The sequence below is a fragment of the Phyllobates terribilis genome, unplaced genomic scaffold, assembly GCF_046119375.1.
Source record: "Phyllobates terribilis strain yellow unplaced genomic scaffold, ASM4611937v1 Scaffold_4__5_contigs__length_816908805, whole genome shotgun sequence".
In the NCBI taxonomy this organism is placed as follows: Eukaryota; Metazoa; Chordata; class Amphibia; order Anura; family Dendrobatidae; genus Phyllobates; species Phyllobates terribilis.
In genome coordinates this window covers 474,083,370-474,214,870 of record NW_027362764.1, presented here as the reverse complement: position 1 = coordinate 474,214,870, position 131,501 = coordinate 474,083,370, and the positions used below count along the sequence as shown (strand labels likewise).

General features: G+C 42.9%; 2 protein-coding genes across 2 annotated transcripts; one reads left to right on the top strand and one right to left on the bottom strand.

The window, feature by feature from the left end:
- Positions 1 to 5,964: 5,964 nt before the first annotated feature.
- Positions 5,965 to 22,571, top strand: LOC141265525 (tubulin beta-2B chain). The gene is made up of 4 exons (XM_073678699.1): positions 5,965 to 6,278; positions 7,440 to 7,548; positions 7,656 to 7,766; positions 21,245 to 22,571. The coding sequence occupies exons 1-4, from the start codon at positions 6,222 to 6,224 to the stop codon at positions 22,303 to 22,305; spliced, it is 1,338 nt and encodes a 445-aa protein (XP_073534800.1). The 5' UTR covers positions 5,965 to 6,221; the 3' UTR covers positions 22,306 to 22,571.
- Positions 22,572 to 57,454: 34,883 nt separating this feature from the next.
- Positions 57,455 to 120,134, bottom strand: BPHL (biphenyl hydrolase like). Its single transcript, XM_073678698.1, has 7 exons — positions 119,967 to 120,134; positions 103,440 to 103,543; positions 101,078 to 101,244; positions 78,021 to 78,174; positions 68,412 to 68,543; positions 62,914 to 63,037; positions 57,455 to 57,656 (listed from the first exon to the last, which is right to left on the bottom strand). The coding sequence occupies exons 1-7, from the start codon at positions 120,065 to 120,067 to the stop codon at positions 57,563 to 57,565; spliced, it is 876 nt and encodes a 291-aa protein (XP_073534799.1). The 5' UTR covers positions 120,068 to 120,134; the 3' UTR covers positions 57,455 to 57,562.
- Positions 120,135 to 131,501: the final 11,367 nt, after the last annotated feature.

Sequence of the window (131,501 nt, the reverse complement as noted above, 5' to 3'; positions counted from 1 at the left end):
GTACATATGTTTTATTGATGACACTACACACTGTAGAAGGAAACACTAATTTTGAATTTCTCTCTACACTTGAATGAGAGAAGAAAGAGCGTGAAAGGGAAAGAGTAAACAAGAGAAAAAGAGAGAGTATGAGGAAAAGAGAGAGAAAAACAATGAGAAAGAGTATTGTCTACACCAGGGGTCCTCAAACTACGGCCCGCGGGCCACATGCGGCCTGCGGAGGACTTTTATCCGGCCCAAAGGGCTATGGGCGGAGGAGAGGAGAGCGGTGCCATTGCCCGCCCTTCCCCCCGCTTGCTCAGGGCCCCGGCAGGCGGATACTTACCTCTCCCCGTGCCTCTGCAGATCCGCTGTCTTCCTGCTCTGCGCTTCCTGTGATGTCTCGGGTCAGAGGGCGCGGTGACATCTTTACACCGCGCCCTCCCGAGTGCCGTCACAGGCAGCGCAGAGCGGAACAACGTCGCCGCGACGCTGGAGTCCAGACCAGACTAGAGCAGCGGCAGCAAGTGAGAAGTGAGGTGAGTATTGGATTTTTTTTTTTTATGTATGGATGCATAGGTCATTATATGGGGGGGTGACATCCTGCATGGGGCATGATATGGGGGGGTGACATGCTGCATGGGGCATTATATGGGGGGGTGACATGCTGCATGGGGCATTATATGGGGGGTGACATGCTGCATGAGGCATATGGGGGGGTGACATGCTGCATGGGGCATTATATGGGGGGGTGACATGCTGCATGGGGCATTATATGGGGGGGTGACATGCTGCATGGGGCATTATATGGGGGGTGACATGCTGCATGAGGCATATGGGGGGGTGACATGCTGCATGGGGCATTATATGGGGGGGTGACATGCTGCATGGGGCATTATATGGGGGGGTGACATGCTGCATGGGGCAGCATATGGGGGGGGAAGGGACATCCTGCATGGGGCATTATAAAGACAGGGGAGTGATATCTTGCATGGGGCATTATATGGTGTGAGAAAGGGAAATCCTGCATGGGGCATTATATGGGGGGTGGCATCCAGCATGGGGCATTATAAGGGGGGGGGGACAGCCTGCATATGGCATTATAAGGGGGAAACAGCCTGCCTATTGGGAACATTTACCTGCCCATTGAGGACCTATGCTGCCTATTGGGGACCTATGCTGCCTATTGGGGATATTTACCTGCCTATTGGGTACATTTACCTGCCTATTGGGGACCTATGTTGCCTATTGGGTACAGTTACCTACCTATTGAAATACTGGTTGATTTAACTTTACTTGTTCTTCATTTTAAATATTGTATTTGTTCCTGTATTGTTTTTTTTTTACTTCAAAATAAGATATGTGCAGTGTGCATAGGAATTTGTTCATAGTTTTTTTAAAAAACTATATTCCGGCTCTCCAATGGTCTGAGGGACCGTGAACTGGCCCCCTGTTTAAAAAGTTTGAGGACCCCTGGTCTACACAGTAGTGTACGCGGAGCAGTGACCATAACCTAACCAAATAAAAGTGCTCATACAGATGAGAAACCAACTTATCGCCAATTAATTAGAAGGTCTTTGAATGCAGCTCTCTCTTTGGATACGTCTACATATGGGGAAAAAAAAATAATTTGGGGATTTTGTCGGCGATCGGCAAAATCCGTGTGTATGGACTACCAGAGAAAGAGAGATAAAGAAGGAGGAAAAAAAAGAGATAGATACGTACAAAAATGAAGGCAGCATTATTTACATGATAATTTTATTTGTGTAGTAGGTGAGTCTTTTTATAAATATAATCACTGACACATGAGGATTTGTTGATCAATTAAGCTGCTTGCTCATGTACTATGATCTGTAAATGATGAATTTTGTCCTAAATGAATTTATGTATATATGAATATAAACATGCATTATATGCACTACTCTGTATTTAATTAATCTATTGTATTCTTTATGAATTATGGATATTGTATGTAATTGATGTATTGATTTGATGCACCATAGGGCCTCTTTCACACGTCAGTGTCTCCAGTACATGTTGTGACAGTTTTCACAGGTACCAAAGACACTGACACACGTAGACCCATTCAAATGAATGGGTCTGCGCACCTGTCTGTGTGTTTCCACGGACCATGTGTCTGTGAGCAAAACACGCTGACATGTCTGTTTTTTTCACGCTGCACAGGCTGCAAAACATCTTACACTGATGACACATGGATGACACGTACTGCCACCTGGGAATCAGCGGTACAGTTCGTACTGTTCCCAAGTGCCAGGTACTGAAGGAATCATTGTCCCCAGCTTATGCTGAGATCAGCGGCAGCAGGGGACAATGCTGAGAATAGTATTCTGCCCCCGCTGTGTCCAGCAAGTGTAAAAATAAGAATATAATAAACACTTATACTCACCTGTCCAATATGCTGTCCCACGCTGTAATCCATCTGCTGTCCCACACTGTAATTGCTGCAGCGAGCGGACCCCTGACCTGCACTGAGCGGTGTCCTGTCCGTCAGTGAGCTCAGTGCAGGTCAGGGGTCCGCTCACTGCAGTGAGTCATTCTCCTCTGCTCCTCAACGTGTACGGTCACTTAAAGCCACCACAGACGCTGATGCAGAATTGTCGGTCAGATGGATTACAGCGTGGGACAGTATATCGGACTGGTGAGTATAAGTGTTTATTTTATTCTTATTTTTACACTTGCTGGACACAGCGGGGGCAGAATACTACTCTCAACATTGTCCCCTGCTGGTGCTCATTGCAGCGCAAGCAGGGGACAATGATTAGAGACACCTTCAGCACCTGGTGCTTGGGAACAGCACGAACTGTACCGCTGATTCCCAGGCGCCGGTACGTGTGATCCTGATGCACCACACGGTTGCCACACGTGTGCCACACAGGTAGACACGGACATCTCCTGTACTGGTTTTTACAGTACCGGAAATATCAGGAACGTGTGAAAGAGGCCTAACACTGCTTGAGGAAGGTCCTCAATTGGACCGAAATGTTGCCGTCACTATGGGCTATTCAATTTTTCAAATTTTCTATTTTGGGAGTCCTGCCTTTATTTTTGTATGTACATTGGAGGATTGGTTTACGCCTGGGAGTCTCTGCACCCTTGCCCTCCTTTTTTTTTGCTGGTGCTGCATTGATTTTTTCTAGATAGATAGTAACAGTCTCTCTTTCCCTGCATCTATCACCAACTAAGAAAGGTCTCCAAGATAAACTGCAAATCCTGGAGAAATTCAGCTCCTACCCATCAATCCCAAAACCAACATTCTAGTGTTCCAGAGAAGAAATGATCAGCCCAGCATCCGTCATTTGTGCTACACGACTACCCATTTACTGGTACTGCTAGCTATAGCTACCTGGGCCTGGAAATTTATTAGTCAGGTATGAAACCCTGAAAAACAAGGCCGAATCTTCTATGCCATCCAAAGGAAACCTCTTCCATCTGAAGCCACCAGTGAGGATCTAGCTAAAAATATTTGATTCCATCATCGCCCCAATCCTTCTGTATGACAATGAAGTCTTGATACTTAGGGGGAAAAAGTTAGAGGAAAAGAGAGAGAATGAGAATGAATCTATGTCCTCTGGTAACTCGTAGGTCATTTTCTTTTTGGCTCTACCTGATGTAGAATTTTCCAAGAAATAAATCCTCTCTATTCCAGACAAAAACCATTGCAAATTGCATAGTTTTCGAAACAATAAAATGTCCAATATATACAATATTTCTCATGGGTACTGTCAGCCATGCAGCAGCCCAGTGCCACGCTGGAGACCTGACACCCAAATGTAACAGATACTGGGCGAGATTCCGGGAGTCTGTGTGATTAGGTCACCATGATTCATCCTTTAACTTGATCACTGAAGAACCATATGCTCTCATCATAGAAGTGTAATACTGCCAGGGGATAATAGCAATAGTTATTATGCTGTAGCGCATGGAGCATGACTTTAAGGGCTATTAATATTTACTTTTTGGAAATGCAGAACGAACAACACACCCGAGTGTGCTTCTATAAAATGGGACCCAGTCATCGGATTTCAGCAAATTGCAATTAGTAAACTGATTGATAGAAACAAAGCCGTGACCCAGTCGTCCCGTGATAGAACACTATCTCTGTTCCTGAAGAGTGACATCATTTTTGTAAGGTTTCCAGGAGCAGCGTCTTTCTCATTCCTGCAGTGTGTGAACTAATTCTCGGTACCTCATTATCGTGTGCTTTGTGTGAGGCTGCTCCTCCTTGCTGCAGTACCAGAAAAGAAAAAAAACTGTGTGCATGTCAGAGAAAAGCTGCAAGCTCGAAACCTAGGAGTCTCCCTCAAAGGACCACGTGCAGCTTTGTAGAAAGCTCCTAGCGCTCCATAAAAAACATATGAATCAATATTAGCATCATTTTGGTGTATTTCCAGTATTATGTGTGATCACTACTGATGAACGAGCACTAGAATGCTCAAGTCTCGAATCAAGCAGGTCGGACGCTTGAAGGCTCGGATGATATCCTTTAATAGCGCTCTAATGCTTCTGGCCACCTTTCTGAAAGCTACTGGGAGAAAGTGAGCTTTATTCCTCCCGGGAGCCGCCATCATTCATTCATAGAGGCGCGGCCGCAGCAGCTTCAGTCACAGATGCGCTGCAGAGCTGTCAATCAAAATACCGGGGCGTGCTTACAGCACAGTGTACTAAGCGGTGACTGTAGCCACTTTGGGTACTCCTCCTTGACTGAAAGCCAGAGTCTCCCAGGAGGACTAGACTTCATTTCCTCCAGGCAGCCATGCTACTAACCTGAAGATTAACCCTATATCTGCAGGCTAATAGTGTTTGGGGACATGACAGATTCCCTTTAAAAAGGATGCCTGTTAAAAAAAAAAAAAAATAAGGCAAAGAAAAATCTCAAGATAGAGACAGAGCATGGACTTTCACAAAGTTCCAAATTGAAGGGCCTACATCGCATTGTAGTGCCCTGAAACCTATTTATTTCAGACATTTTGTTACTTAAAAATTCTGACACAACATTCTTAGAAACTGATCATTTGGATTAATTTGTGTAGATGGGTTTGGATATTTGTTACTTTTGGAAGACTGGCATACGTTTAACCTTCCAGGTCCCATTCCGGGGTCTACTAACATATTTGTAGCCACGTCAATACATACATTCTTTGTAAATATCCTTCTTAAAATTATAAAACAAGCTTCTATATGAAAAAGGAAATCAGTAATTCAGATTGGAGATCATTTCCAATCCACTACTACTACTGCTATGGGAATCTATCAGCAAACAGAAAGAATAGTTGAGGTCTCACTTCGACTGGTTATAATAGCTACACCAGGTGTACCCATGTCCCTGGCATCCCCAGTAGTGGGCAGTATAGTGTTGGAGCTGTCACAGAGAAAGACCAGTGAGGTAACAGGCAGCTTTTACCAACCTAGCTCTAGTGGCATAAATATCTAAGGTGGCTTGTACATGATCTGGAAGCCACTGTGACATGCAGCATCATGGTATTAGATTCCACCATCACCTGGGGGCACACAGCTCTATGGAGCTGCAATCATCTCTGGCACACATCCAGAAAGAGACCACCCCAGAGAGCTGCTGGCACATTGCTCTGTGTCAGTGATAGCTACAGCCTCCCCCCTCAGTTCATTATGAGAGAAGGGTGGGAATAGTGGGGGATGGGCTGAGGGATTACAGACTAGCTTATATATTGATATAACTCATGTCTGAACCTGTGAGACCAGCCATGCAGGACAATGTGATACTACCCGTCAGTCCCAGCACAGAAGCCCTCCAGACACCCCCTTTTTCTTTTTTTGATGGGGAGACAATGCAGAACCCCTTACCAGCCCAACCACGTCCTGTTATTGGCTCCATCTTTCCTTGTAAGCCCTCCTTCTGCCCATCCCCATTACATCATCCAGCCCAGAGACAGTGCAAGTGAATGGGAGAGCCGGGTGTCCTCAGGAGAGTGGAGGAGGGGAGGGTCCAGCCTCCTCCCTGCCCCGTATATATATCTACCAGTGCGGAGGAGCAGCCTCGCCAGCCCAGACACCAGCCGGCAGGACGGGAGGAGAGAGCACGGGCTGACCCCATCACAGAGCACGGGCTGACCCCATCACAGAGCACGGGCTGACCCCATCACAGAGCACGGGCTGACCCCATCACAGAGCACGGGCTGACCCCATCACAGAGCACGGGCTGACCCCATCACAGAGCACAGGCTTTCCCACACACAGCAGCAACCATGCGTGAGATCGTGCACCTTCAGGCTGGCCAGTGCGGCAACCAGATCGGCGCTAAGGTGAGGTGGATGGCAGTGGCAGGTGTGTGCAGATACTATGGAAGGGGTTAATAGACGATGACTGGGTGGGCTTTTCTATGTGGACCTTAGCGTGTCTGTCAGTGGCAGTGATGTGTACGGTGGTCCTCAATGAGCAGGCACTGGGTGGGGTCCTCAGGCACCTCCATCACTAGTTGTGGGGGGAGGTGTGCTAGGGCTTTGTGCTAGGCACTGAACTGAGCGTGCTCAGAGGTTGTCCTGGCAACACAACGTGCCAGCTTCATTGTATCCTTATGTGTAGCGATAGTGGCACCCGCAGCAGCATGACATACAGATGTATATCAAATTATATACCAATAAAAACCGTGAGATGACCTGTCTGATCGTAGCCATAGTCACTGGGAAGATGACCTGTCTGATTGTAGCCATAGTCACTGGGAAGATGACCTGTCTGATTGTAGCCATAGTCACTGGGAAGATGACCTGTCTGATCGTAGCCATAGTCACTGGGAAGATGACCTGTCTGATCGTAGCCATAGTCACTGGGAAGATGACCTGTCTGATCGTGAGATGAGATGTCTGATCGTAGCCATCGTCGCTGAGAATTTGAGGTTTACCATGTGGGGGAATGATCTGCTGCACAAGCCTCCCTGATAGACCTGGTAATCCCTAATGTGCAGTACTACAGAGGAGACCCCATTACAGGGGATATCATCGTCTGGCCACATCCAGAACCATTGTTCTTCATATAGACATGTTTGTGTGTACATTGCCCTCTGGCATAAGGACCTGCTTGGCATCACAATCAGAATTTGTGATCCGTTCCTTCCCTGTGCTGTGCGCTCCAGCTCTGCAGACAGTATCCGCATTCTGCAGACTATTGCACTGGGTGTGGTGTGGAGTCGCTCTGCTGCTGGTTCATCATGCGGCTCTGATTATACAGGAAAGTATCCAGATCACAATCCTCTCCTAAGTGGCATCCAATATTTAAGCAATAAAGAATAAGAAGAAATGAATTAATCTGTAACTGCTCCTTTTCTTCTTTATTCGGGTGGTTGGATTTAGACGGCTGCTTTCCACATTCTTTATTTCCCTTCACGCCATCGATCACACAATCTTATCTACTGGTGTCTTGATATAAAAGCAAATATTAAAAATGCTGATTTCCCTTTTTTCCTCCAGTTTTGGGAGGTCATTAGTGATGAGCACGGCATTGATCCCACCGGCAGTTACCATGGAGACAGTGACCTGCAGCTGGAGAGAATCAATGTCTACTATAATGAAGCTTCTGGTAAGCAATCGGTACTGACAGCGGAGGTCTCAATAGAGGGATTAGATGCTCATCACTGTATGGCTTTTTATCAATCAAGTTAAAAATAATTTCTATTCTATCAACAGGAAATAAGTATGTACCCCGCGCCATCTTGGTGGATTTGGAACCCGGCACAATGGACTCCGTGCGATCAGGACCATTTGGGCAGATTTTTAGACCCGACAACTTTGTATTTGGTTAGTATTTCTGTTCCCATAGTTGATGCCTTACTAGGAATAGTGGGAGATACCCTTGTATAAGAACCAAGGTACAAATGTGTTAGGGTTAAAAATTCTGATTATTTTGCACAAATTACAGTAATTCAGATGAGATTAATGAAGAAAAAAATAAATTAAAATCCTAAATTTACTTAGGGAACGGACTCCTTTTCTACTTTAGGATTGACTAGTGACAATCCAAGATTTTTGCAGTGATCTATGACGACATTACTGTTCTGTTCATTGATGAATATATCATTATAGCTCCATAATCTTATTGTACTTCTTTACACTTCATTATTTTACGTCAGACCCAGTGTTCTGGGCATTTATATTCATCAATGATATTTTGGTTATTTCTTATAAAGGTGGTTGAGGAATATTTAAAGTTACAGAAATGAACATCAGCAGAACTGTAGTCTGAATTGGTAAAATCATCCGCTGTTTCCATTAGAGGGTGACACCATGAGTGACAGCGCTGCTGTACAGGCCCAGTCCACCTCATAACAATATACTGATCACAGGTAGACTAATAACTATCTAGTCACCTGCACAATCATCTCACCAGATCCACAGTAAACCCAATGGAATTTATACTGTGACATGTTTTACCTTTGCAAATTGAGATTCTGGCTTTCATCCTAAGTCATGTGACAAGGCTTGTTAGAGAGTCGATATTGACTTTTGGGATTGCTACTACCTATAGGTGGCACTAGAGTTCTGAAGAGACAATTTGCATGTTTTACCTTTGCTCAGCGATTTGCTAGTGGAAATTTTGGGCACTTCAGTTAAGTAATTTCATACAAAGCGTTTCTGCCACCCATGGCTCCAGTGCAGAGACAACCCATATGAACACCCGGATTTTCAGAGAATGAAGGAATTTATCAGTCTCACTGCAATAAAAAAAATGCAAAAACAGTCTTTCTACTCTTTGTACACCAAGGGGGTGTAACTTAAACAAAATGGGCATGGCTTAACAAGTGACCTGTGAGCCAAAGAATGTCAGCAGTGGAAATATCTGACCCAAAGTCAGTTAACTAATAGGAGGTGTAAACCTCGAAAAGACAGTCCAGAGATGCACAAGATTTCTCGACTGTCTAGTCTAAGAATTAGGATTTCTAAATGTGCCACATTATCTTTTATTACACATTATCCACTTCATACAAATGCCAAAACTTGATTGTACCTCTACCTGCTTTCTTTCAAGCCTTAACCTTGTCTGAAATGGAATCGGCGAGTACTGCTATCTCAACCTGTAGATTATTGGCCCTCACAGCACTCAAATGCTCAGGAAGCAGCTTTTAGAATGTGATCTCACTGCACGATCAAGCATAACAAGGGGCGTAACTATAGTAGGTGCAGGGGTTGCAATCTCACCCGGAACCTGGAACCCAGGGGGCCTGAAGGGTCCCTTCAGACATTTTAAGAGACTATTAATGTTAAACACCTGTGATAGTTGGGGGCCCTATTGGAGATTGTGCATTGTGGCCCACCGCCTTCAAGTTACGCCACTGAGCATAGCCCAGACAGTTACTATAATATTTGTGTTGAGGCATTAAGACTATGTTCCCATAATGAGTTTTTGATGTTGCAGAATTTCTGCACCTATTACAGGTGCATCTCACAAAATTAAAATATCATCAAAAAGTTAATTTATTTCAGTTCTTCAATACAAAAAGTGAAACTCCTATATTATAAAGAGTTATTACAAACAGAGTGATCTATTTCAAGCGTTTATTTCTGTTAATGTTGATGATTATGGCTTACAGCCAATGAAAACACAAAAGTCATTATCTCAGTAAATTAAAATAATTAGCAAAAAAACACCTACAAAGGCTTCCCATGTGTTTAAAAAGGTCCCTTAGTCTGTTTCAGTAGGCTCCACAATCATGGGGAAGACTGCTGACTTGACCGATGTCCAGAAGGCAGTCATTGACACACTCCACAAGGTCCCAGAGTTCCAATTTTCATTTGGAAATCAAGGTCCCAGAGTCTGGAGGAAGATTGGAGAGGCACACAATCCAAGCTGCTTGAGGTCTAGTGTGAAGTTTCCACAGTCCGTGATGGTTTGGGGAGCCATGTCATCTGCTGGTGTAGGTCCACTCTGTTTTATCAAGACCAAAGTCAGCGCAGCCATCTACCAGGAAATTTTAGAGCACTTCATGCTTCCCTCTGCCGACAAGCGTTTTGGAGATGGAAATGTCATTCTCCAGCAGGACTTGGCACCTGTCCACACTGCCAAAAGTACCAATACTTGGTTTAGAAACAACAGTATCACTGTGCCTGATCTGCCAGCAAACTCAGCTGACCTTAACCCCATAGAGAATCTATGGGATATTGTCAAGAGGAAGATGAGAAACACCAGACCCAACAATGCAGACGAGCTGAAGGCTGCTATCAAAGCAACCTGGGCTTCCATAACCCCTCAGCAGTGCCACAAGCTGATCGCCTCCATGCCACGCCGCATTGATGCAGTAATTGATGCAAAAGGAGCCGACCAAGTATTGAGTGCATTTCCTGAACATACATTTCAGATTTTAAAAACATTTTTCAAGCTGTTGTTATCAAGTATTCTAATTTACTGAGATAATGACTTGTGTTTTCATTGGCTGTAAGCCATAATCATCAACATTAACAGAAATAAACACTTGACATAGATCACTCTGTCTGTAATGAATCTATATAATGAGTTTCACTTTTTGCATTGAAGAAATGAAATAAATTACATTTTTGATGATATTCTAATTTAGTGAGATGCACCTGTATTTAAATTAGGTTATGGGTGCATTTCCTCCATAACTAAGGGTACAATGCACTTGAAACCAGTAGATGTGGTTGCTCTGCACAATGTTTTAGCCATGCTATTTCTGATCTTTTAACCAGTATCTTGGACTTTGTATTTATCACACATAAAAGAGCTTTGTTTGTTCGAGTATCCATTTTCTGCATTGACATTTCCAGATACCTTTTTTGTATACTAATCTTGGGTCTCTTTAACACTGTGGCACGGATCCACCTTCCATGAACAAAGTGGATGTTTTGTTCAGTAGCACAAATTACCAATATTGGAAGACTACACAATATTCCTATGTGGGCTGCTGAGCAAAACATCCCCTCTGTTAATGGAAGTTGGAGCTCCTTGCCAATCTGCTAAAGAGACCCAAGATTGTCGAGCAGAAAAGGGCAACTGGAAGCTTCCATGGACCACTCAGTCACGAGACATTAAATCTTATAGAACATATGTGTTATGTTTGATCATCCAGAGAAACTACGTTCAAAAATCTGCTTCCCATGATCAGTCTTTTACGTTTTATGTGCTGAGAAGGCCATCATTCCACAGATCAAGATAGCAGGACTCATTTATTCCATTCCAGACCAGGTTAAGGCCTTGAAGAAAGCAAATAATGGTACAATTCATGAATCGCCTCCACAGAGTCTACATCCTCTCTCAATAAAGTATACATAATAGTTTATTTACAGCCCTCAATGCCATGTTATTAAGCCTTTAGCCCTTTTCAATCCCTTATCACTCCATGACGTAATATAAATATATTATACAGCTGGCAATGACTTTTATCAGCAGCGATCGGCGGTACCGATGATCCCTGCTGTTAGCCTCTTAAATGCCGCAGTCAATTACTGGCGGCGGCATTTAAGTGCGGCAATCTGGCCTGGATGTATGTCCAGGAGCCCGTCGGCCCCCGTGCTTGTCATGTTAATTTTCCTCTGACTTCCAGGAACAAGCTGGGTGTCCTAGTAGACACTTACTGTATTTTTACTGTATACAGAAATACTATAGTTATTGCTGTTAGTATTAGCTGATCAAATTTAAGTCACCTAAAGTGAAAAAGTGAAAGGTTAAAAAAAAAAAAAAGTCTTTGAATTATTTTTAAATTGCTCCCCCATTTTTCCCCAGTTAAAAATGAATAAATGGGGGGGAAACAAAGAAAACATTTTCTATCACTGTCTGTAAAATCTGATCAAAACGATGTAAAGGAAAAGAAATCAAAAAAACAAGCCCTCATATACAGTGGCATGTAAAAGTTTGGACACCCCTGGTCAAAATTACTGTTACTGTGAACAGTTAAGCAAGCTGAAGATGAAATGATCTCTAAAGGCCTAAAGTTAAAGATGGCACCTTTCCTTTGTATTTTAGGCAAAAAATGTTTACATTTTAAAAATTACAAAAAGGAAAATGGGCAAGTGCAAAAGTTTGGGCACCCTTGGATATTTGTGTGCTCAGATAACTTTGACCAAGCTTTCAGAACTTAATTAGCCTGTTAGGGTTATGGCTTGTTCATGATCATTGTTAGGAAAGATCAGGTGATGCAAATTTCTCAGCTTTATAAAAACCCAGACTCCTCTAACCTTGTGCCAAAAAACAGCAGCCATGGGTTCTTCCAAACTTGTACATGGCACTGTATCTGTCAGCAGGAAATGAAAAAAAGTTATGGCTATGCATCCTTATAGAGTACCTGTCTTTAACAAAAAAAAAAAAAACTATTAACTTGCAGATGTGGGGTCAATCTGCAGGTTGATAGCATTTTAAAGCCGCGCAGCTGCTGCACTTGAAGCCCGGATGCCGGTAGGAAATGAACTTCACCCAGCAGCCTTGGGCTTTCAGTCGCTGCTCAGTACATAGTGAATGGTGGTTGTAACCACAGCCTGGCACTGACTGACATCCAGCTCATCATTACAGAGCTGGCTGTCAGTCCGTCAGTCAGTGGTTACAGCCGCCACTCACTATGTACTGAGCGGTGACTAAAACTACTTCACAAATAGGGGCACAAAGTTAGTCAGGTCATAGATGATATACACTTAGGGTCAGATTCATCAAAGCTTTTATACCTGTATTCTGTGTAAAAAGTTTTGAAAAGTTGCAGAACTTTTGCTCTAACATTTTCCGACTTTTGGCACAACATTTTTGTCCAGCTCTGACAAAGGGGGTGTGTGGCAAGCATCAGTGTTCTCTACACCACAAATCTTGATCCAGCAGGGACTGGAGTAGGACTTCGGGCAAAGCGTACACAGAGGTGTACCCCTGGAAGCATCTCTGACTCCCAGATCACTGCTGTCAGCAACGTGGTCAGAGTATTACACCACTTTTACGGACTCACAATAAAACATACAAAAACGAAACCAAAATGGATTTTCCTGGGACATATGTTAAGGAACATCCTTTCCAGGGTAATGACTTGTATATAAGGCAAAATAAATAACCAAAAACAAAAATACTCCTCCACAAGTTGGGCTATGTTCACACGTAGCATTTTTGATGCGTTTTTGCACTTTTGAATTGCTTTCAACCAAGACAAATGCATTCACCAGGAAATGTCATTTTAACATTTTACAACCTTATCTGGCCATGTGGTGTGTGACACATCATCAGACACATGCATACAGTGCTGAAAAGACATGGGAACAGCATGGGGAAGACCTCTGGAAGCATCTCTGACTCCCAGGTCACTGCCTAAAAGTGTGCCCATCATAAGTGATCCTTGGCGCATGCGAAGATGCCTCCCGCCATGCACCTGTCGTTGCAGACTTGCAACAATCACCGTCCACGTCCTTGTCCCAGTGCAGCGTTCAGTTGTCCCTACCCCATTCCTTGGAATGCGAGCGCAAGTATGCAGGCAGCCACCCACCCACAGGCAGCAATACTATACTGCCAAATTTTTGACAGCTGCTTGCACTTGAAATGTGGCCTTTTAGGGTCGTGGAGGCGGAAGCTTTTCACAACCTCATGCCGGCGGTGGCCGAGTGTCCATACTCGGTCCCTAGCCGCCACTATATTTACCGGTATCGCCTCCGCCTTCCACAAGCACGGGTCCCACAACATTACCCGTGCCCTCCCCAGTGCACTTACTGGGAAGGACCGCCTAACCACAAACACGTGGCCAGGGACGGTACGTAGCCAGTCCACAACTTTTTTGGCTGAGAGTTGTATTTAGCTCCGTGAAAGGACTGGCATAGAGGGAAACCGTATCTACCCTGCGTGTCATTTCTCTCAGGAAGTCCTCTAAAGCTGCTTGCACTTGAAATGTGGCCTGAACATTACTGCTGGTAGTTTTCTGTTGGAATTTGCTTGCCTCCTACCAGCCTGGAATATTTCCAGCAAACTATGGTACGACGCCATGGTATTAGCACTGCCCGCAGTACCAGTAGCGAAGCCATCCCCAATTTCCTTCTCAGGCATTTTATTTGGTAGACTGAGTGTCTGCCCAAATACATTTTCTCACAAAGGAGCTGAAGATAGAGTGGCAGTAGGTGCAAATTTCTCCAGCCTGTTAGATATTAGAGGGTGAACGGCAGCACATTGGATCAGTGGTTAGCACTGAAGCCTTGCAGCGCTGGGATCCTGGGTTCAAATCCCAGCAAGGACAACATCTGCAAAGACTTTGTATGTTCTCCCCGTGTTTGCGTGTGTTTCCTCCTCGGTAAAAAAGCAGCCATAGAGTGTCCGGGAACCTTCCCATACACTTTTTTTAGTCAGGACTGCTTCTCAGCAGGGTTGGACAGTCCCACCAGAGAATCCTCTGGTGTGCCTTGGCTTCTACCTCAGGAGAGTTCATGATAGCGCTAACTTTGCAGCTGCTATGGGGCTCTTGAGCGGGTGAGAAAGGTTAGCCCTCAGAATGAAGTCCTCTGGTGGGCACAATGTTTTTCAATCTGAAACAGCTTCTCAGTGGGAGTTGAATTTCACCACAGCCATATTCTTTAGCTCGGTGAAAGGACTGGCATAGAGGCAAACCGTATCTACCCCGGCTGTCATTTCTCCATCACCAGGTTCCGCCCATTGTCACACACGACTGGCTGTATGTTCAGCGGTGAGAGCCACAGATCAGGCTGCTGTGTTACAGCTTTCAACAACTCTGCAGCGCTGGGCGGTTTGTCAATTAAGCATTAAGCATGTTATCTTCAGCACAGCCTGTTGCCGCTTGGCCAAGGCAGTTCTGCAGTGCTGTCAGCTTGTGACTGTTCAGCTCATGCATCTCCTCTTCCATCTCCGAAATGATCACATCAATGTGATTACATTGAGGTTAAATTGGTGACTCTTTTTTTATACTAAAGAAAGATGCTATTGATTTTTTTTTTTTTTTTTTTTACGTTATTTTTTAAGACAAATGCATTCACCGGGAAATGTCATTTTAACATTTTAGAACCTTATCTGGCAATGTCGTGTGTGACACATCCTTTTTTATTTATGATGGAGGGACTCTGAAAGTCATAAAGCCTATTTTTACAGGGACATCAGACGGCCCTTACTATTCTTAAAAGGCCAGCAGTCGGCCCTAGCTATTGTTAGAGAGCCATCAGCCAGCTATGCTTTGTTGTTCCCATTATTAACAAGTGGGTCTCCTGTGCTGTTATTGCGTATCCAGTGACTGCAAGGGCCGCCAAAAATTTGGACGCAACCCAATACCCCTTTGAAAAGACATAGAGGAGCCTCTCAGTAAAAAAAATGTTCCCATTATAAAGGATCAGGTCTCCTATAAGTGGTAATGCCCATGCTGTGACTGCAAGGGCTGCCAAAATTTGGGAAAAACCCCTCTAAGAATTTAAAGACACATAGAACAGGGCCACAGTAAGGACAAATTCCCATTAGAAAGGAGAGAGTCTCCCATAGTGTTGGCCTATGCAGTGAATGCAAGGGCTGACAAAAGTTTTGAGGCACTTCAATGCCCCTTGGAAGAGACGTGGAGGAGGGCCTCATAAAAAAATGTTCCCATTAGAAAGGAGCGGGCCTCCTATACTTGTAATGCCCATGTACTAAGTGTATGGGCTGACAAACATTTACCCCTGGGGGGTATACATGAACATACTGTATAAAAAAAAAAAATTTCACGGGCATCATAAACACCCTTTAAAAAAAATATGTGGGTGTTGCATCACGGACCACTGTCACCCTGGTGATATGGTGGTGGAGGAGGACAAGAGCAAATAGACAAAATCAGGAAGTGTATACCCATGTGTGGGTGTGAAAAGGTGCATGGGAATACACCTCCCAAGAAAAGACACTGGATTTGAGTTTGTTATGCTGCTATCATTCGGTGTTGAGAAGTCTGGCCCAATCTAGCCCTTGTTCATTTTTATAAGAGTCAGCCTGTCAGCATTTTCAGTTGACAGGCGGATGCGCTTATCAGTTATAATTCCACCAGCAGCACTAAAAACCCGCTCTGATAAAACGCTGGCGGCAGGGCAGGCCAGGACCTCCAAGGCATAGAGAGCCAGTTCATTCCACGTATCCAACTTGGATACCCAATAATTATAAGGCACAGAGGAATCACGGAGGACGTTGGTACGGTCGGCAAGGTACTCCCTCAGCATCTTCCCAAACTTTGCACTCCTTGTGAGAGTACCCCGCGCCTCAGGGCCTGTGTGATGGGAGGGTCTGAGAAAACTCTCCCAGAACTTTGACAGTGTTCCCCTGCCTCTGCTGGATTGAAGTTGTGTCTCTCTCGCCTGTACTCCTTGGTTGTCCAACCAAGTGTGCCCTCTGCCGCCAGTGTTTTCAGATGTGAATTTTTTTAATAGTTCCGCAACAAGGGCCTTCTGGTACTGCCCCATTTTTGTAGACCTATCCGCCTCAGGAATAAGAGATATAAAGTTCTTGTATCGTGGGTCTAGAAGTGTCTCCAACCAGTAATAACTGTCACCCAAAATTTTGAGAACGAGCGGGTCATGGGAAAGGCAGCGTAACATAAACTCAGCCATGCGTGCCAGACTACTAACAGGCAAGACTTCCGTGTCCTCACCAAGAGGATGGTCTTCCTCCTCCTCCCTTCTCCTCCTCCCTCTCCTTCTCCTTCTTCCTCTTCGCTCCATCTGCAATGCATCCTCTTTGATTGTGAGCAGAGAGCGTTTCAGAAGACAGAGAAGCGGGATGGTGACGCTAATTATGGCGTCATCGCTGCTCACCATCTTGGTGGAGTCCTGAAAGTTTTGGAGGATGGTACATATGTCTGACATCCATGTCCACTCCTGAGGTCTTATGTGTGGAGTCTGAACTGAATACCGACGGCCTTGTTGATGCTGGTACTCAACAACTGCCCTCTTCTGCTCACAAATCCTTCCCAACACCAGTCTGTGAGCCGGAAGCTGCAAACGCTGCTGAAACACTGCAAGGGCGGCGGAAGCTGTAGCTGACTTTCTAAAATGGGCACACAGGCGGCGTACTTTAACAAGCAGCTCCGAGTAGGATTTGAGAAACCGCTGAACCACAAGGTTAAGCACATGGTCCAGGCATGGTACGTGTGTGAGCTCGCCTCGCCTCAGAGCCGCCACCAGGTTCCGGCCATTGTTACACACGACCATGCCTGGCTGTAGGTTCAGTGGTGTGAGCCACAGATCTGCCTGCTCTTTCAGAGCTGTCCACAACTCTTCAGCATTGTGCGGTTTGTCACCTAAGCATATTAGCTTCAGCACAGCCTGTTGTCGCTTGGCCGAGGCAGTGCTGCAGTGCTTCCAGCTTGTGACTGATGTGGTCATTTCGGAGATGGAGGCTGAAGAGGTGCAGGAGCTGTAGACCGTGGGGGCAACCCTGATTGAACTAGGGCCCGCAATCCTTGCCGTCGGGAGGACGTGTTCCGTCCCAAGGTCCGACTGGGTCCCGGCTTCCACTATGTTAACCCAGTGTGCTGTCAGCGAGATGTACCGTCCCTGCCCACAAGCACTTGTCCACGTATCCGTGGTTAGGTGTACTTTACCGGTAACTGCCACCCGCAGACACTGTTCCTGGACCATGGGGTTTGGCCCACAAAGTCGGGTGCTTTGCTGCCATGTGCATGTACATGCTGGTGGTGGTCAGGCTGGTCGTTTTGCCACCCCTGCTGATGCTGGCCTGGCAGGTGGTGCAAATGGCCTTTTTGGGGTTATCGGCAGAGTCTTTAAAAAACAACCAGACTCGGGAAGACCTAACAGTTGTACTGGCAACTTCCTTCGTGTTGGTGTTACGGGGAACGGTTGCCTGCCTTCTGTCTGCAGCCACCACACTGCTTCTTCCTGCCTGTTGGGGTGCTCTGCCTCCCTCCCCCTGTGTGCTGCTGTCCTCGCTCTGCATGTCCTCGCTCTGCATGTCCTCCTGCCAGGTTGGGTCAGTTACTATATCATCCACCACTTCGTCTTCCACTTCCGCACCCTGGTCCTCCTCCTGACTTTCTGGCAATTGTGTCTCATCATCGTCCACTTCTTGTGATACTTTTCCACCGTCGCCTTCGTGTGACCGTGGCTGCTCAAATATTTGGGCATCGCTACATGCGATCTCCTCTTGCCCCGCTTCAAGTGGACCGAACGAGAGGCCCGAATCTATAAATGGAAAAGTGAACAGCTCTTCAGAGTCCAAGTGTGGGATCAGTTGTCTCTGGGTACTCTGCATGGTGGGAGGAAGGAGGATCAGGGTGAGGAATATGCGGTCCAGACTCAAGGCTACTGAGACTTGACCGTGTGGAAGACGGGGTGGTGGTGGTGGCTAAGTGACTGGAAGCATTATCCGCTATCCAACCAACAACCTTTTGACACTGCTCTGGGTTCCATAGTGGTGTGCTGCGGTCCCCTAGAAATTGGGACAGGAAGGTCAGGCGAGAAGATGTGGGTGTTTGTTGTGGCAAAATTTCGGCTTGCCCACGGCCTTGTCCTCGGCCTCTGCATGCACCATTACCATCACGTCCAGTTCACCGTCCCTTGCCACGTGCCTTGCCCATTTTAAATGGAGGACAGTATCTTCCACGCTCACTACAAATGACTGAGTTTGGAGCAAACTTATATGTGATCCATGGGATAGAGAAAACTGTAGATAAGTAGTTTGAACGGCAAACTGCGGTGAATTGCTTCAATGACACACTAAAGGAAATTTTTAATGGAGGCCAGAAATGGCAGTACTTTCTGACAACGTATATGTGATCCGTTTGACGGAGAAAACACAGTTTTAAATACCTGGCCTGTAGTAACTAGTTTGAACAGCAAACTGGTGTGAATTGCTTCAATGACACACTAAGGCTATGTGCCCACGATGCAGAAATGCTCCGGATTTTTCCTGAGCGTTTCTGCATCTCCCTGGCAGAAAAAACGCATTCGGATTGTACATGCGTTTTTCCAGCCAGGGACATGCGGATGTGAAGCTTTCTTTACAAGCCTTTCCGCATGCGGGTTGACAAGCGCTTTCCAAGCGATTTTAGCATCACTTGGAAAGTGCTTGTCAACTTGGTCACACTATATAAATCCATGCAAACGGCATGGATTTATATAGTGTGACCCCCAAAGAATGGTTAAAAAAAAAAAAATCTATACTTACCTTCCGATGGCCCCCAGAGTCTTGCTTTGCTCCGTCCTGGCTGCCGGCAGATCGCGGTACACTGAAGGACCTGCCGTCACATGACTATGACATCAGCGCAGGTCCTTCAGTCCACCGCGATCTGCCGGAATGGGAGGACGAGTGCAATGGGGGCCGTCAGAAGGTAAATATAACATTTATTTATTTTATTCTTTTTTCACAGGTTCTATGGTACGCGGGTCCGGAGTAGTCTCCTGTCCTCCACACCCGGATACCATCCGCACATTGAAACGCATGGAATGCGCATCTACATATGCAGTGATGCGTAATCCATGCGTTCCAATGCAAGTCAATGGCGGCGAAAACGCAGCGCTTCCGCAAAATAATTGGTAGTGCTGCGTTTTTTTCCGCAATGATAATCCGCAGCGGAAATTTCCGCAGCATGTGCACAGCACATGTGGATTATCATTGGGGAACATGGCAGGCCTTCTACCATGCGTTTTTTAAGCGTTTCTGCAGCGTTTTTGCCGCTGCAGAAATGCTTAAAAAACGCATCGTGGGCACACAGCCTTAAGGAATTTTTTTAATGGAGGCCAGAAATGGCAGTATTTTCTGACAACGTATATGTGATCCGTTTGATGGAGAAAACACAGTTTTAAATAGCTGGATTTCTAGCGCTCTAATATGGAAAGGACCTTGCTGTATTCTGCAGTGCCAACAAGCAAATGGCGCAGAAAAAATGGTGTTCTCTAGATTGCTTTTTAAGCAAATAATGAGGATTAAGATCCAAAGAAAAGTATTCCTGGCCCCTGAGACCTGGGCCTTTGTATAGAAATATCTTAACAGCAGCAGAAGGCAGAATTGGAATGGAGCCTCTTGTGCTATATGCGCTACAGTCTGCTATATACACCGCCTGCCTATACACCCTGCCTGCCTGATATCTCTGCAGATAGATTAGTCCTCAGAAGGACTGTTTGTTAAGATGGATATGTGTAATGTACGGTTTTTCTCCCTACACTACCTAATACACAAGCAAATCTGTCCCTGACGCTGCAGCACCTCTCCCAAAACAAGCAAATGGCGCAGAAAAACGGTGTTCTCTGGATTGATTTTTAAGCAAATAATGAGGATTAAGATCCAAAGAAAAGTATTCCTGGCCCCTGAGACCTGGGCCTTTGTATAGAAATATCTAACAGCAGCAGAAGGCAGAATTGGAATGGAGCCTCTTGTGCTATATACACTGCCTGCCTATACACCCTGCCTGCCTGATATCTGTGCAGATGGATTAGTCCTCAGAAGGACTGTTTAAGATAGATATGTGTAATGTACGGTTTTTCTCCCTACACTACCTAATACACGATCAAATCTCTCCCTGACACAGCAGCAGCTCTCCCTACACTGTCTGATCCGGAGTGACTGTGACGAGCATGGCGGCGCCAGGTCTGATATAGACCTGATGATGCTGTGCGGCCAGCCAATCACTGTAATGCCCACAACCAACATGGCTTCGGCATTACAGTGCATGGCAGACAATCCCTGCATGTTCATTGGCTCTCTAAAGAGCGCCAAACTTGCAGGGAGCGGACCCGAGTTCCCGCCCGAGCAACCCGGAAATACTCGGCGAGCGCCGAGCATCTCGAGCAGTGAGATGCTCGGGCGAGCACTGAGAGGTAGCGAGCATGCTCGCTCATCACTAGTGTACACCACTAAGCTGACACTGCTGATTCATGAAGGGGTGTACACCTCTTCATGAATCAGGAGCATCTGCCTGAAGCCCATCTCCTCATCAAGACCAGCGTGAAAAACGGGCCCTTGGACTAGACGGTCAAATGATTTAGCAGATGTACAAGCAGCATGAGCCATTTTGCTAAATCTTCTGCATTTTAAGACTGTCTAGGCTAAGTTTGCATTCTTAGCTTTAGTAAATCAGCCTCAAAGATTTTAAGCCAATGGTGGGATCAAATTCTATCAAAGTAAGGCAGGATAGCCTTTTACAAAAGGGATTTTCTGTGACCTGATTCACTCCTGCTTTTGGGTCCAAAAGAAAACTCTGATCTGGATTGTTCTTACAATGGTGTGTAGGAAGTCTTACAACATTGAATAGCATATCTTGTTAGGACTCAATTTGTTAAAAAACAACTCTGTTTAAATTGAATAATGTGGTTAATATAATCGATTTCCATTTCAGGTCAAAGTGGTGCTGGAAACAACTGGGCCAAAGGTCATTATACGGAAGGAGCAGAGCTGGTAGATTCAGTTCTAGATGTGGTGAGAAAAGAATCTGAAAGCTGTGACTGCCTGCAGGGTTTTCAGTTGACCCATTCCTTAGGTGGTGGCACTGGTTCTGGTATGGGTACACTGCTCATCAGCAAGATTAGGGAAGAGTACCCTGACCGAATCATGAATACATTTAGTGTGATGCCATCACCCAAGGTCTCAGACACTGTGGTTGAACCATACAATGCCACTCTTTCTGTACATCAGTTGGTGGAAAACACAGATGAAACCTACTGCATAGACAATGAAGCTCTATATGACATCTGTTTCCGCACTTTAAAGCTAACAACACCAACTTACGGAGACCTCAATCATTTGGTATCTGCAACCATGAGTGGGGTAACAACCTGCCTTCGTTTCCCAGGCCAGCTCAATGCAGATTTACGAAAACTAGCTGTCAACATGGTGCCTTTTCCACGACTGCACTTTTTTATGCCTGGGTTTGCTCCACTTACTAGCCGTGGCAGTCAGCAATACCGTGCCCTGACTGTGCCAGAACTGACGCAACAAATGTTTGATTCCAAGAACATGATGGCGGCTTGTGATCCCCGTCATGGACGCTACCTCACTGTGGCTGCTATCTTCCGAGGAAGAATGTCCATGAAGGAAGTCGATGAGCAGATGCTCAATGTCCAAAACAAAAACAGCAGCTACTTTGTAGAATGGATCCCCAATAATGTGAAGACCGCTGTGTGCGACATTCCACCACGAGGCCTCAAAATGTCTGCCACATTTATTGGCAACAGCACTGCCATTCAAGAGCTATTCAGGAGAATCTCAGAGCAGTTTACAGCTATGTTCCGCCGAAAAGCCTTCTTGCATTGGTACACAGGTGAAGGAATGGATGAGATGGAATTTACTGAAGCTGAAAGCAACATGAATGACCTGGTATCAGAGTACCAACAATACCAAGATGCCACTGCTGACGAGCAAGGAGAGTTTGAAGATGAAGAAGGAGATGATGAAGCTTGATGATGAGAAAGGCTTTTGTTTCTTAGAAATACAAGGCACAGTTTCTCAATAGCTAGTATGAAGGCTACAGCAGAATTGTGTTCGAGCATGTGTTTTCTTTTCCATTGTCCGTGAAGTCAAGATCATTGTGTTTTGTTACCTTAATGTTGAAAATTGTTTAGGCTCTTCTAATTCATGAGAAGATCTGTACTAGAAGGATGTAGAAGTGATTGACTGCTTTTAGATGTTGTTTTGCACTGGAAATCATAAAAGAATATTTGTCTGCACTGTGTTGTCTGGTTTATTCTTTTTTCTTCCTTATAGTTTGATAAAACTTGTAATACCAGATAAAAACATAAATGAAAACTGCACATAAAACATCTTGTTTCCTATTATGAACCAGCAATGAAGTTCTTCATATGTGCAAGGAACCTGGTTGAGACTCATTAGGCTCATGTCATGCCTAACCTGCATATGTTCTAGAAGATTCATAATAATATACCAGCAAAAGGTGAGCTATGATTAAAATATAACATTTAATATATTAAATTAACAACCATTAACCCCTTTACCCCCGAAGGCTGTTTTTTACGTTAATGACTAGGCCAATTTTTACAATTCTGACCACTGTCACTTTGGGGAAATAACTCTGGAACACTTTAGCTCATCCCACTGATTCTGAGACTGTTTTTTCATGACATATTGTACTTCATGATAGTGGTAACATTTCTTATATATGTCTTGCGTTTATTTGTGAAAAAAATCGGAAGTTTGGCGAAAATTTCGCAATTTTCAAAAATTTAATTTTGATGCCCTTAATTAAATCAGAGAGTTATGTCACACAGAATAGTTAACATTTCTGACATGTCTACTTTACATGAGCACAATTTTGGAACCCAAATTTTTTTTTATGTTAGGAAGTTATAAGGGTTAAAAGTTGACCAGCAATTTTCTCATTTTTTTCAACAAAATTCACAAAACCATTTTTTTAGGAACCACACCACATTTGAATTCACTTTGAGGAGCCTATATGACAGAAAATACCCGAAAGTGACACCATTTTAAAACCTGCACCCCTCAAGGTGCTCAAAACCACATTCAAGAAGTTTATTAACCCTTCATGTGCTTCATAGCAATTAATCGAACGTGAAAGGAAAAAATGAACTTAACTTTTTTTCACTAAAATTTTACTTTAGACCCCAATTTTTTTATTTTCAGAAAGGTAACAAGTGAAATTGGACCCTAAAAGTTGTTGTGCAGTTTCTCCTGAGTACGCTGATACCCTATATGTGGGGGAAAGCCATTGTTTGGGCACACGGCTCGGAGGGGAAGGAGCACCGTTTGACGTTTGGAATTGACAGCGGACGCCATGTCGCTTTTTGAGAGCCCCTGATGGATCTAAAACAGTGGAAACCCCCCACAAGTGACCCCATTTTGGAAACTAGACACCTTAAGGAACTTATTTAGATGTGTGGTGAGCACTTTTTACCCCCAAGTGTTTTGCAGAAGTTTAAAACGTAGAGCCGTGAAAAAAAAAAATCACTTTTTTTTTCCCACAAAAAACGATCTTTTAGCCACAATTGTTTTATTTTCACAAGGGTAGCAGGAGAAATTGGACTCTAAAAGTTGTTGTAGAATTTCTCCTGAGTACTTTGATACCCCATATGTGGGATAAAACGACTGTTTGGGTGCACGTCAGGGCTCGGAAGGGAAGGAGTGACGTTTTGGAATGCAGAATTTGATGGAATGGTCTGTGGGCGTCATGTCACATTTTCAGAGCCCCTGATGTGCCTAAACAGTGGAAGTGCCCCCTTTTTGGAGCTCATCTACTGATTCCTGATATGTGAATTTTATAATGTAGTGTCATACGTCAGTTGTGTAGCGTTCGGCAGGTTGTCACACTTCAGTTGTGTAAGTCAGAAATAAATTTAGTAGTCCATGGCTGTGTCGTACCGTCTGAAGCATTTTTTCATGCACAGGCCAAGTTTATAGGGGCAGGTGTCACATTGATAAATGGTGTCCTTGCATATCCCCCTTTGGTAACACACTCGGCACCTATTTTGTGACTTACCTTTTTTTCCCTGTTTGAGGGACCTCCCCCGGGAAATGCTGGCCTGGTACGACTCGAGGTCCTTCAGTTCCGGAAGTACTGGGGCCTGCTCTGTCACCACTGCCAAATATCAGACCCTTGATCACTACCCCCTGGAACTGATGGTACGACGTAGAAGTCTGGCCTGCACATTGTGATAGCAGGAAAGCATTGTGCATTGCCATCTGTGCGATGTGCACGGCCATATTCTTGTACCACACCTTGGCCTTTCTCAAAGCACTGTAAGGCTGGAGGACTTGGTCAGAGAGATCAACTTCCCCCATGAACTTGCTGTACCCCACTACACTGGTTTGACGACCTGTGTAGAGGAACCTCGTACAGTGTATGGTGGTCAAGAGAAGGACATCCCTTTTGTACTTGACCAGCAGCAGGTGGTCACTACACTAGTGGCCAAAATTGAGGCAACAAGATTTATGAATTTTTAGCATTTTGCCAATATAAATACAAATTTCATGAATGTTTTTGATTTCACAGTAAAGTTTTTAAGTAGAAATAACAATCTCATATAGAAACACAATAATAGCAGGAAATTTGTTCATTTGTCAACAAATTGGACACTATTGTCACTCAGATGACTCTGGGAGAAAAGCCATTTTGTCCTCTTTTCATATCTAACTCTAAAATGTTAATACTTAGTTGGATAGCCCTTGGCCTTGATACCTGACTGGCATCTACTTGGCATGCTATCTACCAGTTTGTTTAAATGAGATGGTGTGATATGAAACCATGATTTGATGATGGCTGCAATGAGTTCCTGCTTATTTGAAGCCTGCTGTTTTGACACCGCTCTTTTCAGCTGAGCCCAGAGATTCTCAATAGAATTGAGATCTGGGCTGTTTTCTGGCCAATTCAATAGCTGGACATTTTTGTCCTTGAACCAAGAGAGATATTTTTTAGCTGTATGGCATGGGGCTCCATCTTGCTGAAAAATAAACGGTGTCCCTTCACCAAATACATTACGTGCCGAAGGAATGAGTTTAGGCTGAAGGACTTCCTTGATGTACTTTTCAGCATTAACTGTTCCTTCAATTACCTGCAGCCTACCAACTGCATCTCTGGACACTCAGCCCCATACCATAACACTCAGAGGATGCTTCATGGTGGGTACTCTGGCAAGCAATCCTCTCCAGGTAGTCGTCGAATGTAGCAGACACCGTCGCTGCCAAAGATGGATATGCGTGTCTCATCGCTCCATAAAACATTTCTCCATCGTTCAGTTGGTCCATTTAGAATGTTCTTTGGCCCACTGCAGACGTTTATGACGTTGTGAGGCATTCAAAAATGGCTTTTTACGTGGTATTCTGGCTCTTAACCCCGCGTTTACCAATCGTCGAACCATCCGATCGGACACTGTCACTCCAGTGTTGACAAGCTCCTTGTTGATGTCAACTGCTGTTGATTTCCTGTTATTTAGGGTGATTCTAAAAATTCTTCTATCAGTCTGACGAGTTGTAGCCTTCTTCCTTCCTCTATCTGGTTTATTCTTTATCGAACCAGTCTCTTGAAACTGCTTACACACTTTGAGAACGAAAACATGTAATTGCTCACCTTTTGATGACAAACTGGCTCTAAAATATAAAAACCACCTTTTAATCGCGCAATATCGGTCTTAAATCACACCCAGGTCACTATAAACAAACATAGAATACATATCACAGAAGAGGGTGTGTGTTCAAGTAAGTATGTCAGTGAAAACGTTCATTAAATATTGGTGATGGTGAAAAACTGCAGGCGTTGCCTCAATTTTGGCCACTAGTGTACATTGGGCTCTGCTCTCACCCCTTCTGAGCATCTGCCCAATTAGCATCTTTGGGAGGCCTCTCTGATCGCGCAGAGAGTGACGTGAGCAGTGGAATGCTGGTATAAAAGTTATCCCCGTAGAGGTGTTATCCTTGATCCAGCAGTGGGTGCACCAAATCCCACACAATTTTCCCGTTCACTCCCAGGACAGGGGTCATTCAGGGGGTTCAATCCGGGGGTCCTTCCCTTCATAAACCCTAAACTTGTGAGTGTACCCTGAGGTACTCTCTCAAAGTTTGTACAGCTTAAGTCTGTACCTGGCCCTCTTACTGGGCAGATACTGCCGGAATCCAAGCCACCCCTTAAAATGACTTAGGGACTCATCCACGCAGATGTCCCTTTGGGGCACGTACACGTCAGGAAACTTGTTGAAGTGCTCGATGACAGGCCGAACTTTGAAAAGATGATCAAAGTTGGGGGTCATCTCATGCAGGACACCGTGCATTATCTTTGTAATGCAAGAACTTGTGGATGACCTCAAAACGTGTCCGAGTCATGACCATTCGGGACACTGGAGATATATATAGATATATATATATATCTATATATATATATAAAACGTCAATACTTTACTCCAGTATTGCCAAGCTTCTGGCTTCTTCCGGATCCCCATGTGAAGGACCAAGCCCCAAAAGTTCATAATTTTTACTGCGTCTACAGGAGACCAGTTAGAAAATGAGTGGTTTTGTGCCAAAAATTGGTGAGCATACAAATTAGTTTGGCCCACTATGAGGTTTACAAAATCCTCAGAGAAAAAGACTTTGAAAAAGTCTATTTCTGCAAGGCCAGTGGTGTCCAACTTGATTCCTGATTCCGCTACAAAATCAAGAATCAGTGGCTCATAATTTTCGCTGGGCGAGATCCGTACGGGGTCAGTAATGGGGGGGCGCTGGTTCATCTTCTGTCCTGGGGTGTCTGCGTGGCAGTTCAGCAGAATCTGAGGAAGAGGACGACGAGTCAGAAAAATAAAGGTGGGATCCTCTCCCTCACTGTCAGTGTCCGTGTCGGAGGCAAGGAAAGCGTATGCGTGCGTGCGTGCGTGCGTGTGTGTGTGTTTAGTACTTTATTTAGTTTTGTGTGTGTCAGTGTGCTTGGTGTAAACTTTTTTTTTTTCTGAAAGAAAGATAAAAAAAAAAAAAAGGAACAACTGGAGGTGGTGCAAACAGCGAGCACGGGGTCGGAACAGTGAACTGCGTCACTGATCAACGCTCAGCAGCTGCCGGATGTGCGCACGGAGGTGGTGCAAAGGATGGAGGAGGGAAAAAAAAGTGTAAAACAGCGAGCATGAGTGCGGATCAGTGATCTGCGGTCACTGATCAGTGCTCGGCTACTGCAGGAAGCACGACAAAAACTGCCAAAAGTCGAGCAATCAAGTACTGATCAGCGCTCGGTGGCAGAAAGGTGGAGTAGGGAGGGGGGGGGGGGATGGGGTGGATGAGGAGGGATCAAAAAATCTTATCTTCTGTCTGATGTCTTCTGTCGCAGCAGGAGCAGCGATTTGTGGTGTCACAGGCTTCTGTGGAACCACAAGGCCCAGCACGGTGCACTATCGGACAGCGCGACCACCCTCTACAAAAGAAAAAGTCAGTGAAAAAAAGTGGAAAACAGCAAGCACAAGTGCTGATCGGTAATTTGCGTCACCGATCAATGCTCGGTGGCTGCTGGATGCATCCACGAAGGTGGTAAAAAGTATGTGGGGGGGGGGGGAAATTGGACAGGGAAAAAAAAAGTCCTGGAAAACAGCGAGCAGGGACTTTGATCAGTGATGTAGCCACTGATCAGTACTTGGCCGCTGCAGGACGCACAAAAAAAAAAAACTGCTAAAAATCGAGCAATCGAGTACTGATCAGCGCTCGGTGGCAGGAGGGGGGGTGGGGAGGTGGATTGGGGTGGATGAAGAGAGAGATCATGTAAGGATCTTACAGATGCTTGCTTTCTTCTGTAACAGCAGGAGCAGCGATTGTGGTGTCACAGGCTTCTGTGGTACCACAAGGCCCAGCACAGTGCACGATCAGACAGTGTGACCGCCCTGTACAAAAGAAAAAGTCAGTGGAAAAAAAGTGTAAAACAGCGAGTACAAGTGCTGATTGGTGATTTGCGTCAACGATCGGCGGCTGCTGGATGCATGCACAGAGGTGGTGCAAAGTGGGAGGGGGGGAGAAAAATTGGACAGGGACGAAAAAAAGTCCTGGAAAACAGCGAGCATGGACGTTGATCAGTGATTTGCGTCACTGATCAGCGCTCGGCCGCTGCAGGATGCACGAAAAAAAAAAACATGCCAAAAATCAAGCGGTCAAGTACTGATCAACGCTCGGTGGCAGAAAGGTGGGGTGGAGAGGGGGGTAAAAAGAGGGGGGTAGAGGTAGATGAGGAGAGATCAGGTAGGGATCTACTTACTGATGTCTCCTCTCTTCTTAGCAGCAGGAGCAGGGATTGTGGTGTCACAGAAGCTTCTATGGCACCACAATGCCCAGCACAGCGGAGATCTTCAGTGTGACCACCCTGTACAAATGCTCAGCAATTGTGAGGACGTGCAGGGCGGTCACAGGTAGGTCATAGGGCGGTCACGCGCTCTGATTGGTGCAATCGATGTCATCGTCGATCGCACCAATCAGAGCGGGCTGGGGCCAGGCCTGGCGTTGTCAGAATTGAACAGCCAATCACAGCGATCGTGGTAACGGAGGGGCAGCAACACCCCCTAGGACAATGACACCATCTACCCTAATGTAAGATGGTGCCGGAAATGTAATGTGATCACCGCAACTTCGATCGAGGGACCGCATTAAAGGTTTGTCATAATAGTACGTATCTGGTCCATAAGTACCAGAGCGTAGGGACGTACTATTACTGATAATGTCAGAAAGGGGTTAAATATTCACACACAAAAAAATTACCTGCTACAGGCAAAAACACAGAAAAAAATGCCAAATCCACAGTGATAGATGCAGGCTAGACAGAGAAAAAAAATCGAAAAAATCACTTAAACAAAATTTGCTCAGACAGACACCTAATAACTGGTCAGTTTAACCACACATGGACCCCAAATACACTGCTCAAAAAAATAAAGGGAACACTGAAATAACACATCCTAGATCTGAATGAATGAAATATTCTCATTGAATACTTTGTTCTATACAAAGTTGAATGTGCTGACAACAAAATCACACAAAAATAATCAATGGAAATCAAATTTATTTACCAATGGATGCTTTGATTTGGAGTCACCCCCAAAATGAAAGTGGAAAAACACAATACAGGCTGATCAAACTTTGATGTAATGTCCTTAAAACAAGTCAAAATGAGGCTCAGTATTGTGTGTGGCCTCCACATGCCTGTATGACCTCCCTACAATGCCTGGGCATGCTCCTGATGAGGTTGCGGATGGTCTCCTGTGGGATCTCCTCCCAGACCTGGACTAAAGCATCCGCCAACTCCTGGACAGTCTGTGGTGCAACGTGACATTGGTGGATGGAGCGAGACATGATGTCCCAGATGTGCTCAATCGGATTCAGGTCTGGGGAACGGGCAGGCCAGTCCATAGCTTCAATGCCTTCATCTTGCAGGAACTGCTGACACACTTCAGCCACATGAGGTCTGGCATTGTCCAGCATTAGGAGGAACCCAGGGCCAACCGCACCAGCATATGGTCTCACAAGGGGTCTGAGGATCTCATCTCATTACCTAATGGCAGTCAGGCTACCTCTGGCTACCTTCTGTGCAAAGAAATGCCACCCCACACCATTACTGACCCACTGCCAAACCGGTCATGCTGAAGGATGTTGAAGGCAGCAGATCGCTCTCCACAGCGTCTCCAGACTCTGTCACGTCTGTCACATGTGCTCAGTGTGACCCTGCTTTCATCTGTAAAGAGCACAGGGCGCCAGTGGCGACTTTGCCAATCCTGGTGTTTTGTGGCAAAGGCCAAGCGTCCTGCACGGTGTTGGGCTGTGAGCACAACCCCCATCTGTGGACGTCGGGCCCTCATATCACCCTCATGGGAGTCGGTTTCTAACCGTTTGTGCAGACACATGCACATTTGTGGCCAGCTGGAGGTCATTTTGCAGGGCTCTGGCAGTGCTCTTACTGTTCCTCCTTGCACAAAGGCGGAGGTAGCATTTCTGCTGCTGGGTTGTTGCCCTCCTACGACCCCCTCCACGTCTCCTGGTGTACTGGCCTGTCTCCTGGTAGCGCCTCCAGCCTCTGAACACTACGCTAACAGATACAGCAAACCTTCTTGCCACAGCTCGCATTGATGTGCCATCCTGGATGAGCTGCACTACCTGAGCAACTTCTGTGGGTTGTAGAGTCCGTCTCATGCTACCACGAGTGTGAAAGCACAACCAACATTCAAAAGTGACCAAAATATCAGCCAGAAAGCATTGGTACTGAGATGTGGTCTGTGGTCCCCATCCTGCAGAACCACTCCGTTATTGAGCGTGTCTTGATATTTGCCAATAATTTCCATCTATTGTCTATTCCATTTGCACAACAGCATGTGAAATTGATTGTCAATCAGTGTTGCTTCCTAAGTGGACAGTTTGATTTCACAGAACTTTGATTTACTTGGAGTTATATTCTGTTGTTTAAGTGTTCCCTTTATTTTTTTGAGCAGTGTACAAAGAACCCACCTGTACAGTTAATATTGGCTATAACCATATGTGAATAAAAGGAGTGAGTTACACAAACAAAAAAAGGAACCATCTCACCCGTCTGTCAAGTCCAAAGAGGGTCCTTGCACATCAGTCCATGTTGCAAATACTTGTCTGACCAAAAGAGCGGAGTTCAGAGATAACCCTATCATGTCCTTAAAAATCTGTGTGGGCTCTGGTTACCCCCAAAAAACTCGCGCTCTGACAAAGGCAGTCCACAGTTGTCAGATTCAGGCTTAGTGCCCACAATGCAGAAATGAAGCAGAAATTTTCCTGAGCATTTTTGCATCTCCTTAGCAGAAAAACGCATGCGGTTTTTACATGCGTTTTTGACGTGTTTTTGCATGCGTATTTGCCATTCGTTTTTCCAATGCATTGTATAGGCAACTATGCATGCAGAAATGCTCAAGAATTGGTCATGTCTGTATTTTTTCTGCGAGTAAAATCTGCGCAGAAAAAATCCTGACGACGTGCACAGAACTTGCAGAATGTCATAGGAAGTCATGGGATAAGGTATGCAATGCGTTTCTGGAGCATTTACACGCTGCAAATCCGCACCAAAAACGCATCGTGAGCACACAGCCTTAGGGCTATAGTACCAACATCCCAGTAATTGATTTAGCACAGGGATGTCAAACTCAAATACACAGAGGGCCAAAAATAAAAACTTTGTCAACCTTGATATTTATTAAAACAATATCTACAATCTGTTCAAGAAAGTACCATTCCTCACTCCTCTAAATATCCCTTTCCCACTCTGTTTACCTTCCATTGCTATTCAACACGTCCTCCAGTTGGATAACTAGAGGAGGAAGACATGTGAAGACTCAAACTTCAAGGTTAGATTTCAGAAAGGCAGATTTTAAGCGACTCAAAGAGAATAGGAGGGAGGCATATCTAAAGAAGATTATAATGCAGTCTGCAGAACCTGCAGGGCATGTATCAGGTTAGCTAAAGCGGACTATGAATTAAGGCTTGCAAGAGATGTCAAAAGCAATAAAAAAGGATTTTGGGGGTATGTCAAAAGTAAAAGAATAGTCAAAGATGCTATAGGATTTTTACAGGATGAAAATGGTGAAATCGTAAGAAAGGATGTTGAGAAGGCCGAACTTTTTAATTCCTATTTTGCATCAGTTTTCTCTCAGAAAGAAAATGTAACATCAACTGATCTTCACTGTCCTATTAAAGGAATAGAAGAATCCAGGTTATCTGTAAACAGAAAGATTGCGAGGGAATATTTAGCTAACATAAATGAGTTCAAGTCTCCAGGTCCAGATGAATTACACCCCAGAGTAATGAAGGAGATCGTAGAAGAAATTTTAGAACCACTCTCCATAATCTTTGAAAATTCTTGGAGAACAGGAGATGTCCCAGAAGACTGGAGAAGAGCAAATGTTGTTCCTATCTTCAAAAAGGGGAAGAAGGTGGACCCAGGGAACTATAGGTCGGTGAGTCTGACTTCTATACCAGGAAACATCTTTGAACAAATTATTAAACAACATGTATGTAAGTACCTGGATAAGAATGAAGTGATTAATCAGAGTCAGCATTTGTTTGTAACTAACAAGTCATGTCAGACTAACTTAATTTCCTTCTATGACAGAATCACTGACTGGGTGGATCAGGGAAATGCTGTAGATACAGTATATCTTGACTTCAGCAAAGCATTTGACAAAGTATCTCACACCATCCTTATTGAAAAACTGACCAAGTATGGAATGGACAAGGCAACTGTTAGGTGGATTCATAACTGGCTTAGTGATCGGACTCAAAGAGTGGTAGTAAATGGCTTCACATCCAGTTGGATGCATGTCTCAAGTGGGGTACCACAGGGCTCTGTCCTGGGACCGGTATTGTTCAACATCTTTATCAATGATTTAGATGAAGGAATTGAGGGTAGACTGATTAAATTTGCTGATGACACAAAGCTAGGAGGGATAGCTAATACTAGAGAAGAGAGAGAGAGGATTCAAAAAGACCTAAATAAACTGGAGCAGTGGGCAGCAACTAACAGAATGGTTTTTAACAGGGAAAAATGCAAAGTACTACATCTGGGCAATAAAAATGAAAAGCGCATATACAGAATGGGAGGAACAGAGCTAAGCAACAGTACATGTGAAAAAGACTTAGGTATACTAATAGATCATAGGCTGAACAGGAGTCAACAGTGTGATGCAGCAGCAAAAAAGGCAAATACAATTCTGGGATGTATTAATAGAAGCATACAGTCTAGATCACGTGAAGTCATTATCGCACTTTACTCCTCTTTGGTCAGACCTCATCTGGAATACTGTGTCCAGTTTTGGGCACCACATTTTAAAAAAGACATTGACAAACTGGAGCAAGTTCAGAGAAGACTGCAAACCATGTCCTATGAGGAACGGTTACAGGAATGTTTAGCTTGCAAAAAAGAAGACTGAGAGGAGACTTAATAGCTGTCTACAAATATCTCAAGGGCTGTCACATTGTAGAAGGATCATCTTTATTCTCATTTGCACAAGGAAAGACTAGAAGCAATGGGATGAAACTGAATGGGAGGAGATACAGATTAGATATTAGAAAAAACTTTTTGACAGTTAGGGTGATCAATGAGTGGAACAGGCTGCCACGAGAAGTGGTGAGTTCCCCTTCAATGGACGTTTTCAAACAGAGGCTGGACAGACATCTGTCTGATATGATTTAGTGAATCCTGCTTTGAGCAGTGGGTTGGACCAGATGACCCAGGAGGTCCCTTCCAACTCTACCATTCTATGATTCTATGAAATTCTTCGCTTGCGGCCAGGCACGGGCAGTCTTTTCTTCCTATTCTCATTCTCACTTGCTCTGTTTCTCTGAGTAAAAACTAAGCATGTGCAGTTTCCCTTTTCTGCTCAGGGCGAGCATGTGCCGAGAAAAGCTGTGTGCCTCTGTGTCCTCGCTTTCCCATGCAGTCAATAATTGTCGACTGGTTATATCTATCTAAGATGCCAAAGATTAATTTGAACCACCAATGAAATAACAGAGAAATGTGGACAGCGCACAGAAGACGGAAATGCTAGGCGAACACACTGGTTGCTTCTATGAAATGTACTTTGTGCAATAAGGAAAGCAAATGATTGATGAGTATTAAATAACAGCCAAGAGTAAAGTAAGATTATTATAGCATGGTGATGTCTATTTCCACAAAACTATAAGGGCATTGTTTTTTTGGGGAAAGAAGTATAGTGGGATAGACCTTTTACAGAATACATAAAAAGAAGGGAAAGATCCTAGTTACTTACCGGTAACGGAATTTTACAGAGCCCATGACAGCACCACTTGAGAGAGGGTATCCGCCCACCAAGGACAGGAACCTACTGAATAAAAAGGCGGTACCTCTCTTCCGCATCAGTTTTTGTTTCAGAGCATGAGAGGGACTCCGAAAAATAGGTTAGTACACAACTACCACCTAAACATTTCTTTATAAAAACACCCTAAGAAGTGCACACCATAAGTGATAAAGGGGAGGGAATTAATAGGGTGCTGTCATGGGCTCTATAAAATCCCGTTACCGGTAAGTAACTAGGATCTTTTCCCCTTCTCCCATAACAGCACCACCTGAGAGATTTGGAGAGATCACACACCAGAGGGAGGGATCCCCGCTTGCAACACCTTCCTCCCAAAGGACAGATTAGTAGAAGAGGAAAGGTCAAGACGGTAATGCTTGTACAATGTAGAGGGGGATGACCAAGTTGCCGCCTTACATATGATGTCGATGGTCACATCCGCCTTCTCAGCCCATGAAGCAGCTACAGCCCTGGTGGAGTGGGCCTTCAGGTTCTCTGGAACTGGCAGATTTCTAGAAGAGCACGCTAAGCCAATGGTGTCCCTGACCCACCTAGCTATGGTCCCCCTTGTAACCTTAAGCCCTTTCCTAGCCCCCTGAAATGAGATGAATAAGGCGTCACTTTTTCTCCAGGCCTTCGTCACCTCCAAATACTGGACTAATACCCTCTTTACATCTAAAGTGTGAAGCCTTTGTTCCTCAGATTCTCTAGGATCAGGATAGAAGGAAGGGAGAGTAATTACTTGTGTCCTATGGAATTTGGAGGCTACTTTTGGAAGATAGGCCGGGTCTGGTCTTAAGATTACTCTATCCATACACACTTGAGTGAATGGATAGTTTACTGACAGCGCGTGCAGATCACTAACCCTACGAGCTGACGTTAGAGCTACCAGCATGGCTGTTTTTAAGGTGAGAATTTTCTCCGAAACCTTCTCTAAAGGGCTCAAAGGGAGGTTTGGTTAGCGCCTCTAGAACCAGGTTAAGGTCCCAAGGAGGCATCCTTGGAGTAGGAATGGGTCTAGATCTACTGCAAGATTTAATGAATCTGATGATCCACCTATTTGCTGCCAAGTCGCAATTATATAGTGCCCCCAGAGTAGATACTTGTACCTTAAGGGTACTGGTGGCTAACCCCATGCTTAAGCCTTTCTGAAGGAATTCCAGGATGGCCCCAATAGGAACCCTCCCTTTGGCGGACTGACCTGAGGTAGACAGAAATTTAGCCCAGGTTCTGCCATAGATCCTACTAGTCACCAGCTTCCTACTCGCCAGTAGAGTAGTAACTAGACCTGGAGAAAACCCCTCCTGTGTTAGTAGTGACCTTTCAAAATCCAGGCCGTCAAATGCAGGCCCGATCTTTGGGGATGGAAGACTGGGCCCTGCCTGAGGAGATCTGGGGAGTCCGGAAGGACCCATGGTTCTGCTTGGGAGATTCTCTTCATCCAAGTGAACCATGGTCTCTTGGGCCAAAACGGGGCGATCAATATAAACCTCGCCTGTTCTTCTCGGATCTTCCTCAGGATAGTAGGAATCAGCATTAGGAGGGGAAAGGCATAGGCCAGGGTAAAGTCCCAGGGAATTTGCAGCGCGTCCACCGCAAAAGGCTTCTCCTTTGGATGCAGGGAGCAAAAGATTTTGGTTTTCCGATTGCGTTTGTTTGCAAACAGATCTATCTGAGGTTGTCCCCATTGGCACACAATCTGCTGGAAAACCGCTGGATTCAATTCCCATTCTCCTTGTTTCAAGATGTGCCGACTTAGGAAATCGGCTCTTACGTTCTCCTCTCCTCTTATATGCAGCGCCGAGAGCGTGAATAGATGACTCTCTGCAAAATGAAGGATCTGATCTGCCACTCACATCAGAGGAAGGGATCTTGTTCCCCCCTGATGATTGATATAGGCGACTGTCATTTGGTTGTCCGACATTATCCGGATGTGTTGACCCCGAAGAAGAGAACTGAACTCTACTACTGCGTTTCTGACTGCCAACAACTCCCTCATGTTGGAGGAGAGACCCGTCTCGCTGTCTGACCAGAGGCCCTGTATTGAATGATCTCTCAGGTGAGCTCCCCAGCCTTCTGAGCTTGTGTCTATTGTAATCGTATCTGACACCTGGAAAGACCAAGGAACCCCCAGAGATAGATTTACCGGATTCATCCACCAATCCAGCGAGTTGATTACTAAACTTGAAAGGGATATTCTTCCATCCAGGTGACCTCTGAGCCGTCTTTCTGCTGTCAGGATCTCCTGCTGTAGACGTCTGGAATGGAACTGGGCCCACTGAACTGCTGGGATACAAGATGTCATCGTACCCAATAGAGACATTGCATTTCTCAAGGTCATGAATGGATTGCTGATTACGCGTGAGATGAGGGAACTGATCTTCAATTTCTTGTCCTCTGGCAGAAGACAAGTCTGGTTTTCTGAGTCCAAAATGAGACCCAGGAATGATTGAACCTTTTTTGGTTCTAGTCTCGATTTTCCTAAATTTAAAATCCAACCCAGGCCATTTAGACTGGCCATGACTTCCGCCAGAGCCAGTGCACAGAGTTGTTTTGATCTGCCCACCACTAAAAAATCATCCAGGTAAGGGATGACTAGGATATCCTTCTCCCTTAGATGCGCTGTGACTTCCAGGATAATCTTTGTGAAAACCCTTGGAGACATGGAGATGCCAAAGGGAAGAGCTGCAAACTGAAAATGCTTTATGTGCTTGCCGAACTGTACAGCTACCCTCAAACTGTTGGTGTGCATGAAAGATTGGGAAGTGGTAGTAAGCGTCCTTTAGGTTGATTGATGGCTTACAGCCTGTGTGACATAAGGTGACAGGCAAGGAAATCAGATGGTGAACTATGAATCCAGTTGGAGTAGTGCAGGGCAGAGAAACAACCTCAGGAGCCAGTGGCTTTTAAGTCCTCTAGGCATGATAGAGCACTCAATACCTAATTTGCATATGAATTAAAACACTAATTACTTGTGAATACAACAACAGATAGGAGATATATAGGTGTTGATGGATTTACTATTACATGACCTGCATGTCAATGTATGGAGTTTGGGGGGCTTGATCTTACAGATTCCATTTAAAATGTTTCCAAAAATAGTGCAGGTCTTGAATAAATTTACCACATTTTGCAACTTTTAGCTAAGGCCCTTTTAGTCAGGCCTTTTGTATACTGTTGAGGTAGGTTAAAAAGCATCTTAAAACACAATTTCAGGATAATTTGTATGCAGATTGTGAGATCTACTTTTGATTTTGCGTTCTTAGGGTATCATTTTTTGCATAAATCTCTGCAACGGAGAGTCAGTTTCATTCATCTGAATAGGGTTGATTTAACAATATGCTTATGGATTTCTGCAGGTTTCATTCAGAAGAATAGGACAGTTTGAGAAATTTATGCAACAAATCAGCTGCGTTTGAATATATTTTATGTCTTAATCAATTGATAAAGACATCGCTTACACATTTCAAGCACAACTGCTATGACTAACAGCCACTTGTTACTGAAACTTGTGAGCGATATCTATAACTTGTGGAATCTCACTGGACATATGTTTTTAATTTGAAGAAATAAATTCAAGATTTTATCAGATTCTGGACACTGGCAGTAGTTTCCCTTTCCGTATATCTACTGCCTAGCAAGTAGCCGTTCTGCTAACTAGGTACAGGTGAGCTGAATACCTTCTATTTGTCTAAGTCTTACCAAGTCAACATGTTTCTGGTGCCCTCCTAGTAGCGACAGAGGCCCAGATTCCACCGCTGGGTCAATAACCTTCTTCCTTCATGCCATTGATTGACTACTTTCTCTGAAGGCACAGAAGCTTTCAATCAGCTATGAGTTGATAGAGAAGCTGGCAGCTCAGGAAGATCATGGACTACACTGAATGCTCATTATTAGGAGAAAGGAAAAAAAAGAGGTTTGCTACCGTGTTAGCCAGTTGAAAAAAGATTGCTCTTAGTGGGAAAAACAAGATAATCTTGTAGTTATGATACCTTTTAATGGCTAACAAAAATAAAATAAATGATGTTACATGGCTAGCTTTCGGGACAACTTAGGTCCCTTCCTCAGGCATGGGGATGAGGGCCACGTATAACAGAAAGGAGGGGGCCATATATACCAGGATGGGGAATATTAACAGATTTGGGGGACATTACCCCTATAACAGTGTCAGCAGCAGACCACCCTCCCCCTTAACAGGGCATCATGACCACATTTTTTGCTTATTTTTTTTTTCTATTTTCCTCCTCTCAAACCTAGGTGCGTCTTATGGTCTGGTGCGTCTTATGGTCCGGTGCATCTTATAGTCCGAAAAATACGGTATTTTGGAAAAATATCACAAATTAAATTTAAAAAATGAAAAATATATACAAGTATACAAATATTTATGAATAAAAACAAAAATAAACCAAAAAGTACACATTTGGTATCGCCACATCTGGAACGACCTGATCTATAAAATTGTCACACTAGTTAACCCCTTCAGTGAACACACCGTAAAAAAAATAAATGTGGCAAAAAACTGCTTTTTCATTATACCGCCCAAAAAAGTGGAATAAAACACAACCAAAAAGTCAAATATAAATAAAAGTGGTATCGCTGAAAACAATCTTGTCCCGCAAAAAAAAAAGCTACCATACAGCTCCATCAGTGGAAATATGAAAAAGCTATAGCTCTCAGAATAAAGCAATGCAAAAATAATTCTTTTTTTATTAAATATTTTTATTGCATAAAAGCTGCAAAGCATAAAAAATGATATAGATGTGATATCGCTGTAATCGTACTGACCCGAGTGGTCTTTATCACTTTTACCACATAAAAAACAACAAAAAACACTTCCTGAATTGCTGGTTTTTGTTCATTGTGCCTCCCAAAAATCGAAACATGACTCTTGTCAGCAGAAATATGGAAAAATTTTAGCTCTCAAGATATGGCAATATTTTGCAAAAAAAACCTTTTTGGAGGCCTCATTCACACATATGTATTTTTTATCAGTATTTGTATTCGAAAACTAGGAGTGTCTCCAAAACACAAATCAGGTGTCATTCCTTCAATTATAGTTTTCCTCTGACTGTTCCACTTTTAGTTTTTGGCGTACAAACACTGATGCAAAATACTGACCAAATACTGACGTGAATGAGGCCTTAGGCTATGTTCACACATTGCATTTTTGCTGCATGTTTTACAGTATCAGCAAAAGCTATGAGATTTCAGAAATCTCATGCACACACATTGTTTTTTTTTCCTGACTGAATTGGAAAACTGCTGCACTTTTGAAAACTGCAGCATGTCACTTTCAATGTTTTTGCAGCGTTTTTTTTTCAACCATAGAAAGCAATGAGTAAGTGCAAAAAAACAGCAAAAATGCAGGTATCAGGTTTTGCTGCGTTTTTGGTGCAGAAAACTCAAGAACAACAGGCACTAAACTGTATCAGCATGAAAAAAGCAGCAAAAAAATCCACTGCATGAATGCAAGTTATTACATTTCATTAGGGTCCCATGAGTGGCTTACAATCTTTTCAATAGGAGCTGAGCTACATTCAAGAACAACCACTACACAGTGTATGACGTTCAATATTTAAGGCCTGGACAACCCCATTTAATATTATTTTTGACTCTTTGTTGAATTTTGTGGCCCCTCCTTTTTTGTATACAGTGGGTACGGAAAGTATTCAGACTCCTTTACATTTTTCACTCTTTGTTTCATTGCAGCCATTTGGTAAATTCTAAAAAGTTCTTTTTTTCTCGTTAAAGTACACTCTGCGCCCCGTCTTGACTGAAAAAAAAAACCAGAAATGTAGAAATTTTTGCAAATTTATTAAAAAAGAAAAACTGAAATATCACATGGTCATAAGTATTCAGACCCGTTGCTCAGACACTTATATTTAAGTCACATGCTGTCCATTTTCTTGTGATCCTCCTTGAGATGGTTCTACTCCTTCATTGGAAATGAAGAATGAGAATCATGAGCTCAAAAGGAACAGCCCAAGGAGCTCACAGACAGAATTGTGGCAAGGCACAGATCTGGCCAAGGTTACAAAAGAATTTCTGCATTACTCAAGGTTCCTAAGAGCACAATGGTCTCCATAATCCTTAAATGGAAGAAGTTTGGGACCACCAGAAGTCTTCCTAGACCTGGCCGTCCAGCCAAACTGAGCAATCATGGGAGAAGAGCCTTAGTGAGAGGTAAAGAAGAACCGCAAGATCACTGTGGCTGAGCTGCAGAGATGCAATAGGGAGATGGGAGAAAGTTCCACAAAGTCAACTATCACTGCAGCCCTCCACCAGTCGGGCCTTTATGGCAGAGTGGCCCAACGGAAGCCTCTCCTCAGTGCAAGACATATGAAAGCCTGCATAGAGTTTGCTCAAAAACACATGAAGGACTCCCAGACTATGAGAAATAAGATTCTCTGGTCTAATGAGACAAAGATAGAACCTTTTGGTGATAATTCTAAGCGGTATGTGTGGAGAAAACCAAGCACTGCTCATCACCTGCCCAATACAATCCCAACAGTGAAACATGGTGGTGGCAGCATCATGCTATGGGGGTGCTTTTCAGCTGCTGGGACAGGACGACTGGTTGTAATTGAAGGAAACATGAATGCAGCCAAGTATAGAGATATCCTAGATGAAAACCTCTTCCAGGGGGCCCTGGACCTCAAACTTGGCTGAAGGTTCACCTTCCAACAAGACAATGACCCTAAGCACACAGCTGAAATAACAAAGGAGTGGCTTCAGAACAACTCCGTGACCATTCTTGACTGGCCCAGCCAGAGCCCTGACCTAAACCCAATTGAGCATCTCTGGAGAGACCTGAAAATGGCTGTCCACCAACGTTCACCATCCAACCTGACGGAACTGGAGAGGATCTGCAAGGAAGAATGGCAGAGGATCCCCAAATCCAGGTGTGAAAAACTTGTTGCATCATTCCCAAGAAGACTCATGGCTGTACTAGCTCAAAAGGGTGCTTCTACTCAATACTGATCAAAGGGTCTGAATACTTATGACCATGTGATATTTCAGTTTTTCTTTTTTAATAAATTTTCAAAAATGACTACATTTCTGTTTTTTTTTTCAGTCAAGATAGGGTGAAGAGTGTACTTTAATGAGAAAAAAAAATGAACTTTTTAGAATTTACCAAATGGCTGCAATGAAACAAAGAGTGAAACATTTAAAGGGGTCTGAATACTTTCCGCACCCACTGTATATGATCAAAGCAATAAGTATTAATCATATTAGTAAACAATTATTCAAATCAGACAATTAAGTAAAAACCTGCTTTTTTAAGCAGCTTCTTTACTGCCAAGAGAGCAGGTTTTGCCTGCAGAAAAAAAGCAGCAAAAACGCAATGGGTGAACATAGCTTAAGTGTGTGAATAGCCGAACAAAAAATGATAAAAATCTGTAATCGCACCAACCCGAAGAATAAAGTCGTCTAGTCACTTATACTGCATGAGGAACGGTGTAAAAAATAAATAAAACCAATTGTTGACCTGCGGTTGATTTGTTCATTCTGCCTCCCAAAGATCGCCGTAAGGCACGGCTCACATCTATCTTGCGCTCTTCTCTGACCTGTGTAAATATCTGAAATACGTGATTCAGATGGAAGCCCCGGAGGAAGATTCCCTATAATGAGGCAGATGGAGGCACGGTGGACGCCGTCTGGCCTGTGATCTGGCGGTGTCCGTCTTTTTAAGCGCGCATAAAAGCACTGTGGCCACAGTTTTGTGCACCTCTAAAAGTAAGGACACCACTAAACAGAGGCCAGACGCAGTCCAGAGTAACTCTGCTGCCTCATAATAGTTAATGGATCCATCGGCAGTTTCATCTGAATCACGTCATCCGGAGATTTAGATGGAAACACCGATGTAAGTGCTCAGCGTAGAGCACAGGATAAATGTGATCCAAAATGTTATGTAAAATGTTCCCAATAAAAGATTCAATTTAAACCACAAAAAAAGCAAATCCTCACTCAGGTCTGTCATCTGTCAATGGAAATATAGGGGGCTTCCACGTTGTGCTATCAGTAAAGACTCTGGAAAAGCTTTATGGTGCCTCACTGCCAAAAATAAATCCAGCGAATTCTGTGCTCCCAAATCCAAATGCTGCCCCCTCCCTTCTGAGCCACAGTGTGCCTAAACCACATTTAACATCCATGTCTGGCATTTCTGCAGCGATGAGAGCCCGCTTAATTTATGTGGCCCATGTTTCCAGAAGTACAAGCTGGGCATAATGTACTGGGCACTACAACGTACTGGGTAATACAATGGCAGATTTACAATTTTCACTCAGCAACATCCACTGCTGCTTGTTTCTGGAAAACACCCAAAGAGCCAAAATCATCACTACATCTGTAGATAAATTCCCAGAGGGGTGTAATTTGCAAAATGGGGTCACTTGTGGGGGTTTCTGCTGTTTTGGCATGTCAGGGGCTCTTCAAATGTGATACGGCATCCACAATCTATTCCAGCAAAACTTGTGCTCCAAAAGCCAAATAGTGCTGCTTCCCTTACAATCCCTGCTGTGCGCCCAGACAGTATTTTTCCATCACAAATGGGGTATCTGTGTACTTGGGAAAATTGCACAACAAATTGTACAGTCCATTTTCTCCTGTTACCCTTGACAAAATGAAAAATTTTTGGCTGAAGCAACATTTTTGCGGGAAAATTGTATTTTTCTCATTTCACGGCTGAACGTTATCAAATTCTGTCAAGCACCTGTAGGTTCAAGGTGCTCAACACACCTCTAATTAAGTTACTGGAGGGGTGTAGTTTCTAAAATGGGTTCACTTGTGGGGGGTTTCCACTGTTTAGGTACATCAGGTGCTCTGCAAACATGACATGTCATCCGCCATCTATACCAGCCAATTTTGCCCTCCAAAAGTCAAATGCTGCTCCGTCCCTTCAGAGTCCTGCCATTCGCCCAAATAGTACTTTTCCACCACATATGGAATATCGGTGTACTTTGGAAAAACTACACTACAAATTGTATGGTCCATTTTCTCCTGTTACTCGTGTGAAAATTAAACATTTGGGGCTGAAGCAACTTTTTTGCGGGAAAAATGTATTTTATAATTTTCATGGCTCAAATTCTGTGAAGCACCTGTGGGTTCAAGGTGTTCAACACACCTCTAGGTAAGTTACAGGAGGGGTTTAGTTTCCAAAATGGCATCACTTGTGGGGGTTTCCACTGTGTAGTATACCAAAGCTAGAATAAACCCCTTTAAAGATAATCTATTTGTAGAATAAACCCCTATAAAAATAATCTGTATTTGTATATTGTTAAAATACTGGAAAAATAGACAATGGAAAAACATATATAAAAATGAGTAAGGTCATAGGCTTGGGTAATTGGCTCTCTATTCTTGTTCTCAAACAAAACACCCAGTGAAAGTTAGTACAATATAAAAAAAAATGTAGTGAGTAAAAATTAACCCCTTAATGGAGGTTATTACTCAGGACAAATATATTAGACAAGTACAGGTTGTCAATCAATATATCTGTGTATTCATGTTATCAAGTCAAAATGTACCACAAAAGTCCCGCATCTATAGTTCTCATGCCCATAGTATTAACAATGTCAAAATGTCCATGATGCTCAAATTACAGGCCAGCAGGGGGGATAATATAATTGAATCCCTCTATAGCATTAGTATTAACACCTTCACGACCGATGTTGTCATGACAACATCCGGGTAATCAGGCTCTAGCAAATTTGTTAGATCATGCGCAGTCAATTGTCTAACTAACTTGTGTCAGTGCAGCACTGACAGTAATAAGGCATAGCAGTACTCCTACATTGCTATGCTTTATAACTGCGATCAGAGTGCTGAAAGTGAAAGTCCCATAGTGGGACTAAGTTAAAAAGTAAAAAAAAAATTGAAAAATATTTAAAAAATAAATCACAAAATAACAATACAAAAAAATAAAAAGAATATTGCACTCATAAATATATATTTTTATGAAAAAAAAATAAAAAAAAGCATACATATTCGGTATTGCTGTGTCCGAAATGACCCGCCGTATAAAAATGTCACACTAGTTAACTCCTTCAGTGAACACCATAAAAAAAAATGGATAAAAAACGAGGCAAAAACAATGCTTCATCATACCGCCGAACATAAAGTAGAATAAAACGCAATCAAAAAGACAAATGTAAATAGAAATGGTATAGATAAAAACGTCATCTTGTCCCGCAAAAAAAAAGCCACGATACAGCTCCATCAGGGGAAAAATAAAGTTATAGCTCTCAGAATACAGTGATGCAAAAATAATTCTTTTTTCTATATGTTTTTATTGTGTAAACGTGCCAAAATATAAAAAAATTATAAAAATGTGGTATCGCTGTAATCATACTGACCCGAAGAATAAAGATGCCTTATCAATTTTACCACACATGAAAGGGCATAAAAACCTCCCCAAAAACAATTCCTGAATTGCTGTTTTTTGTTCATTCCGCCTCCCAAAAATTGGAATAGAAAGCAACCCAAAAACATTATGTGCCCGAAAATGGTACCAATAAAAACGTCAACTCGACACGCAAAACACAAGCCCTCACATGACTGTCAGTTGAAATATGGAAAAATGATAGCTCTCAAATATGACGATGCAAAAACGAAACATCTTTTAGTGTGTGACAGCAGCCAAACAAAAAAACCCGATATAAATCTGTAATTGCACCGACCTGAAGAATAAAGTCGTCTAATCACTTATACCACACAACAGAGTAAAAAATAAATAAAAACAATTCTTCATCTGCTGATGATTTGTTCATTCTGCCTCCCAAAGATCGCAGTATGGCTCGGCTCACATTTATCCTGTGCTCTGAGATGAGTGCTTACACTGGGGTTTCTGTGTAAATCTCAAATACGTGATTCAGATGGAACCCCCGAGGAAGATTCCCTGTAATGAGGTAGATACTGTGGAAGAGGACCGGCCTGTGATCCGTCGGTGTCCGCCTTTTTAGGCGTGCCTAAAAGTGCCGTCGACACTTTTGTGCACCTCTGAAAAAAAGGACAACGCTGAAAAGAGGCCAGGCGGTGTCAAGAGTAACTCTGTTGCTTCATTATAGTAAATGGATCCCTCCGGGGTTTCATCTGAATCACGTCACTTGGAGATTTAGATGGAAACCCCGATGTAAGTGCTTAGCGTAGAGCGCCGGAAAAATGTGATCCAATATTTTATGTAAAATGTTCCTAACAAAAGCTTCAAATCAATCCACAAAAAAAAAACCACTCAGGTCCGTCATCTGTCAATTGAAATATAGGGGCATCCACCTTACTAGTAGTACAAAGGCTCTGGAAAAGCGAAATGGCTCCTCACTTCCCAAAAGAAATTCAGCAAATTCTGTGCTCCCAAAACTAAATGCCCCCCCTCCAGTATGAGCTCCACAGTGTGTCTAAACCACATTTTGTCACGGGTGTGTCAGAAGTGACAGACAGTCGCCCTGCAGTTGGTTGGCTTTCAACCAAAACAAATGCATTCACCGGGAAAGACGGATTTTGGTAAGAACTTACCTGTAAAATCCTTTTCAGCGAAGGAAGGAAGGGAGACACAGATTCTCTACTTCGTGGGTAGGCGGAGCCCCATAGGATAGTCACCTCAGATTGGAAAATGACGACCGGCCCCTCCAGTATATAGGCTCCTCCTACTCCCATGTTCATCAGTCCGTACACAAGCTAAGGAAGAGCAGACCAACCAGCAGAACAACATATCCCCTTCTGAAATTTCAGAAATGAGAGAAAACAGGTTATGTAATAGAAACACACAGTCTTAGGCATACCCCATTGGACCTGACAACTGTGTAGAGCTGGCGAAACTGGAAGGAGAGCCGTAGAGCGCTAAACCCAGTCCAGAAGATCGACATCAGGAAGGAGACGCGCTGCATCTAGAAACACAACAACACACTTCTGCCCTGGGAGGGTGCTGTGTCTCCCTTCCTTCCTTCGCTGAAAAGGATTTTACAGGTAAGTTCTTACCAAAATCCGTCTTTCAGCAGCAGAAGGGAAGGAAGGGAGACACAGATTCTCCACTTCGTGGGACGTCCTAAAGCAGTACCTACTTAAGGGTGGGAAATAGAGGCAGAAGCTTCCATACCCCAAAACTTAGGCAAGAGCGCAAACCGCGCTAAATAATGGAAAACTAAATAAAGGGATAACTTAAATTACCGCCGCCTGCAGGACCCTGCGTCCCAGGGCCACATCGGCTGAAGCACTTACGTCCACCTTATAAAACTTAGTAAAGGTGTGAACGGAGCGCCAGGTGGCTGCCCGGTAGAGCTGCGCTGCCGAGGCCCCCTGACGAAAAGCCCACGATGAGCCAATGGCTCTCGTGGAATGAGGTTTAACTTTAACCGGACAAGGCTCACCCTTGAGCCGGTACGCTTCCAGGATAGCTGAACGGATCCACCGAGCTATCGTGTCTTTGGAAGCACGTTGACCACGCCGACGACCTGCCGGAATTACAAAAAGAGAGTCCGACTTCCGAAAACCTTGAGTGATCGTAAGATAGAACTTCAATGCCCGCACTAAGTCCAACGAGTGCAAGGCCCGCTCCCTTGGATTCTTAGGTCCTGGACAAAGCGAAGGCAACACAATGTCCTGATTAATGTGGAATTGTGACACTACCTTAGGCGAAAAATCTTCACGAGTACGAAGCACCACGTGATCCGGAAAAAATTCCAGAAAAGGAGGTAAGCAAGAAAGTGCTGCCAATTCCGATACCCTTCTCAAAGAGGTGACTGCCACCAAGAAGGCCACCTTCCAAGAAAGTAGTAAAAGTTTAGCAGAATCCATAGGCTCAAAAGGCCTATGCTGAAGGGCTTCCAGGACTAGATTAAGCCGCCATGGAGCCACAACTGCCCTCCGTGGCGGAAACTGACGTGCGACTCCGCGAAAAAAAGAACGAACATCCCTGCGAGAGGCAATAGCCTTCCTAAAAAGTGCGGAAAGAGCAGAAGCCTGTCCCCGCACCGTACTTACTGCCAAACCCCTGGCCAGACTAGATTGCAGAAAGGCCAAGAAGTTGGGGATGGAAAAAACCCTCGGGTTTCTTGAGGATCCAGAACACCATGAATAGAAAGACTCCCAAGTTCTGTGATAAATCCTGGACGTAGCTGGACTCCGGGCCGCCCGCAAGGTAGCAATGACCTCGGGCGAAAAACCGCGACGGGTCAAGATCTCGGTCTCAAGAGCCACGCCGTCAAACGAAGGGACTTCAGGTCCGGATGACGAATGGGCCCCTGAGTGAGCAAGTCCGGGCGAAGGGGCAGCGGAAACGGAGGTGCCGCCTGAAGAGACACCAGCGTCGAATACCATGTCCTCCGCGGCCAGTCTGGTGCTATCAGAATTATTGATACCACTTCGAGTTTGATCCGTCGGATCACCAGAGGCAGTAAGGATATCGGCGGAAACGCATAGATCAGCTTGAACTGACCCCACGGGGCCACTAAAGCATCCACCGCCACCGCCTCCGGGTCCCTGTACCTGGACATGAACGTCAGAACCCTGGCGTTCAGCCTGGATGCCATCAAGTCCACCTGAGGAGTCCCCCAACGGGAACACAGCAGAGAAAACACTTCTGGATGGAGACTCCATTCCCCAGGGTCCACTTGCTCGCGACTGAGGAAGTCCGCCGAGATATTCAACACCCCTGGAATGTGAATTGCAGAAATTGCAGGAACTTTGGACTCGGCCCAGACCAGGATCCGAGAGACCTCCGACATGAGACTGGAACTCCTCGTCCCGCCTTGGTGGTTGATGTACGCGACAGCCGTAGCGTTGTCCGACTGGATCCGGACCAGTAGACCGCTTAATAAGACCGTCCAATGTTGGAGGCAGAGAAATATTGCTCTCAACTCCAAAATGTTGATCGGGAGAGACGACTCCTTTGGCGACCAGACCCCCTGAATCCAGAGGTCGTTCCAAACTCCCCCCCAGCCTGTCCGGCTGGCATCGGTTGTCACCACCGACCATCTTGGGGGAAGGAAGGATTTCCCCACGGATAGAGTCTCCGGACGTAACCACCATCCAAGAGACTCTCGCACCCTGCGGGAGATAATGACCGAGCGATCCAGAGAAGTTAGCGATCGATCCCAATGGGTCAGAATAAGGTTTTGGAGATCCCGGGAATTAAATTGTGCAAACGGTACTGCTTCCATAGTTGCCACCATTTGACCCAGAAGGCGCATGCATTCCCGAAGGGACATTGACAGCGCCGACCTCATAGCCTGGACCAGAAGACGAAGGTTCGTCTGTTTGACAGGAGGCAGGGACACAACTGCCCGAACTGTATCGAACTGCATCCCCAGGAAAAGAATGGACTGTGCTGGCTCCAATGACGATTTCTTCCAATTGATCAGCCACCCGAAGTCCATCAGGTACTGAAGGGAGAGATCGCAAGCCGTTATTGCCTCCTCTGCTGTGGGTGACACTATGAACAGGTCGTCCAGGTAGGGGATGATCGTAACCCCCTGTCTTCGAAGAAGCGCCATGAGAGGAGTCAGAATTTTTGTAAAAACCCTGGGAGCTGAGGCCAACCCGAAGGGTAGGGCCACAAACTGGTAATGGGCTTGACCTATAGCGAAACGCAAGAAACGCTGGTGAGCCCTGCCGATAGGGATATGCAAATAGGCGTCGCGGATGTCTATCGACACCAAGAAATCGTACTGCGACAGGGTCGCTATCACCGATCGGAGAGACTCCATGCGGAACTTCCGTGTCTGGACGTAAATATTCAAATCCCTGAGATCCAGCACCGGACGAAACTTGTCCTCCTTTTTGGGGACCAAAAAAAGGTTGGAATAAAAACCCTTTCCCTGGTCTTCCGGAGGAACCTGAACCACCACACCCTGCTGTAGGAGAGAGTCGACCTCCTGAAACAGTGCGGCAGCCAGTCTTGGCACGGACGGAATGCCCGTCAGACGAAACCTGTCTGGAGGTAGAGAATGAAACTCTATGAAATAGCCTGCCGACATAACCCGTGTCACCCAGGCATCTGCTATGTGGGATGCCCAGATCGACCCGAATTGTAGCAGACGACCTCCCACCCGAGAGCCCTCGGGGGGATCCCTGGCGTCAGTCAGCCTTAGCGGAATTTTTTATCAACCTCCCGTCTGTCCTGACGGGACCGTTGCTTCCAGGGAGTACGAGATTTCTGGGCGGATCTGCCGGAGGATGAGGGACGACCCAATCTCCAAGAAGGCTGACTGAATCGTCCCCTGGCCCGAAAGGACCAAAGACCTCTGCCGGGCCCTGTCCTGCTGGCTGTGGATGCCACTGCCTTTTTCCCAGGCAGAGTAACATCCTTAGCTTTAGCTTTGGCAATTAGTTCCGAAAGATCTGAACCAAAGAGCTGACCGCCCTTATATGCCAGACTAAGCAATCCCTGTTTAGATACCGCATCTCCGGTCCACTGTTTAAGCCACAGAGCTCTTCTAATCGTGACTGCCGAAGCCTGAGCCCTGGATAGAATTGAACCAGTGTCCAGTACTGCATCTCTGCCATAACACATAGCTTCTTCCATTCGCTGAAAAAGCTTTTCCATTTCTGAACGCGAAGTCCCATCCTGCCACGCCGCACGCAGCTGATCCAACCACCGCAGAGGGGCCTCACCGGCCCACATGGCCCCCAAGGCCGCTTGGAAACCATGACCTGCGGCTTCATAGATGGATTTCGCCGCTGACTCCGATCTTCTGTCCAAAGGATCCTGAAGATTGGCTCTCCCTTTAACAGGAAGCAGGGAAGACTTGGTCAGCTGAGACAGAGATATATCCACCTCAGGAGAGGGAACCCAATTAATAACCATCTCCTTGGCACAGGGATATAGGGCATCAAAAAAACGCGTTCCTCGGAAGCGTTTATCCGGACACTGACGCTCCTTCTCCACCGCTTCGTTAAGTTCCTCATGCGCAGGTAATGTAGAACGAACACGGCGCGTCTTCTGATACAGACGGGCCGACCTAGACGGTCTTGTCGGCTCTTCAGAGAGCTCTAATACTTCCCGCATGTCCTTAATAAGCCCATCTACACGACCCGAAAGAGAAACAGAGCGATCCTGTTGATCCTCCTCTTCGGACTCAGAAATTTCATCAACCGAATCTGTTGGTGAATCCGAAGCCTCTGATGCGCTCTGCGAGGGAGACAACGCCACCATAGTCTTGTGGCGCTTTTTACCTCGTGGCATTGGGTGTGATCTAGCTGACACCCACTGTCCCAGGAGACTAGAGAGACTATCAATGGAGCGAGTGAGCGCCTCCACTTTAACATCACTGAGCGTTGAACTTGATGTAGTAGAAGGCCTGAGTGTATCAGAGGCGTGCGACTGAACCTGAAACGGATCAGGAGACCGATTCGCACTCCCAGGCCCCTGATCCGACATGCCACCCACACCAGATGCCAGGATGTACAACAAGGATGGCAAAAAAAGTGTAAAAGCTGCACAGCCTGTTTTCAAAACTCACTTTTTTTTTTTTTTTTTTATATATGCATCAGGCTCTGAGGGGTTAAAGCTCACCCTTAGAAAAGAGCTACCCCAGAAAGCCGAGCAAAAATCAATAGGGGGAAACTCCTTTAAACACCATGTGTTTCCCCTAAAGTTCCACTTTTTCAGAAGGGGTTAACATCACAGCAACTATAATACTACGCTGCCTAAAAGGTCAGTGAAGTAAATAGCTTTAGGAGAGAAAGCGGCAGTGCTCACGAGGACTCCTAATAGGTAGCCGAAGTGACAGCACTGACAAAGAACCCCTGCCAGAGGCAGAGGGGGTACTGCGGCGACCGCTCCTCCTGAGTGTGTCGCTTCACTTTTTTTTTTTTTTTTTTTTTTATATATATGCGTCAGGCTCTGAAGGGTTAAAGCTCACTCTTAGAAAAGAGCTACCCCAGAAATGCCGAGCAAAAAATCAAAGGGAGAAATTCCCTTAAACACCATGTGTTTCCCCTAAAGCTCCACTTGTTCAGAAGGGGTTAACATCACAGCAACTATAATACTACGCTGCCTAAAAAGGTCAGTGGAGTAAATAGCTTTAGGAGGGAAAGCGGCAGTGCTCACGAGGACTCCTAATAGGTAGCCGAAGTGACAACACTGACAACGAACCTCTGCCAGAGGCAGAGGGGACTCACCGGTACTGCGGCGACCGCTCCTCCTGAGTGTGTGGACGGACGGACGGGGAGCAGAGAGCAGGAGATGCCGCTGGACGCCGGAGGGAGAAGCAGGGACTGCCAGCACGTGCTCAACCAAGCACTTCCTGTCTAAGTAATGACGGCAGGAAGCCAGGAGACACTAAGCCACGCCCCCACTAGGCCACGCCCGCTAGGCCACGCCCCAGCCAAAGCCAGCGCTTATTCAAAAAACGAGGGCAGAAAACTTCCTACCTCTATGAAGGCAGGAAGCAAGTCAATAAAAGCAAGGAAACGCGCGCAAATACAGGGAGCTTCCTGCCTAAATGAAGGCAGGAAGCAAAAACGAAAAAGCATGCGCAAATAAAAAATAAAAATTACTGGCCTCCGTCTCTGCTCCCCAGTCAAGGCAGCATCTGAAATAGACAAGAAACACACAGGCAGTACACTTGCCATAGCCGTCAAAGATACTCTTTAGACCAAAGAGCACTTACCCGGCTGAACGCCACAGGGATCCTCAGGGATGTGTGGCGCCATGGCCCTTTGCTCCCCCCTATGGCAGAGCACGCAGGGACCCTCTCAGATGTGTGGTGTGCGCCTCCGCCAGGGAGCGCCCTGTATCCCCCGGGGCCGGCAGGCATAAGTGGGAACCTCCTCAAGGGGTACACAGAGCTGCCAGGGGAGGGTCAGGGGTCTCAGCAGCGCCGAGACCCCTAGAGACCTCTAGACCACGGGGGGTCCAGGACTCGCTGGATATAAAATAACAAACTCTTCTGAGGAGCGGCCGAAGCAGCGACTATCCTCTGAGACCTCAGATAAAAAGACTGATGAACATGGGAGTAGGAGGAGCCTATATACTAGAGGGGCCGGTCGTCATTTTCCAATCTGAGGTGACTATCCTATGGGGCTCCGCCTACCCACGAAGTAGAGAATCTGTGTCTCCCTTCCTTCCCTTCTGCTGCTGAAATGTCATTTTAACATTTTACAACCTTATCTGGCCATGTGGTGTGTGACACATCAGACACATCCTGTTTCATTTATGATGGAGGGACAAAGTCACAAAGCCTATTTTTATTGGGCCATCAGCCCAATTAACGAGTGGGTCTCCTACAGTGGGTACGGAAAGTATTCAGACCCCTTTAAATTTTTCACTCTGTTTCATAGCAGCCGTTTGGTAAATTCTAAAAAGTTAATTTTCTTTCTCATTAAAGTACTCTGCACCCCATCTTGACTGAAAAAAACAGAAATGTAGAAATTTTTGCAATTTTTTTAAAAAAGAAAAACTGAAATATCACATGGTCATAAGTATTCAGACCCTTTGCTCAGACACTCATATTTAAGTCACATGCTGTCAATTTCCTTGTGATCCTCCTTGAGATGGTTCTACTCCTTCATTGGAGTCCAGCTGTGTTTAATTAAACTGATAAGACTTGATTTAGAAAGGCACACACCTGTCTATATAAGACCTCACAGTGCATGTCAGACCAAATGAGAATCATGAGCTCAAAGGAACTGCCCAATGAGCTCAGAGACAGAATTGTGGCAAGGCACAGATCTGGCCAAGGTTACAAAAGAATTTCTGCATTACTCAAGGTTCCTAATAGCACAGTGGCCTCCATAATCGTTAAATGGAAGAAGTTTGGGACCACCAGAAGTCTTCCTAGACCTGGCCATCCAGCCAAACTGAGCAATCGTGGGAGAAGAGCCTTAGTGAGAGGTAAAGAAGAACCCCAAGATCACTGTGGCTGAGCTGCAGAGATGCAGTAGGGAGATGGGAGAAAGTTCCACAAAGTCAACTATTACTGCAGCCCTCCACCAGTCAGGCCTTCATGGCAAAGTGGCTATACGGAAGCCTCTCCTCAGTGCAAGACATATGAAAGCCTGCATAGAGTTTGCTCAAAAATACATGAAGGACTCCCAGGCTATGAGAAATAAGATTCTCTGGTCTGATGAGATGAAGATAGAACTTTTTGGTGATAATTCTAAGTGGTATGTGTGGAGAAAACCAGGCACTGCTCATCACCTGCCCAATACAATCCCAACAGTGAAACATGGTGGTGGCAGCATCATGTTATGGGGGTGCTTTTCAGATGCAGGGACAGGACGACTGGTTGCAATTGAAGGAAACATGAATGCAGCCAAGTACAGAGATATCCTGGATGAAAACCCCTTCCAGAGTGCTCTGGACCTCAGACTTGGCTGAAGGTTCACCTTCCAACAAGACAATGACCCTAAGCACACAGCTGAAATAACAAAGGAGTGGCTTCAGAACAACTCTGTGACCATTCTTGACTGACCCAGCCAGAGCCCTGACCTGAACCCAATTGAGCATCTCTGGAGAGACCTGAAAATGGCTGTCCACCAACGTTCACCATCTAACCTGACGGAACTGGAGAAGATCTGCAATGAAGAATGGCAAAGGATCCCCAAATCCAGGTGTGAAAAACTTGTTGCATCATTCCCAAGAAGACTCATGGCTGTAATAGCTCAAAAGGGTGCTTCTACTCAATATTGAGCAAAGGGTCTGAATATTTATGACCATGTGATGTATCATGCACTGCAGTCTGCCACATACACTGCCTGCCTGCCTCCTGCTATCACCACTGAATATATGCAGCTGGATTAGTCCTCAGAAGGACTGTTAGTTCAGTTGGATATATATATATATATATATATATATATATATATATATATATATATATATATATATATATATATATATATATATAGACGCACACATACACATACACACACAGGGTGGTCCAAAAGTAGGTGGACAGAAAATAATAACATTTATTTTGATTTATATATAAAATTATATTTACTAACACAAGCATAACATTGACTATTAAATTTTATTCTGAACAATAGTACAAAAGCCCTTAAATTTTATCAACGCAGGTGCTCAAACTGTTTTCCATTACAATTTGCACAGCTTTGAAATCTGCCTCTTATTCTTCGACAAACTTTTTTGCACAAGTCTCTTTGGGTATTAATTTCTTGAAATGCATCAAGATACTCGCGGACTACTCTTGAATAATGTGGAGGGGCCCCGTCTTGTTGGAAATAAAGGTCATTTGAATTAAGCTGTTGCTGTAACTGGGGAACAACTTGATTCATTAAAATTTCGAGATACTTATCTCCTGTGACTGTTCCATCAAAAAATATTGGTCCTAAAAACACCAAAACTTGAAATACCACCCCAAACATTGACACCAGGCTCATTTAGTTGTTGCTCTAATGTTAAATGCATGTTCTCATTATACCAGTAAATACAATTATGTCTGTTAATATGGCCGGATAATTTGAAAGAAGCTTCGTCACTCCACATAATGTTATCTAAAATTACTGGATTTTGTTTGATAAATCTCCCCGTTCATAACCTTATTACACTTTCTGTCCACCTACTTTTGGACCACCCTGTATATTTATATATATATATATATATATACATACATACATATACACACACATATACACACTGTGTTCCAAATTATTATGCAAATAATATTTTCTCAGATTTTCCCAAATTACCTATATGAATTGCAGTCATTGTAATTTTCCAGTCAAATAACTATTAGAGTACAATTGAAAGGTTTTTGTACAAACTGCCTATGATAACAGTATATTTTTTAAAAAATAAAACACTCAAACTGCACTCAAAATGCATGTTCCAAATTATTATGCACAGCAGAGTTTTCAACCTTTTCATTTTAATAATGAACAAAAAAATGGTCATTTTTGAAATTATAAGCATTAGCAGGTTATTACAAACTGAAATCAAACAGTTTTCAACTCAAAACTTTATTCTAGGTGATGTTACATTTGCACATAGGACCCCTTGTTTGAAAGGAGCTTCTGAACTCTCTCGTCCATTGAATTTGTCAGGTTTTGGATGGTTTCTGCTTCAATTGTTTTGCATGAGGACAGAATACCCTCCCAGAGCTGTTGCTTAGATGTGAACTGCCTCCCGCCATCATAGACACTCCTTTTGATGATGCTCCAGAGGTTCTCAATGGGGTTGAGGTCAGGGGAGCATGGGGGCCACACCATAAGTTTGTCCCCTTTTATGCCCATAGCAGCCAGAGATGCAGATGTGTTATGTGCAGCATGAGACGGAGCATTATCATGCATGAAAATGATCTTGCTGCGGAATACACGGTTCTTCTTCTTGAACCATGACAGGAAGTGCTGTTTGAGAAACTCAACATACATTATGGAGTTCATCTTTACCCCTTCAGGGATCCTAAAGGGGCCGATAATCTCTCTCCCTATGATTCCAGCCCAAAACATTACTCCACCTCCTCCTTGTTGGCGCCGTAGCCGTGTTTGCATGGGGTGTCCATCAACTAGCCATCCTCCACTCCATCCATCTGGACCATCGAGCGTTGCACGGCACTCATCGGTGAACAAAACAGTTTTGAAGTCAGTCTTCATGTATTGTTTGGCCCACTGGAGCCGTTTCTGCTTGTGTGCAGTGGATAGAGGAGGTCGACAGATGGCTTACGCACAGCTGCAAACCTCTGAAGGACCCTGCATCTTGTTGTTCGGGGGACGTTGGAGGCACCAGCAGCTTCAAAAACTTGTCTGCTGCTATGACAAGGCTTTTTTGCCGCTGCTCTTTTAACCTTAAATGTTACAAAACATTTTTGTGGGAAAAATTTGATTTTTTTTTATTTTCACGGCTCTACATTATAGACTTCTGTGAAGCACCCGGGGGTAAAAGGTTCTCACAACACATCTAGATACATTTCTTGAGGGGTTTAGTTTCCAAAATTACGTCACTTGTGGCGGGTTTCTACTGTTTAGGCACATCAAAGGCTCTCCAAACGTGACATGGTGTCTGCTAATGACCCTAGACAATTTGGCATTCAAAAAGTCTAACGGTGCACCCAAACAATAGTTTTCTCAAGAGAAATTGCAGAACAGTTTTTGGGGTCCATTTTCTCCTGTTATCCTTGTGAAAATAAAAAAATTGGGTCTACAATAAAATTGTGAAAAAAAGTTAAATGTTCATTTTTTCCTTCCACATTCCATTAATTCGTGTGAAGCACCTGAAGGGTTAATACACTTCTTGAATGTGGTTTTGAACACCTTGAGGGGTGCAGTTTTATAATGTTGTCAATTTGGGGTATTTTCTGTCATATAAGCCCCTCAAAGTCACTTCAAATGTGATGTGGTCCCTAAAAAAATGGTTTTGTACATTTTGTTGGAAAAATGAGAAATCGCTGGTCAACTTTTAACCCACATTACAAGCAAAAAAAAAATATATGATTCCAAAATTATGCTGATGTAAAGTAGACAAGTGGAAATGTTATTTATTAACTATTTTGCGTGGTATAACTCTCTAGTTTAAGGGCATAAAAATTCAAAGTTTGAAAATTGCTAAAATTTTGAATTTTGTCAAATTTTCAATATTTTCATTAATAAACGCAAATTACATAGACCAAAATTTACCACTAACATGAAGAACAATATGTCACGAAAAAAACATTTACAAAAACAATGTGATATGTTTAAGCGTTACAGGGTTATTACCTTTATTACCATAAAGTGACACTGGTCAGAATTGAAAACATTTGTCTCAGCAGGAAGTTGAAAACAGGCTGGGGGATGAAGGGGTTAAATGTGTTCACAAGACAAACATTCTGAACACCTCTGTTCAGCTCCACAACTCCACTCTGCTGAGTTAACCCAGCTGCCTGTTATTAGGCCTATAAACCCTGGGCTGTATTATAGGAGCGACCTTTCCCACCCAGAGTCATTTGGTTGCTCCTAAATCCTGGACAAAAAAAATCCAGTCGAATTAAAATTCTCTCAGTAACCTAGTGTTACTGATACAGACTTTACATTACCGAGGCCAACCACCTCGGTGACAGATATCTGCCATAAAGGACCATACCTCCTGCTTTCTTACACATGGTAAAGTCAAGGTGCCAGATTTAAATCTGAGTTTTCACTTTTCAGCCAATGTTCATCTGATATGTATGGACACATAGCAAAGAAGAGCATGTAGCCAACTAACTTTACAGCTTCAATAGAATGCAGTTTATAATTTACTGTAAGTCATAAAATGAGCTTTTTTCTGGGTGCTCATAGATAGCAGTGTGCAATACTTACAAAAGAAGGGCAAGCAGTTGTGCACAGGACAGTTTTTTTTTCCATTAGCAAGTGATTACATAACTCATAGCCACTAGTTTTCATTAGTTTTAATAGTAAAATATTAATGAAGTCTGATATGCAATGTTTTCTTTCATTACTAATCAGACTACAAGACACTATGAGGTAGTTTTACAGAAAAGTTATGCTGAGCATAGGAAGTCTTCAACTAATCTGTTAAACTCTTCAGAAAATCTTAGATGAAGATTGTGTTTGCCCTCCGCCATCAGATGCAGCCTATAAAATAAATGAGTTCAACAATTTAGTATATTATTATGCATGAAAGAATCACTCAATAACCATCACTTAGATTAGAAATCTTGGTATGTCAAATAGAAAGAGGTGATACTTGTATATTCAAAGTAATGTCCAATCCCAAAACTCCTTAAAAAGGGGTTTTCCAGGTTAAGTAAAGTGGACACCAAATGTACCTAAAAGAACAAAGAGCAGGTACTCAAACTCCCTGGATTCATAGCCGGCTCCCAGCCGCTGCTTAAGTCTCAGTGTTTTGGCTGCTGTGGTAACGTCACTTCAACAATGTGCATCACCATCGCAAACAATCACTGAGCTCAGCAGCTGAGCTGAGGTAGACGGCATGATGCGCTGAGCTCCACAATTGACTCTGGTGTTGATGTGAGCTATTGATGCCAAGTGTTTTTGGCAAAAAAGATACTTAACTCGTTAAAGAGAACCTTTCACCAAATGTAGAGTGGAATTTAAAAACACACCATTAACAGCAATTAGAACTTACAAGTTGTGTGTGGCATGGAAGCCACTGACATAAATAAAGAAGCCTTCCAATATTTGGGGTCAGCCTGCTGCTTCCAAACCGGTAGGCCATGGCCTTGGATGCAGTGAATCAAAATCCAGCTAAAAAAATAAAATAGGAGCACCAGACGATCCCCCCCTCTACTTAGGTGAATGAACCACACGCTCCGGAGGCAACCCGGACACAAGCTCCTTCACACCCAATCACCTCCTCTCATCAGCTAAATGGGACATAACAATTATGAAATTTTCATGTAATGTGGAATAAACCTTACATTGTTCTGTTCCGCTGATGAGAGATGGCGATCAGCTTCCCTCCAGAGTGTGTGGTGCATTCAGCTGAGGAGAAGCGGGAATCGTGGAGAGTTTGAACTTAGATGAAAGATTTACCTGCAGAAGAGAGGAAGGGGGGGGGGGGGGCAGCCCACTACTCTTGTGGGGACTCCCAACCAAACCCCGACGCATGCTTAGTCCCCCTTATGCCCCCCTTTCCCTTGCCAATAATACAACAGGTGCAACTGGATGGGTGAAGGATTGGTCACAGCTTTATTAAATTCTCCATTCATTTTGTTAGAAAGGCATTTAACTTTTCAAACCAGCTCGTTGCCGCATGCCCTTTGTCTCCACACCGGCAAGTTGGCCAACAAGCGGAGCTCTCCAACAAGTTCTTTCTTTATTTTCAGGCCGCTGTGACTTGTAAAGTCTCAAATTGTCAATTTTTTTCGTGTTCTCACAGGGGAGGGAGGGTGGGACAATCGCTTCCAGGACCACCGGGGAAAAGGAAAGAGGATGGGACATCTCTGTGTTTATATATCCATAGGGATGGCTTGTGACGGCCGTCCCCTTCACTTTATTGGTCCCTTCTGGGACTTCCTATTTCTGTGGCCAGTAAGGGGCAGCGGAGGGGACCACCAATCGCCACGGCCCGGGGAGGGGCCACCACAGTCAAAGGCTCTTTCCTTATTTAATGCAGCGCCTGCCAAGTGTATGGATTAATAACAAGTCTGATGGGCATTATTTTGGTGGTGTCCGCTGCCATTCCTTTTTTTATTTTTTTAGCTGGACTTACCAAATTTTTCATGGAGACACGACATAACAGGTGCTGCAGAGCAGAATAAAACATTTTATCACACTGAGGTCTCTAGCGGTCCATCACGTTATCACTCTGCAGTGGAGAGAGCAGACTGTTTGTCAGATGTGGGGGGCTTGTTGTTCTTTCCCCAGTTTGTTGCTGCCTGCTTATGGTTGGACAATGTTAGAAATAAGAAGAAGTACACACCTCCCCAACGAAATCTCTCTGGTAATGCCCACTTGGACTTAAATAAAATAAACTGTTTAGGTGCCAAATACTTTGATCACTAATATCTCTGCAACAGGGAGGCAAAGTTATACACACTGCTCAAAAAAATAAAGGGAACACTCAAATAACACATCCTAGATCTGAATGAATGAAATATTCTCATTGAATACTTTGTTCTGTACAAAGTTGAATGTGCTGACAACAAAATCACACAAAAATCATCAATGGAAATCAAATTTATTAACCAATGGAGGCCTGGATTTGGAGTCACCCCCAAAATTAAAGTGGAAAAACACACTGCAGGCTGATCCAACTTTGATGCAATGTCCTTAAAACAAGTCAAAATGAGGCTCAGTATTGTGTGTGGCCTCCACGTGCCAGTATGACCTCCCTACAACGCCTGGGCATGCTTCTGATGAGGTTTCGGATGGTCTCCTGTGGGATCTCCTCCCAGACCTGGACTAAAGCATCCGCCAACTCCTGGACAGTCTATGGTGCAGCGTGACATTGGTGGATGGAGCAAGACATGATGTCCCATATGTGCCCATCGGATTCAGGTCTGGGGAACGGGCGGGCCAGTCCATAGCTTCAATGCCTTCATCTTGCAGAAATTGCTGACACACTCCAGCCACATGAGGTCTGGCATTGTCCTGCATTTGGAGGAACCCAGTGCCAATCCCACCAGCATATGGTCTCAAAAGGGGTCTGAGGATCTCATCTCGGTACCTAATGGCAGTCAGGCTACCTCTGGCGAGCAGATGGAGGGCTGTGCGGCCCTCCAAAGAAATGCCACCCCACACCATTACTGACCCACTGCCAAACCGGTCATGTTGAAGGATGTTGCAGGCAGCAGATCACTCTCCACGGCGTCTCCAGACTCTGTCACGTCTGTCACACATGCTCAGTGTGAAACTGCTTTCATCTGTGAAGAGCACAGGGCGCCAGTGGCGACTTTGTCAATCCTGGTGTTCTGTGGCAAATGCCAAACGTCCTGCACGGTGTTGGGCTGTGAGCACAACCCCCATCTGTGGACGTCGGGTCCTCATACCACCCTCATGGAGTCGGTTTCTAACCGTTTGTGCAGACACATGCACATTTGTGGCCTGCTGGAGGTCATTTTGCAGGGCTCTGGCAGTGCTCCTCCTGTTCCTTCTTGCACAAAGGCAGAGGTAGCAGTCCTGCTGCTGGGTTGTTGCCCTCCTATGGCCCCCTCCACGTCTCCTGGTGTACTGGCCTATCTCCTGGTAGCGCCTCCAGCCTCTGGACACTATGCTGACATACACAGCAAACCTTCTTGCCACAGCTCGCATTGATGTGCCATCCTGGATGAGCTGCACTACCTGAGCAACTTCTGTGGGTTGTAGAGTCCGTCTCATGCTACTACGAGTGTGAAGGCACAACCAACATTCAAAAGTGACCAAAACATCAGCCAAAAGCATTGGTACTGAGATGTGGTCTGTGGTCCCCACCTGCAGAACCACTCCTTTATTGAGGGTGTCTTGATAATTGCCAATAATTTCCATCCATTGTCTATTCCATTTGCACAACAGCATGTGAAATTGATTGTCAATCAGTGTTGCTTCCTAAGTGGACAGTTTGATTTCACAGAAGTTTGATTTACTTCGAGTTATATTCTGTTGTTTAAGTGTTCCCTTTATTTTTTTGAGCAGTGTATAAAAAAAAATTATACTGCTCTGCAACCACCATTACATTATGTATCCAGTTCTAGATCAAAAATTAGGCGAAAGGTCCTCTTTAAGGTATTTAATTTTTTAAGACAATTATCAGAGAAATTCACAGCTCTTTGCTATTACACCAGTACCTGCTCTATCTTTAATTTGCAATCCACTGGCGAGATAGGGGGAGAAGGCTAGCTGCAGTGAGCTCTCATGCAGAGCACAGAACACAGAGGAATTCCTGCTCCTCAAACATTCATTTTTTAGCACACAAAGACAAGTAGCAACATAGAGAAACATTCAATAACACTGAGCAGTCTGGATGTGAATCCACTGATTTGAGGTAAAAGCCATTTTCCCGAAGCCCACAGCAGGGAAATCAATGGGAAGGGGACTCCGCTCACCACTGACATTTTATGAAAACCCAGAACCTGCAGCTTTGCATTCCGGGACTCCCCCTCCTCCCAGCCCGGGGCCCAGAGCATCGCCCACTCCTGCCACCGCCAGCCTCCTGCAGCAGCAACCTTGCCTCCTGTGACCCAGCTCCACAGCAGCCAGTAATCTACATTCAGATTATAAAATGCACCCCCATTTTCCTGTATCAAATGAATAGACTTTCATTGACAAATACCCATTTTACCTAACCTGATTTAAGAAAACAGCTGTCAGTGCAAATGAGAGAGGTATGGCGTCAGAGGGAATCAGTCCAGTGGTCAGGAACCTTCCACACTCCAGCAGTGGTAAAACAACAACTTCCAGCATTACATGACACAGATTACCAGGTAGCTGTCAATGCATGTTGGGAGTTGTAGTTTCATAAAAGCTGTCGTTCCACAAAATGCTGATCACCATGCTATAAATTTTTAGGGATTTTAAAATTATATTCACCTCTCCAAGTTCCTATGTTCATCTCCATTCTTAGCTGAGATTACAGATAATGACTCACTGGTATAGGGACTTAGTCAGCAGCAGCGCCCAGAAGTAAAAGAGGGAAAAGAACGAAGAAAGGCGAGTACCTATGAGCTGACCTAGTCTGAGGTCTTTAAAGGGGTTGTCCACTACTTATTATTCCCCCCAAGAATGTATCCTTCCGGGGCCATAAGTGTCTTTGTAATTACCTTCTGTTGCAGTTACTGCCTGTGAGCGGCGCTATCACTGGCCACTCACAGGCATCACGTGACCCCCGGCTGCAGCCGGTTCGGACATCCGCTGATGTCACGTCGTGATTCTGGATGCAGCCGGGGGTCTCTGTCTTCGGCGTTCCACCGGTGGATGCTGGGTTGTGGGTGGAGTTACCCAGCACATCACACCCGGAATCCACAGCACGCTTTCCTTCTCCTCATTCATCGGGAAAGCACGCAGTGGATGCTGGGTGTGACGCGTGGGGTAACCACGCCCACAGCCCAGCAACCACCGCGGGGACCGCGTCACTGATGTCACGCCTCACTTGACGTGACATCAGTATGGGGTCATGTGATGCCTGTGAGCGGCTACCGATAGCGCCGCTCACAGGCAGAAACTGCAACAGAAGGTAATTACAAAGACACTTATGGGCACCGGGGGGATACATTGGGGACATAATAAAAAGTTGTGGCCAACTTCTTTAAAGAGGGGGGTTTAGTCTAGGTTTGTATTAATAAGTAAACTGGTATGAAGGAGGTATACGAGAGATTTTGGGATCAACTATTATTCCTGTCAGGGTTATTATACATATTTATATCTAGATTTATCTATTCATATAATCACTCACCTTGAATTTTTGATATGTTCATGTAGAAAATGCGGGTGAAATTTTGGGACCAGGGGATCCTTCATACCATGAATTATTAATGTTGGGCAACCAATAAGCGGAAGCAAATGTCGACAGATATTACCTGATAATAACATTATAATTACATATTACTTTAATGCAAATCATCATGCATAATTTACACAATCTGTAATAACAACGCACCTTAAAGAAGTAGTCCATTACTTGGACAACTCCTTTTCATCCCCTATGCTTGGCCTGATAAACTAAAAAAGCTTATACTCATGTCCCGTGTTGGTGTCCCGCGGTGTCGGCACTCGCTCTCCTGAGGCTCCTGTGCTGCTGTTGTAACACGTGACGCCGGCGCCCAATCAGCGCTGGTGTCACTGTCCCCGCCTCTTGTCAAATTGAACATGAAGAGGAAGTCAAAGCAGCCGCAGAGCAGACTTTCTCTTCATGGCCGATTTGTTCGAAGGCGGAAACAGTGACGCCAGAGCTGATTGGATGCCGGGGTCATGTGTCACAACAACCTCACAAGAACCCTGGGACCGTGAGTGCCGACACCGCTGGAACAGAGCAGGCACGGGAGGTGAGTATAAGCTTTTTTATTTTAACGGTGCCAAACATTTAGTTCAAGAAGGGGTTGTCCTAGCAGTGGACTACCCCTTTAAAGGAAAATGAGAAATGGAAATGAGGAATTCAGACCTTAATGCAATTCAGATTTCTCTGCCAGAAAATGTTCCAGTGTATCAAATTTGTGTTACTATTGTTCAATATAATTTCACTGTATGACCACATGCATTTATAATCTGATAAAACCCAAGTACAGTACTACTATTAATACATCAATTTCAAATGGCTTAAAGAGAACCAGTCACCCACTTAAAAGTGGCCAGTTTTTGCTATTTTATTTCTGCTGCTCCCCTCAATATCAGTTTTTGTTTTTTTTTTATCCGTCATACAGTTTTAGAGATATGGGCCTTTAATCTTGCTTGTGTGTCGACCCAGATGCATCGCAACTACCACCACAGCCGGACAGTGCACTGTTCGCGGCCATGTCAAAGTGACGGCCATCAAGCAGTGCACCCTGCACAACCACATGTCAGCTGGATGGGAGACAAGTCGGGGGGAGGTGAGCGAGACTTGCCGGCTTCCCCATGTTAAAAATATTTGTAATGAGTCTGGATGGCTGTGTGTGTGCATGTATGATGTGTATATCTATGTATGCCAGGGTGTATGACTGTGTATATATTTAAATCTGTTTATATGTATTTTTGTGAATTTGTCTTCAAATAGGTATATATACATATGCCTGTATGTGTTCGTATCTGTTTATCTTTGAGTATGAGCATGTCTGCGTACAGTGTGTGCGCATGTATGTGTACCGTGCAGGGCTGTAGTCAGTAAACCAATCCTCCGACTCAGCGACTCCCCAATTTCCATGCCTTCCGACTCCAACTCCGGCATCTGCCAAACCTGATTGATAACTCCAGATCACATGTTTCCATTGCTTCAGAGTCTGATTGACGCCACACTTTACAGCACTTCACCTGACACTCAGCCTTGTACATGGTGATCTTAGGCTTGTGTGCAGCTACCGAACTATGAAAGCCCATTCCATGAATTCCAGTTATAACCTTCTTGTGCTGATATTTTTCCAAGGATAGTTTGGTATTCTGTGTGAGTGATGCAACAGAGGATAAGTGTTTTTTAGATGCTTCAACATTTGGCAGCCACGCTCTCTTACGACTCTCACATACGCAGGGCTGTGGAGTCCGTAAGCCAAACCTTTGACTCTTCAATTTCCCTGACTCCCGACTCCATAAAACTGCCTCACTACTGAGCATGTACATAAAGTGCAGCACAGATTCATCTCAACTAAAAGCCAAGATCCTTAGATCAGGAACAGAACAGACATTTATAGGCCATTTCATAACTTTCCCAAATTCCTATGAAAACATTTACAGCACAACCAGCATTGTACTACTGTATCAATTATATATTTTAGGAGTCTTAGTCGAACTCCTCAGCCCTGGTACCATATGTGTGCATGTCTGCGAATTGTGTGCATGTCTGTGTACTGTGTGTGTGTGCATGTCTGCGTGCTGTATGTGTGCATGTCTGTGTGTGCGCACATGTCCACTTACTGTATGTGTGCATGTCTGCATATGTGAAGGATGAGGGGGCAGGCTGGGCCCTGTGTTTACTTATATTTCTCCGCCGTATCTGTGCATCACGAATCGTGGTATGTGTTAAAGGGGCCCACAGAGACTCTTTCATCCAGAGCCCATGAAAACCTGGAGCCAGCCTTGCATCCAGTTTTCTTTATTGCAAAAATGTGTTTCATGTGCCATGCTAACAATTTAGTCTTTAAAGAATTAATTTTTATTTTGCAGTACTACATATGCTAATACAGGCAAGGACTAGTCTGGCGGGAAGGGTCACTGAAATGTTGCTTGGTCTTCCAGACATTATCTTGACCTCTACTGTTCCTGTTAACTGCCATTTCTTAATTACATTTCAAACTGTGTAAAGAGCAACTTGAAAACACTTTGCTATGTTATAGCCTTCTCCTGCTTTGTGGGCTTCCACCATTTTCATTTTCAGAGTGCTAGGCAGCTCCTTAGAAGAACCCGTGGCTGCAGTTTTTTTGCACAAGGTTAGAGGAGGCTGGGTTTTTATAAAGCGATGATAGTGAACAAGCCATAACCCTAACAGGCTAATTAAGGTCTGAAACCTTGGTCAAAGTTATCTGAGCACACAAATCTCTAAAAGGTGCCCAAACTTTTGCCCTGGTCCATTTTCCTTTTTGTAATTTATAAAATATAAAACATTACTATATTTCTTTTTTTTTGCCTAAAATACAAAGGAAATGTGTCATCTTTAACTTCAGGCCTTTTAGAGATCATTTAATTTTCAACTTGATTAACTGTTCACAATAACAGTAATTTTGACCAGAGCTGCCCAAACTTACATGTCACAGAACATAAAACCTTATTAAAATAAAGAAAACTGCATGAATACTGCAGTAATTTGAAAAAAAAACAGGGGGTGTCAGGTAAATATTGAAAAATATTGAATATATTCTTTCTTTCTTCCCCTGAAGCCCCCTCACCCCTCCCTCATCCCTCATTTGTCATAGGAGAGCTGACAGTCCAGCATCTGTCTCTCTGCAAATTATCACCTACAGTAGAAGTGACTTGTAAAGCTACAACCTAACTAAAATTTCACCCTGGCAGACGCAGGGGATGATTAGACGCAGGCTTGCAATAATTTACATGTTTTGACAATAATGTTCATCCAGGCCAAATTCGCCTCCAAGAAGCCAGTGAATACTGTGGGTACCTGAGGAAGACATAATCTTGTCGAAACATATTGTATTTACTTGAAAAATAAAGATCGTTTGGAGAATATATACCCACAGTATTCACTGGCTTCTTGGGAGTGCATTTGGCCTGGATGAACATTATTGTCAAAATCTCTTTCCTATGATAACCCGAGCAGGGCTATCGAGTAGCCACCAGGTGTATGCAGCAAACCAACGGAAAGGAGAAAATCCCTTTCTTTGTGATCCTTAGAGATCGATAAGCTGAATTGAAAGACCAAATAAAGGTGAGTGCAAAAGACCATTATAAATATTCATATTACCGCTATATACTACACTTAGATTGGTGCGCTCTCTGTATACCTTTCTCTTTTTTGAGGGAATAATTTACATGTAACTGTTGAAGCTTGCTTCCTGAGCTTCAAAAATAAGTCTATAGTCTCACCGGCACCGATACGGAATATGGAATATATGTTCCATAATTCCAATAATGATGGGACCTATATTTTTAGTGGCAGGGACAGCCAAGGAGCTATATGAACATTTTCTCATTGCTGTAAGCCAAACAAGGGAGCTGTGGCGCAAAAGTAGCAAAATAGCAGACTGCAACTATATCATGTGTGGTATCTAAATGAAGGTAAAATCATAATAGAAAATATGGTACCACTTTTGGACTTCTGGGATCAACCAGCGATAAGTTATCCCAAAAAACAGATTTTAATACAAACATGAAGGGTGGAGCCCCAGTCCCTGTGATGTTGGCACAAGGGGGTGTGGGCAGGTCTCTCCCTTAAGCATAAAATAGTTTGCTGAGGTTGGAGCAGTACTCATTGCCAGGGGGCTATAGATACTATAAGAAACGGGTCACGTTCAATAACGTTCAAATCAAATTGGGGAGCCCCTCCTCCACCTATGCAGATTAGTCCCTGCGAACCGTATAGAGTAAGTTTCTTCTTTAATCCTTATTACTTTGTGTAACTATTTATGTATTGTAATGTCTCCTTTGTGAAATCTTTGTATACATTTTTCTTAAACACTGCCTCCCTTTAGGATTAAATATAAAATTTAATAGTTCTGTTTCTCTTCTCCTGTAATCGTTCCCTCCCCCAAAGCCATATACGCTACCAGAACGCAGGCGTCCGCCCAGGCCTGTATTATATTTCAAAGCTGGACAGTGGTGGCAGCGAATAATATTAATAATCGGGCTATTGTGAAGCTGACAGTGACTGTACGGAGGGCGTAAATACATATTCCATGCATTGGAATCTAGGGGTGTGACGCCATACGCTCACTGGTCGCTTGCCTAAGAAATGAGTAGTCTGGATCGTGTGCTTGCGATTCCGGACGAAATCTGTGACATAGTGACGGCACGGTCAGATATTGCGTGATCTTCCCGGTATCATCTCTGTGGCGTCCTTGACAGGGGGCTTGACAAGTTCCCTCTTAACCCTAGAACGCATGACCATAAAAATCTACACTTTCACATACCTGGGGCCTTTTAGGCCCGTGTGCAAATAACATGGAATAACTCAAACTCAAATGACAAACAACTATATACATGAAGAATACCTAGAGTTTCAAAATTCTAACTAAAGTAATCTTGCAGGAAATAGAAAACAATTAACAGGGCGGGCCTGCGAGGCCCCAGGTATGCGTTCTAGGGTTAACCCCCATACTGACAATTTAGATTAGGAAAAAGTTTATGGATTACTTCACCTTAGAACCTGATTTCTTTGCTACGGTGTGTGTACCTACACCGTAATACAGTACTGATGTTTAGACAGTATCATTTTTTGAAGCCTATTACCATACTGTATAACGCCATGGTGGCAGCTTAACTATTCACCAAAAGACCATTTGCTTGACAGCTGTTTCTCTCATCTCCACCATAAACATGCATGCTCAGCATTCAACATGTCGGTTTGCTATCTGCCAGTGGGAGAATGATAGATACCCTTATACATTAGATTGCAGGTTCGGATGCGTTTTGTCACATTGTACTCCCTCAGCACAATACAACTCTCATTAATGGTGCCTTTGCATGTCAGATAATTGTTTGCTAAACTTCCCATCTCCCACAGAAACACATGCATGCATCGTTTCATGATCATACAAACAAGGATGTAAGATAAAAAAAATTTAAAGCCAGATAACTTAAAGCTTATACAATTACCATTAGGTTTGCTGGTAAACTGAATCATGGCTTCCACCCATGCGGAAAATGTATTGGCAAAATACTCCTTCCCATATACATCCTCCATTGGCTTTCTCATCTTTGGACTCCAGTTTCTGACATCTTTCACAGCTGAAAAAATAGCAGAAGGCAAAACATACATTAATCCCTGGACCTGAATTTCACTACAAAACAGCATTCACCTGTTAAAATAATGCTGCACTTATTAATTACTGTATATTATATAGTGTGTCCAACACAGAGCTCAATGTATTCATACATTTCCAGAAATTCTAAGGAAAAGGTGATCCAGTATTGTTGTCCACCTTCGGGGACAATATTTGTGTTACTTAAAAACATTTATTTTCTGCTAAAATAAATTTTAAAATTGGGTTACATTACAGATTTTGCACAGTTTGGCTTTTACAGGCTCTTTGTTTCCCTGTACATTAAACTTTACTGTAGTCTGTGGTCAGAAATAAGCAAAGAGAAGGTCAGAAAAACAGATAAAAAAGTTACAAACTTTCTCGTTAGCATGTCAAAATGATGATCACTGATGGATTCTCAATTAGAGGTCGACCACTTTCTCTTGTTAGTGTATCTTTTCTCACAGACTGACCAAGTACTTCTGTCCATAAAATAGGAATGGATATCCTCCGGATATCATTTTGGTCTGGTCTTTGGGCAGATTCCCGAAGCTGCTGCAGTGCTTGGGCTGCTATCCCTGTTTTTACAGCCATCGGGCCCTTTAATTTCTCTGTAATGTACGCATACACGCACGCAATGTTGACTGCTGAATACCGCCTTGGAGCATGAAACGCTGGATTAATTCAGGCGCTGACCACTGCTAGCATCAGGATGTTATTTGTGGGCGGAGTTTGCACATTCTGCTCTCCTGTCCCACTTCTGCTTGCGATGTGTGCAGAAGTCTCAATGTATCCTATGTGATGTAAACAGGAAGATATGGCAGGCACTCAGTGGTAAATGTTTGGTGCTCAGTGGTAGTGGAGATACAAGTAACATTAATGCCATGGAACTCAGAGATCCAATATACTTATTTAATAATGCAGCATGCGTATGTACGAAAGAGGGCCAACGTTTCAGTCAACAGACCTTTTTCATGGCCAGTGAATATCAGACAGGTTAGTCCTGTAGCACAACAGTCTGTGTGCAATATATATATATATATACACACACACCAGTCTCAGTGTATCCTATGTGATGTATATACAGCAGTCTCAGTGTATCCTAAACAATGAATATAAACAATCTCAGTGTATCCCATTCGATGTACACACAGCAGTATCGGCGTATCCCATGTGATGTATACAGAGGAGTCTCAGTCTACCCTATGTGTATTCAGCAAAATCTCAGGTGTCCTTATGTGTTCTATAAATAGCAGTCTCAGCATCTCCTATGCAATGTATATACAACAGTTTCAATGTATCCTATGTAATGTATATACAATGGCCTCAGCGTATACTATGCAATATGTATACTATGCAATATATATATACACACAACAGTTTCCGTATATGTTATGCGATGTACACAGCGTCTCAGTCAATCCTATGATGTGTATTCAGCAAGATCTCAGTTCCTCCTACGTGATTTATATACAGCAGTCTCAGTATCTCTTGTGGATCATTCCATATCAAGTGATCCAAATCTGAATTTTTTTTTACCCAACGTCTTTGGATTTTTTTTCTTTGTTTTGAAGTGCTACTTTAGTGAATTACAAAAAAAAATTTGCATTTTTATCTTCATTAGTTACATTTTTATATGTTTCTAAAGTTTTGAAAAAGTCTGAACTTTGGGCTTGTATGATGTTACACTTTTTATCACATCTTGGGGCTAAAAATAAGATAAGGACATGGGAGAGACACTGTTTGGTTTAGAACGGTACAGGTTTTAATTTGATGTCACAAGATTATGTTTGTTGATATTTTGTTTTTGAGGAGTCAAATTTAACATTTTAATGCACAATTTTTAAAAAACAATAGGTTATAAAATTTTCAAAAAAGGCATGTGTTACTTGTGTTCTTGGTTACATTTGTACAAGGATTGAAGTTGGGCTCTCCTTGGGATCATATTTTTAAGTGTGATTTTCTAAATACAGTCTCATCCTAATCATATGTTTAATACTAAAGTAAAAGAAGCAATATTAAATATTTAAATATAAGTAGCATTTTTTAAATATTACACCATTAGACATGTCCTTTTTCTAATTTTTAAACTGAGTATAGTAGTTAAATCATCAAGCTTTAGAATAAAACAAATGAACTAGTCTAAACAATTAACAGCAAGTCTTTAAACTGAAAATTATTATTTTTTTCAAATTAAAATTTTATTTAGCCAAACAATGGCAAATGTTTAACTCAATGCAATTATAAGATGACAACTACATCATATGTATCATCATAGTATATACTAAAAGCCATTCCGAGTTTAGAAGTAACAGCCATTGCTGTGTGAGAAAGAGACCAAACAGTTAAGGTTAGGTAATAAAAATGGAGATTTTCAGTACTGTACGCTCTATAGCAGAGGTCCCAACCTGTGACTCACAGGCCCAGGTTGTGTGGCTCTAGGCTGTCTACCATCTTGGTGCATTCGCATCAGGTCTAGCAAACAGCTATGGAGAGTAGGTCTCCAGATCATGATTTTTGTCAGTAGCCCCTCATAGAAGTGCAGATCAGAAACGGGGTAAGGTAAGAACCCCTGGATCTTGGTATACCACCTCAGTGTGGTTTCTGTGGTCAGCTTTGGCTGTCATACCTGTAATGGGGGCTCTGGGTGTCACTACTGTGAGGGTGGCGAGAGCTGGATGTGGCTCTCAAGGTCAGAAAGGTTGGGGACCTCTGCTCTATAGTAACACAGTGATAAAAATGATTTTCAGTACTCTACACTGTGTAGTAACAAATACAGTTTTAACTAAAGTCAGTATTAATACTAAAAGAAAAACATTAAACTATTAATACAAATGCAATGAAACTGAACACACCGACCCGGATTGTAGTACACTGACTCACCTGATGCCTGTGTAGAGACTACTGTTTGTTTAACTCAGCAAGAGAGCACAGGCGCAAGCATGTCAGGACATGGGTTCAACTTTGCCTCTCTAGCTTTTGAAATAATACTTCACTTCTGTCAGTATTAACCCCTTAATTTCCCCCTTCAGGTATGTATTCATTTGTTCCTTTTTATTGTAATTATTGCTATATTCCACACCCCTTCTGGGGTGTGCTTGTGGTACTCACCTGTCTAGAATCTGCTCAGGTTGTCTCCATTACCGGGCAGACCTGGGAGATGTGACTGGACTGGTGGAGAGCAGTCTGAGCAGGAAGATTTGAGTGTTTATAAAGCTCATCTCACGGTCCATTCAGCTATTAATCACGTGAAGAAGCAGCTGAAGCATCCCTCCCACACTCCCAATATCTAGAAAAACATGATTTTTTTTTATTTGGAAAATAAAGACCCTACACTTTTAGACCACAAGCTGAACAGATTTGAATTCAAGATTTTCAAACAGTCACTGTTTATATAGGTTTTTTTTATTTTATTTTATTTTTTTAAGTATGATTCCCATTGAGAGCCCAACTTGAATTTTGGTACAGATGTGGCTAGGAGCATATGAGGCAAATGAGATTTTTTTGTAAATTTAATATCATATTGATTTTTCGGAAAAGCATTTTGAAATTTTGTGTTAGATTCCGCATGGGTAAAATATTAACAACGATACTCCTGTGACATGTCTTTTGAAAGCCTGTGCTGTTCTGAATTGAATGGTGTTTTTCCCATTTCTCTATCTTGTTTCTTGCCTAAGTTATGAGGAGAAACATAAAAGGCATGCAACACAGAAATTCACATTTTTTCACAACTTTGAAAATTAATAAAAAACAAAATAAAAATTTATAGAATTTTTTCTTCACATTTTGAATTCTTTAACAAAGTATTATCAAAGAACAAATTCTCACAGAATTAAAAATATAGTGGTAATAGTCATTGGTTCACTTGATATGGGATATGGATATGATATGGACCCTCATGTGATATATGAAGCAGACTACGTATCTCCTATGCAATGTATATACAGCAGTCTCTGTCTTCTATGTGATGTATGCCGCGGTCACAGTGTCTCCTTATGTAATGTATACAGCAGTTGCAATGTATCATGTGTGATGTATACATAATTTTAGTGTATCCTGATTGATGTATATAGCAGGCTCAGTGTCTCCTACATGATGTATTTTCATTTGGAAATCAAGGTCCCAGAGTCTGGAGGAAGAGTGGAGAGGCCACAATCCAAGCTGCTTGAAGTCTAGAGTGAAGTATCCACAATCAGTGATGGTTTGGGGAGCCATGTCATCTACTGGTGTAGGTCCACTGTGTTTTATCAAGACCAAAGTCAGCGCAGCCGTCTACCAGGAAATTTTAGAGCACTTCCCTCTGCCGACAAGCTTTTTGGGAGATGGAAATTTCATTCTCCAGCAGGACTTGGCCCCTTGTCCACACTGCCAAAAGTACCATTACCTGGTTTAAAAACAACAGTATCACTGTGCCTGATCTGCCAGCAAACTCACCTGACCTTAACCCCATAGAGAATCTATGGGATATTGTCAAGAGGAAGATGAGAGACACCAGACCCAACAATGAAGACGAGCTGAAAGCTGCTATCAAAGCAACCTGGGCTTCCATAACACCTCAGCAGTGCCACAGACTGATCGCCTCCATGCCACGCCGCATTGTTGCAGTAATTGATGCAAAAGGAGACCCGACCAAGTATTAAGTGCATTTACTGAACATACATTTCAGTAGACTAACATTTCGGATTTTAAAACATTTCTCAAGCTGTTACTATAAAGCATTCTAATTTAATGAGATAATGACTTTTGTGTTTTCATTGTCTGTAAGCCATAATCATCAACATTAACAGAAATAAACACTTGAAATAGATCAATGTTTGTAATGACTCTATATAATATATGAGTTTCACTTGTCTACAGATTTTTGCTACCCCATGTTAAAGCAACGTAATTGTAGGGGCAGAGACCCTGCTTCCAGAGATGTATCATTTACTTTGTTAACTGCTACAGTTTTGGTTAAAAACTGTTTTATCTCCTACAGATCCAGAAGTTCTGTGAATGCTGAGTTCTGCTTACCCCAACCACACCACTGATTGACTTATTTCTGTGAACACTGGGCATAGGCAGAAAGCTGTCAATCAGTGGTGGGGGTGCGGTTATAGAGAGCTCAAGAAATTAGATCAATACATGGTAACAGCTTTCCTAGTCCTCTAGGGATGAACAAAAGGGGCAGCCAACAGGAATCTGTGCATAAATAGTAATAAGTAAAATAAATCAAAAATAGTTCAAAGCACCAAAATTGTGCATATAGCAAAAAGTAAGGTGGCTGGAAAAACACAGATATGAAAAACCTACAAAAATTGTGTACAGCCTAAAAAAGGTACAAAATGTGACTTTATTGACATAAACAGACCTAATAAAAATACAAGATATTTAAAATGGGAGAAACACTAGAGGGCAACAAACAACAGGAGGAGATGATAATAACTACAAGATGATGGTGTGTAAAGAACATATGAAAATGAAATATACAATGGGAGAGAGATGACAGTGTGAACAGTAACACAACAGCCCAAACTATGATGATACACGGCAGCGTGAGACTGATATCAGTAAATAAGACTGCATAAATGAAAAAAGTATTCAATATAAAAAGTCATCATATTCACCCATATGTTCCTCCTTCTGAAATGGCACTAGCTCTAACACGCGTTTCGGCGCTAGCCTTAGTCAATGGGTGATCATCTCCTTATGATAAAACAGCGATTTTATCAAAACTACAGCAAGCAGCCCAGTAATTGATACATCGCTGGGATCAGAATTTATTTTTAGAATATATGGTTTAAGGGTGCCAAGAGATCCTAAAGTGAAGTTGTTAGAATATGTTGGGGAATTAACAGGCTGTTGCTAAAATACTTTATCATACCAGCAAAATAACTGCAAAACATTGGTTACAGGAGGACCCACCTAGCTAAGTGGAAATAAATGCACTGAATGTGAGGCATACAGCTATAAAAAGGAAGAAATATAAGAAGAGGAAACTTAGTAACTTTGAAACCTAGTGGGAGAAAAGATTAGAACGTCCCGGCACAGTTTCGGAGAATCTGACAAGACTGGAGGAAAAATAAGAATAGAATAATAATAATAATTTTTATTTCTATAGCGTCAACATATTCCGCAGCACTTTACATTTTAGAAGGGACTTGTACAGACAAGACATTATAGAATAACACAGATATCATGAGGAGTGAGGGTCCTGCTCGCAAGTTTACAATCTAGGAGATTAAATGGGTAAGGTGCTGCATGAGCAGTGTGAAGCAAGAATTGAGTGGGACAACTAAAAGATACAAAGGTAATAAGGGAGCAGAATTTATGGTGGTTTTGTTAGCGAAGGGAGTCATAATGGGCAGATTTTTGCTTAAAAAATAGACCGTATGCATATTAACACAAGTTTTTCATTTAAAATAATTTACTGTAAATTATGACATATACAAAATGTATCACCATACCTTGTCAGGTATATTCACCACTTTCATAATGTCCTCATATAGAACTACTTAATCCATCACCAACACCGAAAACTCAGAATCCACTAAGTGTAGCATTCACAGAGGCAGCAGTAGCACACACCAACTTTGGTATGTTTCCAGGGAACGCCCCCTTTATCAAGCATGCGTGCAAAGAAACAATAAGAGCCTCAATATAAAGCAGATCTCACAATAATACAGCTGTATAAGGAACATTCATAAGTATTACCTTATCGTATATTATGAATATATACAGCACATATCGCATACATATTTACAGTGAATACTTCATGATATAAAAATCTAGGCAATATGCTATTTAAAGAAACACTCCCTTCGCTGAGACTCAATGAACATCGTTCTGCAATATGAAGGTATTCTTAAAAAAATGAAGAAAAATCCTCAACTGAAAAAGGTACTGCGATAAACTGTAAAAAGAAAAGTGAAGCGGGTAGCTGAACACGGATACTGAGAAGTTTCGTCACGTCGTTAATTGGCAGTGTGGATGATCGATTTTTAAGTTCTATATAAGGACAAAGAAATTGGTGAATATACCTGACAAGATATGGTAATACATTTTCTTTATATGTCATCATTTACAGTAAAATATTTTCAGTGTAAAAATCATCTTTATGTGCACATATTTTTGGATCATATAATAAGAGCATTGGAAAACCTGTCCAATGCACAGTTTTTCTCAGTTTCAGTTTATTACCATTCAAATTTTTATTCTACAGGGTGGTCCAAAAGTAGGTGGCCAGAAAATAATAACATTTATTTTGATTTATATATAAAATTATATTTACTAACACAAGCATAACATTGACAATTACATTTTATTCTGAACAATAATACAAAACACCTTAAATCTTATCAACGCAGGTGCTCAAACTGTTTTCCATTACAATTTGCACAGCTTTGAAGTCTGCCTCTTATGCTTCGACTAACTTTTTTGCACAAGTCTCTTTGGGTATTAATTTCTTGAAATGCATCTCTTATGTAATTTTTCAAATCACTGACACTTTTTGGTTTTCGACTATAAAATTTGTCCTTGAATACTCCCCAAAAGAAAAAATCCATTGGGGTCAAGTCTGGTGAACGTGCCGGCCAATCAAGTGGGCCTCTTCGGCCAATCCATTTATTAGGGAATGTTTCATCAAGATACTCGCGGACTACTCTTGAATAATGTGGAGGGGCCCCGTCTTGTTGGAAATAAAGGTCATTTGAATTAGGCTGTTGCTGTAACTGGGGAACAACTTGATTCATTAGAATTTTGAGATACTTATCTCCTGTGACTGTTCCATCAAAAAATATTGGTCCTAAAACACCAAAACTTGAAATACCACCCCAAACATTGACACCAGGCTCATTTAGTTGTTGCTCTAATGTTAAATGCATGTTCTCATTATACCAGTAAATACAATTATGTCTGTTAATATGGCCGGATAATTTGAAAGAAGCTTCATCACTCCACATAATGTTAACTAAAATTACTGGATTTTCTTCAATTTCGGTAAGCATAATCTCACTAAATTGCAGCCGCCTGTCTGGATCATCCTCCAATAAACCATGAATTAGACGTGGACGATAAGATTTCCACCCAATAGATTTCAGGATTCACATGATAGAAGCTCGTGAAATTGCCAATTCCAAAGAGGCTCTTCTGTGGACTTTTTTGGACTCTGAACAAATGTTTCAGCAACAAGTTGTTTATTATCTTCTGTACAGACTGTTTTGGGTTGACCAGTTTTTGGAGCATTAAGGATTGAGCCAGCGGCATTGAATTTGTCACGAATGCGGTAAATGGTTTGTCTCTTTGGGGCTTGAGTACCAAATGTTTCAACCCAATTTGCTCTAACGTTTCAGCATTTTGAGATTTCCAATACTCTGTTAAAATCCATTTTCTTTTACCTGTATTTAAATTATTTGCCATTATGTGTTATCCGAATTATCTGAAAAAAAAAAAAAACAGATTTGGGGGAGATCTATCTGTGAAAACTAGATCTGTGAAACTGGCTCAGTTGCCCTTAGCAACCAATCAGATTCCACCTTTCATTTTCCAAAGAGTCTGTGAGGAATGAAAAGTGGAATCTGATTGGTTGCTAAGGGCGTCTGAGCCAGTTTCACTTTACACCATGTTTGATAAATCTCCCCCTTCATAACCTTATTACACTTTCTGTCCACCTACTTTTGGACAACCCTGTATACAGATTCTTGTTTCTCAGATATGTTTGAGTTGTATTAAAATATGGCACTTTTGAATAGATGTAAGTTTATTGTATTTTATTATTAATAATGAAATCATAGGCAACATACGATAGGCATCCACATATGGAAGACCTGGAGGACACTGGCACCCTGAGATCAGGTCACGATGAACAACTGGAATAGCCTTTAACCACTTTAATGCCTTGGACGAAGGAGTTAAACACCTGGGATTGGAGTTATCTCCAATTCTGACCAGTAGAGCAGGGGGTCAGTTGCCTAATACAGCTGACACACCTCAGGTCTTCATACCTTCCCGGTCGCGATATTATTATTACAGCTCAGAAAAAAGTGGTTGTCCCGGGATACTCTCCCACATTATCCAACATTGGGCAGAGAGGGACGTCAATGCATGTCGGTTAATTCAGTGCTAGGGTCACCATCTGACACCAAACAAAACTCATGCATGGGTCCTATTGTAATTAATAGGTTCGGGCCACTTTGCCTATTAGCTGTCAGAAAGAAGTAGCAAGTGTACTGACCAGCATGAATCATCAATTACCGACATCCGATCAGGCAAGAGAGCGTCTTTACAACAAATCCAACAGATTCTGCTCCAAAGTAGGAAGAGTAATGATAATTTAAACTACGTTAAGTTTTTTTATGGGGAAATACTGCTAGCATTTATATCACAATTTGCATTGACTTAAAGAGAGCTCCCAGTTTTTCCCCAGTGATTATAGCAATGCAACAGTGTTTAGTGAGTACATTTTATGGCAGCTGAATCTTCTTACCATTATAAAGGGCGAGATCCTCTTCAGTAACATAAGCATTGGCTCCCCAGATCACAAGCTTATTGACGACTGATGGGTAAGACCCAGCTGCAATGACTGCAGTTATTCCACCATCGCTCCATCCAAGCAAGGAGAATTTTTTTAAATTCAAAGCCTGCGAAAAGTTACAATTTAGTTTTTTTTTTTATATTTATACAATTAATCTCAACCAGCATAAGAAAGATGACTTATAAATAAACTTACAATAATGCTCTACTTTTTTGTCACAACACTTATGTACTTTATGAGGTACAAATAGTTAGGCCTCAAAAGGTTTTTCACATACAAGTTCTATCCGTATTTATTTATTTTTTTTTACAAATAGTTCTGGTACCCCTTATAGTCTATGGGACAATTCATATGTCCATTTTTTTTGCAGACTAAGTGATCCACGTTAAAAAACAAGTCACAGGGACTTTTGGGGGACGTACATCTTGCATGGCCACTATTTACAAGAACTCCAGATGGATGACTGATTAATTGAGTTATAATCCTCACATTCTCTTGTTCAAACCATCTGGAAACAAGAGATGACTACATCAGAAACTCTGGCCTTCCACCAGAGCTGAATACATCTTAGCCCTTGAGTTCTAGTGCATAGTTTCCACTGCAACACTGTCTGCTCTGTGCCGGCCATATTCAGGCCTACAGAACACATTAAAGCACCACTCCAGTGGAGTTGTGCTTTAAACGTACTTCGCCTGCCCCCTGTCTGATACTTTTTGCAGCTGCTTTCATCCTTTTCCAGAGTTGCTCTCTGGCGATAAGCGACCTGCTGCCAGCTCCAGTGTTTCATGGAGCCGCGTAGAGGTCACTTTTCAACACAAGTCTATGAGTGCCTCGTTTAGACCTCGTTCTGGCTCTCATAGACTTGCATTGAGCTCTTGTGACGTAATTTCTAACTTCTAGCCAGTCAGAAGCTGCGCTCACAAGATGGTGCCGCAGGACCAGAGCGGCGGAGTCGGTAAAAGGTGACAACTTGCCTAGCAGCAGTGCCACCAAGTAACAGAATATTTTTTGTGTGCAAGATCTGAGTTTAACACCCTAGTATGAACATTAGCGTTTGTGATTTGAACATACATTTCTAGTGCAAAACTAGTTCAATCTCTCCACTCAAGAGAAGAGTAAACGAACAGGAAAATGGGAGAGATCTTTCATTTTTTGAATTACTGCTGTCAGTTAGTAACACGCCATTCTTCTAAGCTATTAACCCCTTCACCACCTTGCGATTTTCTTTTTTTGCGCTTTCGCTCTTTGCTCCCCTTCTTCTGAGAACCATAACTTTTTTTTATTTTTCCGTCAATATAGCAGCATGAGGGCTTGCTGTTTGCGTGATGAGTGGTAATTTTGAATGACACCAGTGATTTTACCATATAGCGTATTGGAAAACGACCAAAAATTGCCAAATGCAGTTGAAATTGCAAAAAAAAGTTTTTTGTTTTTTTACCATGTTCACTAGATGCTAAAAATGACTTGGCAGTATGATTCCCCAGGTCAGTATGAGTATGCAGATACCATATATAGGTTCTTTTTTATTTAAGTGGTGAAAAAAAATTAAAATTTGTTAGAAAATTTTTTTTTGCTTAGGTCGACATTTTTCGGATCCTGTAGCGTCTCCATTTTTTGGGATCTGGGGCTGGGTGAGAGCTTATTTTTTGCGCCCCGAGCTAAAGTTTTTATTGATACCATTTTGGGGTAGATACAATATTTTGATCGGCTGTTTTGCATTTTATTGCAATGTTGCAGCGACCAAAAAACCCCCCAATTATGGCGTTTTGATTTTTTTTCTCGTCAAGCTGTTTGCCCATCTGATAAATTTACTTTATATTTTGATAGACTGGACATTTCTGAACGCAGTGATGCCAAAACATTTGAATTTTTTTTTGTTTTATTTTGAATGGGGCAAAACGGGGGTGATCTGAACTTTTGAGTTTTTAATTTTTTACCGGTTCCAATAGTCCCTTAACCCCTTTCTGACGTGGGGCATATTAATACGCATCTGCGCCCTGGGCCTTTTGGACCAGTTACGTATTAATAAGCCCTGGTGATTGCGCCCCCACACAGGCAGTGCTGGTGCGATCGCCACTGGTTGTCAGCTGATAGCACATTGTCACAGCTGACACCCGATACTAGGAGCGGTACCACACTGCTCCCAGCACATTAACCCCCGAAATGCTGTGATCTAAGTTGATCGCAGCATTCCGAGAGCAAGGAGAGGTAAGCGCCGCTTACTTACCTCCTCTCTGGCGTCCCGCGCGGTCTGTGCCGGGTCCCGGTGGTTGTCATGGTGACCTGATGTCGTCATGACGACATCCGGGTCACCAGACAGCAGGAAGTTACTTTGATCATGCGCAGTGCGCGATCAAAGTAACTTCTGCCTGTGCAGCACTGACAGGCTGTATAGTATAGAGATGCTGCTGCACCTCTATGCTATACAGGCGATCAGACTGCAAAAAGTGAAAGTCCCATAGTGGGACAAAGTGTAAAAGTAAAGAAAAAGTATCAGAAAGTGGGAAAACAAAAATTTTAAAAATATTAAAAAAAAAAAAAAAATTATAAAATAATCCAAAATTAAAAATATACTGTACCCATAAATAAATATTACTATGAAAAAAAAAAAAAAAAAAACTAATAAAAGTACACATATTTGGTATCGCCGCGTCCGGAACGACCTGACCTATAAAACTGTCCCACTAGTTAACCCCTTTAGTGTACACGGCAACAACAACAAAAAAAAAAACGAAGCAAAAAACGACGCTTTATCGCCAAACAAAAAAAGGAATAAAATGATATCAAAAAGACGAATGTAAAAAAAAAATGGTACCGCTGAAAACGTCATCTTGTCCCGCAAAATACAAGCTGCCATACAGCTCCATCAGCCGAAAAAAAAAAGAAAAAAAAGTTATAGCTCTTAGAATAAAGCAATACAAAAAAATGTCTTTTTTCTATAAAAGTTCTTATTGTGTAAAAGCGCCAAAACATAAAAAAACTATATAAATATGGTACCGCTGTAAAACTACTGACCCAAAGAATAAAGCTGCCTTATCAATTTTACCACACGTGGAACGGCATAAAAAAAAACAAAAAAAACAATTTGTGAATTGTTGGTTTTTGTTTATTCTGCCTCCCAAAGACCGGAATAGAAAGCGATCAAAAAGTGTCACGTGCCCGAAAATGGTACCAATAAAAATGTCAACTTGTCTCACAAAAATCACACACTTACATGACTCTGTCGGCCGAAATATGGAAAAATTATAGCTCTCAATATATGGCGATGCAAAAACTAGGGTTTTTTAGTGTTTGATAGCTGTCAATCATAAAAACCCGATATGAATCTGGTATCGCTGTAATCGCACCGACCCGAAGAATAAAGTCGTCTAGTCGTCGTTGAAAGTGCATTGAGCTGTAAGTTGGATTGCTGCTAAAGGGGAAAAAAAACTTTAAATCTTCTTCCTTAGCGAGTGTGACCGAGCGGAGTGTGACCGAGCGGAGTGTGACTGGAGCGTCTGTGCAAACGGAAGTAAGAGTGTGACTTGTGATTCAGTGACTTTGGATTCAGGGAGTTTGGAAGGGAGGAATTTGGACTGAATTGCTAACATTTATTAATGACCTTGTAGGGGGCATACAGAGTAGTATTTCAATATTTGCAGATGACACTAAACTCTGCAGGGTAATCAATATAGAGGAGGACAATTTTATGTTACAGGAGGATCTATGTAAACTAGAAGCTTGGTCTGATAAATGGCAAATGAGCTTTAATGGGGATAAATGTAAGGTAATGCACTTGGGCAGAGGAAATAAAATGTATAATTATCTGCTTAATTGTAAAACACTGGGCAAAACTGTCACTGAAAAAGACCTGGGTGTATTGGTGGATGACAAGCTCACGTTTGGTGGCCAGTGTCAGGCAGCTGCTTCAAAAGGCAAATAAAATAATGGGATGCATTAAAAGAGCCATAGATGCTCATGAGGATAAAACATAATTTTACCTCTATACAAGTCACTAGTGCGACCACACTTAGAATACTGTGTACAGTTCTGGTTTCTGGTGTATAAGAAAGACATAGCTGAACTAGAGCGGGTGCAGAGAAGAGAGACCAAGGTTATTAGAGGACTGGGGGGTCTGCAATACCAAGACAGGTTATTAAACTTGGGGTTATTTACTGTGGAAAAACAAAGGCTTAGCGGTGATCTTATTACTATGTACAAGTATATGAGGGGACAGTACAAAGACCTTTCTACTGATCTTTTTACTCTGAGGCCTGAAACGGGGACATCTTCTACGTCTGAAAGAAAGAAGGTTTAATCATAATCACAGACGCGGATTCTTTACTGTAAGAGCAGTGAGACTATGGAACTCTCTGCTGCATGATGTTGTAATGAGTGATTCACTACTAAAATTTAAGAAGGGCCTGGATGTCTTTCTTGAAAAGTTGAAAATGAATAGGATGACTACCGCGCCAGTGTACCGAGGCCAGGAGAAACGAGATAATTGAGTAGTTGATAAAAAGATCTGTTTATTTTATTACAGGTTAAAATTCATAGACAAATAAAATAGTATACAAAAGGAGTATAAATAAGGGAGTCTTGAATGTTAAGGATATGGGGTAGAGATGTTGTTGGAGGCCCGAGTTCACTTTATTGTTGTGTAGAGGGGAGGCTAAGGACTTCTGAGGGATCCAGAGCATGTAGGTACCTATAAAGGGTGTATAGAACTTTTTAGTTTACTGCTTTAGGTGAATAACAGGTTACCTAAATTGAAAGTGGACCGTCTGTACCTGAGGCAGAAGTAGGTAGTATGTGTCTTCTACTTGGAGGTTAGTAGACGTCTCTGGTCAAATGCAGTCAAGGTGACAAAAAACACCTGGGTTAAGGGGCACTGTTTGACTGCTTATTTTTAGGATTATTCTGGGTAATTACCTGGTTAGTAGGCTGGAAGTTGGGTTTTTGATTTTTGATCCAGATGTTCTGGGGAGCCAGGTATGTTTATACAGCTGGAGAAGTGGTTCCCTGTGGAGACAGTGAGAGTACTGTCGAATAGGTTGGTATATTTCTGTTATCTAGCTCTGCCATATGGCTTGTCCCGTAGTAGATACGGATAATTTTGTTGATGATTTTCCCCAAATTAAAGTGTTATCCTGTGGAGATTTAAAGCTGAAAAAAACGGAAATTTAAAGGAGCAATTCCATAATCTTAATAATGCCTTACTCAAAGTCCAACATGTATATAACACATTCCTTTATCCAGACAACAGATATACCAAGAACCACAACAGTTAATGAAAATATTCCTATATAGTCAATCCCATTGGCAAAACAAAAAGAGCCACACTGATAGCCACTTGGTTAGACACCTGCTACTCAGCAGATCATTCTTCAAAAACTAGAGTGGTGGCTATCCAATTTCATAGAGGTCTTCCATTCACAATTTAGGACATATTAGTCAATCCTCATGGCAGATTTATTAGGTAATCTGTGGAAGTTGCAGACCACAATTACATGTTATTAAATGTACAGCGGGGGAAGTAGGTATTAAACAAGTCACCAATTTTCTAAGTATATATTTCTAAAGGTGCTATTGACATTAAATTATCTCCAGATCTTGGTAACAACCCATCCAATCCACACAGGCAAAGAAATCTAACGTGTTCAATTCTTATTTCACCTGCTGTACATATCAACTATTGTGCCCCACCTTACCAACATAGAGTGGAACCCATAATTAGGCCACGTTCACACGTTCAATATGTGGTCAGTATTTTCCATCAGTATTTGTAAGTCAAAACCAGGAGTGGAACAATCAGAGGAAAAGTATAAAAGAAACACATGCACCACTTCTGCATTTCTCACCCATTCCTGGTTTTGGCTTACAGATACTGAACGTGTGAACATGGCCTGAAGGATATACCTTTCACAATCTCAGCCCACAAAAAATACCAGAACTTACTACACCAACCAAGGTCAACATCTGCAAGAGATTTGTCTTAATGTTTTGGGTTTCCTCCCAATCTCCAAAGATATACTGATAAGGTATTTAGATTAGGAGCCAGAAAGGAGATAGTTATGATAATGTCTGTAAAGAGCTGTTGAATTAATGGTGCTATGTAAGCGCGTAAAATAAATAAACCCTACTTACAGGAACTGATTATAGCCATAGCTTTTTTCCTTCATAGCAATAAATACAAATACCTCTCAATCTAGGTCATCGAGGTTATGTTATCCCTATAAGGGGACATAGGATGGGTATTTTCCCTACATCAAACTGTTTCAAGTGTATTGCCCCAATGGCTGACCAGTACCACTGCATGTGGTTTTACCCGCAAATACAGTCTTTTTGGACAAAGCCATGCTTTTGTATCTAATTACCTGACAAATTTCGCCCCTTTTGGTCCTATCAGGCCATTTTCGGATATCTGGATGTTGAAACTGGTGTAAGGAAATTTTTACACTTAGCAACAGAGGGATCCAAAACAATACTTCACACATGGCTTAATCCGCAACCCCCTCCATACAAATGGTTTTTGGAAAAATTAGCCCTTTTGATGAAGATGGACTGGGTAGAGGCATCTCTATAAAAGGAACATAGAGTTCAAGATTTCTTGTGCCCACTGTGAGGTTTGGATGCTGCATATTTTTGTTGCGTCAAAAAGTTTCAGCAAAGAGGATGGGATTTATAGAAATCTTGTGCCGACTGCTTCTTTTTAAGTCAGCATAAACTGACTTGTGGTGCATTTTTCAAATCTGCAACATGTCAATCTTTTGCTGGTACTCAGAGTTTTATGTGCAGATTTTTTCCATAAACTTGCATTAAATGACGAAAATCCATGGGCAAAAAACGCACGTGTTTTTAGTGCACTTCCATGGTAGAAACGCATCAAAAACGGTTTCCAGGAGTCCATCCTGACAGCACCATGGAGGACGCGATTCTTATCCTTACAGGGACAGGAAACACAGAGGTTAAAAGCCCTCCCCTCCCTCCACCCCTCAGTGTTATTTCTAAGTACCACACCAGAATGGTTGCAACAAACAAAAATGTTTTATTACAATTCTATATAACAATGTTACTTCACACTGTATATAACATGAAAGGGAGGGAACTAACTGTGCTGTCAGGATGGACTCCTGGAAATACAATTACTGGTAAGACTAATTACCGTTTTCCAGGACGTCCCCTGACAGCATCATGGAGAATAACAAAGTATTGATTTTAGGGTGGGACCATTGCATGGAGAACTTTCCTACCAAACGCCATTCTCTGACTGGCTACCACATCTAGCTTGTAATGTCTAGAAAATGTACTTAGGTTAGACCAAGTTGCGGCCGTACAAATCTGCTCCACCGAGGCTCCCCCTCTCTCTGCCCAAGAAGTGGCCATTGATCGAGTGAAATGAGCCCTCAATTCAACAGGAGGAGACTTTCCTTCTGCCACATAGGCTAGACCTATTGTAGACTTAATCCACCTAGCAATTGTCTTTTTTGATGCATTTTTACCTCTATTTCTACCCCCAAATTGGACAAACAAGTTGTGATCCTTTCTCCAACCCTGGGTGGCCTCTAAATAAGTGATGACTGCTTGTGTAACATCTAGGGAATGGAAGAAGACTTCCTTTTGATTTTTAGGATTTTGGCAGAAGGACAGAAGTACCACTTCCTGTTTTATATTATGGGTAGAAGCAACCTTGGGTAAAAAGGATGGATCGAATCTAAGAACTATTTTATCCTCATAAATCTTTAAGTACGGGTCCTTTGTGGATAAGGCCTGCATTTTCCCCACCCTTTTAGCAGGTGTAATTGCTACCAGGAAAGCTGTCTTAAAGGTGAGTCTGCCTATAGTCAAGTCCTTGGACGGCTCATATGGATGTTTACAAAGAGCATTAAGTACAAGATTGAGGTCCCGGGGGGCAACAGATCTCTTAACCCATGGTCTCAATCTCTGAACCGCCTTGGAAAACCTAGCTATCCAAGGATTCGCTGCCAATTGCGTATCAAAGAATACGCTCAGGGCAGAGACCTGGACTCTTAGAGTACTTGGTTTTAAACCTCTGTTAAACCCGGCCTGCAAAAAATCCAAAATCTTAGGGATAGTAGGGTTAGAAACATCGATAGCTGAATCTCTTCATTCTGAGCAGAACTTTTTCCAAATTTTACTATATATGGCCGAGGTCACCGGTTTACGACTGGCCTGTAGGGTTGTTATCACCTGATCAGAAAGTCCCTTGGACTTCAAGATCTGCCTTTCAGCATCCATGCAGTAAGATGCAATCTGTCTACTTCCTGGTAGAACACAGGACCCTGATGGAGAAGGTCCTTCCTCAAGGGAAGCTGGACAGGGTCTTCTAATGCCATCTTGGCCAATAAGGGAAACAAGCTCCTCTTCGGCCAAAAGGGTACTACCAGTATTATCCTTGCCTGGTCTTCCTGCACTTTCCTTAGTACCCTCGGTATCAGAGCTAACGAAGGGAATGCATACAACAGGCCCCTGTTCCATTGCTGGGATAGGGCGTCTATTCCTTCCGGATTGTCTAGCGGATTTAGGGAATAAAATCTCCTGACCTTGGTATTTTCTCTGCTTGCCAAGAGGTCTATTTCTGGAGAACCCAAACGATGTGTAAGGTCGAGGAAGACCTGCATATTCAGTTCCCACTCTGTGGGACATATCCTTCGTCTGCTCAGTAAGTCTGCTATCTGATTCTGAGCCCCTGCTAAGTGTACAGCTGTTATAGATCGGGCTATTCTTTCTATCCAAAGAAACATGTTTGTAGAAAGGCTCTGCAGTAAGGGGTGTCTTGGGCCTCCCTGATGCCGCAGAAAAGCCACCGCTGTTGTGTTGTCTGACAAGACTTTTATATGTCTTCCCAGAAATAATGGTCTGTTCTGGTGGAGAACTTCCCACACGGCTCGTAATTCCCGATAATTTGAGGACCTTGCACGAATTTCTGGGGACCGGGTTCCCTGAAAGAGCTTCACCTCTACGTGGGCGCCCCACCCTGACTGACTGGCGTCGTTGGTAATTACTATGGCTGGAGAGGGGATCCAAGCTACTCCCACCTGGAGATTTTTTGGCAGCATCCACCATACTAGGGACCTTCTTACCACTCTGGAAAGGGGCATTACTTTGTCCAAGGATATCTGACGCCTGTCCCAGGCCGACAGAACAGCTCTTTGTAGATGTCGGTCATGAAACTGACTCCATCTGACACATGGAATGCAGGCCGTCATCAGTCCCAGGATCCTCATTGCACTTCTGATGGAGTAATGATTCCTTGGAAACTGAATAATCTCTCTTCTCAGTGACCTCTGCTTTTCTACAGGTAGAAATTAGGTTCTTAGGCAAGAATCCAGAGTAACTCCCAGAAAGTTTTTTCTTTCCCTGGGATCTAGGTCTGATTTGTCCCAGTTTATCAGCCAACCCAATTCTTGGAGGGTGGAAATGGATATCCTTACATGGTCTAGAAGCTCCTAACGAGACCCCCTCCACCAAAAGGAAATCGTCGAGGTAAGGGACTATGATGATTCCCAAACGTCTTAAATGGGCTACTACTTCTGTTATCAGCTTTGTAAACACCCGCGGGGCTGAGGCCAGACCAAAGGGGAGACAGCTGAATTGAAAATGGTGGATCTGATTTCCCACTTTTATAGCAAATCTCAAAAACTTTTGATCGATGGGATGGATGGGGACATGGTAGTACGCTTTCTGGAGGTCTAAGGAACACATCACAGCCCCTCTGTCTATCAGGGGAATAGTAGACCGAACTGACTCCATCTTGAATCGTTTGTATCTCACCCAGTGGTTTAACGGTTTTAGGTTTATTATTATACGCATGTCCCCTGAGGGTTTCCTGATGGAAAAGAGTCTTGAGTAGTGTCCCTGGAACCTCTCTACCCGAGGAACCGGACTTATGGCCCCTATTTTTAAGAGTTTCTGTACTTCTAACCACATGGGTGAAGTACCGGACACTGGCTGGGGATTGGTGAGAATAAACCTCTCTGGGGGTAACTGGGCAAATTCGATTTTGTATCCTGAGGATACGGTCTTTAGAATCCAAGGATTCTGAGATATTTTTTTGCCAGCCTCTGAAGAACGACATTAGACGTCCCCCAACATGTATGGCGTCATTGCTTCCTCGAGCCGGATGCTGAACTAAAGGGGGGCTCCTCTGCCCCTGTTCCCCTTGGGGTAACTCCATCTGCCGGACTTTCCTTTACTCTTATAATCTGGCCTATGCGAGGGGCGGGCTCTCCGAAAGGGCTGCTACCTATGAGGCTTATCCTCGGGAAACCCTTTGTTTTTATCAGACGCTTTTTCTAAGATGTCGTCTAATACTGGCCCAAAATACCCTATCCCCCGAAAAAGGAATGGAGCATAATTTATTCTTTGACTGGTTATACCCAGACCAGGTTTTCAACCAGATAGCCCGTCTAGTTGCATTAGATAAGGCGCTGTTTCTGGCTGCAAATCTAATGGACTCTGCCGAAGCGTCGGCCATGAAACCTGTGGACATCTTAAGGAGGGTAAGGGATCTGAGAATAGCTTCTCTAGGAGCTTTTGATGTTAACTGCTCCTCCAGATCTCCTACCCACAAACACATCGATCTGGCTACAGAGGTGGCAGCAATATTAGTTTTTATGATAGCCGCCGACGTCTCCCAGGCCCTTTTTAGAAGGCCATCCGCCTTTCTGTCCATAGGATCCTTCAGACTGGAGGAATCCTCAGGCTTAGTGCCCACGATGCAGAAATGAAGCAGAAATTTTCCTGAGCATTTCTGCATCTCCTTGGCAGAAAAACGCATGTGGTTTTTACATGCGTTTTTGACGCGTATTTGCCATGCTTTTTTCCAATGCATTGTATAGGCAAATACGCATGCAGAAACGCACAAGAATTGATCATGTCCGTACTTTTTCTGCGAGTAAAATATGCGCAGAAAAAATACGGACCATGTGCACAGAACTTGCGGAATGTCATAGGAAGTCATGGGATAATGTATGCAATGCGTTTCTGGAGTGTTTACGCGCTGCAAATAAACACCAAAATACGCACCAAAAATGCATCGTGGGCACACACCCTAAGGCTATGTGCCCACGTAGCGTTTTTGTAGCATTTTTGCGGCGTTTTTACGGCCGCGAAAACACTTGTAAAACAGTCTGCCATGCAAAGCAATGTGAATTCGGATGTGCTGTGCACATGATGCGCTAATTTGCGTGCCGAATTCGCATTGCGTTGCAAAACGCAGCATGACCATTTCTACTGCGATTACGCTGCAAATTTGCGGCTATTGAGGAACATTGAAATGCAGCAAACCCGCAGGTATATGTGGATTTGCTGCGTTTCAATTAAATTCAATAGCCGTGAATTTGCAGCGTAATCGCGGTGCGTGTGGTACCCGGGATGAAGAGGAGACTACAACCTCTCTTCATCCCGGCTACCACGCGGTGAAAAAAAGAAATAACGTTAAAAATAATCAAAACCGGTATATTCACCTCTCCGGCGGCCCCCGGTCTGCTCTCCGGTCTCCTCCAGTCCGCTCCCGGCTACGTCCTCTCGCCTTGGCGTCCCGCAGTGTACTGTCAGGACCTCCGGTGACGTCATTTAGTCACCTGATGGTCACGCGTCCGCTGACGTCGGTCAGGTGATGGTCGCGTGACCATCAGCTGACTAAATGACCTCACCGCAGGTCCTGACGGTACACTGCGGGACGGTAAGGAGAGAGAGGACGCGGCCGGGAGCAGACTGGAGGAGATCGGAGAGCAGACCGGGGGCCACCGGAGAGGTGAACATACAGTTTTTGTTTTTTTATTTTAACGTTTTAATTCTTTTTTTTTTTTTTTTACTATAGATGCTGCATTTAAAGCATCTAAGTTGTTCACACATTATAAATCCATGCCGGTTGCACGGATTTATATTGTGTGTTATCAACTTGTCAAGCACTTTTCCAAGTGATGCTCAAAATCGATTGGAAAAAGTGCTTGAAAAACGCATGCGAAAACGCATGTAAAAACGCATGTAAATCTGCATGCGTTTTTTTCTGCCAGAGAGAGCCAAAAACGCTCTGCATCAAATCTGCTACGTGGGCACATAAACTTAAAAGGGGATTGAGGTTTTCTTGACCACCTTTGCAATGAGAACATCGATCCTGGGAATCTCTTCCCAGGGCTTAATGTCCTCTGGCTCAAAGGGAAGGCGTAATCTAAAGTCTCATGGAATTACAAGTCTTTTTTCTGCATCCTCCCATTCTTCCAAGATCATGGAACGGATGTGGTTATTTATGGGGAAAACCCTGTGTCTCTGGGATCTTAACCCCCCGAACATTTCATCCTGCACTGTATGCGATGGCTGGGTGTCTTCCACCGGCATAGTGTCTCTGACCGCTTTTAGCAGTTCGTCTGTGTCCGCCACTGAGCAAAGATACCTCTTTCCCTCCTCCGGTGGATCTGAAGCTATATCTTCCTCCTCCTGCTCCTCAGAAGCAAAGGGCTGTAACTCTTCCTCTGAGGATAGCTCCATCTCCCACCTCGGTCTTTTTGCCCGGGGACCTGGCAGAGACATCTGGGGGGAAACTAGACCCGAAATGGAGGCCCGGACCTCTTCTCTGATGATTGACCTCATATCCGAAAGGATGGTTGGTTGTTCATCCTTCACAATTTTAGCAGTGCAGCCTTTGCATAACTGTTTAAGCCATGTTTCAGGCAACCTGCAATTACATATGGGGCATCTCTTCATCCCCCCCCTCCCCCGACTTTTTATTCTTATCCGTCGTTGGTGGATTAGCGGAGCCTTTATCCTAAGATAGGGGAACAGCACTGTGGAATTTAGGAGGCGACCTTTTGACTAATATTGGTGGGTTACCCTCTCCCCCCCCAGATAGTCCTACCCCCACTCACATGTACCATTGGTGGTTCAGATGGGGTCTCTGGCTTTCCCAAATCCTCCATCATGCAGTCTCCAGCACAGCAGGGAAGCCAGACACAGGCAAGAGCTTTTATACTTACCTGTCTGATGTCTTCCCTGCCTTTTGCGTTCCATCCTGGAACGCACGCTGACTGCCACTTTCAAATTTTGCGCTCTGCCTCGCACGCACTCCCATGACGTTACCGGAAGTGCACGCACACGTGGCCGGAACCAGGTGCGGAGGCAGGCGCCGGAGCTGAGAGCCCTCGCCGGAGGGAATCGGCTCCTGGGTCAGGAGCAGCGCTGCATTGACCAGGCTGAGGAACGCCCGATCGGGGGGTGTCCGCCGCAGGCTGCTTCCCAGGAGGAAGGAGAAGTTCTGAGCCGCCCAATCCCGAGCCCGCATGCAGGTACGCTCTTCTGCGCACCACACCTCTCAGTTCCTATCCTCACAGGGACAGGAAAAACACTGAGGGTGGAGGGAGGGGAGGGCTTTTAACCTCTGTGTTTCCTGTCCCTGTAAGGATAAGAACGACCTCCTGTCAGGGGGACGTCCTGGAAAACACATGTAATCTGCAAATGACTATCAATAAAGTTGTCAAAGCCAAATACCAGGAAGTATCAAAAACAAAGCACCTTTATTTAAAGTCAACCTAAATACAGCCAAAAAAATTTTTCAGGCACTTCCATAATTAAAGACAACCTAAATGGGAAGTAGACACCTTCATTTCAAAAAAGCATATCAATCTTTATTAATTATATTTTTAAAAGAGACAACACATATTAAAAAAATATATAAAAAGGGGAAAGAACGAGTAGAATAAATTCATCCACAGATCATATACAAGTTATTCCACCAGAGGGAGCTCATATTCCATTTCACAGCACTGATGTAAATTCACATCACAGATTTCATATAGACAGGTAAGAACATTCAATAATGCTCAAAATATGAGAAAATTAAGACCCAACAGAATTATACTGGGGGGGAACTAATCAAATTCCACATTCAAGTCCCAAGTGACATCAAGTATTAGTATGTGGTATTAATTATGATTACTGAGCAAATAGCAATGGCAGAAGGCCTAACATAAAGCTCAAACATGTAATCCAAAGAGGTTTAAATGAGGGTACACAAAAGTGCCTTTTATAGTGAAAGCTGAAAGAAATCCATGTATCAAAACAAAGGTAGGTAGGCAAAAGCATAAAGAGCTGTAGTGAAAGGTAAATCCAATAAGTAAGAGGTGAATATGACCTGACAGAACGAATATCTGTCCCCGACGCGTGTTTGGTCTAGGCTCTCCTTCTTCTGTGATTTACCTCTGTGCCCAGTGCTGGCTGGGTTTATACGGTGCATTGCAGCACCTTACATACCAACATCTTTTATTTGCATAGTGATTTTTTCAACAGGCAGGGTTGATCTCTCCCAGTCTGCCTGGGGCACTTGTGGTTAAGTTTAGATTTAGCACAGGCTGATCCACCTCCGTGCATATTTGGGTCTTAAGGTTCAGCACAATTGGCTAATTGTATGCTATTTGCTTAAGTGTATGTCTTTTCATCAAAGACAATGGTATTGTATTAAGTCACCAATTGTTCCTTATATTTATATTTTTTAATCCATTTATTATCCTATTTTTGACCCACAATCCGGGCCAGTGCAATATTGACCACCACAGAGGTTTTACATAGCGGGGGTTTATATCCATATTGACGTATTTGTACAATCATGTATGTTCAATTGGGTTCAATCATGAAAGGTTCTGTAAGTAGAGGGTTCTAACAGGTGTGGATGGTTCCACTACCTTTTTAATGGTGTTTTAAAGAATTTTTGGAGTGTTCATTATATACATGTGTCGAGTTTACTTGAAATAAATCTTTGTAATTTATATTTAGCATTTGAATTTTTTGATTGCCAGTGGCGATCACTGCTGAATTGCATTGTCTTCTTTCTCTCTTTTCATGTGCATGGTTTTCTCATGACATGCTGCAGGTAGATCCCGATCACTGGATGGTGCCCTCCTAATATGTTAGGGCAGGGTTCCCCAACTCCAGTCCTCAAGGCCCACCAACAGGTCATGTTTTCAGGATTTCCTTAGTATTGCACAGGTGATAATTCAATCATCAGCACAGGCAATAGTTACATCACCTGTGCAATACTAAGGAGATCCTGAAAACATGACCTGTTGGTGGGCCTTGAGGACTGGAGTTGGGGAACCCTGTGTTAGGGGGTTAGTCGTCTAGGCGTTCTGCCATTGCTATTTGCTCAGTAATCATAATTAATACCCCTTACTAATACTTGATGTCACTTGGACTTGAATGTGGAATTTGATCAGTGGGGAGCATAATATTCCCCCACCCCCATATAATTCTGTTGTGTCTTAATTTTCTCATATTTTGAGCATTATTGAATGTTCTTACCTGTCTATATGAAATCTGTGATATGAATTTACATCAGTGCTGTGAAATGGAATATGAGCTCCCTCTGGTGGAATAACTTGTATATGATCTGTGGATGAATTTATTCTACTAGTTCATTCCCCTTTTTATATTTTTTTTTTTAATAAGTGTTGTCTCTTTTAAAAATATAATTAATAAAGACTGATATGCTTTTTCCCCTTCTCCCATGACAGCATCACCTGAGAGAGGGTATCCGCCCACCAAGGACAGGAAACCTACTGAATAAAAAGGCGGTACACCTCTCCTCCGCATCAGTTTTGGTTTCCGGTCCTTGATGGGAACCTCTCAAGGTGGGACGGGAAGATGACACTTTCCAGTTCAGTCATCAGCTCAATCAGATGGTGGCTGAATCCGGAGAACTTGTCACAAGGAGTACCTTGGTCGTACTGGATCAGTGACAATCACAACGGATGCAAGCGCAGATGGCTGGGGAGCACATCTGAAAGATCGTGCAATACAAGGAGTCTGGTCGGACAGCGAGAGGGGTCTCTCCTCCAACATGAAGGAGCTGTTGGAGGTAAAAAACGCAATGATGAAGTTTAGTTCTCAACTACGAGGACAACACATCCGAATTATGTCAGACAACAGGACAACGATCGCCTATGTCAATCATCAGGGGGGCCCAAGATCCCGACCTCTCATGTTAGTAACAGAGCAGATTCTACAATTTGCGGAACAACATAAATTTATGCTCTCGGCTCTGCATATAAGAGGCGAGGAAAACGAAAGAGCCGATTTCCTGAGTCGTAACATACTAAGACAGGGCCAGTGGGAGCTGAATCCAACAGTATTCCAGCAGATTGTGGATCGATGGGGTCAACCAAAAATAGACCTTTTTGCAAACAAACAGAACTGGAAAACAGGGGTCTTCTGCTCTTTAAATCCAAAGGAAAGACCCTATGCAGTGGATGCACTACAAATTCCCTGTAACTTTTGCCTAGCCTATGCGTTTCCCCCGCTAATGTTGATTCCAGCGATCTTGAGGAAGATCCGAGAAGAACAGGCGACAGTCATACTGATTGCTCCATTGTGGCCCAAGAGGTCATGGTTCACCTGGATAAGGAGGATGTCCCAATCGGATCCATGGGTCCTTCCAGACACTCCAGATCTCCTCAAGCAGGGCCCAGTCTTCCATCCTCAGAGGTCGGGCCAGCATTTGACGTCCTGGAGTTTGAAAGGTCGATACTAATCATGGAAGGGTTCTTCCTGAGTCTAGTCACTACCCTGCACAAAAGCAGGAAGCCTGTGCATACTAAAATCTATGGTAAGACTTGGGCAAAGTTCCCATCTACTTCAGGGCAGTCAGCTAAGGGAAAAATTCCTATTTGAGCTATCCTGGAATTTCTTCAAAGGTTCTTAGATATGGGGTTGGCTACCAATACCCTTAAGATGCAAGTATCAGCTCTTGGAGGGCTATATAACTATAATTTAGCAGCAGATAGATGGGTCATCAGGTTTATAAAGGCATGCGATAGATCCAGACCTATTGATACCCCGAGAATGCCTCCCTGGGATCTAAACCTGGCCCTAGAAGCCCTGACTAAATCTCCCTTTGAGCCCTTAAAGAGCGTCACAAAAAAAACTCTCACTTTGAAAACGGTCATACTGATAGCGCTAACATCAGCCCATAGAGTTAGTGACTTACATGCACTGTCAGTAAATCATCCTTTTACAGAGGTCACTCTAGTTACAGTTACGTTAAGACCAGATAAAGCCTATCTTCCGAAGGTGGCCTCCCAATTCCACAGAACACAGGAGATCATTCTCCCCTCATTCTGTCCTAACCCAAAAGATTTAGAGGAACAGAGGCTTCATACTCTAGATGTTAGGCGGGTTTTGGTTCAGTATTTGGAGGTAACAAGGCCTTGGACGAGAAGTGATGCCTTATAAGTCTCCTTCCAGGGAGCTAGGAAAGAGCTTAAAGTTACAAGGGGAACTATAGCTAGATGGATCAGGGACGCCATTAGCTTAGCATATTCCTCTAGTAATGTGCCAGCTCCAGAGAACCTGAAGGCCCACTCCACCAGGGCTGTGGCAGCCTCCTGGGCTGAGAAGGCGGAGGTGTCCATTGACAACACATGCAAGGCAGCAACATGGTCATCTTCTACCTTCTATAACCATTACCAACTTGATCTATCTTCTACTGATCTATCCTTTGGGAGAAAGGTGTTACAAGCAGTGATCTCTCCCTAAGGTGTCTGTTATATATAAATCTCTCTGGTGGTGCTGTCAGGGGAGAAGGGGAAAAAATCTTAGTTACTTACCGGTAACGGAATTTTACAGAGCCCATGACAGCACCCTTATATTCTCTCCCTTTTATCACTTGTGGTGTGCACTGCATATGGGTGTATAGCAAGAAATGTTTTATTGGTGGTAGTTGTGTACTAACATACTGTCTGGAGGTCCTCTCATGCTCTGAAACAAACTGATGCGGTGGATAGGTACCGCCTTTCTATTCAGTAGATTTCCTGTCCTTGGTGGGCGGATATTCTCTCTCAGGTAGTGCTGTCGTGAGCTCTGTAAAATCCTGTTACCAGTAAGTAACTAAGATATTTTATCCTAAGTCATATTGCACAAAGGGTTGATTGTGACTTGTAGGATTGCTGCTTCCAATAGGTGGCGCTATAGAGTTCAAGTCCTCTTTTTCTCTGAAGAGGCAATTTGCATATTAAATTTCCCAGAGGAGCATTGCACGGCGAATAAGCCTCCATACCTTGACATGCCAGAGCCGATATGTCACTCTCCACAAGGAGAAACATTACCCCTTAGACCTCAGTCCAGAGCCTCTCATCTAGCCAAATCAGTTCTCATACTTTGCACTGACGAGGGCTAACAGCCTGAAACACCGTGTACTTGAAGGGAGAGGAGGAAATGCAGGCGACTGGTGTTATTGGAGCTCATTTGACGCAACTGTTTAAGCTTTTACTTTATTGTTCATAAAGCTATTGCACAATAGGACATTGCTACACTGACATATCAAAAAGGTTATATGTAGAAAGTTTCATTTTCTAGTCAAATCAACCATTACTCTATTTCCTTTGCTTGTACATTGAGTTTTTGTAATGCTAAAAATATAAATTAAAACTTTCTTTAAAAAAGTCATGGATCTAACTTGCCTATGCAAGTCTATGGGTCATTAAAACATTTTTTGACAAGACTAAGGTATAAGGTAAGGATTTTGAATAAAATCATACTGAACATGCTGGATGATCGCCTTCATTTTTTCCACTCCGTTTTCAATACAGTGCTAAACTCTAGGCAACAGCTTTGCTTTTTAAAGAAATTTAGACCACTAAAATCACTTTAACCCCTTTAAAGCCCATGACGTACTAATACGCGTCTGTGCCCTGAGACTTAAGAGCCTGACCTGTATTAGTACGTCATGGCGATCGCGCGCGCACACAGGCTGTGACAATCAGCTGACACCCGGTACTATGTGCAGGGAGCGGTCCCGCACCGCTCCCAGCACATTAACCCCCGCAATGCTGCGATCGAAGTCGATCGGTATACTCACCTCCTCTTCCGGCCTCCAGCGCTGTCTGCCGCGGCTTCCCGGGTGTTGCCGACGCGCCCCCTGGGCCTGTGTTGTGCAGGGAATACCCGGAGTCGGATCGCTGGGGGTTGTAGTCTCCGTGGCGCTGACCCAGTCCGTGCCCAGGGTGGTCAATTCAGTGGCAGTCTTATTAGTGAGATGATAGTCTGACTACGCCACCCGTGGATTGCGGTCAGTGGGGACCGCCGCTTCAAGGCAGACCGCTGAGGCCGGTGTTGTGTGTGCAACTAAGAACGGGATGACTCCCCATGGGAGGAGTATAGCCTCAGGGCAGTTAGTGTGGATGATGGGAGTGATGATGCACGAGCACAGCAGGAATAACTCAGAGTCTGTGCAGTGCAGTTCAGGGTCTTTACTGATGTTATAAAGCAGACCCTCCCGGGAGTACTGGCTAGCAGTAGAGGCCTGGTCAGTCTGAGAGCTAGCAGGATCTCCCCTGGCCAGGTGGAGTTGTAGGCCTCCCCATCTATCTGTACTCTTTCCTTGCTACCTTGCTGTGTGCGGGTAGAAGTAGCCCACGTCCCTGAGTATACCGTGTGGTGCTCACCAGTACGGCCGGTGACTTGGGGCCTTCTGTTAGCCTCCGCTTCACGATGGCGGTGCTGGTCCCTTGCTTGTGACTGTGCCTCCGGGCTTCTCTGGCCAGAGGACATGGAATCCCCTGCCGGTTGGATTCTGCTGCTGGACCTGGATGTCCCCACAGCCTCGGACTCCGTGTCCGGTCTTAATGTCTTCAGCCAGGGCGAGCTATCTAGCTTCCAGCCCCTGGCACTCGCTCCTGCTCCTACAGAGCTCCTTGCTGACACTTTCCCTGTGTCTGGAACTGTTTCCAGGCTCTGACAGTCCTAATCCCGCCCCAGACCCAGTTTATAAGGGCAGATTCCTCCCCTCCCAGGTCTGGGCGGGCGGTGTTGCATGCTTAGGGCTCCTGACCAGAGAAACCTCCCACTTGCTCTCAGACGTAATATTTCTATTACTATGGTAACCAGACCCCTGGGGTGCCACATTGCCATGACGACCCGATGTCGTCATGACAACATCCGGGTCACCAGACAGCAGAAAGATTATTTGGTCATGCGCAGTACATGACCAGACTATCTTCTCACTGTGCAGCGCTGACAGCCTGCATAGCACAGGGATGGTGCTCCATCCCTATGCTATGCAGGCGATCAGAATAAAAAAAGTGAAAGTCCCATAGTGGGACAAAGTAAACAAATAAAAAAAACTGTCAGAAAGTAAAAAAAAAAAAAATTGTAAAAATATATAAAAAAAAAAATAATAATAATCCACCAAAAATAAAAATATAATGTACCCATCAATAAATATTATTATGAAAAAAAAAAAAAACAAACAATAAAAGTACACGTTTGGTATCGCCGTGTCTGGAACGACCTGACCTATAAAACTGTCCCACTAGTTAACCCCTTCAGTGAACACGGTAAAAAATAAAAATAAAAAACAAAGCAAAAAACAATGCTTTATCATCATACTGCCAAACAAAAAATGGAATAACACGCGATCAAAAAGACGAATATAAATAAAAATGGTACCGCTGAAAACGTCATCTTGTCCCGCAAAATACAAGCTGCCATACAGCTCCATCATCCAAAAAATCAAAAGGTTATAGCTCTCAGAATAAAGCGATGCAAAAAAATAATTTTTTCTATAAAATAGCTTTTATTGTGTAAAAGCGCCAAAACATAGAAAAACTATATAAATGTGGTACCGCTGTAAACATACTGACCTGAAGAATAAAGCTACCTTATCAATTTTAACACACGCGGAGTAGAATAAAAAAAATTAAAAAAAAAACAATTCCTGAATTGTTGGTTTTTGTTTATTCTGCCTCCTGGAATAGAAAGCGATCAAAAAATGTCACGAGCCTGAAAATGGCACCAATAAAAACGTCAACTCATCCAGCAAAAAACAAGCTATCACATGACTCTGTCGGACAAAATATGGAAAAATTATAGCTCTCAAAATATGGCGATGCAAAAACTAGATTTTACAAAATATGTGTCTTTTAGTGTCTGACAGCTGACAATCATAAAAACCGATATGATTCTGGTATCTCTCTAGTCGCACCGACCCGAAGAATAAGGTCGTCTAATCACTCATACCGCACCAGGAACGGCGTAAAAAATAAACGCTAGGGCTGGGGTTGGGGTTAGGGTTGTGCTAATATTAGGGTTGTGCTGTTAGGGTTGGGCTAGGGTAGGGTTAGGGTTGGGGTTAGGGTTGTTTTTTTTTCAAAAGTAAAAAAAATGACGATATGGCAACTAGTGATGAACGCAAGTGCTCGCTACTTGAGCTTGCATTGGGTGCTCAGGTATGCATTGAGTATCGCGGGTGCTAAAGTCTCCGCCCCATATGCTTCGTGGCCAAAAAAACCTTGCGGGGATTGCCTGCCATGCACGAGCGATCCCCGCATGTTTCTTTTGGGGTGTCTAATAACTGTGAAACATGCGGGCGGGGACTCGAGCATTTCACTTGAGCACCCGTGATACATGGTGCATACCTGAGTACCCGATGCAAACTCAAGTAGTGAGCACTTGCGCTCAAGACTAATGACCACTTATTCAATATGATGACCTAATGTTATCAAATTCTGTGTCGTACCTCAGGGTTCAAAATGTTAACTATACCTCTTGATAAAATCCTTGAGGGGTGTAGTTTCCAAAATGGGGTCACTTGTGGGGGGGTTTCCACTATTTAGGCACATCAGGGGCTCTCCAAACGCGACATGGCGTCCACTCTCGATTCCAGCCGATTTTGTGCTCAAAAAGTCACACAGTGCTACTTCCATTCTGACCTCTGCCGTGCGCCCAAACACTGTATTTTCCCCACATATGGGGTATTGGCGTACTCAGGAGAAATTGCACAAAAGTTTTTGGGGTCCATTTTCTCCTCTTACCCTTGTGAAAATAAAAAAATTGGGGCTAAAACATTATTTTTGTGGAAAAAGTTTGATTTTTTTATTTTCACGGCTCCATGTTATAAACTTCTGTAAAGGACTTGGGGGTTCAAGGTGCTCACCACACACCTAGATAAGTTCCCTGAGGGGTCTAGTTTCCAAAATGGTGTCACTTGTGGGGGGTTTCCACTGTTTAGGCACATCAGGGGCACATCCGCTAATTATTCAAGTAAATTTTACATTCAAAAAGTCAAATGGCGCTCCTTCCCTTCCGAACCCTGCCGTGCGCCCAAACAGTGTTTTTTCCCCACATATGGGGTATCTGCGTGCCCAGGGGAAATTGCACAACAAATTTTGGGGTCCATTTTTTCCTGTTACCCCTGTGAAAATAAAAAAAATTGGGTCTAAAGTAACATTTTTGTGGAAAAAGTTAAATGTTCATTTTTTTCTTCCACATTCCAAAAATTCATGTGAAGCACCTGAAGGGTTAATAAAGTTCTTGAATGTGGTTTTGAGCACCTTGAGGGGTGCAGTTTTTAGAATGGTGTCACTTTTGGGTATTTTCTGTCATAAATACCCCTCAAAGTGACTTCAAATATGATGTGGTCCCTAAAAAAATGGTTTTGTAAATTTTGTTGGAAAAATGAGAAATCGCTGGTCAACTTTTAACCCTTATAGCTCCCCAGTAAAAAAAAAATTTGGTTCCAAAATTGTGCTGATGTAAAGTAGACATGTGTGAAATGTTATTTATTCATTATTTTGTGTGACATATCTCTCTGATTTAAGGGCATAAAAATAAAAATTTAGAAAATTGCAAAATTTTCAAAATTTTCGCCAAATTTCCATTTTTTTCACAAATAAACGCAAGTGATATCGAAGAAATTTTACCGCAATCATGAAGTACAATATGTCACGAAAAAACAATCTCAGAATCAGGGGGATCCGTTGAAGCGTTCCAGAGTAATTACCTCATAAAGTGATAGTGGTCAGAATTGTAAAAATTGGCCTGGTCATTAACGTGCAAACCACCTTGGGTTGTAAAGAGGGTTAACATTGTATGTGATCCTTGTCTATTTCTCTAATATTAAAAGAGGCTTCTTAATTTTAACTTCATGACTAAGCAAAAGTCATTGTTTAGACCCCTTAACCTACACGGAAACATCAGCTAAATAATCACAGATCTAATGTATTCACAAATATTTAGTTTACCTGCATCAAATCTACAGCATCTTTTGCATCCCTTGAAAAAAAGTCTGCAGGATAGTCACGAGCTGGTGGGATGGAAAGTCCATATCCTCGAGGATCCCATCCAATAATTGTGAAAACTTCTTTATTCAGAAATTTGAGTTGAGGTCCAAAGTCAGTTTGACTGCATCCTAATAACAGAAAAGTTGTGTGATAACTTAGAATTTAAGAGGACCTGTCACTTGCTGAAAAAAATTAAGTTACATACCTTGTAAAAATCCCTGAGCTCCCCCAATACTGCCGCACTTCTTTTTTGCGCTGCATTACGCCATTGTAGAGATATTCACGTTTATTGCTTTTGAAGCGCAGTAGGTAAAATCTCTGCTTGATTGGCAGCATCTGGGAGTGAACTCGCATGCCCCCAGAGAAATGACCAATTGCACTGCAAGCAGAGATTTCATATACTGCTCTACAAAAGCAAAAAATGTGAATATCTCGGCAATGCAGAAACACAGAGCAAAATGAAAAAAAAAAAAAAGCATCCTTATCAGGAAAGCCGAAGGATTTTTTTACAAGGTATTTAACTTAATTTTTTTGGAGCATGTGACAGGACTGCTTTAAATGTTATAAGAAAGTACATCAGTTAATGTTTCTTTTATGAAGCACATCCCAACCAGTCATCATGGGCAAAACCCTGTTCTTCTGCTTTAGGCCTCCTTCACACATCCCTGTTTAAACACGTACATGAAAAAACGGGACTGGTGCCATCAGTGTGTCATCCGTGTTTACCATCAGTATTTTTCCGGTATGGTTAAAAAAAGAATTCAATTACAAAGCTTCACCTATACTTTGCAATGTTAAACATTTACAGCATAAGGATGGCACATGGAAGTCATCCATGTGCTGTACATGTTTTTCACAGACCCATAGATTTCTATTGGCCCTTCTCATCCGTGCTGCCAGAAAAAAATGGACATGCCTCTGTGTGTTTAGCACGCACACACAGTCAGTGTAAACACACAGACATGTGCAGAGCAGCATAAGTTATAATGGGTATGTGTGGCAAGTCGGATCATTGGAGACATGTCTCCAATTTTGTTCTGTGGATCACTCGGTCAGAGGACGAAAATCACACATTTGCACAGCCCCATGGAATATCATAGGTATGAATGCTATCCATGAAACAGCACTCGTAAGAGAAAGTCGTCAGTATACAGAAGCCCTACGTACTATTCTCATCCGTTTTGTGGATCAAAAATCGGCTATTAAAGTGTAGACAGATTTGTATAAAACAGTTCATACATGGGTGACATACGGTACTTGGTACTTCGGTGTCAATGGATAAATAAAAGTTAAGACACAGGCATACTGAAAAAAAAAAAGGTCGGTTTTACACGGATGTGAATGGAATTTGCCTGGACAATGCATCCAACGTACCAAGCACGACACAAGTCAAAATACCCCTAATTTCAACATAGGTTTGTGTCCCAGTGATGGGACCCACATTTATATGTCCATGTGTGGACATGTCTTTGACAGGAATAAGGCTTGAAACACACATGAAGTTTTTCATCCAGGTGCTAGAAGCATTACAACTTCCTACCATTTATTTTCCATTCCTGTTAAATCCAATTCTGCTTTGGGTTAAAAAAAAACTGCCACAAAAAACCTCACGTGTTCCCAGCCTAAATGTTTGCTGCTAATAGATAAGTTATATCTAACAATCTAAGCTTGTACTGCTGGCTGGTAGGAATTGGACTTACACTTCTTGATTAAACTTGAGGCATTATTATATACTCTGAAATATGTACTTTATAGCGCCAGATTCAAAAATTTTACACTAGTATTCTGCAGTAAAAAGCTTTGAAAAGTCGCATAATTTCGTCACAACTCGAGGTTGTGCTAAAATTTTGCAACTTTTCGCATCCTCACACCATTTTTGCCCAGCTCTGACAAAGTGGGCAGAGCTGGGAAGGGGGCCTGGTAACTACCACTTGTCAAATTCATGCAAGGACAGGAGTAGGATTTGTGGCGAGGCGCACAAAGAGATGTATGCCACTCCTGATTCATGAAGAGGTGTACGTCTGACTCCAGTTCATCTCCTAATCAAGATTGGCATGAACAATGCCATTCTTGAGGAATCGTTCCCTAAAACTCTACATTGATTATTGCACTCAGGTGGGTGTTGCAACTCTCAAAGTTATAGTGTAAATAAACCATTAGCCCAAAGCTAAATGTTAAAAATCAAACCTCAAATCCCGTACATTACACTTCTTTCCATGAAGCAGTCAATCTAGCACTGAACCAAGTACAGAATAATACCCTACACCTGGTACACATACACTCAATATCATCATGTCTTTCAATGCTTATGTTAAATTCACACCTAGAGCACCAGGAAGTAGCAGAAGCGCATGATCTCCATATCCTGTGCGCTGATAATGAAGTTTGACACCATTAACCTGTATTCTTCCAGATGTGATTGCTGTGCTGAAAAGAAACATAAATACCGTACATATATTTAGCAGCAGGCAAAGGCTTGAGAGAATGAAATCATATTGTATAGTTGTTCTTTCGACTACAAGACACTTGCCATCATTGGAGATACAGTAACGGTCAAAAGTTTGGACACCTGTTCATTCAATGGTTTTCCTTGTACTTATACAATATGCACATTGTAGATTCAGACTGAAGGCATCAAAACCACAAACGAGTACATATAAGACGAGGAGTAAAAAAATGTGTGAAACAAACCAGAATATGTCTTAAACTTTAGATTCCTTTCACTCTGAAGACAGCTTTTCACCCCATTGTAATTCCCTCAAGTAGTCACCTGGAATGTCTGGCAATGAACAGGAATGTCTCATCAAGAGCTCTTCTGTGGAATCATCGGCCTTCAGAAAAAGTTCGTGATAATCAAGTGTGTTTTGCAGAGGCAGTTTTGGTACAGTTTCATACAGTGCTGAGCCCTATCCCACAACTGTTCTAAGGCAGAATATGGAATGAACAACTCAACTAAGAGAAACAACAGACCATCATTAATTTAAAATATGAAGGACTGTCAATCTGGAAAATCGCTACAACCCTTAACCCCTTTAGCCCCCAAACCTGTTTTCACCTTCATGACCAGGCCAATTCTGACCACTGTCACTTTATGAGGTAATAACTCTGGAATGCTTCAACGGAACCCACTGAGATTGTTTTTTTCCCTGACATATTGCACTTCACGGTAGTCGTAAAATTTGTTTGATTTGACTTGCGATGATTTGTGGAAAAAATTTGGAAATTTCACAATTTTCAAACTTTTAATTTTTATGCCCTTAAACCAGAGTTATGTCAGACAAAATTTCATCAGTCTGCATTCCAAAACGTCACTCCTTCCTTTTTGAGCCCTGCCGTACGTTTCTCCTGTTACCCTTGTGAAAATAAAAAATTTGGGGCTAAAAGAACATTTTTGTGGAAAAAATGTTGTTGTTTTTTTCACAGCTCAAAGTTATACATTTTTGTGAAGCAACAGAGTTCTAGTCTCCAAAATTGGGTCACTTGTGGGGGGATTTCCACTGTTTAGGCAGAACAGCTGACACCCCCCATACGTGACCTCATGTTACAAACTACACCCCTCAATTAATTCATCTAGGAGTGTAGTGAGCATATTGACACCACATGTGCCTTACAGAATTTTACACCATTCGGCGGTGAAAGAATAATTAAAATTTTACCACTAAAATGTTGCTTTAGCCCCAAGTTTTTAATTTTTCTAAGGGCTAATAGGAAAATAGTTTGTTGTAAAAATTTCACCTGAGTGCGCCAACACCCTACATGTAATCGAGAAATACTTTTTAGGAACAGTGCAACACAAAAAAGGGAAGGAGCGCCATATTATAGTGAAGATTTAAGGCTATGTGCGCACGTGCAGGATTTGAATGCAGAAAATTACTTAAGGTTTCTGCATCTCTTGGCAGGAAAAACGCTGCAGAAAAAAAAGCGCGTTTTGCCACGATTTTGACGTGTTTTTGGATGTGTTTTTGTACATCAATGAATGCTTTTTGGAGCTAAATAAAGATAGTTGAAAAAAGAAACGTGGGACGTCGCTTTAACCCTTGAATTACCATCAGCCCTGGGGTGAGTAGAATATATAATGACATTTCAATCAGTCAAAATCGGCAGAGGAGACTAGCGTCTCTGTTACAGAAATTTAAATGCTGCGGGTGAGTTTGGGTATGTGGCCACGATCAGGAGCCGCTGCAGGTTTGAAGCTGCGTGTTTATGTAGAGTCAAATCCGCAGAGTCCAGATGTTACAGCATAGTGGATGGGATTTCTAGAAAATATGCTGCGTCCGGATGGTGGGCACATAGCCAAAAAAAAAAAAATGTTCCCTGGCTATTAACAGCCCACAGCTGTTCGCTTAGCCTTTACTGGCTAGATTACAGGGGGACCCCAGAAAAAAATTGATGTAGTGTCCCCCTATGAAATCTAACCACAAAAGGCTAAACAGACAGCTGCGGTCTGATATTAATAGCCAGGAAATAGCCAGGAAAGGGGCCATGGATCCTTGCCCCCTCCGTGGCTAATAATATCAGCTCTCATTAGTCTCAGAAATGGCCCATCCAGAGATCTTCCCACTGCCGTGTAGCGGTGGCGACTGGGGTAATAAGGTTGGGATTCATGTCAGCCTTGTATTGACGGCTGACATGAAGTCCAGGTTAGTAATGGATACTATACTAACCCTGTAGTAAGGTTTTCAACGCTTTTTCAATAAAGACACGGTCAGAATAAGTAAACAGATCACGACCTGCATAATAAATCATGTGGATAAGGGGTCTCCACAAAAAGATTGGACCCCGTTACCACATAGCCTACTCAAAACAATACATAGAAATTGGGAGAACAGCTGAGTAAAATGGCATAGAAAAACTTTATTGTATAAATATTAAAAGACAGTACATCACTTTAGTAACAATGACATATAGATAGGACAAGCGGACATATAATCTCTCATATTGCATATAAATAGGTCTAAACAGAAAGTTCGCCCCAAGGGTCAGAACATGGTGCTAACATTGAGGCAGGGAGAGGAATATGTAGTTGAAATAATTAGAGATCACTCCCGTGTGGGTTGTATACTCCCAAAAAAACCAAAAATCAAGTTGCACCAGACTCACCCGGATAGCGAGGGACCCCAGACCTGCAAAAGGTGGTGCAGGGATAGGACGCAGGGTTAGAAAAAGCCTTGACGCGCGTTTCACCGGTATTAGGACCTGGCTTTCTCAAGAGGCATCTATTATAGTGCTACCAGGACCTTTAAATACACCCCTTTGTGTGTCACATGACGCATCATGTGACAATCCAATATGGCCGCCGAGTGATAGATGACGTGCGGCGCATGCGCAACGGCGTCACCCACACCGCGCACGCGACCCATCCGTCATGACGTCGGCGCGTGGCCGGAAAAGCACGTGAGCGCTATTCCCGGCAGCGCGCCGAAGGCATAGTGACAGCTGAGCGCGGCACGGGGCAGGGGAGACCCAGCGCATGCGCTCTGCATCTATGAGAAGGATGGATCAAAAAGCAAGTATACACATAATAGGGAAGGCTTCAATAAATGCTCCACTCACACCCTAATACCCATACATATCAAACTGCATCATAGCAAAATTATTTGGTATAAAAAATCCAATATCACAAATACCTTATAGGAAATAAATTATAATACTGGCGATGTGAATGAAGCCCAATATCCAAGTACAAGGGAAGGGGTGACACCTTGCATCAAAGTCTCTCTGATGATAGATCAATCAGAGTAGATCACAGTCTTCACACTTAAGAGTAGTAAATAGTACAAAAATATGTAAATATCATAACATATTTCAGATCAATCATAATTCCCAATATTGGGAGAAAATCCACAGAAGAGGAAAATATATCTCATACTCGGCGAGTGGTGTAAAATGGGGAAAACTGATGACATCATAGGTACAGTAACAGCTTATATATTAGGATCTTCATTGCTGTCAGAAGGTGGAAAAGATCCAAAGTAAAAGTCGTCCATAACAGACGCTCATCAGAAATACAGATCCCAGAGCACAGTCACTATGAAGAAAAGGATGAGTACTAGAAAATAAAAAATAAAATAAAAATATTAGAAAGATAAAATAAAAACATGACCCCGTAGTCCATGATGGACAAAGCATGGTCAGCAGGAGAGCAGGCAAAATCAAACATGATAAAATATAATCGAATATTATGTATTTATATGTATTGTTTTGAGTAGGCTATGTGGTAACGGGGTCCAATCTTTTTGTGGAGACCCCTTAGCCACATGATTTATTATGCAGGTCGTGATCTGTTCATTAATTTGTTTCTGTGTTTTCACAGTGTGCCATAGGCCCGATATGGATTTCCGAGCTCGGAATCACACCTGGCTCACCCAGTTAAATGAACTTTCTGGTGACAATGCGGACATTGCCCTTGGTGCGGATCATGATTTGCAGGAGAGCATTAACAAATTCAAAATATTGTTGAAACGTAGAACCCGCATCTGGTGGAACCACGCTTTTTTAGCAAAGTATATTGACAAATCACTTATTCCCAGAGGATTGAGGGTACAAATATTTCCTTCATTTCCAATTGAGGACGAGACCTTTAAGAACAAATGGGAGGAACTGGCAGACACCTGCTCCCTGGGCTTTCTCAAACGATTAAAAGGACTAAACAAGACATCTCTGAATGAGATGGAGAGTGAAACTGAGCTATTACAATCTCAATTCAAAAAAGAAATGTCAACAGATAAACTTAAACAGTTGAAAGATGAGATAGATCTTGAGTGTCAGAAATGGGTGAAGGAAATACAATCCAATAAAATTATGAAATTTCAACGTGATATAAAAGACAAACAATCCCGAAGTGTTTACAGATGGCGATTGCCACCTGTCACATCACGTTCCAGATCCCGCAATGATTCTTTCTCTCGCTCCAGATCGACATCAGTCGCTTCAACTGTTTCAAACAATGAATTAACACTGTCTGAAAACCCAGTTGGCAACTTGAGTGGTCGCCCAGGTGCGGATGGCTCGATGCCCTCAAAGATTAAAACAAGGCCTACTAATAAAAGAACACGTACTATGCCTCACCAGGTTAGTGCCTCCGGGGGAGGGCTCCGCATTGTTAACTTATCTAATCATGTTTTGACTAAGGCACAGATGGAGGTCCTGGGGCTAGGTCTATCTTTTGCACCCACTAATGCATTTAATTTCTTTACTGCCTTGAAGGACCTCCATTTGTTTGCGCGGAAACTCATTCTTAAAAAATTGCATTCCAGGTCACATGGTGAAGATGGCCCTGTGACCGCGGCAGAGAGGGAGGCATTGAGTAATTTGGAGGACCTCCTCATGGAGCAGGAACAGCCCCCCAATGCAGGTGGGTTACCACAGTTGAGATATCCTAAATCCACAAGGTTCCCTCCCCGTCCCTTAGTCCGGCGGTTGACATATTTGTGCGTCTGGTGATGGAGGATATGAGACATCTTCCCACACGTAGACGCTTCGATAATCTTACTCATTCCCAGCGCATCGCGATACGACAGCAGAAATCACTTCGTGATGTAGTCATCAAACCGGCGGACAAGGGTGGGAACATTGTACTGTGGCCCTATTCCAAATATGAGAAAGAGGCGATACGCAACTCAGAGATACTGAGACATACTTGAGGTTGTCTTATAATCCAACAGCCTCCTTCTCTGCTGCGCTCCAGGGGATCCTGGGCAGGGCCTGTGATCAGGGAATTATTAATAAACAAACAGTTGAAGCCTTAACTGTTCAATTCCTGAAAACCGCCACTTTTTATTTACTTCCCAAAATTCACAAGGACACCCTCGACCCGCCGGGACGTCCCATCGTGTCAGGGCTGGGCGGTTTGTGTGGTCCAACTTGTCAATATATTGAAAGCCACCTCCGCCCACTTGTGGAGACACTCCCATCATACATCAAGGACAAGATGGATGTCCTGAGACGCGTCGACGGCGTCCTTGTGACGGATGACATCTTGCTGGTCACGGCCGATGTTGAGAGCCTTTACACGTGTATTAGCCATGATCTGGGCCTGTCTGTGGTCTGCCTCTTCCTTGGGGCTTCCGATTTGGGCGGCCCTTCTCGTGATTTTATCCTTGAGCTCCTCCACTTCGTCCTCCACCATAATTATTTTTTATTTAAAGATACGGTGTATCTACAGAGGCGTGGCACGGCGACGGGGGCGGCCTGTGTGCCTTCGTACGCCAATCTCTTCTTAGGGTCCTGGGAGAGAGATATTTTTGGCGATGAGGGCGTCCGGGGCGCCGACCGCGTCGTGTCATGGCTTAGATACATCGATGACGTTTTATTCTTTTGGCGGGGGGCGGTGGCGGAGCTTAATGATTTCATGACGCAGCTTAATTTAAATAATCGCTCTATTAGGATGACATATATATCATCATAAATGGATTGACTTTTTGGACATCAGTCTGGAGGTGAGTGAGGACCACACTATTCAGACTGATGTCTTTAGAAAACCTACTTCGGTCAATTCCCTAGTACATGCAGCCTCTGCACATGATCCTTCCACGATTCGTGCCATCCCGGTTGGACAGTTCCTAAGGATGAGGTGGATCTGCTCCACTGATCACAAGTTTGAAAGACAGGCTTCAGATCTGGCAGAACGGTTTAGGCAGCGGGGCTATAGTAATCGCTCCATCGGCCGTGGCTATGCAAGAGCACGGAATACACTCCGTGACCATCTAATTTACCCCTTGAGTTCATCAAAACAGGGGACCACGGAAAGAATCCGCTACATCTCCACATACAATCATGAGTGGGGGAGTATGCGGCGGATTCTTTCACATCACTGGGGTGTTCTCAGTGCGGAGCCCTCCCTACGGGAGGTATTAGGAAGCTATCCACAAATGACCCCTCGGCGGGCCAATAACCTGGGTGACTTGCTTGTGTCTAGCCATTATGTCCCCCCCTTAACTAATCCATTTGGGTCCCGCGGACCCACAGTTGGTTGCTTCCCTTGTGGCCGCTATGCGGCCTGCGCTAATGTCCTGTGCAGTAATTCGCTCACGTCCTCTGATGGCTCTCGCGAGTTTAAAATCCGCAATTATATTTCGTGTGGCACAACCAATGTGATATATTATGCCACGTGTGGTTGCCAATTAATCTATGTAGGACTCACCACAAGAGAGCTAAGAATCAGAGTTTGTGAGCACGTGTGGGACATTGGCGCGGCTCGGACTGTGGTCGACCCCAGGGAGCTCAAAACATTGCCGCGTCACTTCAAGGCAGTCCACAACTGTGATCCGCGGACACTGAGGTTCCGCGGCATTGATGTTTTACATCTGGGCTCCCGGGGTGGAAATGGCAAGCAACTTCTGGCCCAAAAAGAGGCCAGATGGATTGTAATCCTCAATACCGTGGCTCCGCGGGGCCTCAATGAGAATTTGGGGTTCTCGTCCTTCCTTTGAGACATAATATTCGATTATGTTTGATTTTGTCTGCTCTCCTGCAGACCATGCTTTGTCCATCATGGACTACGGGGTCATGTTTTTATTTTATCTTTCTAATATTTTTATTTTATTTTTTATTTTCTAGTACTCATCCTTTTCTTCATAGTGACTGTGCTCTGGGATCTGTATTTCTGATGAGCGTCTGTTATGGACGACTTTTACTTTGGATCTTTTCCACCTTCTGACAGCAATGAAGATCTTGATATATAAGCTGTTACTGCACCTATGATGTCATCAGTTTTCCCCATTTTACACCACTCGCCAAGTATGAGATATATTTTCCTCTTCTGTGGATTTTCTCCCAATATTGGGAATTATGATTGATCAGAAATATGTTATGATATTTACATACACTGTGTTCCAAATTATTATGCAAATAATATTTTCTCAGATTTTCCCAAATTACCTATATGAATTGCAGTCATTGTAATTTTCCAGTCAAATAACTATTAGAGTACAATTGAAAGGTTTTTGTACAAACTGCCTATGATAACAGTATATTTAAAAAAAAAAAAAAAAAAAAGCTCAAACTGCACTCAAAATGCATGTTCCAAATTATTATGCACAGCAGTTTTCAACCTTTTCATTTTAATAAAGAACAAAAAAATGGTCATTTTTGAAATTATAAGCATTAGCAGGTTATTACAAACTGAAATCAAACAGTTTTCAACTCAAAACTTTATTCTAGGTGATGTTACATTTGCACATAGGACCCCTTGTTCAAAAGGAGCTTCTGAACTCTCTCGTCCATTGAATTTGTCAGGTTTTGGATGGTTTCTGCTTTAATTGTTTTGCATGAGGACAGAATACCCTCCCAGAGCTGTTGCTTAGATGTGAACTGCCTCCCGCCATCATAGACACTCTTTTTGATGATGCTCCAGAGGTTCTCAATGGGGTTGAGGTCAGGGGAGCATCGGTGCCACACCATAAGTTTGTCCCCTTTTATGCCCATAGCAGCCAGAGATGCAGATGTGTTATGTGCAGCATGAGATGGGGCATTATCATGCATGAAATGATCTCGATGGTCCAAATAATAGGGAAGGCTCCAATAAATGCTCCACTCACACCCTAATACCCATACATATCAAACTGCATCATAGCAAAATTATTTGGTATAAAAAATCCAATACCTTATAGGAAATAAATTATAATACTGGCGATGTGAATGAAGCCCAATATCCAAGTACAAGGGAAGGGGTGACACCTTGCATCAAAGTCTCTCTGATGTTAGATCAATCAGAGTAGACCACAGTCTTCACACTTAAGAGTAGTAAATAGTAGAAAAATACACTGTGTTCCAAATTATTATGCAAATAATATTTTCTTTTCCAGCCGCGCGCCGATGTCATGACGGATGCGGTGCGTGCGCGGTGTGGGTGACGCCGTTGCGCATGCGCCGCACGTCATCTATCACTCGGCGGCCATATTGGATTGTCGCATGATGCGTCATGTGACACACAAAGGGGTGTATTTAAAGGTCCTGGTAGCACTATAATAGATGCCTCTTGAGAAAGCCAGGTCCTAATACCGGTGAAACGTGCGTCGAGGCTTTTTCTAACCCTGCGTCCTATCCCTGCACCACCTTTTGCAGGTCTGGGGTCCCTCTCTATCCGGGTGAGTCTGGTGCAACTTGATTTTTGGGAGTATACAACCCACATGGGAGTGATCTCTAATTATTTCAACTACATATTCCTCTCCCTGCCTCAATGTTAGCACCATGTTCTGACCCTTGGGACGAACTTTCTGTTTAGACCTATTTATATGCAATATGAGGGATTATATGTCCGCTTGTCCTATCTATATGTGATTGCTACTAAAGTGATGTACTGTCTTTTAATATTTATACAATAAAGTTTTTCTATGCCATTTTACTCAGCTGTTCTCCCAATTTCTACGGTCAGAATAAAGTCTTTTATCTAACTAAAATTACACATGGTTTTAATAATTTATTTAAAAATAAATAACACCATATAATCAACTAACGCATAGTCCCCGAATCCCTCGTCTCCTGTAAAAAAAAACAAAAATAAAAAACAACCATATCCTTTACCTGTCCACCGTCATGTAATCGCAGTGTCCAACAGCGATCCGGTTCACTTCTACAGCAGCCACATCAGCAATCACTGATGTGACTGCTGTAGAAGACAGCACTATACACTGACAGGAGTGTAATCACTCCTGTCAGTGTACATCGCTGCTGCTGGGACTGAGTTCACCGGAGTTCATCAGCTGAAGATCAGCTGATCAGCAACAGTGACCTCATTTACTACATCAGTGTTAGTGGGAAAATTCGTCAGAAAATTTCCACGCAGCACCGGTGCCGTAAAATGAGGCCCCAGAGCTCTCAGCTGATGAACTCAGCTTAACTCAGTCCCGGCAGCAGCGATGTACACTGCTGGGAGCGAGCGCGCTCTGGTCAGTGTATTGTCGGCTGCAGGGTGATTGGGTCGCCGGGGGACATCGGGAGGACGCTTGATTTTTACTTCTTTTTTTTTTTTTAACAACCTCGCACAGACGCTGGCTGAGGAGACTATTTCTCCCCTCAGCCGCGCCTGCTCCAGCTGTTATCAGCGGGAGCGGCGGTCGGATGATGGGAGGAGTAGTCTTCTTCCCTGTCCCGGGTACCATTCTTTGTGCGTTTTTGACTCATTGACTTGAATTGAGTCAAATACGCAGCAAACAACCGCAGCAAATCCGCAAATATATTTATACCAGCGGGTTTGCTGGCGTTCAATTGAACTCAATGGGTGGGAAACGCTGCAGAAACGCTACAAAGAATGGACATGCTGCAGATTTAAACGCAATGACAATCCTGTCAGGAAAATTCCTGATCATGTGCACAGCACTTCAGGATTGTCATTGCATTAGCTGGCACATGGATTACCTAGCGTTTTTGGTGCGTTTCCGCGTGGAAAACCCGCCGCAAAAACGTGTACACATAAGCTTACAGTTAAGGTTTGTGGGTGCCATGTCACATTGGCAGAGCCCCTGAGGTGCCAGAACAGCAGAACACCCCATAAGTGACCCCATTTTACAAACTACACCTCTCAATGAATTAATCTATGGGTGCAGTGATCATATTGATAACACAGGTATGTCACTGAATTTTATACCATTGGGCAGTGAAGAAAAAATAATTACATATTTACCACCAAAATTTTGTTTTTGCCTAAGATTTTACATTTTCACAGGGGAAGTGGTTAAAAATGGCACCAACATGTGTCACACTATTTCAGCTGAACGTGGAAATACCCCATATGTGGCTGTACAGTACTGCTTAGCCACACGGCGAGACTCTGGAGGGACAGAGTGCTATTTGCCTCCTGGAGCACAGGTTTTCCCAGAATAGTTTGCAGACTCCATATACAGAGCCCCTAAGTGCTAGAAGAGCAGAGTCCTCCTCAAGTGATCCCATTTTGGAAATTATACCCCTTTGGGAATTTATCTACAGGTGTAGTGATGATTTTGACTCCAATGGTCTTTTCCAGAAACAACTAGCAGTGGGATGTTGACGAGTGAAAATTGCAAAATGGTCATTGTAGTGCCCAGTACGTTGTAGTCCTCAGCTCATGCTTCTGGAGACACACATCTGTAAATTAGGTGGGCTCTCATCACTACAGGAATGCCAAACATGTGGAGGCTAAATGTGGTTTAGGCACATTGTGGGGCTCAGAATGGAGTGAGCATTTGGATTTGGGAGAGCAGAAAAGAAAAAATTTCTTTTGGGGGTGAGGAGCAATTTTGCTTTTCTAAGACCTTTGTACTAAAATTAACATAAAAAGCCCCTATATTTCCACTGACAGATGTCGGACCTGAGTGGGGGCTTTTTTAGTGGATTTATTTGAAGCTTTTGATAGGAAAATTTTACATAACGTTTGGGATCACAATTATTCTGCGCTCTAAGCTGAGCACTTATATTAGGGTTTCCATCTAAATCTCTGAGTGAAATGATTCAGATGAAATCCCCGAGGGATCCGTTCACTATAATGAGGCAGCAAAGTTACTCTGGACCCCGTTTGGCCTCTGTTTAGCGCTGTCCTTCTTATCAGAAGTGCACAAAACGGTCCGACGGCGCTTTTATGCTTGCCTAAAAAGACGGGCATCGCTGGATCACAGGTCAGACTGCATCCACAGTGCCTCCATCTGCCTCATTATAGGGAATTTTCCATCGGGGGTTCCATCTGAATCACGGTATTTCAAACGGATAAGGCAGCTTTATTCTTCGGGTCAGTACGATTACAGCAATACCACATACCTTTTTTTATGTTTTGGCGCTTTTATACAATAAAAACGATTTTACAAAAAAAAATTGTTTTTGCATGGCTTTATTCTGAGAGCTATAACTTATTTTTCAGCGGAAGGAGCTGTATGGTGGCTTGTTTTTTGCGGGACAAGATGACGTTTTCAGAGATGCCATTTTTATTTACATTCGTCTTTTTGATTGCGTTTTATTCCATTTTTTTGTTCAGCGGTATGATGAAGCATAGTTTTTTGCCTAGTTTTTTTTTTTTTTATATTCGATGTTCACTAAAAGGTGTGAACTAGTGTGAGATTTTTATAGGTCGGGTCGTTCTGGACGCGGCAATACTGAATATATGTACTTTTTTTTTTCCCCATAAAGTTATATATTATTTTTTTATTATTTAAAAACAAATATATATTTTTACAAGTTTTTTTTTTACTTAGTCACACTATGAAACTTTTACTTTCAGCACTCTGATCGTAGTTATAAAGCATGATCTAACTAATTTGCTAGAGCCTGGTGACCCAGATATCGACATGACTATATCAGGTTACCATGGCAGCGATCGGGCATCGCTAGGACGCCGATTGAAGGGCAGAGGGGGTTCCCTCCCTGCCTTCTAAATGCTGTGATCGATATCGATTGCAACATTTAGGGGGTTAAACTGCCGTGAACGGTGCGGGCACCACTCCTGGCAGCGGGTGTCAGCTGTCAGAATTGCTGAACACCCGGCGGCGATTGCGCATGTACAGCACCTGTGCGCGCAAAACAGCCTGGAAGTATCCATACGTCCAAGCACTTACCGATCTGGACGTATGGATACGCCCAACGTCATAAAGGGGTTAAGGCATCATCAAGTGCAGTCATGAAAACCATCAATTGCTATGATAAAACTGACTCGCATGAAGACAGCCCCAGGAAAGAAAGACCATGAATTACCTTCGCTACAGTGGATAAGTTAATCATAGTTACTAGTCTCTGAAAGCGCTAACTGACTGCACCTCTGATAAGAGCCCTCATACTGTAAATGATGCACAGATATCAAGTAGCCGACGCATTTCAATATCAATTGTCCATACGAGACTGGGAGATCCAAGCCTTTTAGCTTGAACTGATGTAAAGAAACCACTACTGAGGACCAAAAACAAGATGAAGAAACTTGTTGTTAGGGCCAAGTAATACAAGGACAGGACATTAGATTGGTGGACATTTATACAGTGATTTAGGAGTGAAAATGTGAGATTTTTGGGACCAACCATCATGTCTTTGTGAGATGCATAATAGGTAAGCAGATGGTTTCTACATGTATGGTTGACCACCATGAATGGGGAGGTGTGAAGACGCTTTTGTGGAGACACTATTGTTGACTTATTCAAGTAAGTTCAAGGCACACTTACATCACGACAATCCTCTGTAAGGGGGAAGTACATTCAGAACAAGGGATCTGGAACTGCCGGGGCCGTGCCCCTGGTTGCAGGGGGAAGACAGACTGCAAGCTCAGGAGTCAGGTGACCGAGGAGCTAGGGGCGTGTCTAGGAAGAGGGAGAAAAAGGAGTATTGCGCAGCAAAGCGGGGACTTGAAAGTTGGAGTCAAGCCCGACTAGAGGGAGAAGAGATGCAGGGTCCGTGGAGCCGAGCAAGTGAGGAGCAGTGTTATGCACTAGGGGCTCAGCGGGTCAAACCGGAGACCGCCCGCTGCCGCCAGAAGACGGAGCATTGTTAAGGCAGGGAAGCCAGAAGAAAACAACACCGGCATCAGCCGGCAACTGTCTTGTGGAGAACAAGAGTCAGCTAAGTGTAAAACTGCAGATTACAACCGTTTCGACTCTGGTACATCTAGCCAAACTGTGGATTATCGGTTATAGCCTGTAACCTGCTACTCCCCTTGTTGTCCCCATATTTCCCCTGTTACTCCCTGCGTGGAGATTGACCCTGTTACAATAAATCCCCCCTGTTTATTAACCCTGTACTGGCTGCTCTGTGTTTCTGTGTCACTGCATCTAAAGTACCTGTGTCGCACCTCCACATGTATAAGCCATGTAACTATATTTACTTTTTGTGGTCATTTCTCCATTAGCATGTTGAAATACATCCTATTTCTCTAAACATGCACATAATATTTTTTCTGAGTGACTTTAGCATATCATTAACATTTTCTCTGCACAATAATGCCATCTTATGGCATAATGCTACTATTACATGCTGTGCTTGAATTTCTTTCAAATCATACTTGGATCAATGGTGATATATACTAATTATACTTGATGCCCATTTATTGTGGATTAACATTGTCCTTTTGTCACAATTCTTTTGTGTCCTCACCCATGATCTACTATTTTATATGTCTAATGGTCTGAGTGTACCTTGACACTGTTTCTAATTATTTTTTGTCATACAATAAATTTGATACGCTTTATCCAAGAATTGAACACGATTCATATTTTTTAGGATTCATAATTTGGGGATTATTTACTCCATGTTTTTGTAGGATATATACACTTACCAAGCATGGCTACCACAGCTTTCTGAAAGGACATGCCATCCCATTTGGTTGCACTTATTGGGTCCATAATTTGCATTACAACAGGACAATGACACAAATCACACATCCAGGCTGTGTGCCCAAGAGGGAAAGGGATGGAGTGCTGCGTCAGATGGCATGGCCTACGCCATCACCCAACCTTAATGAGATTGTTTGGGATGAGTTGGACCGCAAAGTGAAACTAAAGCAGCCACAAGTTCTCTGCACCTCTGTGAATGTCTTCAAGACTGATGAATGGAAAGCCATTTCATGTGACTACCTGATGAAGCTGTTTGAGAGAATGCCAAGAGTGTGTAAAGCTGTCATCACAGTAAAAGAAGGATACTTTGAGGAATCCAAAGTGTAACATATATTCTGGTTTGCTTCTCAGGTGTTTCTTTATTCCTTGTTTCTATGTGTTCTTTTGTGGTTTTACGGTCTTCAGTTTGCATCTACTCTGTGCACATTCCAAGAACACGAATGTCCAAACTTTTGACCGGTACTGTATACTTCTTCTACACTGTACAAGGTTTAGGCTATGGCCTCGAATCGTCAATACTAATGTTTTGTATGCCCATCTTGATGCCACGCACACTGAAGTAAGATGCATTCATGAAGAGGTATGTGCCTCTTAAAGCGGTTGTCCGGTCAAAACGAATAAGTCAGCAGTCTAGAGTGATCCGAATTTGATGCGGGCCATCACTATGTATGTAATAGTGGTGTGAGATCAGTGGCCCAAAGTCATTTAACCCTTTCAGCAACGCCCTTCAGAGCCCACTTTGATGCCCATTTTTGTGCCGACTTTTATAGCTACTTTTAAACATATTCACATCAAGACATCTCGCTGCATTGTATTTTATTATTGCAATTTTTTATTTTTATTGTTAACCCTGTAAAAAATAGAAAAAAAAATAAACAAATTGCCGAATAAGAAACCAACTTCAGCATCGTTAGCACTGTAGTGTAATGTGAGGAGGACAGCAGCAGTAACATGGCCACACGGGCACGTTCAGTACGTTCCTACCCCCGGCAGCCATCTCAACCTCTTATATTACACCATAAGGCTATGTGCCCACGATGCAGAAATGCTCCGGATTTTTTCCTGAGCGTTTCTGCATCTCCCTGGCAGAAAAAACGCATGCGGATTGTACCTGCGTTTTTCCTGCCAGGGACATGCGGATGTGAAGCGTTCTTCACATGCATTTCTGAATGCAGGTTGTCAAGCGCTTTCCAAGCGATTTTAGCATCACTTGGAAAGTGCCTGACAACTTGGTCACACTATATAAATTCATGTAAATGGCATGGATTAATATAGTGTGACCTTAAAGAATGGTAAAAAATAAAAAAATAAATCTATACTTACCTAAGGCTGTGTGGCCACGATGCGGTTTTTAAGCGTTTCCGCAGCGGCAAAAACGCTGCAGAAACGCTTAAAAAATGCATGGTAGAAGGCCTGCCATGTTCCCCAATGATAATCCGCATGTGCTTTGCACATGCTGCGGAAATTTCTGCTGCGGGTTATCATTGCGGTTAAAAATGCAGCACTACCAATTATTTTGCGGAAGCGCTGCATTTTCTTGCATTGGAACGCATGGATTCCGCATCACGTCATCTGTACATGCGGATTCCATGCGTTTCAATGTGCGGATGGTACCCGGGTCTGGTGAAGAGGAGACTCTCCTCCAGACCCGGGTACCATAGAACCTGTAAAAAAAAGAATAAAATAAAAAATAAATATTATATTTACCTTCTGAGGCCCGCGGTGCGCTTGTCTTCGCTTACCGGCAGCTCGCAGTGGACTGAAGGACCTGCGCTGATGTCATTTAGTCATGTGATGGCAGGTCCTTCAGTGTAGTGTACCGCAAGCTGCCGGCAAGCGAGGACGGAGCGAAGCAAGACTGTGGGGGCCATCGGAAGGTAAGTATAGATTTATTTTTTACCATTCTTTCGGTCACACTATATAAATCCATGATGGTTGCATGGATTTATATAGTGTACCCAAGTTGTCAGGCACTGTCCAAGTGATGCTAAAATCGCTTGGAAAGCGCTTGTCAACCCGCATGCGGAAATGCATGTGAAGAACGCTTCACATCCGCATGTCCCTGGCAGGAAAAACGCATGTACAATCCGCATGTACAATCCGCATGTACAATCCGCATGCGTTTTTTCTGCCAGGGAGATGCAGAAACGCTCAGGAAAAATCCGCAGCATTTCTGCATCGTGGGCACATAGCCTTACAATTGACAGCAGCTTCTCAGAGGTAAACTTGCTGAGACCAACAAAAACTAGCATGGACATTTTTATGCTACCAACACGGTAGTGAACAACTACTGTATAATAAAGGATGTAGGAACAGTGCATGTTATTCGCCCAGGTGTGGGCAGTGCAGAGGGCTGTGCAGCTGTTCTGACACCCGAGTTACCACAGACTACATCTCCATAGAGGAGAGCACAGCTGAGGTGAGGCAGCACAGGACACCCCAGTCTATAGGGCGCAGAGAATGCTCACATGGCTCCTCACAAGCTTGTCAGGTACATCACTACTTTCCATAAAGCGTCTGTGCAGCGACATGAGCACATGAAGGGTTAACATCAGCAAGCACAAAAACCTTACCAGTAAAACAGTGGGGCTGTGCGCGGCTGCGGAGCCCTCAGTACACGGCGCAGGAGCCGAGCAGCAGACTCCAGTGTAGCGCTTGCAGCACATAGCACCATGTTACCACAGTAGCAGCCTCCTGTATTCTGCTTCCCGATGGTCAGTGGATTGTTACACTGCCCCCTACAGGCACCTCTCTGCTGTACATACTCTGCTGTATGAGGAGATAATTGACCTCAAATTAACGTGTGTGCATTGAAGGGAAGCGCATGCCTACTGCACACAGCACTGGGGAGAGCGCAGAGCTGACCCTGTCAGTGAGCACTGAACAATATACAGTGCGATAAAGGCACTGCAGAAATGTAGGTTTAGATCAGAAAACTCCTTTAAATTCCCTCCATGTTGGTGGGGTCCGAGTCCTGAGAGGCTGAGACCACCAATCTCTCCTCACAGAGGTGCACTTCTTGGTCTAAGGATTTTCTATTGAACTGCGCACTTCTGAGTGGTCTTTTGCACAATTCTAGGCGCCACAGGACCTGGACCCCCACCAATCTGTAGGGAATTTTTAGGGCTTTAATATTACATTATTACTAAAGTTTAGTTGCTCATTAACCCTCTCATGACCTTGCAATTTTCCGTCTTTGCGTTTTTGTTTTTTCCTTCCCTTATTCCAAGAGCCATAACTCTCTTATTTTTCCGTCCCCATAGCCATCTGAGGGCTTATTTTTTTGCGGGACGAGTTGTACTTGTGAAAAATACCATTTATTTTATTATGTGATGCACTGGAAAGCAGGAAAAAAAATCCAAGCAAGTTGAAATTGCAAAAAAAAAATACATTTCTGCAATTGTTTATTTTTTTTTGTATTTACCATGGTCACTATGTGGCAAAACTGACCTGCCATTAGGATTCTCCAGGTCGGTGCAAGTACGCAGATACGGCCACGGTTACACGTTCAGTATTTGGTCAGTATTTTACCTCAGTATTTGTAAGCCAAAATCAGGAGTGGGTGATAAATACAGAAGTGGTGATGTGTTTCTATTAGGCTATGTGCCCACGATGCAGAAATGCTGCGGATTTTTCCTGAGCGTTTCTGCATCTCCCCTGGCAGAAAAAACGCATGCGGATTGTACATGTGGATTGTACATGCGGATTGTACATGCGGATTGTACATGCGTTTTTCCTGCCAGGGACATGCGGATGTGAAGCGTTCTTCACATGCATTTCCGCATGTGGGTTGTCAAGCGCTTTCAAAGCGATTTTAGCATCACTTGGAAAGTGCTTGACAACTTAGTCACACTATATAAATCCATGCAAACGGCATGGATTTATATAGTGTGACCGTAAAGAATGTTAAAAAAAATAAATAAATCTATACTTACCTTCCGATGGCCCTGCAGTCTTGCTTCGCTCCGTCCTGGCTTGCCAGCAGTCTCACGGTACACTACACTGAAGGACCTGCCGTCACATGACTAAATGACGTCAGCGCAGGTCCTTCAGTCCACCGCGAGCTGCCGGCAAGTGAAGACAAGCACACCGGGGGCCATCAGAAGGTAAGAATAATATTTATTTTTTATTTTATTCTTTTTTTTACAGGTTCTATGGTACCCGGGTCCGGAGGAGAGTCTCCTCTTCTCCAGACCCGGGTACCATCCGCACATTGAAACGCATGGATTCCGCATCTACAGATGCAGTGATGCGGATTCCATGCGGTCCAATGCAAGTCAATGGCGGTGAAAACGCAGCGCTTCCGCAAAATAATTGGTAGTGCTGTGTTTTTTTCCGCAATGATAACCCGCAGCGGAAATTTCCGCAGCATGTGCACAGCACATGCGGATTATCATTGGGGAACATGGCAGGCCTTCTACCATGCATTTTTTTAAGCGTTTCTGCAGCGTTTTTGCCGCTGCGGAAACGCTTAAAAAACGCATTGTGGGCACACAGCCTTATACTTTTCCTCTGTTTGTTCCTCTCCTGGTTTTGGCTTACAAATACTGAGGTAAAATACTGACCAAATATTGAATGTGTCCCCGTGGCCTATCAAATATGCACAATATATGAAGTTTGTCCCTCCACTAATCATCTGGAACTTCTGTTATCCAAAATTTGAACCTTTGCAAATTAACGTTATTGAATTGTTACTACATCTCTTCAAAATCCAGTTTCATGCATTATAATAATTCACAATGGTCCACCAACGTTTTTGTTTAAATCTTGGAGTTATCTCCGATTTTAATTTCATTTTTTGTTGCTCTACCACTATATAGATTATTGAGCCCTATAGAATTAGTTCACCTTGATATCCCAAAATCACTTTATTGATTGTTATATTGCACAGAATATTGGGCCTCTCAGGACCTCATAATCACTGGTACTCTAATTTTATTCCATTAATGTGTATGGTCTGAATCTATATTGTACCTTTTGTAGTTCAGATCATTATGGAATTTTTTAATACAAATCGGGAATGTCATAGGGAACTTCTTATATCAGAAATTTTGGGTCTTCCAAATAATAGTTTATCATTGAATACTAATATCAACTCTCAACCTTAGGCTATGTGCCCACGTTGCATTTATGAAGCAGAAAATTTCTGCTTCATTTCTGCAAGTCCTCTCCCGGAAAAACGCATGCGGAATTCCGCACGCGTTTATCGTGCATTTTTCGCGCGTTTATCACGCGTTTTCCACATGCGGAATTGCCTTGCATTTTTTATGCATTGGACAAAGGCAATTCTGCTTGCGGAAACGCAAAATTAAATGACATGCTGCGGATTTTTGAACGCAGCATAAACGCTGCGGAAAAATCCGCAGCATGGGCATTGACATTGCGGAATGCCATTGGGGTCCATGGGGTGCGGATTTACATGCGTTTTTCAAGCGTTTACGCTGCGGAAATTCCGCAGCATATACGCTTGAAAAATGCTACGTGGGCACACAGCCTTAAATGAAGTAGATAAGAAACAAATGTTAAAACTTTTTTCAGATTATGAAAATAAGAGTAAGATTGAGACCATAAATCATGTGCATATCATGTTCCTAAGACGTTACACAGCTGAAAAACTTGTACCTAAGGGTCTTAGATTGCAACAAAAATCTTCCTTCCAACAAGATTTGGCATTTACTAAAGAATGGGATGATCATTCCCTCAATTGTTCCTTTGGTATGATGAATCTTCTTATCACCAAAAGGAATTTTTTAGCACAACAAGCTTTAAAAGAACTAAAATCTCTTAGAAGGAATCTCGACTCATTTGTCCCCTTTGTAGAGTTTAGGGAAAATGATGTAAATCTCAAATTTAAACTTCTCAAATTTGAAGAGGATATCATAAGAAAAAAAGCAGCAAAATTATTACGTGATAGGAAGGATACATGTGTGGTTGAGGAAACCACTGATGCCCCCGTTCTATCTCGACAGGAACCATTTAACATGATTGATAGATTCAATCTGAATTCCATCATGACTCCAAATCCTTCATTTACTACAGCTGATTCACAAGACAAAGGAAAAAATTTGTCCCTTAAATTTCTTAAATCCACTAAACAAAATTTTTTTTATGAACAATATAGGAAAACTCTGTCAATTGCCCCTGTAAAACTGGATATTGTAAGACCTGTGAAAGATAAAAACATGTCAGAGAATACTAATAAGGATTGAATTGACAGAATAAATTCAAATATGACACAAATAGCACAGTCCAACTTGGATACAAATCCCACATCTTTGGATATGGTCCCAATAGTCCAGTCAATCGATAAAGACCCAGTTCATTTTCCACTAGACTTTGGAGCAAATTGTCTACCTATGGCCATATCTATACAAATGGAGGACTATACTGACCACATGAATTTATCCTTATTGACAGTACACAATTATACACCTTCACAGATTAAATGCACTGAATCTTCAACAATACTCACTACAACCAATACAAATGAATCGGTTATGTCAAATTCTTTTAGGGATGAAGTTCGACTTAATGACCACCATCCATTGAAATGCTTGTTTTAGATGGGGATCGTAGTTCTCCAAATAAGGAACTTATCACCACCAACATCATCCACTCATTAGGTCCTTCACTTTCCCTTAAAAATGTTTCATCTACAATAAATCTAACTCCATCAGTACAGGAATCAATAAATAAGGTTCAATTCTCTATTCCCTTGAATGAGAAAACTGTTATAACTAATCAGAACTCCAATCTAAGGGACTCGAAAATTACACAGTTTTTTCGGGTTGCCCCCAGACGTCACCCAAAGAGAAAAAGAGAAAACGGGATTATAGAGGAAGTGGACGAACCCTCTGCAGACCCGATACTTTCACTAGATGCATCTCAGAAAAGGACAAAAGCCGACTAGATCACAAGAATACGAGTGAGAATTCAGGAATTTTCAATTTGTCGGACCACAACCTAACTAAGGATGAGGTCCAATTACTTGAACGGGGTTTGTCCCTTTGCCCTAATTCTCCAACTAATGTGTTTTCATTATACCTTGATCTTAATGATTTTTTTTAAAAAACTAACTATACAATGACATTTTTTATTAGAAGAGAGGAGAAAAAAAGTCATAACTTCACCCTCACAAAACCCTTCCCCCACAATTAATTCAGAGGTTGAACCAGTACATGTAGATGTACATGGATATCCAAGTAAATTTTATCCGTTGTATCATAAAGGTTCTCATATTGAAACATTTCAACAACTTATTCTAAAGGATATTCGGTCTTTTGAGCATCTATAAATTAGGGATAATTTAAGTCCCGGTGAGAGACGAGCCGTCATTTCACTTAGGGACAATCAAAATCTTATCATTAAGAGTGCAGATAAAGGGGGTGGTGTAGTACTGATGAACAGAGGCTGGTATCTTGGGGAGGGAAGAAGAATCTTGGATGCTCATGATTATTATGAAATGTTATCCCATGACCCTTCGGTTTCGATATTCCTGAAATATAAGGAACATATTAAAACTGCACATGCTAATGGTCTCCTAAACAAAAAAGAGAAGAAATTTTTAGATATAACACAATTCAGGGTCCCCTTCTTCTATTTCCTCCCCAAGATACACAAAAGCCCTCCAACCACCCCCCCCCCCGGTCGCCCAATCATCTCAGGAATTGGTTCCATTACCAGTAACCTCTCCCATTACGTTGATCTCTTTCTTCAAAAATATGTCCTCAAGCTTGATTCTTACCTGAGAGATTCTTCTCAATTAATCAAACTCCTAAGAGGTCCCCCCCCCCATGAACAATTGTCTCATCTTGACTCTTGATGTTAGTGCTCTTTACAGTAATATATCCCATGAATTGGGGTTGAGAGCAGTCGAACATTTTCTGTCGACTGATACCAATATTCCAGCTGAGCAAAAGAATTTTCTCAAAACATCTATTATGTTCATATTGAACAATAATGTATTCACGTTTGAAGGGGTGGTCTGCTGTCAGATAAGGGGCTGTGCGATGGGGACGAGATTCGCCCCCAGTTATGCTAATTTGTTTATGGGGGTCTTTGAGTCCGTCTTCATCGCACAGTCTCCATGGTGGTTAACCATGTGGTGTTTTACCGCCGTTATATAGACGATTTATTCTTCTTGTGGAGGGGCACTAGTGAGAGTGCATTGAAGTTCGTTGATGAACTCAATTCCAATTCGTGGGGTTTATCCTTCACAGCAACTTTTTCTGAAACTGCCCTACAATTCTTGGACCTGATGGTGCAGTTTGACATGATGGGAAGATTGTTCATATCAACCTTCTTCAAACCAGTGGATGTAAATAGTTATCTGAGGTTTGATAGTCGACATCTCCCCAAATGGATCACCATTATTCCCTATGGGCAATATTGGAGGGTCCGAAAAAACTGCACTAGAGACTCTGAATTTTTGGTGTAATCTAAAATATTGAGAAAACGGTTTATAGAGAAAGGTTACCCCAAAAAATTATTGAAGGATGCCTTTTCTAAAACTAGGGCCCTTACCCAGGACATGTGCATCGATAGGATTGAGTCATCCACTGGTAAAAATAAAAACAAAATAGCCTCAGATTTGACTAGATGGAGTATGGTGACTACATTTAGTCAATCTAGGGTCACCATCCACAGCATCCTGAATAAATTTTGGTTTATTTTGAGGGGTGACCCAATTTTAGGACCTTTCAAACCAAGTATTATTTATAGGAAGAATAAAAATCTATGAAGTTTAATAGCACCAAGTAATACATCTTTGAAGTCCAAAATACCGCCACCACAGGATGGCATCTGTCCGGGGTGCTTTCCGTGCAATACGCCAAAGTGTTTATGTTGTAGAGCCATTCAAAATGGCGCCCAAAAGATTTTCTCATCACACACCACAGGAAAGAAATTCTCTATTAAACACAACGTGAATTTTCAATCAACACATGTGATCTACTTACTGGAGTGTACATGTGACCTCCAGTACGTGGGCCGCATGATACAAACTATGCATGCACGTCTAAATAAATATAGACACAATATCCGGATAGGTTATCAATTACATAGTGTATCGAAACACTTCAGTATTGTCCATCAAAAAGATCCAGGAGATATGAGGCTTACTATCATTGACCATGTACCTGATACCGTCTCTGATCGATTGGTGAGTTTGATTAATAAGGAGAGTTTTTGGATTTTCAAATTTGGCACACTAGCCCCTGAAGGTCTGAATTTGGCCCTTGAAAATGTGACCAGTTCTTAGGGATTTTGTTCTTCCCCTTTTAGAATGATCTATATTCGCCACTTTTCACTCCCCCCTCTCCTCCTCTTCTTCTCATTATTAATTTTGTATTTTCCAATATGTCACAATATAGTGATTCTTGTGTGTATTTTATACTGGTAATGTATTTTCCAATATTGTCCATCAATATGTATTGCCATATTTCGTCTTATCTAATATGTTTTTGATCCTCGAATTCATGTGAAGGTTGTCCATGTGCGACTGTTGGGGGCCCATGCACACCGACACATGTAGGGGTCCTTGTGAACCCAGGTTCATCTTATTAGTGTTTGAATTAATTATTGCAAAACTAATTAGTATACCAACCAATCATTATGAAGTTTTGCCTATATACAGTTGTAGGTGGTGATTTCCCTTTCTATTTCCTGTCCTGAACCTTTCCTATATAATCAATAACTCAAGTTTGGGAAAATAATACAGATGTTTAATAACAAGAAAAATAAGATAATAATAAGGCAATTCAATCAACAATTTCACAATAGAACCTTTCTTCAATGTCCTCTAATTAGAGAAAATACAAATACAATTATAAGTGTACTTAGCAATGATCCTTCATGGCAGAGAGAGAGAGAGAGATAGTCTTGACTCTACTTCATTTATACTAAAAATTTCACATCCACACCCACATACAACCCACGACTCCGCCCTTCTTCTCCGGTATCTTCTGTGGCAAATATCCAATCATCTTCAGGGTAGTATGAGCATTGTCATTGGCTGCATTGGTCAACACCTTCCTGCAGATGGCACTCTTGTACTTCTGGAAGAAAGTCCTTGTGTAGGTTCAACTCCATTTGGGCTGGCTCCAAGATGTTCATCAAAAGCATTGTGCACCAATATACATATCCATAGGCTGGAGACAGGATGTCTACCTCAGGAGCAATGGTATACAATTCAAATCCACAGGGGCAGTGTACATATGTAGATTACACTAGGACATAAAAACAGGATCTGTATTCAAGTTCACCACAGAAGGTGTGTGTACCTGTATCATCCAGGAGGCTGGAGGGCCTATACTCATTCCATATGTAGATGCAACCTTTACTTTATCACTAAAACAAAGGACATCACACAAAGAACACCGGCCTTCTCGCCTAGCAGGTTCACAACCTTGTACCTAGTATCTCTTGATAGAGTCCTGGAAATATCCAGCACTCAAATTTAATGCAGAGTTCAGTCATTCCTATGATATATATATATATTGTACCTGTTGGCCTCCAACATGCCCCCCTTTGTGTCTGAATGACACATAACTTTTAAGGAGCCACAAATCCGGAATCCTCTTCGCCACCATAGTTGATTCTTCTTCTTAGGGCAAGGAGTTTTTTTAACACATTCACTCATCATTTGCCAACATTTACTCCAAAAAAAAAAAATTAACTTTGTAATAGCTTGATTTCTAATAGGACATTGAAGGAGGCATATAAAAAAATACACATCAAATTGTACATATGATCGTCACATCACACAAAAAAAAAAATCATTTAGATCAACCAACAAACAATAACATAATATAATTTCCTATAGGTTTCGCTTTGGAATCAAACAATCTTTCTTACTGTGCCCTCTTCTGCCGCAGTTCTCACATATTATAATTTCTTCTAATTCAATGGGAATTTGTACATTTGTGTCACATGATGCAATTTTGACACTGGCTTGTTCTTTTATAGTTAAACTCTGTACCTTTTTATATAGGTAACGGGTTACACAGCACATGTATATTTGAAAAAGCGATAAAATTACAGAAACAACAAGTAATATGACAATTGGGTGGATTAAATAATTCAGTATGCCATTTGCCGCATTTGAATGACCAAATATTACCTCCCACCAATAGCCCTTGGCATTATTTTCTAATAGATGGGTAACTTCCTTTAGTTCATTTTGGTCATGATGTAATAGAATTGTGGCATTTGCCTTTTCTTGATTAAGCTTCATCAATAAATATTCATCCTTATTAAATTTTACCAACCATTCTCCAAGTTCTTTTCCCATTCCTAGGCTTAAGGCTTGCAAATTAACTGGAGTGTGATATTTCAGATCCACTGACAGATTAGCAATAGTAGGAATTGCGTAAACCCAGTTGGGTGTCTTGATTTCTGTAACCCCAAAGTTTGGACACACCTTCTCATTTAAAGATTTTTCTGTATTTTCATGACTATGAAAATTGTACATTCACACTGAAGGCATCAAAACTATGAATTATGTGGAATTATATACTTAACAAAAAAGTGTGAAACAACTGAAAATATGTCTTATATTCTAGGTTCTTCAAAGTAGCCACCTTTTGCTTTGATGACTGCTTTGAACACTCTTGGCATTCTCTTGATGAGCTTCAAGAGGTAGTCACCGGAAATGGTCTTCCAACAATCTTGAAGGAGTTCCCAGAGATGCTTAGCACTTGTTGGCCCTTTTGCCTTCACTCTGCGGTCCAGCTCACCCCAAACCATCTCGATTGGGTTCAGGTCTGGTGACTGTGGAGGCCAGGTCATCTGGCGTAGCACCCCATCACTCTCCTACTTGGTCAAATAGCCCTTACACAGCCTGGAGGTGTGTTTGGGGTCATTGTCCTGTTGAAAAATAAATGATGGTCCAACTAAACGCAATCCGGATGGAATATCATGCTGCTGCAAGATGCTGTGGTAGCTATGCTGGTTCAGTATGCCTTTAATTTTGAATATATCCCCAACAGTGTCACCAGCAAAGCACCCCCACACCATCACACCTCCTCCTCCATGCTTCACGGTGGGAACCAGGCATGTAGAATCCATCCGTTCACCTTTTCTGCGTTGCACAAAGACACGGTGGTTGGAACCAAAGATCTCAAATTTGGACTCATCAGACCAAAGCACAGATTTCCACTGGTCTAATGTCCATTCCTTGTGTTCTTTAGCCCAAACAAGTCTCTTCTGCTTGTTGCCTGTCCATAGCAGTGGTTTCCTAGCAGCTATTTTACCATGAAGGCCTGCTGCACAAAGTCTCCTCTTAACAGTTGTTGAAGAGATGTGTCTGCTGCTAGTACTCTGTGTGGCATTGACCTGGTCTCTAATCTGAGCTGCTGTTAACCTGTGATTTCTGAGGCTGGTGACTTGGATAAACTTATCCTCAGAAGCAGAGGTGACTCTTGGTCTTCCTTTCCTGGGGCGGTCCTCATGTGAGCCAGTTTCTTTGTAGCGCTTGATGGTTTTTGCAACTGCACTTGGGGACACTTTCAAAGTTTTCCCAATTTTTCGCACTGACTGACCTTCATTTCTTAAAGTAATGATAGCCACTCGTTTTTCTTTACTTAGCTGCTTTTTTCTTGCCATAATACAAATTCTAACAGTCTATTCAGTAGGACTATCAGCTGTGTATCCACCAGACTTCTGCACAACACAACTGATGGTCCCAACCCCATTTTTAAGGAAAGAAATCCCACTTATTAAACCTGACAGGGCACACCTGTGAAGTGAAAACCATTTCCGATGACTACATCTTGAAGCTCATCAAGAGAATGCCAAGAGTGTGCAAAGCAGTCATCAAAGCAAAAGGTGGCTACTTTGAATAACCTAGAATATAAGACATATTTTCAGTTGTTTCACACTTTTTTGTTAATTATATAATTCCATATGTGTTAATTCATAGTTTTGATGCCTTCAGTGTGAATGTACAATTTTCAAAGTCATGAAAATACAGGAAAATCTTTAAATGAGAAGGTATGTCCAAACTTTTGGTCTGTACTGTATGTGTGTGTGGCTACATATACGTCTGTAGCTTTGTCGCCATAAAAGGTGGGGGGCCCAGACACATTTCTTGCACAGGGGCCTCAAGCGTCAGTGTCCGCCCCTGGTATGAGTGATATGGAGTTCTGATTTACTGCACCATGACGCCTCTTTCGCTGTCAATTGATTCTGCTTTGCTTAGCTCTGACAAGGCTTCATCGATATTAGAGTCTTTTAGAAAGGTTGCATACTTTGCAAACAGTCACTTGTAACTTTTGTGAGCTGTGTTAAGCCATCTAATAGCGTCTCATAAACTCACTGCATCACTTTTGTAGTGTTGAAAACTCGACGTGAGGGAGGCGACTCATTCCCATAGACATTCCAGGTTATCGCAGAGCTCATCTTTTGTGGTATGGTAGTTTTCAATGGCTTTTACGGTACTGGTCATGCGATTTGGTCCACTGCAAGTGTGGGCTCTGATTTTTGCTCTTCATAATGTTCAGAATCAGGTTGCACTTGCTGTATTTCAGTGCCGGGAGATTGCGCAGGATATTTTTGGCCATTTTGATTTTTGGGTGCTGAAAATTACTGCACAGCTCCTTTGGGTCATTCCAATAAGGTTCCCAAAATATTTTGAGTGAATTGCGGGGTTTCCAGTTTGGTTAACTGCTGTTACATGGAAAATTGTTATAGGAATCTGAGGTAAATTACGAAGAAAGTCTCTTTAAAAGGTGTGATCTGAGGTGAAACTATGCATACATAAACTGTTCTTTAATTGTGCAAGCAAGGGGTTAATTTAAATGTGAAAACGGCTTGGTGAACTTTGCAGAAGACTTGATAACTTCACAAGCACAGCATAAGTGGTCCCTGTCTCACAGCAACTCGTGATATAAAATGGTTGCGTAGAGCAAGTGACCCATGAACTGTCATGTAAATCCACCCCAGTTTGAACCAACTTAATTGGAACGAATATGAGCGAGCGGTAAACAAATACTGGCCAGCGGATGATAGCATAGCAAGATAATACATTTTGTAGGTACCGAACAAATGTATAAATTATTTTCTACGATATACAAACCGAACAACTAAATAGTAATTACCGTATTTTTCGG

Excerpts from the sequence above, each read along its gene's own strand:
- LOC141265525 (XM_073678699.1), top strand. The coding sequence starts at position 6,222 with ATGCGTGAGATCGTGCACCTTCAGGCTGGCCAGTGCGGCAACCAGATC. Across the intron at positions 7,549-7,655 it reads CTACTATAATGAAGCTTCTG|GAAATAAGTATGTACCCCGC; the intron begins GTAAGCAATCGG and ends TTCTATCAACAG. Across the intron at positions 7,767-21,244 it reads ACCCGACAACTTTGTATTTG|GTCAAAGTGGTGCTGGAAAC; the intron begins GTTAGTATTTCT and ends TTTCCATTTCAG.
- BPHL (XM_073678698.1), bottom strand. The coding sequence starts at position 120,067 with ATGGTGCTATGTGCTGCAAGCGCTACACTGGAGTCTGCTGCTCGGCTC. Across the intron at positions 68,544-78,020 it reads GGATCTCGCCCTTTATAATG|CTGTGAAAGATGTCAGAAAC; the intron begins GTAAGAAGATTC and ends CTATTTTTTCAG. Across the intron at positions 57,657-62,913 it reads GAACATATCAAAAATTCAAG|GCTGCATCTGATGGCGGAGG; the intron begins GTGAGTGATTAT and ends TTTATTTTATAG.